We start from the raw sequence: 144,179 nt of genomic DNA, 5'->3' as shown, positions 1-144,179 counted from the left end.
TAATTGTCTTTGTTTTATGTTTAATTGTTGGGACAAGTTGAATTTGTATTGAATTTAGATGTGATATACTCTTGTTATTCTAGTTTATTGATGGTTTTAAACATGATTTTATGGTAATTTAAATTCTTATTATTAGATTTCAAAAAACCAAAAAAATCGACCGAATCAAATCGCTATTGGTTCGGTTCAATTCGGTTCGGTTGTCCAAACAACAGCAAACCGAACGGTTGATATCAGTGTAAAACCGAACAAGTCGGTTCGGTTAGTTTTCGATCCAAAACTAAACCAAATCGAACCGATTACACCCCTATCATCATATACCATTTATAGAACATAGAATCATATATGCTATAATTAAATATGATATAAAATAATGTAAAGTGAAATGGAAGAAGCTAAGCTTACCCAGCATGGTGTAGAGTGAGTGATTCTCTATATGTGCCACGATAGATTATCGTCTATACCTAAACTTTTTTTTTTAAATTATAAGTGAGACTCAAACTCAAAAACTCTAAATAAAAATAAAAAATTATGCTATTTAAGTTATAACTTGTTGGTTATAACTAAACACATTTCGTCTCTCAAATCTTGTAGACTTTAATTGCCACAAATAGTTATGCCACGTTTTCAAGCCTTGTAGCTCCGATTATAACTCTTTTCAATTCCATGCGGCAGAGGGATGACAATAGGATGAGTTGGGCTAAATTTTTGTATTATTTAATTTTTTAGTAATATTATGTGTACATTAAAATTAATTATCAAAGTCCGTCACCAGTATAAAATATATGTTAAAATATAAATATACATTAAAAATAAATTAAACCACACATATATTTATACACAAATACATTGGTGACTGATTTTAATGTACAAATAGCATTTTTGTTGATTTTTCGATGGTCTCATTTCGTCTTACTCTATTTTATATAGAAGTTACCTTGTTATTATCTATGAGAAGTAAAATTTAGTATCCTAACTCCATTTGTGGAATATCCGCCTCTACTCCTTCTAAAACTTATAAAATTTAGCATGTAAATTAAATTTTAAAATTCAAAAAATCATAAACGCTATCTAAATTTTGCTACCTTTGTTTGTATTGCTACCTTGGATTTTGTTGGTTTTGCTGTTTCTGTTACTGCTTCGAGATGTTCCAGAGTTTTTTTGTGTGGTTTTGTTCAACAATGTTAGCTTTTGTGATTACATAATGATGAGTGAAAAACCAAGAGCTAACGAGAGAGAGGGTGATGAGCGAGAATTTCAATGGAGAGAAGTTAGAAAAACAGAGGATTGATAAATTTCAAAGAATTGAACAAGACACATTTACGATCTTTGTGGATAATCTAACAAAAAAATCAAACATCTAAAGGTTATGGGAGGTGTTTAGTTTGGGATGACAAGTTATTGACATTTCTCTATCATGAAAGAACATGGTAAACACAAAAAACAAATTTGCTTATACGAGATTTGCGTATAAAAACATATTCTTAGATCTGTTAGAAACCTCAATGAATGATATGTACATAGCACCCATCTTATAGTATCGAAAACTAAATATAGAAAAGAAGAAAGAAATAACCATAATAATGGTCTATATACGGGGGATTTGGATCCTCTAAAGTTTGAATTTCACTTTAGAGAGTAAAGTGTGATCTTCTACCCTTGAATAGTTTCTCTTTCATATTTATTATTGGTCTCACCTATGAAATTAATGGTGAGAGATCATACTTACTCTCTAAAGTGAAATTCAAACTTTAGAGGAATATTTGGATCCTCTAATATGAAGCAAGTCAAACCATCTAATTAAAAGAATAATATGGAGCTTTGATGACAAAAGAACCTTTAAAAAGGCTTTAATGAACCAAAAAACCAAGAAAAATCATCATCAAAGAGTTAGCGAACAAAAAGAGAAGTAATAATGTTATGAGAAGTAAACACGAAGGTGGATGAGACAATGGCGAAGAAATTTGAAACACTAGTGCTACATAATCAAAAAATATTAATTAATAATCAAATTCTATTAGAAATTCAATGAGATATTTGTACAATGAGTTGTTTATTTAGTCCAATATGAGTTAAAAATGATGTTAAGCTTAGTTTGATTTTGGATTTTATAAATGATGACAAACATTTCTTGGGCTAAAGTCCAAATGTATTTAATGTGTGTACTAAGTGATGTAGACCCAATCAAATATTGCTTCAGCCCACTTTAATAATGTTTCAGCAACTTAAAGTGTTACATCTCCAATATTTAAGCCCATTATTTCCATCACAGCCAAAAGAATGCAGCTCATTTATTCCTTAGTGCTCCAAAAAAAATAAACAAGCCCAAAGCTCATCATAGCACCAAGGAAATAGAGCAAAATGAAAAAGGAGAGCATGCCAAAAAAAAATGTAAAGCAAAGGACAACAGAATTAGTGAAGCATAATGAAGAAGGACTGCATGCTAGCAGTAACAGCTCCAACAGACAAGCTGGTACAAGAAATGAAAGAGACAAAATTGAAGGCAAGCTAAAGATATATAACCAACCTCATTCCAACATTTGAAGATAAGAAAAAGAAAGCAAAAACTCAAAGCATCATCTCAATCATTGAGCTGAAATCTTTTTCTTCTACTCAAACTTAATTTTTTATTTTTATTTTTTTTGTTATGGCTATTTTGTGTCATTTTCTTTTTTGAGAAAAAATGCTAATTATGTGAGTTGTAAAAGCCAAGAGAGAAAAGGCAAAAGTAATGCAAAAAAGAGCCACTGAATTCTCGTGTAATTGGAATGTTGAACTATGACTAGTTCTCCTTGCCAAGTTGGGTTAACATTTGGTGAGTTTGAATTTATTTGGATTTTCCTTCCAAGTTGGGACAGCACTTTGGGTGCTAAACTTTGGTGAAAAAAGCTTAGGGATAGATATTAGTTGAATTAGGTTGTAATTCAATAGTATTGGTGATTGTAATCAGAGGATTATAGTAAAAATTTCACCATGGTTTGTGGTGGAGACTAGACATAGAATTCATGGCACTTGGAATCTGAACTAGGATATATGCTGGCTTCTTTCTCTTCTTCCCTTCTCTGTTTTTTTTTGCACATGAGACAAAACGAAAAAATTTTCTGCATTTCCAGATTCAGTGAAAACAGAGTCTGAAACTTTAAGTTTTAACCTAATTTGATTCAACCCCCTTTCTTAAGTTCAAGCAGAACCATCAAATGAAAATTACCCACGTTTCACTTAACGTAACGTTATTATCTAACTAACAAAAATATTGATTTAAAAAAGATATTGTTTAAAGAATAAAGACAAATAAACTCTTAACGAATTTGAATTTAGAGACAATTAAGTCTCTGTCCATTTTTAAATTTGACACGTCAGCATTTTTTGTTCAGAATTGACGAAAAAATACTCACACAAACTACGCATTGTATTACAAAGATAGAAAACATGGACCAAAATAAATCGTTTTTATTTAAAAAGTCGTATTATCATTCTAAAAAATGGACAAGGGCCAAATTAATAATTCACTCTGCCATATATATAGAGGATCACTCTACACCGTGCCGGGTAAGCTTAGCTTCTTCCATCTAACTTTACATTATTTTATATCATATTATATCATATATGATTCTATGTTCTATAAATAGTATATGATGATATGATTAGAAAATAAGGTTATGTGCTTTCTCTTCGACTCCATAGTCCATACGCAACGCATACACAACACATCTGAGTGGTATTGAACCAATCATCATCAGGCCAAAACAACAATTAGAATATTTTTATTTATTTATTTTCGTCTCATGCCTTTCTCCGTTTATTCTAGAATGAGGTGACTCGTCATTTTGTTAGGATAAGATTTCTTTTTTAAGATTTGTTTGTTTTGATTTGATGAGTTGTATAGTCTTTTTTTTCTTGTATATATTGAATCATCATAATCATTGAAAGAATATATACAATTCTTTCTCATACAACCTTGGCTTCTCTGATCTTAAATAATTCTTGTTAAGTGGTAAAACTTGTTAGAAAAGAAAAACGTTCTCATAATCAATTATGTCAAAATTGGTCACTATCTTCACCTTGTCTCTTCTTCTTAGCTTTGGCTTAATCTACGCCTCTCGTCCACACGTTGAATTTGATGCCATGACGATGATCTCTTCATCATCCATGCATGAGGTACGTATACTATATCTTACTCAATAATAATTAATTCTTATTAATTAACCTCTTCAAGTGTTCCATTATTATATTTTTGTTCATATGTATTACTTTGTTTGAGGAATTAATATAATTTGGATGTGTGTGGAATGAAATTGAAGGATGTTAAGACATACAAAGAAGGAGATCAGTTGGATGATGAGAATTGTGAAGGAGAGGAATGTTTGATGAGAAGGACTCTAGCAGTTCATCTCGATTATATCTACACTCAGAATAAGCCCAAAAATTAAATCACTGTATACACCACCCAAATATATGATCCATATTTATATAACAATACAATAAAGTAAAAATTCAGGTCCAGTCGATTTCACGTGAAGTTGATAACTGAGAACCATTAGATGATTTGACTGATTTGACTAAATTTTTATCTAACAGCTTTTATCTATCAACTTCACGTGAAGTCGATTCCATCTAAGTTTTCACCGTACAATAATAATTTGTATATATAAATGATTCCTCATATATAATTATCATTATTATTATATGCATATATATGTAATATATACATACATGTATCGAAATTCGAGAGACTGAAATTTTAAAACACTACTATATTATATTATGAGATCTAAAAAAATTAAATTTTTTTTAGTATATAATTAACAATCATTTGACAAAATCATTTAAGTAAAAAATAGGATTTATAAAGTGTAATAAATGAAATTAAATAGGATTAAAAAATATTAAAAATAGAGTATATAAAAAAAATACTACAAACTAAATTGATTAAATTTTAAAATTTTAGTGATGAAAATAATTTATATATATACTTTTAAAAATTAATAAATTAATTTGACTATATATAAGTTTATGACATATCAGATGATATATTAATTAATTATTTTTAGATTCGTGATATTAATGTGTTATATTATTATACTACGTTTTACTTAATGTAACATGTTAATTATTTAAGTGACAAAAAGATCGATTTGATTTATGATTGTATTTTCAGGAACTAATAATGTAACTAATTTAATTTTAGGAGATTAATTTAAAAATAAATATTTTTTAAGAGATAAATTTAAATATTAATCTTATATATATGTTATATATTCGAAAGGAAAAGATATTTTTCTGCAATTATTGTTATTTTTTATTTAAATAGTAACATTCTATGCTATACCTGATTTTGTGATTTTTATTATCGTTACCGCTTGACTATTTAACTATTAAATTTAGATCCTGTCCCTTTTCAGTTTTTTTTTTCTTCTGCTTTTTTTTTTTAAATTTTGTCAAAGATAAAGAAACCGTGTGGCTAATGAGCTTTAGCTCACATGACATATCTCTCCTTCTTGACCTCAAAGATCGCAAATAAAAAGAAAAAAATCGTGTGAGTCTCTAAGTTATGTTACTCTTTCATTCTTGATATGTTTCTTTCATGATCAAGAAGAAGCTAATGAAATTAAGAGATAAGAAAAAGGATAATTACGTAAAGATTAAATCTTTAATAAACCATTTCCTATAATTACAGGAGTTCACTCAATCATAAAAGGATGTAAACACTTTGGTAATTAGTTAGTGTCCATAAACACTTTAGAGTTAGTCGAAGTTTTTCAACTTCCTCAAGTTTTTATTTATTTTTATAATGGTCCCTCACACCCTTGTAATTTTACTGAAATTTTTTTCACACCACGCAAAAAGAAGAACTCCAAAGAATTTTAATCATACTCTTCTCGTCCTATTAATTTTTTTTTATATTATCTTCTTATCTCTTTAAAGTGATTTATAAAAAAATGATAAATTCAGAGCTTCATTTATGTTTTCAATTAATTCAAATGTAAAGAATATTTTAAAGGAGTCCAAACATTTAACATTAATGAGCCTGTGTCAGTCATTGAAAAGTATGAGAATGGTTTGCAGTTTTGCCTTTCATGGATTATTTCAAATCAGAAATATTTGGGAGTCAAAAATAAAATGGGAAATGCTACGGTGAAGTTGTCAATTTCATCTTTTTGTAAAGACATTTTTTATTTTATGATTGATATTGATTTAAAAGCGTATTATTAAAAGTGTTACTTAAAGAGAAAGTATTATCCTCGATCGTTAACTTGCTCTGATACCAATTTTTCAATTTCGACTTTTTTTTTAATTCTTCTTTCGAAATTTCTATTATCTCTTCATATTTTGCTTCGAATAAATTTATAATTTGTATAGATTCAATTAGTGGTGCTTTATTTAAAGGATTTTTATAAAAATAAATTGCAACTTCATAATCTAGAGTATTAACCGTTTCTGTAATTTCTCTTGTATTTGTTAAATGATTATTTATTACTAGTCCTTTATGTATATTTATAATTCTGATATCATATTTATAGTTTTTTAACTCTGTTCTAATTTCTATCATAATTATAATATTCTTTTTTACATGGATTATTATAAAATCTTTTATCTGTTTATAATTTCTTAAATCCTCAAAAACTTCTTTTATTTCTACACTTTCTCTTATTTTTAATTATCTTTCTAGTTTTTCAATTTCATTCTCCATTTTAATTCTTTTAAATCGTAATATGATTTTCCAGGCATTTATAAATTTCCTAGATTTAATTTTAACTTGTTTATATTTATTCTTATTTCTATTCTTTTTATTATAAGGTCATCAATTTCGATCTGAAGATTATTTAATTCTCTTTTATACTCCTCTATTTTATTTTTTAATTTTTTCGCTCTTTTCCTTTTTATTTTATTTTCTAGTTTTTCAATCTTTTTATGCCTCATAAATTAGGTAATCTTATTATAATTCCTAAAATAGTTTTGTTTATCATTATTTATTTTAGAATTTCTGCAAACTCTATCATTGATTCATCACTATTTTCCAGAGATTCTATTAATTTTTCTAACTCTTCAACTTCTCTTTTTAATTTATTATAGATTATTTTTAGAGCTTTAAATGCTTTTTGATTTATTTCAGAAAACTGCAAATAATTCAAACGATTCTCTCTTTCAAAGAACTCTTGTTTCTTATCTTGATAAGTTACATATATTTCTTCCTTATTTATTGTCATAATTTAGTATTTAGGGTTTTCATTTAATTTTTTGACCTTTTTTGTTAATTCTTTTATTTCAGAGTTTTCTTCTTTAATTTTTAATTTAGATAAACTTAAAGAACTATTGATTTTAGATTCTCTTATTTGAAAATATGATGAAACCGATCTTTTTGATGGTTCTTTTAATAATAGAACTGGGTTTTCAATAGCTTTGTATTTTGGTATTTCTATTTTTACAATTTTCTGAAATAATTCATCAACATAAATTCTTTCTCTATTTTTAAATATTATACTATGATGGCTATTTGTTAAAGCATAATTTATTATATATGTAATTGAAAATGGTTCATCATCTTGTTCCATTAAACTTTTTCTATGAAATTTATAAGCTAAACTTATAGATCTACCAAGATTTTCAGTTGATAAAGGTATAGCATATCCAAGATGGGCATTAAATTTAACATTTACATTTGCCAAATTTCCATGAACAATTCCAATTATTTGATCTATTGGGTCATCAGTAATTCTTTTGTCACAGATTGCTAAACTTATTGGTGAATTAATTCCTTTCATATATGTAGATTTGATTAAAACTTGTATGGTACTAATATGAATCCATCTAATTTTAGATCTTTTCTATTGATCCTTAATTTTCTCGATCTGTTTACTTAATTCTTCATCATTTATCAAAACTATTTCAAGTTCTCCATTAGCAGATTTTATTTTTACAGGGACTTCAAGTTGAATTTTTTCATAGTATATTATATTTTTTCTATTAAAAACTTCTTTTAAAAGACTTTGTTTATTAAAATTTTCATTTGAATTGAGATTTAGTTCTGTTTTTAGAACAGCCTATTTTTCATTATCTAATAAAGCAGTTAATCTATAATAATCAGATTCTTCCGTTAATTCTAAGCTTTCTAAATAATTCATAACTAAGAGATTAGGATAAAATCGTACCTTTCTGGAGAAAAACTTCCTTTATCTAGTATATTTTACATAAAGTGTTTTTATCTCCAGAGGGGAGATTGTAGATATTAACTCCAGAGGGGAGTTTAAAAATATTTTTCCTAAGGGAATTCTTTTGTCAGACTACATAATCGCCTCGACAGCTTTCTCCTTGCTCTCCTAGCATATGAGTACTCTTAGCCTTCTGCTTTCTGTTTTCTTATGCATTCTACAATTGCCTAAGCAATCTATTTATAATGGTTGGGTCTGATGGACAATTCCCATCCTTACCCTTCTTATGACGTCATTGCTTACGTCATTGTTTATTATCTTTCACCAGCTACATTGTTGGTGCTCTATGACCTAAGCGCTTACGTCATTATGCAATAATGTTGAGGGATACTTCAGATGCACTGTCCTCTTCTTTTATCATGTGGGTGGATGCAGTGTCCTCTTCTTTTATCATGTGGATAGATTCTATTTCATTATTGCTTTCTTCAGATATTTTCGAGGCACATAGCTAGCACTTGTGGTCTTCTTTGTCTTTTATCAAATAGCAGAGATTCCTTTTTATCCCTTCAGGGAGCTTTTCTAAGAGTTCGGATAAATTGTAGAATGCAGATTCAAATTCCACCAAGAGTCTCATCTCTCTTTCTTCAATTTCATTTCTTTTACTGGACACAAGCAGAGTATTTCTACTTTTATAATTAATTCTTGTGTGAGATTCCCTTGTTATTTTTTGAGTTCTTTCAAAGACCCTTGCTAATGTGCTGGCTAGTCTTCCTTCATGACTATATCTTGAATTTGATCAATTGGTAGAAAGTTTCCTGGGAAGACGGACATGAATATTACTTGGTGTGCTGGAACTAAGCATTCTTCTTCTTCACTAAAAATAGGTTGACTATTTGTAAATTTTAGGGATATATCCCTTGAATTTACATTGTCAATCATATTCTTAAATCTCTTTACTGCATCAACGAATCCTACAGGAAACTCACTAATAATTTTTAGATCATTAAAAATTAAAATTGTATCAATTAATCCATACTGGAAAAACTGATAAGTGTCAGATGGGGAAGTCTCTGGAAAAATAACCAGTTTTGTTAGCTGTTCTTTAGCAATAGGATAGTACCCCAAACTTACCCTTTTTTCTTCAGTCCAATTCAGGACTATATTAAGGGTTTCTCTGAGATTTGATCTACAGACCCTTTTTTTTATTTCAGCCCTTGTAGGAATGTTTCTCATTATTCCTGTTCTTTGGGCTTGAATTAGAGCTTTATCTGCTCTTTTTAGGGTTTGCTCTGGATGAAGAGCTTCATATTCCCTGAAGGATTTCTTTGCCTCTTCTAGTGTTAAAAATCCTCCTTTATGAATTATCTTTGATTGATGTGTGAATGGTGCTGCTTTTTTCCAGGCATCATATACTCCTTTCATGGGGCCATTATAAATTACATAATATTTTTTATCTTGTGTGGATTTTTTAATAATTTCAGCAATTATTTTATTTTCTGAAATTTTTTCTTCACCTGGTTTGTCTACCATGCTTAGCTGGCTGAACTCTGATGGTTTTGCTTGTTGTGTTGATTTCATTGCTTCAATGACTTTCTTGAGGGATTGGATCTGTACCCTTATTTGCAGACAATGCTTGCATTCTTCGAGTTCTTGTTGATATTTTTGAATTTCTTGATTTAATGCGTTGTAAACAAACTCCATTCTCTTGTCAATGTATCTGCAATAATATTTTTGTCACCCTTAATATATTCAATTTTTATTGGATATTGTAACAAAAATAATTGCCATCTTACCAATCTCCCATGATTATAATCAACTTTTAAATTGTATCGAATGAAACCTGTTAGGTAACTTGAATCTGTCCTTAATGTAAATTCTTTGGGTAGTAAATCAATTTTTTATTTTTTAAAAGATTTAATTGCTGCTAGAGTTTCCTTTTCATGAGTAGTATATCTTTGTTCTGTTGGAGTAAAAGTCCCTGAAATATACCTGCAAAGTAATTCCTTTGGGGAATATTTAGAATCTAGTGATTCTTTTTCTTATTCCAAACTTTTTATAGCTTTCTTAGCTTTTAGACATCCTGACCAGGTTATGTCTGAAGCATTTGTTTCTACTATTAAGTAGTCATTTTCTACTAGAATATAAAGTTCCGGAAGCTTTTCACATAATTCTTTGATTCTTTGAATTTGCATACTATCTTTTTCTTCCCATTTTCATTCTTTTTTAGTACTTATTTTTGGAAATAAGTTTTTAGTGTATTCTGTTATATTCTTTAAAAATCCTTGATTAGAAATATAATTTATACACCCTAAAAATCTTTGTAATTGTTTTCTATCTTCTATTTTATTAGGAAATAAATTTACCTTTTATATTTTTTTTTGTAATAAATTTAGCTTTCCTTGAGTGGATAAAATTAACCCAAAAAACTCTATTTCTTGTCTTGCTATTTTTGCTTTCTTTTTGCTAAGAACTAATCCTTTTTCTTTACATCTTTCTAAAACTATTAATAATTTTTGAAGATGATCTTCTTTATCCTGTTTTGTAAAAATTAATATATCATCAATGTAAACTAGAATAAATTCATTTAACTCTTTTAGATTTTCTTCCATAAATCTTTGATAGATACCTGGGGCTTGTTTTAATCTGAATGGTAAAACATTCCATTCATAGAGCAACACACTTGTTGATTCTTTTGTTGGGCAAGTAAAAGCAGTTAATTTCTTTGTTTCTTCGTCTAAACGAAGTTGCCAATATCCTGATTTTGCATCAAGAGATGAAAACCAAGTTGCTCCTTTGATTTTTTCCAAAATAGAATCTTTTCTTGGAAGTTTATGAGCATCACCAACAGTTGCTTCATTCATTTTCTTATAATTAATTACCATTCTTCGTTTTCCCCTTTTAATTTCATTATTGTTTTTGACATAAAAGGCTGGAGCCGCATGAGGACTTTTGCTTAATCTGTTGAGTTAAGAAATTAACCAAAATAATTTGTGATGACAAACATTATTTTTGGCAAAATAAATAATTAGAGTTGTTAAATTAATAAGTACACATTGCTAATTATTTATGCTATGTTGCAGGTCACACTTCATTTTTGGCAGCCCAAGTTGAATGAATAACAAAACAAAGCTAATGGGCTGAATGGAAAGTGTGAATAAAGACAAGCCCAAGTCATTCATATCAAACAAAGAAGCATAGCAAGACACCGGGCCAAAAAGAGAAGAACCCGATCCAAGCTTGAAATTGTTTTCAATTTCCCCCATCTTGCTCCAACCAAGGCAACGTTCCTCTCTTCTCAAATCAAGTCATATCAAGACTTCAGAAAAGTAAGAAAGAGAAAGAGCTTCTTCACCAAACTAATAACCAAAGAAGCAAGAGAGAGAGAATTGAAGCTTGAAGCACAGAAGCTAAAACAGAAATCCCAAGCTAAATCAAGCTTAAAAAAGGTGAATCATATCATCTTGCATGCATCAGATCTTCATCCTTTCTTTCCTACTCTTTGCTCTATCCGAAAATGGCCTTGAAGGGAAATCTGTTCTCTGCCCTATTCTGCTGTGTATCTACGGTCTTAATCAAGACTTGGGGACCAAGTTGGTATTCAAGGGTTCAGATTTGGTTGACCATTGGAAAACAAGTTCGGTTACTTCTTCATGGCTTTCGGTCAAGTTGGAAAAGTCAGAAGCAAAGGTTACTCTTTGATGTTAAAAATGAAAAAGTGAATCTGTGAGTTGGTGAAGCTCAAGGCTCAAGGTGTTGACCTTGGATGAAGAACCAAGGAACGTGCATGAAGATAAAAAAGGAGCTTGCTGTTCATTCAAGAAAAGGGAGATAACCAGTGAACTTGAGGTGTTTGTTCTGAGAGAGCTCTTTGAAAAGGTTCAACTAACTGGACAGTGTAACCTAATCAAAGGTGCATTCCGCCAGTATGAAGAACTAAATCAGAGGCTTGCTAATCTGGTTTTTCACATAGCACAGAGGCTGTTGGTGAAGTCAATCTCCTTCATGTTTTTCTGATTGTAATGTACTTTTCTAAGCTTATCTTTCTGTCATTTCTTGAGAGAAAAGGCAAAGTGAGAAAGCTTAAGAAAAAGCCATGAGTGAAAAGGCTGAGAGATACACTTGAGAGAAAAGCCTAGAGTTATTTTCAGATTTCTTTAGGTTGGTTAAGTGTCTTGTATCTTATTCCTGTTTGGTATCCCTTTCTTAGTTGGGTTAGCACTAAGAGTAAATAGTTAGGTGTTAGCATAGCCAATGACAAGTTAGGTTAGAACTTGAGTGTGAAATTGGTGTATGTAATACTGTTAACTATAGTGAAATTCTTCCATATTTGTGGAGGAGACTGGATGTAGGTTGCATAGCACAAAGCAACCGAACCAGGATATATGCTGGTGTAAGTCTTTTCTTCTCTGTCATGTTCTGTTTTCTGTTATTCATGAGACAAAAATAAATTGTCTCATAAATTTCCGCTGCTGAGTTCAAACAGAATCAGATTTGTAACTTCTTCTAAAAAGGTCAAAACAGCAACTTAAAAAGTAGGCATAGATTCAACCCCCTTCTCTAAGCCTACTACAACCTTCAATTGGTATCAAGAGCTAAGGTCTCAAGAATCAAGCTTAACCGCTTGGAGCAAAGATCCAATGGCGAACAACTTGGGCACAACCACAGTTGCCTACACCCTCACTGAAGGTCAGTCAAACAACCGACCACCTTTCTTCAACGGGAAGAACTATTCCTACTGGAAAGAAAGGATAAGGATCTTCATCCAATCCATTGACTACAACCTATGGAAGATCGTTGTGAGCGGTCCAAAGATCCCAACAAAAACAAGTGCTGATGGAGTGGTGACTCCAAAAGAAGAAGCTGAATGGAATGAAGATGATAAGAAGAAGATAGAGCTGAACGCGAAAGCAATCAACCTTCTTCACTGTGCTATCAGTTTTGAAGAGTACCGGAAGGTGTCTAGATGCAAGACAGCCAAAGAAATCTGGGAAAAACTCCAGGTTACACATGAAGGCACCAAACAAGTCAAAGAAACGAGGATTGATATGCTGTGAAAAGAGTACGAGATGTTTAGCATGAAGGATGGAGAAAGCATTGATGAAGCATTTGAGAGATTCTCAATCATAATCAACAACCTTGATGCTATGGGTACAAACTATGCAGAACAAACCTTGGTGAGAAAACTCCTTAGAAGCCTCACAAAAGAGTGGGAAAACACTGCCACTGTCCTAACCGAAAGTAACAACATAAGTCCAATAACCTATGATGAGCTGAGAGGAAAACTCCTTGCCTATGAAGCCACACACACAATCACAGACTCAAAGAAAAAGGGAATAGCCCTTAAGTCACAAATAGAACCGAAAGAGAGTGAGTTAAGTGATGGTATTTCAGATGACGAGCTTTTGTTTTTTGCTAGGAGATTTAGAAGGATGTTGAAGAGCAAAGGCAAATACAAGGGCTCAAGTTCAAAGGAGCACAAGATAGACTTGAGCAAGGTGACATGTCATCATTGCAAGGAGGCTGGACATTTCAAGTCAAACTGTCCAAAGCTCAAAAAGGAGGACAAAGAAAAGAAGGAAAGGAAGAGAGTACTCATGGCAGCTTGGGAGGATCTTGAGAATGACTCAAATGAAGAAGAAGAATCTGAAGGAGATGACAAGGATTGTTTCATGGCTGGAAACAACAGTCTCGATGAGGTAAACTATTATGATTTGACCATTGAGGACTTGCATGCTATTATTGATGATCTTACCTCAAACACCTCAAAACTGCTTGATAAATACAATGAATGCAGATCTGAAAGAGATGTGTTAAGAGCTGAAAATGAGTTTTTAAAAGAAAAAGTGAAGGAAACTGAATGTGCTTTAGACATCATTGAAGAAAACAGATTTCTAAAATCTGAACTTGAAAAATTAAAAGGAAAGCACATTGTGGATCCCTCACATGAGTTAATTGCTGAAAATGAAAGATTAAATGACAAAATTAAAAGGCTGAATGGTGACTTGGCAAAATTTGCACAAGGTTCTAGTAACTTGGACAAATTACTTGCAAGTCAAAGACCATTGTTTGAAAAATCTGGTTTAGGCTACATAGCCAAGGAAGATGATGTTTCCAACACTTCCTCTATAAAATTTGTGGCCTCTTCATCAAATACTAAATCCATACCAAATAAATCAGGTATCGGATATGTTTCCACTTGTGAAGAAAAATCTAATGAAGAATACACAAATAAAACTGAAGTTTCACCAAGAACTGGTCCGAGTTCAAACCGACCAGGTTTGGGCTATGTTTCGAAAAATGAGGTTGTTTTCAAGAAACCACCATTTCACAATAAAACCTCATATTCGAAAGGCAATAATGTTCAAAAAAATTCTGGTGAAAATACTTTTGCAAAGAGGAATAACTTTAATAAAAATCAGTTTGTTAAAAGAAATGCATCTCCTCCAAAAACCAGAAAATTTCAAAGCTTTAATCATTTCAAGCAATATAACTCACATCAGTTTCAGCAACGCACTCAAGAAAACCATTGTGTTAATTGCAAGAAATTTGGTCACTCATATGTACAATGCTTCATTGAGAAGAGAGTTGTAGGAAACAAAGTCTACAATGTTGTTTGTGATTTCAATGCACTTGGGCAACCAAGATGGATTAACTTCAAAGGATCCAAATTAATTTGGATACCTAAGGCTACTTGAAACTCATCATGCAGATTTGCCTAGCATCCAAGAACAAAAAGGACATGTGGTACATGGATAGTGGATGTTCAAGGCACATGACTGGAAGGTCAACCTACTTCATCAAACTAAATAAGTATGATGGAGGTTTTGTGACCTTTGGAGATGATGGTAAAGGTAAAATCATTGCTGTTGAAAAAGTAGGTAATGAGCAATCTACCTTCATTGATGATGTGCTTCTAGTTTGTGGTTTAAAGCACAATCTTTTGAGTATTAGCCAACTGTGTGATTTAGGATATCTAGTTGTTTTCAAAAGACTTGAATGCTGTGTTGTTAATGAAAAAACAAATGAAGTCATGTTTGTTGCCAAGCGTTTCAATAATATGTATGGACTTACTCTTGATGAACTAAAGGATCAAAATGTAGCTTGTCTTCACTCTAAAGAATCTGAAAAGTGGTTGTGGCACAAGAGATTGGGCCATGCAAGTATGTTTCAAATAAACAAACTTGTAAAGAAAGAGTTAGTAAGAGGTCTTCCTTTGATTAAGTTTGACAAAGACATCACTTGTGATGCTTGCCAAATGGGAAAACAAACAAAAAGTTCTTTTAAACCAAAGGAAGACATCTCTACTAAAAGACCACTTGAGTTGCTACACATTGATTTATTTGGTCCAACAAGAACTCAAAGCCTAGGTGGTAAACATTATGGTTTAGTAATTGTGGATGACTATACTAGGTTTGGTTGGGTTTTGTTTCTTGCACACAAAAATGAAGCCTTTTCGGCCTTTGAACCTTTTTGCAAGAAAATTCAAAATGAAAAGGATTTGAAAATCTCTTCTATAAGAAGCGATCATGGAACTGAATTTGAAAACAATTTGTTTGAATCCTTTTGTGAGGAATTTGGAATATCTCACAACTTCTCTTGTCCAAGAACACCACAACAAAATAGTGTTGTGGAAAGAAGAAATAGAGGCATACAAGAGATGACAAGAGCCATGCTTTGTGAGAGTAATGTTCCAAAATTCCTTTGGGCTGAAGCGGTTAACACAGCTTGCCACATTTTGAATAGAACAATCATAAGGAAATTTTTGAAGAAAACCCCTTATGAACTTTGGAAAGGCTACCCACCAAACTTAGATTACTTGCACATTTTTGGATGCAAATGTTTTGTTTTAAATAACAAAGAAAATTTGGGAAAATTTGATCCAAAGGCTTATGAGTGCTTGTTTGTAGGATATTCCACAACTAGTAAAGCATATAGGGTTTATCATCAAGATGCTAGAATTATTGAAGAGTCCATACATGTTACATTTTGTGATACTAACTTGGTGCAAAGCATTTTGGAAGATGGTGATGCAGGAAATCAAGCTCAAAAGGATGATGAAGCTGCTCAGAATTATGAAAAAGAAAATTCTGGACAAGCTGAACCAGAAACAGCAAATGCTGAAAAGTCAAGAGACAATTCCATTTTGTCTCATGAACCTGAAGGAAATTCTGCAGACAGCAGCATACAGATTCCATTGGTGACCGAATCTGCCTCCAAGTCCACTAGACCTCGTGAATGGAGGTTCTTAAAGAATTATCCTGAGGAATTTGTCATTGGGGACGTCTCTCATGGAGTGCAAACTAGGTCTTCTACTAGAAAGGCAAATGAAGGTTCAAACATTGCCCTTCTTTCACAAATGGAGCCTCAAAACGTCAAGGAAGCCCTTAGTGACCCATCTTGGATTAAGGCCATGGAGGATGAGCTTCTTGAGTTTGAAAAGAACCAAGTGTGGACGTTGGTTCCAAGGCCAAGTGGAAAGAAAGTGACCGGCACCAAGTGGATATTCCGGAACAAGTTGGGAAAAGATGGTAGCATTGCAAGGAACAAAGCAAGGCTTGTGGCACAAGGATATGACCAAGAAGAAGGAATCGACTTTGATGAATCCTTTGCCCCTGTTGCCCGAATGGAAGCCATTAGACTTCTCCTAGCCTATGCTGCATTTTGTGGTTTTAAATTATACCAAATGGATGTGAAATGTGCATTTTTAAATGGTGTGATAGATAGAGAAGTATATGTGGAGCAGCCTCCCGGTTTTGAAAATAAAGAGCATTCTAATCATGTTTTTAAATTGTCTAAAGCTCTCTATGGTTTAAGACAAGCTCCTAGAGCTTGGTATGAGAGACTTAGCTCCTTTCTTTTGAAAAATGGTTTTCAAAGAGGCACCACTGATACAACTCTATTTATCAAGAATTCTAATGATTCTTTTATTTTAGTCCAAATATATGTTGATGACATTATTTTTGGATCAGCAAATGAATCCCTTTGTACTGAATTTGGAAAGCTCATGACAAGTGAATTTGACATGAGTATGATGGGTGAACTTAATTTTTTCCTTGGGCTACAGATTAAACAAACTGAAAATGGTATTTTCATTCATCAAGAAAAGTATGCCAAGGAATTAGTTAAGAAATTTGGTCTTGAAAATGCCAAAACCATGGGAACTCCCATGCACCCGAATTCTAAATTGGATAAGGGAGAAAATGAGAAAGATGTTGATGAGACTAGGTATAGAGGGATGATCGGTTCTCTTATGTACTTAACCTCCTCTAGACCCGACATTGTGCAAAGTGTTGGATTGTGTTCAAGATTCCAATCCAAACCTAAGGAGTCACATCTTTCTGCGGTTAAAAGGATCATTAGATATGTTCATGGCACATCCAACTTTGGTCTTTGGTATCCTAAGACTGATGATTTTTCTGCAGTTGGTTATTGTGATGCAGATTTTGCTGGTGACAGAGTTGATAGAAGGAGCACTTCTGGTTTATGTTGCTTCTTTGGAAAGTCCTTAAATGTTTGGTCAAGTAAGAAGCAACCAACAGTGGCCTTATCCACTGCAGAGGCTGAGTATATAGCTGCTTCTTCGTGCTGTTCTCAGCTTTTATGGTTAAAAACACAGCTTGCTGATTACAAATTGAATGCTGAAAATATTCCTTTAATGTGTGATAATATGAGTGCTATCAATATTTCTAAAAATCCAGTTTTGCACTCTAGGACTAAGCATATTGAAGTGAAATTTCACTCAATAAGAGAACATGTCCAAAGAGGGGATATTTGTATTCAATTTGTTAAATCAGAAGAGCAATTAGCAGATATTTTTACTAAACCATTAGCTGAAGATAGATTCTGCATGCTTAGGACTTGTCTAGGAATTTTGAGTTATAATTCTTTGTTTGAAAAATGCTGATGTGCTTGCTGGAGAATTTTGTCTCATGAACAGGTATGAGACAATTTTGGGCAGATGATGAATGTTTCCTCCAAAATAGCGTGTTCTGGGCTCATAGCAGGTGAAAAATCAATCTGGGCCAACATCAATTCAGATCTGGGTAGTCCTATATGTTTCACTAATTCAAACCACATCTGGGCCCAATGTGAATGTTACATTCTTACTTGTGTGTTAAAGTTTTCATTAAAAGTTTGTTTATGGCCCGAACAAAGGTTTTGTTTTAATTTTTGACTTTGGTCCAAAATGAATTTCAATTTAATTCTGATTGCCATTCAAAATTTAAAATTAATTTCCTGTTTTAATTTTAAAAATCAAATAAGATCTTCTCTTTTATGAGGTCATGTCTTGTCAAGTCTTTTCAAATGATGATGCAGTTGCATGGTTTTGGAAAATTGCTTTTGGGTACGGTTACCAACACTCCCTCTCTTCCCTCCATAACTTCTCCTCAACCCTTCGGTTTCTTCCCTCTCACACCACTATCTCCCTTTCATCAAAAGCATCATTTTAACCAAAATGAGGAAGAAAGTCATTGCAAAAAGGGCTCCTCGTGAGAAGATTTACAAACTACCCACAAAGCCTTCCACTCGCTCTCAAGACCGAACCTTTACCCCTTCTCCTTCTCCTTCTCCTCCTACCTCTTCTCCTCGCTGTGACCCCATTGCAAAAAGGGCTCCTCGTGAGAAGATTTATTTGGAACATTTATTTCTTTTGTAGGATCTTTTAATTTAATGCTTACTAATTCTTTATTTGTATTTTTAACATCTAAAGAATTTTCAGCGCAAGTTTCATCCAAAAGTTCTTCTATTTTTATTTCAAGATTATTTTTTGGGATATTTATCTGAAAATATAAATTTAAATAACATGTTTCTAATATAGAAAATATTTTAAATTTTAAAATCTTATCTATAGTAGTAGTTGGTATCTTTATACGTTTTGATTTTTGATTTATTGAAAAATCGTGTGGAGCTTTTAAAACTATATATGTTAATTCTTGAATGAATGAATGATATAGCTTTAAGAAGTTATTTCCTATGATAAAATCCATCCCAAAATCTAACATATATATGGATGGAACAATGAACCTATAATTTTGAATAAAAATTTCAGCCATTTCTACTTTTTGGTCAATTTTATGTATTGATTTGTCAGCTATTCTTCTAACTCTTAATGGTTTCTTTAATTTTTTTCAATCAAGTTTTATATTTGTACTAGCAAAGTATTGAGTTGCTCCAATATCTATGAAAGCATTTATAAACTTTTCTGTTATTTTTATAGTAATAAATGTGGCATTATTGCTCAGTTTCTGAGTCTGTTTCTGAGATATATTCAAAAATATAGTCTAAGTTATCATCTGATTCTTCTAATGGTTCCATGAAACCAGACTTAGCAATTTCTAATTGTTTGGTAAGGTCTTTTTTATCCTTCTTTTTTGGACATTCATTTGCATAGTGTCCTTCTTCTTGGCAATACCAACACTTACAATTTTCTTTTTTATTTGGGCAATAGTCATTTTTTTATTTTTTGTTTTTATTGTTACTTCTTTTTCTAAAATACCTCTTTTTTCTCCAATTTGGATAGTATTTTCTTTTTCTAATTGATATTTTCTTTTTCTTTGAAAATTTTTATTAAGACCATATTTTTTAGGTATTTCTTCATTATCCTGACAGCAAATTCTAATTATATTTTCAAATCTTTTTTGAGTTGCTTCTTGCATACAATGTTCTTTTATTTCCTCTCTTATTGCAGAGATTGTTCCTCCAAAATTATTTTCAATTGTTCCTCTATTTATTTCTCTTATAAATCTTCCCATTATAAATTCATTAGCAGGATATGGAAGTTTTGTTATATACATACTAAGATAATGGTTTTTATCTTCTTCTTTTAGTTTATAATAATGTATTCTATATTCACATATGTAAGATTCCACATTACATAAATCATATATTTGAATATTAGCTAAATGGTTTTTCGCTTCTTGATATTCTTTATTATAGACTTCTTGTCTATGATCTATAATATTTTTTTTCAAAAAATTCTTTATATAGAATCATCATTATATGTAATATCTTATCGTAAACTGTTGTTTTTGTTGCTAATTCTTCTATTATTTGGTTTTCTATTGATGTCATATAATCTCTTACAGTTCCTTTAGTATGAAACCCTATATAATTCCAGATATCTCCTCCAGACAATTCACTAAGTTTTGGATTAGTAAAGGCTTCTAATAAGAAGGAATTCAACCAGTTCTCAAAAATTTCTTTTTCATTCTTTTTACAGTCTAAATCGAGCATTCTTTCTCCTTCCGTTTCCTGGATTTTAGGAACGTACTTTGATGGTATTTTTGTATACTTTGAATTTTTATTTATAAATCCCTTTTTAAAAGCATAATTTTCAAAACCTGTTTCCCATTTAAATTGAGATTGATTATCCTTAGATGTTCCAACTTCATTTTTTACTTGTATTGGAATTGCTGGTTCTTCATCACTTGAATAATCTAGGATGTGTTCTTCATTTTCTATATTTTCAGAATTTACTAATTCTTCTTCTATTTGAAATTTTTGTTCCATAATATTATTTTCTTGAGCCATTTTTAATTGTTTAAAAAGCATTGTAACTTCTTCTAATTTTTCTTCAATATTCATAATTTCAACGGTGGTTTTACTTTTAGTTTTGTTATGTTGGCTATATTTTGAATTTTTTTTTTCTTTGGGATTCTCTTTCTGAAAATATTTATTTAATATTTGTTTAATTTCGTTTATATTAGGTTCCTCTTTTTCCTTATTTCTTTGAAAATTTATGAATACTAATATTTCTTCAAGCATATCTACTATAGAATTTAATTGTGGGTTAAACGTATGATAGAGATATGGGGAATCATTTCCATGGTAGCATTTTTTAGAAATTTCATGTGAAATATAAGTTTTTTCAGGTTTTTGAAGTCCTTCAATAAAACTTATAGTAAAATAAAGATTTTGAGAAAAATTATTTTGTATTGATTTTAAGAATTCGGTATCATTACAATTAACATTAGTTAAAATCATTAGTTTTTGATCTATTAATTTTGATAATTTAATTATTTCTTCTCTTAAATCTTCTAATTTATTTTTTTCATTAGGTGACGCTTTTCTCATAAAATGCTATGATTTTAAGTGTTATGTAGTTAAAAGTATGGTTTTAAAATGAATGGTTTATGTTTTGCCACGTAGGTATTTTTAGAAAAAGTTGTTTTTGGGGTGTTTATTTGATTGATGCCTAAACAAAATAACCAAAACAAACTAAAATTACTATTTTTATATTCTTTAATTAAAGTATAAATATTAAATTAACATTTATTATCTAATACACCGCGAATATAAACGAATATTCATACGCGCCTACTCTTTTTTTTATTTAAATGTTTTTGTTGTTTTTTATTCACAACAAGTAATCAATTTTAAATTAATTTAAAATTATTTACGATTTTTTCTTATACTCAATTATGTATTTCCTTTTTTATTTTATATCAATTTTACTTTAGTTATTATTATTTTTAATTGGCCAAAATTTTATTATAGCTAATTTTTATATAAATATTTTTAGATTGAAGCCTTATTATAATTCAAATAGATTATAAATCATCGATTTTTTTAAATTTATTAAAAATAATAATTTTATTTCTAAAATGTACTACATAATCATTTATATACGGTCTTTTTCTCTTTTTTTTTAACAACAATTGTTTATTATATAATGTGTATTTTATTTTATTTTTTAATTCTATTTTACATTTAAGATGTTATATATTAACACAATATATCAAAAAAATTAATATCTATATTTTTTAAAAAATAATAAAAAATTTATCATTTATATTTTAAGTTTATAATTTTACATGAGTAAAGTAAATAACATTCAAATACTATAATTCCATCATTTTTAGATCACACACAAAAATTTATATGATGATATAACATCTAAAAATTCAAGATTTAACATCCAAAAAGACATCAATAATAACATCCAAAACAATCAGATTCTATCACTTCAAGTTTCCTAAAATTTGGCCGTCTTGCTTATATGTCATATATTTAGGGCTGGCAATTCATACCCTACCCGCGGGTACCCAACCCGGTCCAATCCGTTCGGGTAGGGTAGACTACTCTACCTGCAACGGGTAGGGTAGGGTAGGGGACTCCGCACCTCATATATAACATATATTTTATAAAAATCTCTCTATATAGTGAAGAAAGTGAGAGTTGAACCCACAACCTCTCTTATGTAATGACTTATAATAAGTGAACAACCACAAAATTAGTTAGTTAATTAAGTAATTTAGAGCATTAGTTTTTTATTTTTTATGTTATTAATACGTATAAAATTCGAAATAATTGAATTTTATATTTACTTTGAAAAAATTTGATATTTCTGCGGATAGGGTAGGGTAGGGTAGGGTTTAGAATTTTAGGGTGCAGGTAGAGTTAGGGTTGAGAGATTCTCAACCCGCGGGTAGGGTAGGATAGAGTTTTAATGAAATTTTCAACCCGCGGGTAGGGTTAGGGTAGAGTCCAAACCCTACCCTACCCATTGCCAGCCCTACATATATTATCCCCTTCATAACTTCTATTATATAGAATAGAATGCATTAGCCACCAATTTTTTTATAAAATTAAGTAATTATATTAATTAATGACATAAGTTTGAAAAATACCTATAACATTAAAGTAATTAATATCTAATATCATAGAATCTTCACATAAAAAATATAAATATAATACGTTATATTATTTGCGGACGACACAATATTTTTTTGCCTCCCGAAAAAAGAGACTATTTGCAATTATAAGCGTCTTCTACAGTGTTTTGAGATTATGTCTAACCTGAGTATTAACTTTGATAAATCTAACTTGATTCCGGTTAAGTGCGAGCGAGAGTGATCACAAAGGAGGTGTAGCTTGTTGGGGTGTAAGGAAACAACGTTGCTAGTCAAATATCATGGTATTTTTTTGGGAGCGAATCCGAAATTGGTCAAGACATGGAAACCTATTATAGACAAAGTAGAAGAGAAATTCAATCTGTGAAAAGCCAAAACGATTAATAAAGCTGGTAAACTGGTACTCATCAAATATGTGTTTAATAGTCTGTCGGTTTACTATCTTTAACTTATATAAGATACCCAGAGCAGTAGCAGATAAGTTGATATCTTTGCAGAGGAGGTTCTTGTGGAGTAATGAGGACGGAAGGGATGGGGTACCTTTGGTGAGGTGGGATATTGTGCAAGCTCCAAAATGCTTCAAGGGTTTGGGCGTGGGCGATGCAGTGCTCCGAAATACAGTATTATTGTTCAAGTGGTGGTGGCGGTTTTCAAAGGAGGATTGCCCATTATGGAAGAAAATTATGTGCTCTTGCAATGACTTGAATCCAAATGTCCTTCTTTCTTATCAGCCGGTTCCTAAAACAAGGGTCCGTGAAGGGACATTTGTTAGTTGCAGATAAGAGAACAGCAAGCAAGAGATAAGATGGTTAGAGGGTTATCATTAGAGCTAGGAGATGGTAGAAGAATTCGTTTTAGGAAAGATAATTGGCTACCATGTGGTGTGTTGCAGGATGTATTTCCAAGGCTTTTCTCGGTTTCAAACCAAGTCGGATTTGTAATAGGGTACTATTCCAATGGGAGTTAGAATTAGTTAACCAACTTCATGGAGTTATACAATCTGTCAGGTTAACAAGTGAGAGGGAAAACAGAATAGTATAAAAATTTAATAGATCAGGAGTTTATTCTACTAACTCATTTGTGCAGGTTTTGCAGGTTGAGACTCTCTCGGAGGACATTACGAGTTATACTTTCACTAGATCTATATGGAGAGGACTAGTACCACCAAGAGTTGAACTATGCACCTGGTTTGTGTTAGTTGGTAGGGTCAATACTAAAGAAATATTGATCACAGGGATATGATTTGTGTTTTATGTAAAAAAGAAAGTGAGAATGATTTCTACTTATTCATTGGCTGTGAGTTCACGTGGCAGGTGTGGTGTGCTTGGTTATACGCCCATAAAAAACTTTAGTCTATTTCAGGAACCATAACGCAATACTTTGAGAGTTGGACAAGAGCTCTTGTAAGAAAAGACGAACGTAACAGGTGGCTAATTGACTTTTTTGCTATCATTTGAAATACGTGGTTGGAAAGGAATGTCAGGATTTTCAGGAATCAAGAAACAGATGTTGCGGAAGTTATTACCAAGTCGATTAGGAGCTACAAAGAGTAGGTTGACTTTGTTCTGTCTAATTGTTGATGACAATATCAAAAATAACTACGATTTTTTTAGTGTTTGTATTGTAATTTTAGACTTTCTAAATGTTCCACCTTACTGTATTGAGCTTTTTATTTCAAAAAAAAAATTCAAACATCTTATTATTAACATCCAATTATATAACACATTAACATCCATAAATAAATTAATATTTGGATGTAATTAAATTTCACAGTATCTAAAACAATTATCTACAAAATCAAAGACAAATAATAACAAGTCAAGTTTGTGCAAAATAAGCAAACAAAAGATCTAAACTATTAGATCTTCACTGCCGAAACCCTATCTATACCTTGTCAAGATGTTAAAGTCTCCGTCCTTCTTTCACCTTGCCAAATTCATTCTTTAAGTGGCTGAAGCCCTCTCTCTGGCTTGGAGTTTTACTAGATCTTTTTGTGCAATAATTGCGCCAAAGGCTTCCTTTCAAATTGTTCCATGCTAGAAAATCTCTTTTTTATAGTTTCAAATTATTTTGGATATGAAATTAGGTAATGGTGTGAGTAAGAAAAAATATAGAATATTTGATTGATTACAAGCACAATAATTGTCATAGATTTGAGATGGAAAAGTTTAGGGGTCAGTAACTTTATTAAATTCTGGTCAGCATGTAATCAACAAAGAAAAGTGAGTCATTTGATAAAATCTCACATCAATCTCACACCATTAAAATCATTATTGATGACTATTTGATAATTACAAATCACAAAAGTTGCTGGTCTCTAACGCTCCTCATTTGAGAATAAAGGTGTATTTATTATTTCTTTAATCATAGATGTTACATACGCGCCTATTGTGAATTTGGATTTAAAAACATAACAAATTAAATCTAAACTCATATGTGACCTCAATAAAGATTTGGTTGATTATTAAGAAAAAGTATGGGGAGTCAATGTAATTGATGTACAATGTATACAATGGTGGTTAATACAAAAATACACAGCATTTTTAAAATTAGAGTAAAAGTGGATAATTTTTATTTTTAATTTATATTGGACCAAATAAGTAATTTATTATACAGATTGTACAGATATTTCATTAATTCTCTAACATAATTTATATAAGAATTGAAATTGATCAATACCTGAGATTGATGAGGCATTTACAGAAAAAAAAGTGATTATTTAATTATCACGGCAGCATCTTTCCTCTTGTGGTAATGGGTACTTACTCTCCTGATATTTGGGAAGTTACTCCACATTGGTAGTTACCAAGCTTATAGATATCTTCAGAAGTAGTAGGGTGACAACCCTTTATTTGTCACGCAAGTCGGGTCAGTTGCATGTTACAGAGCTCGCGCTCTGAGCAAGTTGGGCAGGTCAACCCATATTGATTATGGTCCTATTGAATTGGATCAGTAAGTTATTGAGTTTCCTTAAAATGACCCAACCTTTTTTAGATTCATGGTTCTGAGTTAGATGGGTCAGAATATGAACAGCGTCCTGCTTGAAATCGAATTTAAAGAGGTCATACTTCAAGCAAGTTGTAGGATGAATGTCCATAATTGTCTCTCTTTATACATGAAGATCGATTTATAAATCCATTAATCGATCTATTAGATAATTCTATAGGTTAATGAGGTATTTATAGAAAAAGTGATGATCAAGAATTTTTCTTCTTGTAATAGTAGATACTGGATAAATATTCTCTTGATATTGGGAGAGTTATTCCATGTTGGAGTAATTACCAAGTTTATAGATATCTTTAGAAGCAGTGAATAACAAGTTTTTGCTTGTCAAGCAAATCGAATCGGTTGCAGGTTATGGAACCCACGCTTCGATCAAGTCAGATAGGTTGATCCATGTTGATTAAGGTCTTGTTGAACTAAATCAACAAGTTATTGGACTTCCTTAAAATGACCTAACCTTTTTTAAGTTTATAGTTCTGAGTTATCTGGACCAAGATATGAACAACAATTATGGTAATAATATTTTTAATGTTTTATCAAAAATATAAATATATATTTTTTTTAATTTTGTATTCATTGAATAAAATTTATTGTAAAACTAAAACATTTCATAAAATCACTTTGACTAATTTTAAAAACTCCATGTCATTATTAGAACCAACGTTAGCTAAAAACAGAATAATTTTTTATTAATTATTTAAGATAATTTATTATTTTTAACTCTTCAAACTTTCTAAGTGATAATGTAGTATTATTTCTTATAATTAAAATTAATTTTTTAAGTGTTCTTAAATTTTATAACTACTTATAATAAATACTATAATTATAGACAATATAAACCACTTATATATGTAGTCATCTATTACCTGTTACATCTAGATTCAGCTGGGTTGTCTAAATTAAAACAATAGCCTAATGTCCCTTTAATTTCTAGAGAGTAGGTGGTGGGTTAGATTATGCAATGGGATCTAATACTAATGGCCAATGGGTAGACCACCGTGGCTTATTATGATTACATGCACTACTACACATATCATTACCATCCTTCCTCAGCTTATTTATTAATAGAAAAATGACAAATCGATCTCTAATTTTTTGGTTTGCGAATATTTAAGTTTTTAAAAATTTAAAAATATATTTGAATTTTTGAGTTTAATTTGTCAAATTTTAAAAACTCTCTCACGTGTGCATCTATATTAACTAAGTCAGATTTTTTTATTGAATTTGACAGATCCAAATGAACATGAGAGATTGATAAATCTAAATTTTAAAAAGGTCAAAGACTTAAATGAACATGATGGATCAATAAATCTAAATTTTAAAAAATTTAAAAATTTAAATATATTTTCAAATTTTTAATGACTTAAATATCTACAGATTAAAAAATTAAGAATCTATTTATTTTTTTCTCTTTATTAATTAATTCCTCCTTCTCGTAAATCTTTACACTTCAAATTATGATTAATATTTTGATCTAGGACCTATTTATCATTTCTCTTTATTAATTAATTCCTCATTCTCGTGAATCTTTACACTTCCAAATTATGATTAATACACATCATCCCTACCAATGAATCATAATGCTTGTTACAGACACTACTATTGTAATAAGATACATGCATACAGTTGTATGTACATTATCTATGTACTTTTTTGTTTATTTTTAGAGACAGATAGAGAAGATCATATTGTGATTGTCATTATTCTTCTTTTCTATGTTTTTCTACGGTACTTTATTTACCCGTCTATTCACATTGAAACATGGCTTCTTCTTTTGGCATTTTCTTGGTTACGTTTAGGGATGCTTTGGGGTAAAAGCCAAATTAAAGGGGATGGCAACGGGGACGGACAAGATTTATAGTTTCCAAGGTCTTCCTTGCCAGAGTGCGTGATGAACGATGTTATTATCATCTTATATAATAAGACCTTCAAATAAAAGACATACTAACCCGCTAGAAACGGCTATTTGCTAAATAAAAACTAGGATAAAATACTATTAATGTGATTGTTAACAATATTTTTAATTAAATGATCTTTTTATTTTTATATATTAAAAAATATAACTAAAATTTTATTATAATATTTGTTGTTTTCATTCTTCTTTTAGTAGAAAATCTCAAACCCAAACAATTAATTTTTAACACTCTAAAATTAAAAAAAAAATTATATTAGTGATAATTAGAGGATCGATTTTATTTATGTACTAAAATCGTTCGTTATTTCTCTTCAATATGTTTTTCCTGTCAAATTTAATAGTGAGATTATATTGAACCTATTTAAAATTTTTGGGAACTAAAATAAGATGTAACACTACAAGAAAAACGTTGAATACTATCAGATTCACAAACGAAATGCATTTGATCGACGATATAAACGGTGTCGAAAAAAAGTTACCGGCGGATTATTTTATCTGATAGTAATTACTGGCAGATTTTGTGTCATAGTTTTCAATCAATATGACGAAATAAGTGGTTGGCTACCGACGAATATTTTCAACAATTTTGGCGCCATATTATATTATGTGGCATCATTTACCGTTGGATTTTTCTACCGATAAATTTGATTGTGAGCAATTTTTCACAATTAATGCCAATTAGTAGTCAAATTAAACTTTTTTTACTAGAAATCAATTAATAATTTTATTAAATATCAAGGGTTTGAATATAATAAAAAGTCAAAGAAGTAAAATACAACATGACATAGACATAAAATAAATAAAATCTCTAAACCCTACAAATTCCGATAATCGTCGTCGTCGCCTTCCCCTTGCTAAGGCAGCAGACTAGGTGGTGATGTCGGTACCCACCAGCAGCACTGCTGCCTCCAGTCTGCTCGTTGTACACTGCCATCTAGTCCCGCAAACGCTCTAGCCGCTCCAGGTCCTCCCTCAGCTGCAGCCAGAGGGAATCAGTGGCTCCCACATGTGCAAGAAACTCGTTGTACCTCTCGACAGACTGTTGAGCTTGTTGGTTAAGTTCCTGTGTGAGCTTCTGTACCTGTTCCCTCAAATCGACGACTTTTTCGGGATTGGCTGGGCTAGTGGTAAAAGCAGAGGTGAACCGCCAATATAGAGGTGCAGAGACCGTTGGCGAAGAATGACTCCAACTTGTAGATAGATGAGATTTTTATAGGGCTCGGAGGCGGAGTCACGCCAAACCCTATCAGGATTGACGACAGAGGCATCGGAGTTGAGGTCATCCCCAGGTTGAGATTGCTGCGTTACGGTCTCCAATCTCTATGTGTAGTCCTCCTGTGTAACACACATTGTGATTGGAATAACAGTTAATTAAATGTAAATCGAATACATTTCAAACTTAGAATTAATCGAAAACCTCACATAATGAGCCGCAGACCGCTCATTAGCAAATCCCTCCTTGCGGGGCTTCAATGTATGGGTATACTCGAAGGTCTCCACCAATATTGCCTCATGCTCCAACGACTTAGACTACATATGTAGAAACCAAGTAATAAAATAAATCAAGTAATAATTAACAAAAATTAGCAAACTACATACCATCCTGCTCTTCATCTTCATGAACGTTGCCAACCCACCGATATACTTCGACAATATCGGCAATGCCCTGTTAGCTCTATTCGTCAGATGGTGACGCCTGAACCCTTCATCATTACTAAAATGGTTGTGAAGTGCCCTCTTAATATCTGGACGGATCCAAATCGTGAGTTCGTCGCGCTCTTCACGAACGTCCTGCATTATCTGCTGAAGTCGTCTAGCTATCCAGTAGTCGTAGATCTTCCTAATCATGTATCATGTTCCCTATTCATATAAATTTTTCCTGCACAAAGTAATTCAACAACATAAAAATACAATAAATTCAACAACATTGGGTTCTTATCGCCCACTTCTGAAACCATCACTCTCTGGTCTCAGTAGGGATCTTCATGTAGTTCGGCCATGGATTTTCGTACATGGACTTAATCACATTGAAGAGCTCTTATGTACATGTATTATTGTTTGATGCAAATCTATCAATGAAAAATTTAAGATTAGCAAACAAATAAAACTTAAAAAATTCAAAATAGATTGTGAAATAAAAGACATTAAAATAGTACTCACGCCGACATCTCGTCAGGCCAAATCGTCATCCATATAACGGGCGGTGGTGGAGGACATCTGGTTGGAATGCATTAAAGGATTCCAGCACCACGGTCTCTGTCGCTGGAGTTGGAAGGGGCGTAGCAGAAGGAGCCACGTAGTTGGAGTTTGAGACCATGATGAACTGCTAGTCTGGTGGACCCACCTCTACCACGACTATGAGACCGACTCATGACACCTTTGCTACCTATCGTCATGTCTGCAAAGAGAATACCAATTAACACTGATCAGTATATACAACACAAATCCTTCAATATTTATATTATTTCCGAAAAATTTGACATAACCTCCCCTAAAATTGGATATATATCCTCCTTTACAGTTCTCACAAATCCAATCAACCTCAATCTACAACATTAGTCAAAATTCAATTAAATTCACCAGATCTAAAAATATTAATATACATACAAAAACTCAATTATTACAAGAGGCATATTATCGAACACTTGGCATTCAAAATCATCAGACATATCAAATAGCACAACCAAGCATTTTTTCCAACTCTAATTAACAAGAAGTTAACAAATAACAGTATACTAACTGCAGTAATTTACAATATTTCCAGTAGAATATCTAAACAAACAACTTTAATCAATCAATTCATTCACAATTTCAAACAATTTTCAACAACTTAAAACTTAGTATTTTAAATCTAACCTATCTTAATAACCTAAATTCTCTATAACTAAAAATTAAATATAACTCAAGTATAATACTAATTAATACTAAAACCTATAAGAATATTAAGATAACTAAAATAAGAATTGAAATTAATATTAGAATGAAGAAGAACCTGAAATGCAGGAGTAGAGAAGAGAACAGAAAATGGGATAGCGACAGTAACAACGGCAGCAACGATGACAGTGGCGATGGCACCTGCAACAGGAGAATGTTGGAAGGCCGGCGAAAGTGGGAGAGGATTAGAGAGAGAGTATTGTGCAGAGGATGAGAGGAGAGGAGGCAGCGAAAGTGGACTACAAGGGCTGCTAGCGGCGACGGGGCTAACGGAGCGGCGGAGTTGACGGAGGTGGGGAAAGGGTTAGAGAGAGCGGGAGAAGAAAGGGGGATTCAAAATGAAGGGAAAGATAATTTGCGTTTCAAATTTTATGACTCATTAATTAGATTTACTGGTAGATATATATCTGATAGTAACACATTGCGCGTCACCAAAATGCAGCATTCCATTAATTGGGTTTACCGGCGAAAATATCTGTCAGTAATTTTCACACTAAATTTCATGCCTATTTTTTCTGTTTTTCCTCCAATTATTACCGGCGAATTTACCATCAGAAACAGAAATTCGCCGATAATGATTTGACCTTACGAATTTGGCACCTAAATCGTCGGTAAATCCGCCAGTAACGTCGACTCTAATGTGCGATAGTAAATTCCAGCGGTATTCAGTGCTTTTCTTGTAGTGTAAAACGTTAAGAACCAAATTAAAATTTAGTTCAAATATTAGGACCAAAATAATACTTTATTTTAAAAAATATTGTATACTTTATTAATGAAATAAAAATTAGTTTTTATTTGTTATATTTTATATTGATGATTTATATTTAAAATAATAATTTATTAATCAAGTTAAGCATTTTTTAAATTATAAATAAATAAAAATCTAAAACTTACTAGTTTTTTTATTAGTTAAATTATTTTGTAGAAAATACTACATTTCTTATCTTTCTAGAAATATATTAACATTGGTTCTTCAAAACTTTATCATATTTTATGAAAATATTATGTATGTATACATTAAAAATTAATTACTATATATTTATATATAAATATATATTTTTTAATTTATTTTTAATGTATATATTTTATATAATTAATTAATTTGATTATTAATTTTTAATTTATAGTTAACATGATTGATTTTTCAAACTAGAAATTCAGTGGCAAAAGATAGCATTACTCATCAACCATATATATCGGATTTATGATATAGATAGATTGAAAAAGAGCTGTATATCTAGCGTGTAAATTATACATCGTCAGATACAACCACAACAACAGAGTATAGGGTACGGTACGTTGTAGTATAGTATTCTAATTCAAAAGTAATATATACACATACAAAATTAAATATATATTATTTATTATTTAATTTATTTTAATATATACTTTATATAAATAATTAATTTATTAATTAATCTTTTAATATATGTTTAATATGATTGGTTATTAATTATTTGTATGCTTGCGTAAGCAAATGGTTAAAAAGTGATTACGTCTAGAAAAAAAAAACAAAAAGACATGTATGTTCAAAATAAATATACAGACCGATATATAATAACGATTATAAAAATATTATTTGTATATTAAAATTAATCATTAATATATTTGTATATAAATATATATATAGTTTAATTTATTTTTAATATATATTTATATTTTAACATATATATTATATTGATACTTGATTTTAATAGTTAATTTTAGTGTACATGGGTGAAATAGTCCATATGATTATTGTTTCTGAATAATTAAGTAAAGCATGATATATAGAGAATTAAGAATATAATAGTCCATTATCACAACTAAATCTGAAGCTTCTTAATAAGCTATTATTACCACCCTTTTCTCTTTCATTTTTAGGTGAAGGTGGATGCTTGCTACTACTACCATAGCAGCATATCATATCAAACACCGCACCGATCCATGGCTGCCACAACCTCTTCAAGCTGCAGCGGATTCTTCAGTCTCCGATCATCAAACACTGCTGATGAATCAAGGGTTGTCAGAGACATCTCATCATCATCATCATCATCTTCTTCTTCTTCTTCTGGTTGCGGAGGAGGAGGAAAGCTTGATGGCGTAGCCATGTGGTTCATCAACGGTGTCACTATGGCTTTCTTTGCATCCTTAAACCGCTGCTCTTGCATTCGCATAGCCACCGATGAAGAAGATGATGGAGAAGATGCAAACGACTTGCCCTTGATGTTCAACGATGGAAACATTCGCCATGATGGTGTCTCCGCCGTCGGCACCGCCAGCAGGAGAAGAACCGGCAAAGGGAAAAAGAATAAGAATAGTAATAATAATGGAGTGGTTGAACAAGACTATTGATATGAGGCCTTGAACAAAATCAATGTCTCCCTTAATTTTCTTAATTAATTGGTAAGTGGTCATGTTGTATATGGGGTTCACCAAATTATATTATGATGATGCGTTCAAAGCTTATGTTTTTTTTTTTTTTTTGAGATCTTGAAAGGAATTTTATAAGTAGTCTTCCTTGGCTTCCAATATATATAAGGGAGAAAAAAAAACCATGAATATGGTTATTAATGTGTAATGAGATAAATTATATTGAGCTTTATTTAATACATCTCTTCTCTTGTTTTTGTTTTGTGCAACATTGTCAATTTCTTATGCTAGATTTTTGTTCAGAATATAATTATTGCAATTTCGTTCACTGAGTTCAATTGATTATAGTGAACTTATAAATCTCGTATTTGTAGTAGGTTGTGGATCCGGATTCTGGGTTCAAAATGGAGATTTAACATTCAGTTATGTCGAGTGTTATTCTATCACACCGCCAAGTATTAAATATTGGTTCAGTTTCATCCATGTTCATGAGACAATTATTAAAGCTTCGTGCTGGATCAAAATTGTTGATGAGAATGACTTAGATCTTGTGATTTGCTTCGTGATAGAACGTACGTGTATTCCAAAGTTCTTAATTTTTGTTTTCAATTCTTTTAAAAATTGAGATGAAGTCAACTTCACGTGAAGTTAATATTTGAGAGTAGTCGGATGAAAATTTAGTTAAATCAGTCAAATTATTTAACGACTCTTAGATATTAACTTCACGACTGCACCTGAGTTTCATCTCAAAGAAAAGAAAATTGGAAAAAAGAAGAAAGAGGTGGGGACCGAAAAAGGATTAATGTGAGCGCGTAATAATTGGGTTAGAAATAAACATGCATGATTATTGGGATCACCACCGTTATTGTGTTTGTTTTTTTTTTATTGCCTTGATTATTTTTTTCTAAAGCTTTTTCAAAACAACTTGCGCGATTTAATTTGTTTACTAAATAAGCATGTTCTTCGGGCTAAAGTTGCTTTAAAAAATTGAATATTTTTGTTTCCATTTCTCATCATATTTAATGATGTTGTCGCATGGGTCGCCATCATTGCGTGAATTCAGCGGACAAAGTTTCTTTTAGGTTGTATTGTTTGTCCCTTAGCTCAAAATCACCTCCCAAGGAATCCAAGAAATAGTGGCATGCGGTTAAAGAATTCATCATATTCATATGTATATATAGTTCCTTAATTCCTTTGACCTTGTTTCTTTGCTTAATCATAAGCAAAGGTGGCAACATACACCTTATTTTCGAGTATTTAATTTTATTCAATTTGATAAGATAAAATTGTCAATTCGAATTCAAATCATTAATTGATAATTTAACATTTTTATTTATATAAATATTAAATCTATTTTAATAATATATAAATATAATATTATATCATAATATTTTATTTGTATTTGTATTATTAATTTAAATAAATTTTTTTATATATAATTAAAAATTTGATGACGACATTATTTATGAAAAATATTATATTATTTATAAAATGATTATATTGTTTATATTAAGTTTTTAATTTGCATGCTTATTAGAATATATAATAATAATGTATATTTATAAAAATATATGAAAAGGGTCGGATATTCACAAATTGACTGTAGGTAGAGTTAAAATTGAATTGTTTTTAACGTGCAAGTAGGGTAACTCTACCCTATTTTATCCATTGCCACATCTAATTATAGGTTCTGCCCTGTGCCTTGGAGGGAAAAAAATATGTCAGTGCAAGTAAGCAATACATTGATATTCCATCACGATTAAAGTTTGGTTTAGTAAAATTTCTATTTTTTTAATAGTAGTTTATAAAAGCTAACTTTTAGAAAATAGTTTTTTAAAAGTTATAAAATAATTTTTAATAAGTACAAACAACAATAAGTGTATTTGATAAAATAGTTTTTAAAATTTAAAAATATAAATATTAATGTAATAATTAATTTAAATATTAATTAACGTCGTATGAAATTACATTAGAATTTTAAATTTTGATAAACATGTGACAATCTTAAAAAATTCCTTCTTAAATACTTTTAAAAATATCTCTAAATTTTAAAAACGGCAAATATAAGTAAAAGTGGGTAGGTCTACTCGACCAAAGATTGTGGCTCGACTCATTTTAGATTCGGCTCGTTTTATTAAATAGACCAAAAAAAAGTTTACAAAACTCGTTAGATCGATTTGTTAAATTATCATCTCTAACTATAAATATAAAGACATGAACTTTTTAATTTATTAAATACAAAACAAAATATTTATACTTTTAAAAAAATATAAATATATTTTTAAAAAGTTTTTTCAAAACTCACGTTTCCCTTGATCTCATCCGTAGTCATAATCAACGAAGATGTTAAATCTTCTCGTGGACACAAAACAGTATGAAAGAGTTTGAAGGGCACGGATTCGGTGTGCCGAAATTCTTTGGCACACCAATGCACATGGTGTTTATATTTGGCTGATCAGTGCGTCATTTGAGGGTGGCCGTCGGATCTCTCTGTTTTTTCAATCCAATGGTAGAGATTACTCTTTCTCTCTCCTCCTATGATTGGTTACTGGTATAGGTGTGTCAGAGGGGTTAGTTTGCAAATTTCACTTTGTAGTTGGTTATTTTTGTTACAAGAAAAAATTAGCTGGGTTTATGTAGAATTAGTTTATCATGTTTTAAGAACTAAATTAATGGCTGTTAGTGATTCTGTTTAACGCCAAATCAGACATGATAGAGGAGGGCTGAGAGGGAAGAAAAAGCGCCGTGGACGTCATTTGACGCATACAAGATAAGCTGCGATGGATACGTATTCGTCACTGACCCGTCAATGGAGTAACGGAGTTGCAGGAAGCTTTCTCCGGCGGAGTCACACTGCAAAGCTGCCTACTCTCCGAAATGCGGCCACTGTCGCGACTTGTTGGTTCGGAGGATGAAGATCTGCATAGCGTCCTCGCCGGAGCTGGATTCGATCACCGTCGGATAACAATGAGTGATGTTTCGGCTTGATGCATGGCTTTGCCAGAGACGCCCAACAAGGAAGGATCGAAGCGGCGCGGGGATGGTGGGCGACAGGATGACGAAGGAGAAGCCCATGGTGTTACGGGTCGGGCGGGTTAGGTTAGAACACAGTTGGTTGAACTTGGGTCAATCGTGATGGGCCTCTGGATTTTTTTTTTCCCTGAGATGCACATTTTTTCTGAAACCAATGCTGGGCTCAAGTGTTGGGCTATTAAAAGTGTTGTTAAAACTAAATAAATGGTCTAGTATGGTGGTCCTTTTCACCGCACGAGTTGGTGCGGTGTCGAAAGAGGCAAAGAAAGGAAACGATGAAGGGGGTGCAGAGGTGTGGTCTTTGTCGCCAGACAGGGCATGATCGAGTTTCCTGCCACTTAAATCCCAACAGCAGAATGAACACACAAGAGGGTGCATCATACTTTAGTGGTGAGGGCGAAGGTGAAACTGGCACAAGGGAGGACTCGTCTGCGGAGGATGAGGTAAGACTTTGCCAACAAATTTGTTTAGTCGTCTTTTTCAATTAATGTATTGCTGTTCATCGATTCCTAGTTCATGGCTAACTGAAAGTATCGTTGTAGCTGGCATGGGACGATGCATCGGACGTTGCCTTGGACGAGGGTTATGATTCACAGGGCACAATTTGGTAACCATTCATTATTTTTAGTGCGCTCACAGCTAAATCCAGTGGGAACGTGGGTCTTCAAATTAGACAAAAGGTTTGGTGATGCAGCAGGTGTTTTAGTTTCTTAGAAGATCATGCGTGATGTTCTATGTTTGGACAAACAATAGGTAGCTATAGAAAACTGTTTTGGACTGTTATACTTCCAATTTGACCATATCCAGGCCGCTATATGACTTTATTTTGTAACGCTCTACATTTAAACTGGAAATTATTGTAGAGCATCCATGGTGCTGTATGAATTGAAATTGCAAATTAGTGTAGAGAGCATCCATGATGCTGTGTGAATTGGAATTGTAAAGTAATCTAAGGAACACTGATATTTTGAAAAGTTCTTAGTTACACCGGTCATAAGATTTGTACAAAAAGTGTTAAGTCTAGCAGTTGCAACACATCAACAATCAGAACACAAAAATTTGTTGCCAAATCAGAAAAGGCAATCCAAAATAACATGGTCAGCTAGTTCATCAACCCAGTTGGATTCATTCAAAATCAACAAATTGGACCAACAGCTCCACTTCTGGGTGGGTACTGGAGATCTCAAAGACGGCCAGCTTGGGCACACTTATGTTACACTTGCGCAAGAAACCCACCCACCCTTGGCTAATGGTGCCACAATTGTGCCTTCTTTCGCCCCCGTATTTGCTGTAGACGGCCCGGACGGAAATCTCCCCCGATCTGAGATTGACCATGACACAATCGTTGACGTCGTCTCCAAAGTGCGGCACATTTGGCTGGGCAAACCAGAATGGAGAAGGAGATGAAGTTAAGGACATGTGTAACATGAATGCAATGTGCATGCAGTCAAACAGAATGAAACGACAACTACTGACGATGGCATTATGAACAATTAGCATGCAATTGGGTGCTTCTTTCCCTAAACAATGGAATTTAAGTATTTAACAACAGCATACATTACCAACAAATTTCTGTAATGAATTTGAAGTCAACAACCGATCCACCAGATAGCCTACCATTAACAATTAAGCAACAGCAGAGGACAGAAGATGTGGACCACGTAGAAGGGCACACATGCCAACAAAGTAAGGACCAGCGAAAGAACAACACTTTATGTAGACCATGTAGGCCGCCACATTACTTTTAATAGAGGGAATAGCAGGGGAACAAAACAGATAATGCGGTCCCGAAAGTTAAACAACGTAACACGTGTATATATAGTGGAGAGGGAAAGCCATTACCAGGAAGTGGGTGCCCAAGAGCCTTTTTGTGATGTGCATGATGAAGAAGGGGTGCTCGGACCGAAATGTCTGCTCCACCTCAGCTGCAGCTGCGCTCCTGGGGACATTGATGCACCCCGTTCGACGCCGTGGCGCTTCAGGAGCGCGTGTACGGTTCCGTGGAACCTTCGGGGGTGTGACGTCGTCGGCTTCATCACCGGACGTAGCATACGTCTTCTCCACACCCGGTGACTGAAAGATGCGAACGCTGAAGTCGTCTCTGCCCTTGTGCTTGAACAGCAGAATGTTAGATGGTTGTAGCTTGTATTCACGATAGAACCTTTGCCATCCCCTGCCGAGAGTGATCTCTTTCCACCCGTTGGGTCTGCATGCAATCTTGTAGGTATGGTTTGACCCATCGGTGACCGTGACGTAGAGATGGTTGCTACCTTTGGGGAGGAGCCCATTCGGTAATGGTAGACGCTGCATATAAGGGCACATGAGGAGTCGGCGTAAGAGATAGAACAAAATGCGGAAAGGAGAGTCAGAAATAATGGAAAGAACAGAAGAGCAAGCTTTAACCTACCATCGGTCGCGACGGATCTCCTGCCGCTTTGATAACCCTAACGACGTCACGTTTCGCGTGTTCTCGTACCATTTTCTCGTCCAGGCACCAACAGAGAAGAAGGGGATATTCTTAGTTAGGAGAACACCAATAGAGTGGACAGCGTGTGAATCGAGCAGATATGAAGGGTGAATCCTATCTAATTAATTAATTTAGTCAAAGTTCCACCCCTTAGCACTGTGCGCCATCACCCTTCCGTGAAGTCTTCCTCGAGAAGCCAAAAAGTTTCGTCCCTGAAGAGGAGAGGAGCTTCGAGTGGGGTCGGGTATTAGGGGTTGGGTTTCTAGGCGAGTTCGGGTTTTCACTTTTGGGTCGAGTCAGTTTCACTGGCCCAATACCAGATAAAAAAAATGTTATTTTCCAGGATGACCAAACCAAAAAAAAAATTTAAAAACCGTAAATATACAAAATAATAAGTGTAATTATGAACAACTTACCTGCTTCCATCGACTACATCAATCCGTGCATCCATCAACAGGGCAAGGCTGACAATACGAAGGGATTTTTCACTGACCCACTCAAATGGAATGATTGATAAGATTAAGTTAAGGCTATAATTTAAATTTTGAATTCATTCGGTGGTTATAGCTTTTTTTAGAAATCCGTTTATTGCCCTTGGTATGCACCCACATTAATTCCTAATTAGTGTCCAGTCTAATCAGGTTTAAGGGTTATTTATTAAAAAGATAAAAAAATTTTAAAAGGCGGGAGGTGTTTCGCCAGATTAACGCGCGTACATTTACGTTTTTCACTACCCCCAAAAAAAAAGCGCGTACTTTTCAAAGAAGGGAATCACACTGAGGTACGTACTTGTTTAAACCAGTCCCTTCGTATTCTTTGTTGATCCAAGCATTTTAGTTGGAAACAGGTTTATCCTTTATAAAGGAACGGAATTTGGCATAACATAACGATACGCTAAATGAAAATAATTCCGAATGTTTATTCCGGTAGTGTAAAACCGATTTGCAAGGATAACTCGATAGACAGTTCTTTCATAACGCACCCGTAAATAGTTGCCGAAATGTTCTGGAATCATGAGTTGGAAACGTTAAATGCTAACGGCTCGAGACAATTCCGTAATTTTGTTTAAACCGCTCAAACGACTTGTTTTATTTGGGTGAATTACAGGCATAGGGGCTGAGTTATGAGTAACAACAAACAATTCACGATAAGCAGAGAACGAACCGATGAAAGTAGATATAATAATCGCTACAGAGTTTTAATTAGCTTTTCATAAGATCAAAAGGACGACGAAACAAACAAACCAGATAGATCATTCAAGGCTTTGGTTATGGACAAAAAACCAAAACAACATAAAGATGTCACCCATGTGAACCAGTTCAAATACCTCCGTCACTGTCTTCATCCTGCTCCGGTCGAACGCCTGCCTGGCGGGACAAAGATTTCTCCTTGGCTTTCAAAACATCCACGACACTGTTTGCCAGGAGTCGCCAATTTGAGCTTTCCGCCATCATTTCGGTTGCTTTGTCATACAGTCATCGACCGGCCGCGTCATATTGTTGCAAGGTCCTGCGAAGCAACTTTTCCTCCCGTCGTCGTGCCTTCTTCTCTTCCTCCAGTTGATCCTCCTTTTGCTTCAATTTGACCATTAAGTCTACGTTCTTGGCATCGACTTGGAAGAGTTCCTCTGCCGTTTTTTCAATCCTAGCCTCCCATAACTCCTCCCTCCTGACAAGTTCGGCCTCAATGAGGTCAAAATCCACGAACTGTTCATTTTTACGGAAGATGTTGATCAGATTAGACATCGGCTCTTCCGTGAGGTCGACGGGACTAACGGTGGGGTCGGTGACGGTCTCCTTCGACATTTTCTCAGAAGTACACAGTGGAGAGAGCAGTGGAGGGTGGCAGAAATAAGGAAGAGGATAAGGATAGACGCAGAGGTGAGAGAAGGAGTTACGGCAGAGAAGAACTGGGAAAGAAGCATTGGGAGGTAGGGTTTGTCGTTAAGGGGCACGTATACATATACCGTGTAAATTGGGAAGCTTCGTCGAATAAACGAGTAATTAATGTACTTGGTTTATTTTTGGGAAAATAAACGATTTATATTTAAAAACTAGTTCGATGGAAGGAAAAAAAGGAACATTTTGCGGTTAATTTTTTTGGATATTGAAAAAAAATTGGTGTAATCCTTTAATTGATACAAAACAGCCCAAGAAATTGTTAACTCAATGGCGAGTCGCCGAAATGCGTGTTTTGCGTATTTATGGGAAATTATTTCAATTTAAATCAACTCAAATTATTACTAACAATACAGGAGATGAGATGATATTGATAGTTAACCGCATCTGGATTAAACGAAATTATAATGACTAGAAGCATAGAATATTAATCTACCGAAACAATGGCATTCAAAATGGAAATGACTCAAATTTGGTTGTTGACGTGTAGTCGTCATTGGCGAGGAAGGATAAACTGATTAACAATTCAATATTAACGGATTTTCGAAATCGAACCGATGAAAGTAGATATAATAATCGCTGCCAAGTTTTAATCAGCATTTCAAAAGATCAAAAGGGCGACCTAACAAACAAACTAAATAGATCGTTCAGGCCTGCAGGCTTCGACATAAACCAACACAACATAGAGATGTCACACATGTGCACCAGGTCAAATTCCTCCGTCCCTGTGTTCAGTCTGCTCCGGTTGAACGCGTAATGGAGGGGACAAAGATTTCTCCTTGACCTCCAAAACATCGACGACCCTTTGTGCCAGGTCACGCCACTTTGAGCTTTCGGCCATCATTTCGTTTGCTTTGTCATACATTCGGCAAACGGTCGCTTCACACTGTTGCTGCTCCATGCGCAGAAACCTTTCCTCCAGACGCCTTGCCTTCTCCTCTTCCTCCAGTTGATCCTCCTTCTTGTTCAACTTGACCATTAACTTCAAGTTCTCGGACCTGACCCTGAAGAGTTGCTGTGATATTGTTTCAACGCTAGCCTCCCAAATTTCCTCCCTCCTGACAAGTTCGGGTTGAACGAAGTCACATACCCGGAACTTTTCATCTGTACGGATGATGTCGATCAGTTTGGACATGGGCTGTTCCTTGAGGTAGACGGGACTGGCGGCGTTGTCGTTGACGGTGTCCTTCGACATTTTCTCGGTAGTACACAACAGAGAGTGCAGTGGAGGGTGGCAGAAATAAGGAGGTGGATAAGGATAGACGGAGAGGTGAGAGAAGGAGATACGGCAGAAAAGAACTAGGAAAGAAGCATTCAGAGGGATAGGGTTTGTCATTAATGTGCATGTATACCTATATAGTGTAGGCCCTATAGTGTAAAGTGAGAAGCTGCTTCGAATACTTTTTTTTCCATAGAAAATGTGTAATTAATGTACGTTATTTTTTTTTTGAAAAAATAAAATATTTATATTTAACAAAAAAGAAGGGATAACAAATTTAATGTAGTTTTAAATTTAAATTTAAAGTTATTTTTCTGCGTTCAGGTTTTAAACCTACGTTTAAGATGTCTTCGATTCCTGTGCCAAACCAAAAAACGAAGCATCGGTTACAGCGGGCGTAAATGAAGGCGTGCGTGGCACGGTTCCTGACTTATCTGGTGAGCCGTTTTACAGTGGATAAGTTCACTAGCCAGTTTTCCTTCATCGCGTCTGGTGATCCATACTAACGACGGTCCTCCTGTAAACTTCCCCTTCCACCACCTATTCAATAAATTTCGATCAAATAGGATGAGATCTAGTGCAACCACCGAGAAAGGCAGAATAGGAGAGAAGGCCGGATATGGGAGAAGGAAAGGGAAAAGGAAAGGGAAAGGGGTCCCACCACGCGTCTGTCCGCTGACTCTTCTGCCTCGCGAAATATGGAAAAGAATTGCATCAAGGGTTGCATCGTCCTCGATCCAGGATCTGTTTAACATGTAGGTGACCTACAAGGTCTTTTTGGACATAGGCCGCTCATCTGCGGTGTACAAGGTGGCCTCCATGGCGGAGATACCCGTCGTGTTGGGTTATGACTTGGAGGACCGTCCTGAGGATGGGTTCCTTTATGTAAGCGCGCGCGCAGGAAATCCGGGCGCTATATTCTGTATAGGGATGAGAGATTCTGCTGGATGGGCCGACACGTCGCTGGGGTCGACACCCTGCTTGAGGCCGCCGATGCGGGTGATGTCCAAGCCCGCTACATGTGTGCGATGCTGCTGCTGACGCCAGGTATTGGGGACGGGGCAAACGCTGGAAGGGGGGTTGAAATGTATGAGAACGTGCTGGCTGCTGGAAAAATGGAAATGTGCAGAGAACTCCTCAGGTAGTTGTTCGCAAATCCGCTGATTGGGGTGCACCCATCGGATCCAGGGAAGCCCGTCGTCTGCCGGTCAAGCGTCTGCCCGACCCGCGGGACCATGGGTGCTACCAACGATTCCTCGACTGTGTCCTGCGTCCACTGCCTTGCCGAGTTCGAGGTGTTGCATTTCTTTAGTCTATTTACTTTCAGATGAAGTTTCGCTGTAACCAAAGTTGAATGTATTTCATTGTTAATGAGTCGGGTGTTTGGGTCGGGTGGCCTTGTAAATCCCCGCTTTCGTGGACCAGATAAGTGACATATTCGAACCGATGTATATCACCGTGTTCAAACATTTAAACGGTCACACGCATAACCTTCGATAGAAGCACTATTTCATAACTTCATTAGCTAATAGGCCAAGCCGAATAAATAAATAAAAACGCGCCATAAAAGTTCAATATTAGCGTTGGGACTAAATAGTACAATAGTAATCCTAAACATACATTGCCGGGGAGGGGAGGGGTCGGTTTATGGTGTCTCTATCTCGTTGTTGCACTGACCCGTAAGACCTGGGACTTCACCTGTCCAGCAAAACGTCGGCCATCTGCCGTATGATTTAATTACGATAAATGCTTCTTTAATCAATATAATTATTATACTATATGAACGCATTGGTAAACGAAAACATCTAGGAAAACGTATGCGGTACTGAACCACGGGCAACCCCCCTCCCCCTACCCCCCGAACGGCAGTATATTAAAGGCAAAATGCCACAAGGGCATCTACAAATTCGTCCATCCTCCTTTTGTAATCTCCAATAATCCGTCCTTGAAGTCCCTCCAAATGGCCGGAAGTTCCCAAAAGGACAAAACGAAACTGGAGGTATCCATTCAGCATGAGTGTCTGCCGAATCTTCTTCCTCTCGAAATATGGTCGAGTATTGCCACGATGGTTGCATCGAATTCGATTGAGGATCTGTTCAACATGCAGGCGAGTTGCAGGTTATTTGCATCTGCATGCAATTCCGACGCCGTGTACAGGCACGCCTTGGTGTCGGTGTTGCCGATCGCTTGCTTCCTCGACTACTCCGGTATGCCTGCAATGACATTTCTGCATCGATGCGCCAAGCGCGGAATCCGGCCGCTATGCTCTGCGTTGGGATGTCTCATTTATTCTGGTGTGGCCACCGCAGAGGTGGTATGCGGACCCTGACCGAGGCAGCAAAGTTGGGCGATGTGGAGGCCTGCTACATCGCTGCGATGCTGCTTCTGTCGCTTGGTGACAAAACAGATGATGAGGTCCGCCATGGATTCGAATTTTTTTGCGTCGTTCGTGAGTCTGGCACAGTCGAAAGGTGCAGGGAGGTCTTCACGCAGGTGTTCGCCGGCCCGTGGTCTGATATACCCCCGGCGAACCCAGAAGAGTCCGTGTCTTCCTGTTTCGGTAGTTGCCGTACCCGTGGGACCATTGGTGATGACAGCGATCTGTCCAGTGTGGCGTGTGTGCAATGCCTGGCCGAATACGAGGTGCGGAAGTTCTTGGGGAGTTATTGCATTTAAGTAGTTTTGTAAACCCCGACGATGGAGATGCCGATCATGCTAATTGCTATGCGTACTGATGGTGTATTTTACCTTATTTTTGTAAACTTTTTTTTTGTTAAAGAACAGTCTTTTCGATCAATTATCATGTGGAGTACACAGACGACGCAATTAAGTCGTATCTTGGCCACAACTTAGTCTGAATAATTCTTTCTTCTTGACTGGGATATGATCTGAACCTTGCACTATTGAAGTGACGTTTGAATGGACATAAGATTGTAGAGTTAATCAACCTATTCCACCATCGGAAGGATTTTTCCTAGGGCTACGTATTGAGACCGCGACAGGGAATTTATGCAAAATTGGTAACTTGTATAGGCAATAGGGATTGACCGAAAGGGGTCATGTAAAAAAAGGGTACGGGATAAATTTTTTATGAGCAATGATGATATTTGACGATGGTATATAAAATCTGTACAGAGGTTGAACAACGATCATGCGGGTATGCTCCACTTGAACCACGAGATTGTATTCGCATAATATAACAGGGCTAGAGATTCAACAACTGTCCTTTAATGAACAAAATTTGCTTCAACATTTTAAGGAGTTTTTTATTATGTAAACACACTAAATGTATGTTTAGGGTTTTTAAAATACGTATTTCGTATGATATAAAAAAAGGACACCATGTCTGTATTAATTTGTTTTTATTAGGTATTAGCGTTTGGCTTCGTCGTAACGTAAATCCCTAATTGTGTTTCAACTAGGTAAGAACACGGAGAAAAGTATGCATAATTATATTATCCGGGTTTAAGTTCCACTGCAGAAGATCAAAAGGGCGACAGAACAAACATAGGAAATAAAAGGATCATACAGGCCTCGGCGGAAAACATGACATTCAAATATCTTGCATGTGCAGCACATCAACTACCTCCGGCCCCGTCTTCATTCTGCCCGGCCGGATGACGACGACGACGACGGAGCAAAAACTTTTGCCTTTCCTCCACAACGTCCAGCCGGCAATTTATGCCTGTAATTCCTTCTCAGTGAGAACCAACTGTTGAAGGAGCGCGTCATTTTTTTGCTTCTCTGTTTTCAATTCTTTTTCAAGCCGTCGCTTTTCCTGCACCTCTTTCTCCAGTTCATCCTTCCTTGCCTCGAAGACGAACTTGGAGGCCATCAGCTCCACCTTTGCCTGCCTCAGTTCTGCATTGGTAGTTAAAAGTGTAGCCTTTAAGATATCCTCCCTCTTAACCAGTGCCGCCTCAACGAGATCACAATCTGCGGACGTTTCATCTACGCGGATGATGTCGATAAGTGCGTCGATGGAGAGTTTCGCGAGGTCCTCGGGACTAATGGCGTGTTCCGTGATGGATTGCTCCGACATTTTCTCGGGATAAGAGGACGACGACATACTGGCAGTTATAGAGAAGGGTAGACTGAGAGTTGAGAGAAGGAGTTACGGCAAAGAAGAAGTGAAGAAGGGTTAGTAGTTAGTAGGGTTTAGTAGCGGACCCCACGCTCAGGAGTTAGCGTGTACTTCAAGCCGAATTAGGTTCAGAAGCAGGTGTACAGGGATGCCAGGGTCAGTTGTAGGGGTGTGGTGTACAAAGTTAGATAGGAAGAAAATAGTTTTGTTTTGTCAAATCAACCATAAAAAAATGAATGCATTTAACCGAAAATAAAAAATTTACCATATTATTCGATAACTTAATTTGATGTGATCATTGACGGTTTTTAATCGGTTTAATATTCCATAATGTACAGAATACGACATGTATTTAATTGTTTTATCTGACACTTTCCAATAATAACGATTAATGACGCGCTCCATTAAATTTGCAAACAACAAAAATGTCGTTCACGTTTCCCAATTCCCATTTCTCATTTCCGGATATCTACGCAAACTGGAAAATGAAAACCAGACTGCCCACCTGCGTTTGGCAAAAGGATGCCTCTTCTAATTGTATGTATAGGTAAATATGGGTCTAAGTACATAAATTAAATGTACTAAATATCCGGTATTAACCATAATGTTGGGCAACAAAACGAGTTACGCGCTAAGCCGTAAAAATTAACTAATGTCGGTGTATAATCTAATGTTGGGCAACGAAACGATTTACGTGTTATACCGTTATTGTCCTTTTCATTTTTCCTTGACCGGCCGGAGAGTATCGGTCGCTGTGTTGAAGTAGGAATTGCGGATGCTATACTCCGACAGGGGTTGACGGAGTATTTCCGGTTTGCCCGCCGTGGCATTGGGATGGAACTGCTGTCTGGGGCCTGGACGGAGGGCAGCATCGAAGCAGGTTACGTCTCGGGCATGTTGCTACTGTGTACATAGCTTCATCCGAAAATAGAAAGAAAAAAAGAAAAAAAACTCAAATGCTGCGGAAATTATATATAATTAAGAAAACCGAGTTTTACGCAGGGGTTACAGAACATGAAAAGAACAGCTAAGGAAATACGGAAACACAGCAAATAAAGACTTGGAAGGTAGATGCCCTGGGTCATATAGCCCCGACATCGTCTCCATTCTGCCCGGCGGTTTCCTGATAGTCAAAGCCATCTGCCGTTGCCGCAGGTTGACCATACAGTTGGCGGACCAATAAACCTACCTTGATCTCCACAACCTCAGGCCTGCCTTCCATTTCACGCCACGGTGCCATCTGTTGCTGTTCCCTTCGACGAAGATCGGCAATTTCCGCTTTCAAAGCGTTTGCTTTGTCTTCGAGTTCGCGAACGGTGGTTTGATGCTGTTCCATCTCCGTGCGCAACTTCTTTTCCAACCGGCGGCCTTGTTCCAGTTGATGCTTCCTGATACTAGCCCTGACTTTCGCGGTGACTGCCTCGATCCTCGTCGTCCTTGCTTCGTCTTGTGTCTTACGAAGACTATCACTCAGAAACCTCATCCTCTGTTGGAGGGTGTTGATCAGGTCTGCGGTCGGATGTTCCTGGAGGTCGCCCGGACTAATGGCGTGGTCGTCGAGGGATTCGTGCGACATTTTGTCGGATGAAGACCGGGAGGTTTGGTAGACGATAACGGCCCTTGAAGCTATGACTTTTCTCCTGGCAGAGGTTATGGATAAATATAAGGAATGGTTATGAATTGTGATGGACTTGTGCATTGATATACATTAATGAAAATCAAAATTTAAGTTAACAATAAATAAATTAATACATTTTAATGTGGTTAATTAACGTACGTATGCTATTCCTTGAGAAAATGAAGATAATAATGCACCTGGTGGTTTTATCGATAAACGAAGAAAAAGCCTGGGAAAACTTAAGCTGCATCGATTGCACAAAATCCGCTATGATTGCAAATCTTGGCAATGTGACGTTAGAGTAGACAGGAAGGGCTGAAGATCTATGGACTGCTATGAATAACGTGGCAGACAGGACTCGTGTTGATCTCATAAAAAAAACTTTATTACTTGGCTATGCAACCAAGGGTCACCAAATGTGAGGTCAGTAAGTGGAAACAATTGTATTTCCCATAAGTTAAATTTTTAATACTAAGTAGAAAACACAAAAATAAAAATGATGGCAAAACGAGACAAGCAGTACCAAAACGAGTCAAATAGTTGGAAAAATTATTACATAATAGTGATAATACATATATTACATAGGATAACCAAAAAAATATTGAGAACCCATTCCTATCCAATCAGTCAAAGAGGTGGACAAACAGGATCAATTCATAATCAGCCCTACAATGCACGCACGGAATATGAGCAGCACCTCCGTCATCGTCGTTTACGTCCCACTCTCTTCCATAGCGTTGATGGCGGTAAATGGCACCCATGTTTCCACGGCTTGGACATGCATGCGAAGAACAGACTTGATTCTCTGCGTCTAGCCTTGGCAAGCGACGCAGGTGTCTCCACGTCCCCTGGACAACGCCGCAGAACACCAATTTGCAGTTTGTTAGGACACCGGCCGCTTCAAGCCCACGAAATATTTGTAAGCCCTTGTTCTTTGACTTCGCGTCGTCGCGTAGCATCAGCATCATCGCCACTGTGTACTGGGCTGCCGAATGGCCCTGGGCTGCGACAACGTGCATGGTTTCCGTCCCCGCAAAACGACACCCGCCTAGGAAAAGGTCAGACACAGCAGACCGAAACAGAACTTCCAGGTGCCCACTCTGCCTGCATCGCGCTAAGAAGTTTCTTCCCGGCTGGTGCATGGGACTCACACTCCACCATCGTTGGTCCCAAATTGGAATGTTGGCGCATCTGTAAACGAAATCTTCATCCCCTACATTACGTGCAGCGGTGCACAACATCCTGAGACTGCACAAGTCCCTGACGGACTGTGCTGCGGTCCTTCCGGCAATTAAGGTCCATACATCGTGGGGAAGGTTGGCCGGGCCTGTCGGACGATACATCTCCTCCCCTTGTATTGAGCGCCCTCACACGATAGATAAATAGTCGGTTATGTGTAAGTAATGGATAACAGAAAGGCTCCAAGCAGTTATCTCAATGGCTGTTGTTTACGGGGTCTTTATAGTCACCCGGTGCCGTGTGCGATGGTATCCCATCGGTTGTGTACCGTGCATCTACACCTACTCAGCTACAATCACGTCGTTTAGGGAGCCTGCCGGTTGAGTTTTCCGTCGGCTCACACAAGGGTTCCTTAGCCAACACGTCCCGTGTATTCTTATTTTTTAGTTTTTTTCATTTTTGTTTAACTAACCGGTCAATAACTTCCCTTTAAAGTTAGGTTTTTTCCATTTCGTCGCTTGGGGATTCCCAAATATATTTTTTTTGCTCTTTATGTTTTGTTATATCAGAATTTAATGCTATTAATTAAGTCTAATATTTTAATAATATTAATTGACATTATTTAGACATTGTTCAAAATTCTTGTTGTTTAACTATAATTTTAAGATATCTATATGTAATAAGTATCCGTTTACCTAAATAACATTTATATGGTAATAAAGTAGATAACCGCTAATATTATACGTCCATACTAAACCGAAGTATTATATGTCAATAATAATCCTAATATGCATAACAATCCTAAACCCTAGCTATGTCAACGAATCGTTCCACCTCGTAGTCGGCGCGACAACGAATGCACCGAATATGGTTGGCGCCTCCGACACCGTGGATGGAGCCCCGCTCTGCCGCCCTTCGGCGGTAGTCATAGAGAAGACCCATGTGGCCTCGGGTCAAGCATCTGGTCGAGTCACATACTGTATGTTCTTCTCCCTTATCCGGAATTTGGACTTCATCTGGCCAAGAAATTGTGAGGACTGCGAAGCAACTCGAGTAACATGCCGGGAGTAAGTTACCCGCTTCGAGCGTGCGAAATAGTTCCAAACCTTCTTTTTTGGCGTCTCTGTCGTCCCTTTGGAGGAGCAACTCCATTGAAAGTGCGTACTTGGCGGCGTCCAGCCCATTCCTTGCTACATTTTGCAGCATTTCCCATCCGACGGCGTGGTTACGTCTTATGTAGAGCTCCCGCAGTGCCTCCCGAAACAGAAGTTCCGGGTGACCAATCTCAATGCACCTCTCGAAAAATCTTCGCCCAATAGGGTCCCGTATCCACACCCAATTCATGTCATGCAGAGGTGGTATGACAACCATCCTGAGCACAGTATCGTCGTCGCCTACATCGCGCGCAACGCAACATGTCATACGGAACCTGCACAGGTCCTCAATCGATGTCGTCGCGACTTTAATGGCTATGACGACACAAACGTCGCGGGGTAGTTCGGAGGCGTTACAGAAACGCTCCATTAAAACTTTCGCTTGGACTGGGGCCTCCTAGTGTATATACTTCACAGGATGTTATCCAGTGACCAGTGGTTTTGAGAGTAGGAATGCTAGTATATTTATGGATAAGGGTCGCCCTTTGGAATCCAATTCCCTCGGACTTAACCGAGGCATCATTTCGTTGGCGAAAATCCATTTAAGTTTTCCAAAAAAATAAAAAGGAAAAAGGATTCTACGAACTTGCATTGTAAATAGAAATAACATTGTTAATTGAGGACATTTATTAGATTTGTCGTTACGCGCTGCTGCGTATTTAGTCGATGGCTAGGAGCGTTAAAATTAAATCTAAGTAAAATATATGCTAACTAATCATCATCGCATTCATATGTATAAATATAAATAAAGAAAATCATTCCTGAAAATTGCAATAGGCGTACATGCACGAAAGAGGAAACATGAAACGAACGGCCGTAAACACAGAAAGTCTTAATTTGCGAGTAACATAAACTTGAATCGCCACACGTGGTCGCAGTGTACCCTAATATAAAACTAAAGAAGAAAGCAACGTAATACTACCTCTGGCATGGGGGCATAAGCGTCACAGCTGGTTGAACCATGTAGCCAATGCAGTACCAGCCGGTCGACTTAGGTGTTCTTCTTTGTGGCCATCCTCCATAACTCTGCCTTGCCCAATACACGGTCTCGGAGTTTGTTGAATGGTGTGCTGGTCAGGTTCACCGCAGTTGTTGCCCTGATCTCGTTCTCCCGTAACTGCGAAATGGTTAACGATTGGGTTTATTGTGCCCCTATAATTTAATAGCCATAATCTACCATTTTTATTTGAGCGTACTTACAATCCCGTCCATGATCAGGTTGAATTTGTCCCCCATGTTGAGCCACCCAATGACCCATATCCCTGAGTTCATGCTGACTGTTGATCCGACGAATAGACAGTAACCGTCAGTACGTATTATGGATAACCTGTGAAGATCATCACTGTGATACATGCATGTTTTATTTGCTGATAACGTACCTCTGCCCACAATTAGGTATCCCTATGGGGCTCCTTATCGGGAAATCTCCGAAGTTGCTTGGTAATGGCATAAAGTGCTTCTCGTAAATTGCTTGTGTCACGTTGTACAACACCCTTGCCTGCACGGACCGCGGAATATAAATCAGAACGCTTTTATGCACGCCGTGTTGCATGCTATGCCAGTATGCCAAATTGATAGTAAAGACTACAATCAAAGCTGTAGTTAACCGTTTTCCGAATCCGGTCTTCCCGGTGAGGCGTCTCGAATTGGTTCAGCGATGAATCAAGGTTGTAAATTGCCTTGTCTTTCAGAGACACGAGCATCAAAAACCAGTGGCCCAACGCGTCCTGCATGGGGACATAAATCTGCACAAGATAAACACGTATAGTTAATCCACTGAAGACACTTGTTCTTGGTTTAGATTTCGATGAACCAAAAGTTGTCCTTTAACAGACAAGTTCAAGGAATCTGGATGGCCGCATCCAGTTCTCCATGTAACGGTTGAGCATTAACTCTGTTGTCTCCCCGTTCAATATATCATCCTGCAGAGACAACGCTGACGAATTAAATAAGTTATGTTCTATAAATGTCAGTGCGTCGACGACTGTCAACGACCGTTAACGGCGCAATAATTCATATCGAGTACCAACGCCAGATCAGGACAAACTTACCGACACAGACGGTGGTAAGCACCAGTACGCGGGCGACGTAGCAAATATCTCAGCACCGGTCATAGTCATGGCAACCAGATGGATGATCTGGTAACGAAGAATAGCCAAAAATATAAAATAAACAAAAAATCCCGATGATGTCTCGCAACACCATATATGTGTTTTTCCTACTCAAAACAAGCATAAACAGGTGCCATACCTTGTCATCAACATCATTTCCCGGTAGTAAGCTGTGTAAATCAACCCTGTCCGCGGACTTGACTCCAATACGGACAAGTTCCTCGCTATAGTCAGAGGAAAGTGTTAACGAATTAAAATAACCGCGATAAGCAGGTTTAAAGAAAACAAAGCTCGAGTTTTACCATGGATCAAGGTTTCCGTCGAAGACGTACGCGAATAAGGCCGACTGTGGGTTGTTAAAGTCCATGGCAGGAGTGATCTTGGACCTCATCTACGACACATGTTTGTCAAAGATCAGTCGGTTAGCGCAGTTTTCGACAAACAAACTTACCAATTAGTTACCTTCTTGCTCGTTGAATGGGCAGACTTTTCCCTGCTGGAACCAGATCACATAGAACTGTCAGTTCCATCACCGGAACGTCGCTGTTTGGTGTTCCTTGTTGCCGATGGTGGTGTGCGAAATAGCTTTCTCATGATGCTGTCGGTTCCTGCAAGGGGTGGAGTACTATTCTCAGGCGCATCTGGGACAATCGGCGTTCCACTAGCGATGCCAGATGCAACTTTCATGGACTGCGGGGTTGACTGTTCATCTGTCTCCCCGTCGGAATCCAACAACACGATGGTTTTCTCGGAGATTGCCGCAGCTGCGTTGTCGGTCTCCTTCTCGAGATCCCTCTGTCGGAGAAAAAGCTAAACCGGTTTAGTATCAGGAACACCTACATGACACGTTACATACATGGCCAAGGAGTAAAACCTAACCAGAACCTTTTCCACGAAGCCCCTCATCAAGTCCTTGACAATGAGACCGATCTTCGGAAACGACCAGTACTCTTCCGACTGGATCTGGTCACCTTTGACCGCATTAACATCATCTGGCTGTGGAGCTTCGGCTGAGGTTTCGAAGTCAGCTTTGGGTCCACCCGGGAGCTACATATTAGAAACAAGACCAAAATCAAATCAGTTATTTGTTTAAGGAATGTGTGAAGTACACCTGAGCAGAAGATTTACCTCAGACGCTTGCCGGGGCTGCGACTACTCAACTGTATCTGCGTCGTGGACCTGTTCGCATACGTCCCTGCATGTACCCCGTACGTGGCTGTTAATGCGAATATTCGTCTACCATGCATATGCAACGTACTGCGTTTTGTTATATTCTAAAAGTCATAAATGAAACTTGTCTAACCTGTTGTGTGTGTCACCGTCGGAGCGTGCTTCACCGTCGCCCATTGTTTTTCCTTTTTTTTGTGTTTCGAATATTGATGGTTTAGCACGGTAGGTGGGTTTATTTTAATTGCAAAGGAACTTGCAAATGCCCACGGCTTTGTCCTCCGTTTACCGAATGTGATGCGTCTATGTTAACGGTACTCGGGTGTTGTGGATGAAGTCACGGCTATCTGTTGTCATCGTCAAACTCGCGACAAATCTTTCACTCGTATGGACGTTGTTATTTGGGCTCGTTTTATGGTGTGTTCCGTATCCAAAAGTGAAAGTTCTGAGTGACACTATACTATAAAACTTCCTTTTGCAATCACTTATGCTGTGACCACTGCGGTCAAATCAATCCAAAACTATCGAGTGGCCTCCACTCAGGCGCTAAGTCACACCATGCCTTCCCCACCCCCTCCCCATCATTATTTTAATTCATTATATCGTAGAGGCATGGGACTGCGCGCTATATATGCGATGGGCGTAATGCTGAATTTCCTACACAAGTAAACCGTCAAAAGGCATTCGTTAGGAGATGGGACAAAGCCAAAATGGCTAATACATTCGCTTCCTTCCGGTTCCCTTCCCAGCGTACGTATTAACCTTTTGTCCAAAGTTGTACCATTCATGTTTAAAGCATAAATATCTATAGAAAGCGTATTGTCACATACCCCGAATTGACATATACACCTGCTCGTCTGCAGCTACCAATGCTCTAGGTCAGCGCGTCATAAAGTTTCGCCTCGGGCGCATCACGACGAAATTAGTGGCGGAGGTTGCTTTCCCCAAGTGTTGCGCGGATTAGTAGCATCTAGTTCCCTCCCGGTTATGACCACCATTGCCCACGAATCTGGTTACGTTATTTTTTAAGCATAAAGCACAGGGTTTAGTTTTAGGTGGACTTTCCAGTAAAGTCATGGAAAACGACCGTTGGATATAATTTCAGATTGAAGATTTGATGGATATGTGTCCTTTTTAGTAGACCAAAAATTAAAGTCGGTGCAACATAAACCCTAAACCTTAAATCCTAAACCCTAAACCCTAAACCATAAACCCTCAACCCTAAACCCTAAACCCTCAACCCTAAACCCTAAAGCCTACACCCTAAATCCTAAACCATAAACCATAAACCATAAACAATAAACCCTTAACCCTAAACCCTAAACCCTTAACCCTAAATCCTAAACCCTAAACCCTAAACCCTAAACCCTTAATACCCTTAAACCCTAAACCCTAAGCAATAAACCATAAACCATAAACCCTAAAACCTAAACCCTAAACCATAAACCCTAAACCCTGAACCCTAAACCCTAAACCCTAAATCCTAAACCCTAAACCCTAAACCTTAAACCCTATACCATAAACCATTTAAACTAAACCATAAACCATAAACCATAAACCCTAAACCTTGAACCCTAAACCATAAACCCTCAACCATAAACCCTAAACCCTAAACCCTAAACCCTAAAGACTACACCCTAAACCCTAAACCCTAAACCATAGACCCTAAACCCTATACCATAAACCCTAAACCCTAAACCATAAACCATAAACCATAAACCCTGAGCCCTAAATCCTAAACCCTAAACCGTTAATACTAAACCTTAAACCCTAAACCCTAAACCCTAAGCACTAAACCATAAACCATAAACCCTAAAACCTAAATCCTAAACCCTAAACCCTAAACCCTAAACCCTGAACCCTAAACCCTAACCCATAAACCATATAAACTAAACCATAAACCATAAACCATAAACCATAAACCCTAAACCCTGAACCCTAAACCCTAACCCATAAATCATAAACCCCAAATCCTAAACCCTAAACCCTAAAGAATACACCCTACACCCTAAACCCTAAACCCTAAACCCTAAACCCTAAACCTTAAACCATAAACCCTAAACCCAAAACCCTAAACCCTATACCATAAACCATATAAACTAAACCATAAACCATAAACCCTAAACCCTGAACCCTAAATCCTAAACCCTAAACCATGAACCCTAAACCCTAAACCCTAAACCCTAAACCCTAAACCATAAACTATAAACCATAAATCCTAAACCCTAAACCCTAAGCACTAAACCCTAAACCATAAACCCTAAACCCTAAACCCTAAACCATAAGCCCTAAACCCTGAACCCTAAACCCTACCACAAACCATAAACCATAAACCCTAAAGAATACACCCTAAACCCTAAACCATAAACCATATAAAATAAACCATAAACCCTAAACCCTAAACCCTAAACCCTCAATACTAAACCCTAAACCCTAAACCCTAAATCCTAAGCACTAAACCATAAACCCTAAATCCTAAACCCTAAACCCTGAACCCTAAACCCTAAACCCTAACCCATAAACCATAAACCCTAAACCCTAAACCCTAAACCCTAAACCATAAACCCTAAACCCTAAACCCTAAACCCTAAAACCTCAACCCTACCACAAACCCTAACCCATAAATCCTAAAGCCTACACCCTAAACCCTAAACCATAAACCCTAAACCCTAAACCCTAAACCCTAAACCATAAACCATAAACCCTAAACCCTAAACCATATACCCTAAACCATAAATCGTAAACCCTAAACCCTAACCCCTAAATCCTAACCCCGTAACCCAAAACCCTAAACCCTAATCCATAAACCCTAAACCCTAAACCATAATCCCTAAACCATAAACCTTATACCATAAATCACAAACCCTAAACCCTAAACCCTTAAACTTAAACCATAAACCATAAATCACAAACCCTAAACCCTAAACGATAGAGTTTATGTACGGTAAACCCTACACACCAAACCCTTAACCCTAAACCTTAAAGCACAAACCATAAAGGTCTGACCGTTCATCACCCTTTTCATTCAAGGTCTGCTAGAAGCACTGGCCTTCCACCATCATTCTCACTCAATATTCCAAGTCACACCATTACTACGTAATGAAACATCTGATGGAAGTATTGGTCCTCTACCACATTTTCAGACAATATTACATCTGAAAAACTTACTGCATATATTCCTTCTAAGTATTTTTTTATCATTTTATCACTATTTTTGCTGCATATATATTCATTATTTCGTTCATCAGATAAGCCGTTAACATTATCCAAATCATACAGCCCCACCCATCAATTCCCAACTCCTCCTCTTGTAATGCATCAAACCAAGGTGAGCCGAAGGGGCGACAGTAATGGGATAACACAGCGTGTAGGAGGACGACGAGCAAACATATGGTTGATAGTCGGGCCTCATCTGGAGCGGGTGCGGGAACTTTATTGGATTCGGGCGGAGCACTGCTATTGAGTTAGTTCGGGGCGATCTGCTGACCCGGAACCGCGGAAAAAAAAATTAAAAAAGCTTTCCTTGGTATTGTGGCAGGACTCTTCCGTTTCATCTTCTTTGAATTTAGAATAAATCGAATTTATTGTCACCTAATATCACGATATTTCTTGAAAAACGATGTTTAATATTTTATTTTATTAAAGGGGAATTGACGTCTCTTGATGTGATGTGAGTGACTGCTCCAGACGGCCCGCGGAGCAAGATAGTCAGAATAACCATCATGCCCAACGCAACGCGCTCAACAACTATATAATACAGCAAATGTGGAAACTGTATAATATACGCTTCCATCTACTCGATTGCCATTGTTGTGGCTAGTCTAACACACGGCATTGGAAAAAAAATAAATAGGAAAAGAAAAGCAACTTGAGTATGGAAAATCAATTTCCGGATTCGTTGGCTGATATGGGGGAGCAGATCCTTCCAGACGATCTCTTGATGGAGATTTTCACTCGAACTGACCTGAAGACGGCGGCGAGATGCAGAACCGCAAGCACAACCTGGCGTGTCCGACTGTCTTCCGAGAGATTTAGGAAAGACAACACGCTCACAAACATTGGAAAATACCGTAATGTCTTGCTCCAGATTGGTGACCCGGAGAGGTACGGTTCAACCCAGGCTTTTTGCATCGTGGACTGTGTAGGCGGAGGAAGAGTAGCTGCGCCAATGCCAGAACAACTGGGTCCACGCGGATGGTGGAATGTTATCGGCTCCGATTGCGGTGTGATCTGCGTCCAGTATAGCACGAATGGTTCTGATTTGAGGCTCCTGTTATGGAACCCGCTGCTGCGAATCGCTCGTCAACTCGACGATCCGGCCGACAAACTACTTAAACAAGCCGTCATCGGATACGCCTTTGGATACCGGGCGGAAACTGACAATTACTGCGTCGTCCATATGTCAAAGAGGCACGTCCTAGACAGGTTTTTGCAATGCAATGTTTTCAATTCGGCAGAAGGAAGTTGGAAACACGCGTACATAAACGATCAGCGTCTCACTCACCTTGATGAGGGCTCAGCTTTTCACCTTGGTAAGGCCGTGTGGGTAAACTGGGGTGGACGTGGTTTGACGATTGCAACGCATGTGGTAGTGTTGGATGCAGACACATTTATTCCGTAGCTTAATTTAGCGCGTGCAGGCACTGCGTGTGCTCGACGGCATCCCACACCTGGTCGGCTATGAACGATCCCCGCACCGAGGACTATCGACCATATGGTGCAAGATTGACTTGGAATCCATGTGCGTCGTCCCGTTCATCAAGCAACGAGTTGGCGGTCAGTACGGCGTTCCATGGAATCTGGTGATGATCATGGATGATTGTATGATCACAGTGCGCGAAAACAATCACAAACGGGCAAGAGGTGCTAACGGTGGTTTTCTGACGGAGATTTCGTTGGTTCAGATTAATTTACTTAACCGACACAGAGTCACCGCATTCAATGGTGAGTGGCCGAGTGACATGAACCTTCAGCGCGTTATAACTGTGGGAGTGGGTTGTCTAGTTCCCTAATAGAGCAGCCGCTACTGTGATTCAATCACATAAGCGGTAGGCACTCATTGCGTAAATCCGTCGCGAAGACATATGGACCAGTTGTATCGTTGTTTGTATTCCGGGCATGCTTAAAATATGCTTTTCAAATGGATTGATGTGTTTCATGTTTTATTATACTTGGTAGAATGAATATGCGAAATGAAAATTATCTTATTAGATTGAAAAGATATGTACCAGTGCAATCAAATCCACGCAACAATTAGGGCTAATCAAATCCATTGAACTAGTTATGTTTTCCAGTCGTGAACACCAAAAAAAAATAAATTACAGATAAAAATTCTCATCAAGCGATCTTCACCGGTAAAAAAACCAACAAAATGATCGCGGATATCAACACGGTGATCAGAACACCTCGCCTCCTCGTCGTCGCGACACTCGCAAGCATGTTGTCTTCCATGGCCGTAGATGCTGAAATGGCGGCCTCCAGATTTGCCCTTGTTTCATACAAACTATGTTGCAAAGAACGCAGCTCGTCTAGGAGTTCCTGTCTTGTCTTCTTCAACTCCATGTTCTCGCTTCTAATGCCCTCGTTCGTTTCTAGCAACCTGCGAATGACGTCGGAGTAACGAGGTGGGGGCTCTGGATCGTACCACTGAAAGAACGAGCATTTCCTGCTGGTTCTGTACCCAGAACATCCATAAAACCTTCTGCCCGGATAGTCACATTTCCAAGCGGATCTGATTGGCGACCTGACGCCACAGTGACATCGAGGCGTCGGTGCATCGACGGAGGACGAGCTTATGGAAGAGGATCCCTGCATTGTGTGTTCAATAGTTCACGAGGGGAGTAAAACACTGGCTTTTGAAATAGTCGTGCGCAACGAGATTTCATATTCACCTCTCTGCTAATGGCATCATGTGCTCGCATCCCAACGGCCTTCTTGTTGACTGACACCGGTGACGCCAACTTGGCACGGAACGGTCGATTATAGCCCCCAACCGCGGGCCGGATGCATCTTACACCATGTAGTTGTTAGCTGACAATCCAAACCATCAACATTAAATATGTGACCCGTTTTCTCTGCATGTTATAATCTTTCTATATGAAAAATTTCGAAAAAACTAATTCATATGTAATTATCTTACTATCAAGTAATCTCTTGTTATTCCTTGTTGTTAAAGGATATTGATTAATAGGTTGTTTTATATGTTTCTGTATTTAAGGGGCATTTACGTTTTTTGATATGACGTGATTGACGTACCCATCATGATGCACAACTGCGCGTCTGAGCGCTACACTGTAGCAAAACTAAAGAAGTGTATAGCAAGACTGACCTCATGCCCCCTCATGCTATGGCAGGTCACCTTTTGCTATCTTAGGAAGCACTTTGCAAAGGCTTGAATATTGGACGGCACCCGTGGTTGCCTAACCGGTGCAATTCTAAACGCATGTGATGCATCCTGCCTGGATGGAGCTGACCGTCTTCAGACTCCAAGAAAGGTGTTTGCAGACCCAACTTTTTGACCGGCCAACAGCTACCCTAGTCAAATATCTTCACAAATCAAACCATCTCAAAACACAACCATATCCACGCACAACCAACGCGGACCAACTCATCGGACGCCGACGACCGATACTGCAACCAACAATGGCAGAGAATGGGACACCCGCTGCATCCAACAACGTCAACCACGAGACGGCCCAGGTACGGTTGCGATCCATCAATCGTTTTTTGTTTATTTATTTATTTATTTATTTTTGGTAGTTATGATTATTCTACTCCCGATTCTTCTGAGTTAGTAGTATACCCAAACGAACTAACAAGCACCCAATGCTAGGAGGACCAGATAACACCGGGCCCCAACGACACCACTCCAAACGACGCGTTGCTGGAAATAATGAGAAAGGTGCTCGAGAACACAAAGGTTGGTAACACTCGTCTCACTTTCCGCTCTAACTGAATCGGTAAATCCAACTATCTGACAGATCTGTTACGATTTTCAATTGAAGAGCGCGCAACGCCGAATGGACAGGGTCGAAGCGGAATTGGTGACGATTCGGTTGTTGGTGGGAGGTCTCAGAGAGCCTGTCACCCAGAGGCTAAAGGAACATGCGGATAAAGTCAACGCAACGTCCGATGGAAACCGGATCGAGAAGCAGAGACAACCTGTCGCCGAAAGGGTACACATGCACAACACGATGTCACGCACCTCCATTCCCAACCGTAGACAGTTGATGTTTCCAGGAACGATGAAGAAGAGACATCATCAGTCGTCGATAATAAGCAGCGGCGGAGACGTCGAAATGTCTGTTTACGATGAAGACGACGATCCGAAACGGGCCATGTACCCAAAGATATGCAGGTCAAATTCGCACGTAGACGAAAATAACCCGAAGGGTGGCATGGCTACAAACTTCTTCAATCGATTCAAGGAAAAGGTATACGGGGGTAACCGAGGGACTATATCCTCCGAATAGACCAACAATGCAGACAACCCGACAGGACGCAATGGACTGCAGCCAACGCAAAACAGAAAAGGCATTTTTCCCTTTAACACAATGACGTCATCCGACGAGAGCTCATCGAAGCCTGAAAGCAGCCACGGACGGACAGCCGACACCTACAAGCATATTCCGCGACGACCCCTCTCAAACCTGACCAAGAAGGGAACAAACACCACCAACGCATGGCCCATCTCTCAGCACGCGATGGACATCTGTAGCTACGTCTTCGACCATGATTCTGACCCAACGTGAGTATTGTATCGGAACATCAACGTCTGAATATGCCGTGCGGCATCATTAGTGCCGGAAGGCAGTTAAATTTGCCCTCAGGGTGTAACATCTTCCATTTGTTGACCGTAGGGAGATCGTTGTACGCATCGGGTCGCAACATGCAACTCGTTCTGACGTGGGATGCCTGTTAGACGGACGGCAACCAACCCCAAAGGCACGTAGCAATCGATCGTACCCTCTTCGAATAAATGGATTTATTTCCGTTGACCCGGGTTTATTACTTCCATGTGAAGTCTGATTTTTTATTTTTCGTCGGATTTGACTTGTAGATAATGGAGATGATCACAATCATGGTTGCATCGGAGGGAGAAACCGATGGAGATCACCCTCGATCCGTGTGGTGCTTGCACCCGAATTTTGCAGTACGGCCAAAACAAACTTTCGTAGTTTATTTTAATGCATAACTATGATTTAACCTTCTCTGTTATAACACGAACCTTGTACCGTTGACATATGACGGTGACTTGTTTCAACCTCTGAATACTCCCTGAGTAACCAGTCCGATGTAATGGAGGGCGTCCACCCTGAAATTTTGGCACAGCGATACGGGGAAGAACACATGCACCCGACGGAAGACCTGCGCATTGTAAGCTACCGACCAATAAGATTCTTGTACGCAAGTTCTGGTCATGGTCAGACTGAATTTTGAGTTTCTTTTGGTTTTCGGCTTTTTCTATCGATCGCAGGTCTATATGCAAGCACTAGAAGAAGACTATGACAAGCACTGGTTCTTGGCCGTGGTTGACCTGTCGGACAAGCAAGTCTATCAATTTGACACGAATGCGACTAAAGAATCAAAGGCAAGAAGGAGACGTGTCATACAATGCATGGTAGGCAACGAACATAAGTAAGATCATCGTCCTATCCGAATACGCTAATCTGTTTTATGTTTTTAAATATGTGCCAGCTGACTGCGCTGGATGAAATTGTTGCAACTGACGGGTATAAAAACTTACGCTCTAAGGCCGCTCCTGATTTTGCCAGTATGGAAATCATGTCCGCACCGGGAGTGCCCAAAAACAGCAGCAGTACAGACTCTGGCATTTGGGTCATGCAGTGGATGGCAATGGGACGCAGGTTCACGTACGCGGTGTTGCCAATTGTAAGTTAACGCATGCATACAGGTAAAATGCAATTGCACTGTGTGTCTCTAATAAACGCCGTATTGACCATTGTAGCTGGACGAAGAGAAGATCAGGATAAAAATGGCAATTGCACTGCTAACGGGAAGATGCAACGAGGAAAGTGGTGCATTGCTTGCTAAGTCGGCCGCCAAGACGGGAAAGCGTGACTAAGATACGTCTGAAGTGGCGGAATACAACTTTTTTTTTTGGGTTTACTCATGCACTGCAATTTTTTTGGTTGTTGGATCATTGATAACGGTTATGTTATGTGACATTGTTGGGCATTCTGCAATTGACGGATAGTCTTCGTGGACTGATTATATCATGGGTCATTCTTCTTATTACTTTTATTGTATATTTATGTTGGGCCCCTTTATGTTATTTGATGTTGGGTCGTTGGACGAGTACGGGTTCTGGGTTTTGAGTCGGCTCGGTTTCTCTGGACCAACGCCAACACAAAAGAAAATGTTATCTTCCAGCATGTGCAAACGATTTTAAAAAAAAGTTATTTTTAGGGAAAAAAATTAAAAACGGTAAATATACAAAAGAAAAAAAATATCGTGATTACCTGCGTCGTTCGAATACATCAATCCATCCATCCATCCATCACCAAGTCCAGGCTGACAATACGAAGTCATTACTCACTGACCCACGCAATGGAATGAATGATAACACTAGATTAGGGCTAAATTTAAATCCTGTGCTCATTCGGTGGTTATCGATTTTTTTTTGAAATCAGGTAATTGCCATTGGTAAGTGCAACTATATTAATGCCCCATTAATGTCCACTCTAATCAGGTTTAAGGGTTATTTATTAAAAAAATAACTTTAAACGGTGGGAGTTGTTTCGCCTGTTTAACGCGCGTAGGTTTGTACGTTACCCAAAAAATAAAAATCGCATACTTTTCGAAGAAGGGAAGCCATTGTTGGATACTCAAAAGCTTCCGGCAGTAAAGAACCCAAAACCATCAAAGAAATCGCAGACGAGGTTTCACCATGCCGCCGCTCGCTGATTGTCGCTTCTTCAGATTCATAATCCCCAACATGGAGAATCAAATTGTAAGTTTTCACTTTTTCTGTTCTACTCACATAACCCCAAGGCCCGCATGCAAGCCCACATCAATATCGATTTTTTGCTCATGCAGAGATTGCCAGTGCCCTTCTCCAACGGTGTACGGGATAACATGAGCAACCCCGTCGAGGTAATCACAACAAACGGTCAGTCGTGGAGCATCTCGTGGGTTGTGGAGGAGGAGCATCCGCATCAAATCGTATTTACCGGAGGCTGGCGAGCCTTTTACGAACACTACCACCTTCGAATCGGTGACTCAATGCTGCTATCGTATCACCAACCGAAGTTTTTCTATGTGGCCATCCACGACACAAGATACTGCGAGATCAACTACGGAAGGTAACAATATCATTCTAGCGGGTTATTGGTATGCAATCGGCTAACTCGTTTGTTTTATGCTGTTTTACGTTCCACCAGAAACTTGAGAAACAGAAGTCTTCCGGTAATACCCGCACATGGCAACTATACAGTCCAGTTCTTCGCGATAATCCCGGTTAACGACCCTGATACACTGGTATAGAACCCAATTTCAATTCCTTTACCACCTGCAATCATCAATCCATCCATCTGTGGCACATTGTAACCCTTTTTTTTCCACCATCCACTACAGAAGCTCCCGCTGCGATTCTCCCGGGAATATGGCCGGTCCCTACCGCGACCACTGACCCTAACCACGCCTACAGGACATCGTCATCGCGTGGGCTGGAATATGCAACCTAATGGGAGGATCGTGCTTCATGGAGGATGGGACGATGTCCGGGCACGCTATGGCCTAAGGGATGAGTGGCTTGTGCTGTTCCGTTATCACACCGTTCAGAGCACAATGTACGTCATGTTCTTCAACGGTCATACTATGGAAATCAACTACTTGGACCATGCGGGCCCGAGGACGGACTGCACTTGTATAACCAATCCGTCGGCCCCCAGGTCAAGGCACATAGCCGATGGGTTCAGATCGACCAATCCGTTCTTTGTAAGTCCAATAATGCACCGCCTGGCAAACCGTTTTCTTGTAAGTGTGCCGACAATTGTTTTTAAGGGAAACTATTTCCTATCCTATTTTTCTAGTCAACTATTTTATTGATCTAACCCAAAGAAATGTCTTCACTTCCAGCCGAATGTCCCCCCTCTGCCGGGAGTATGCAAGGATAGCCCAATTACGATTACCAACGAGAGGGGCGCGTGGACCGTTCGGTATACGCACTATGTCGGGAGGACGAACGGATGCTTTGGAATTGGCTGGTCTGCCTTAGCAACTGCATGCCAACTAAGACACGGCCATGTTTGTGTCTTCGAACGGCTGGCGCCGCAAGAATACCGGCTGCATATATATTGAGAACTCCGGTCTCCTAAACCCCAAGCCACCGTCCCCAATCCCATCCAAGTAACTCGGTCAAGTACGGTGGTGCAACCTGCAGGTCCATACATCTGTATCTTTAATCTATATGTTATTAGGGCCCAGGAATACAATTCTACCTTCCCGTCATTAGCTTATGTTTTGGATGATAAACACGATAATCATTTCTGTTGTTAACGTGCACGTAGCATTGCAAATGGACTGATCTGCCAATATTAAAAATGTATGTCAATTTGTGCCTCTGAAGTTTGAATGTTATTTTAAGCTGTGAAGCTTGAATGTAATCCGATTCACTTCACCTGCATTTTGTATCTTTGCATTTTTAATTTTGAAACTTCACACTGAGTTGTTAATACCCTCAAAATGCTAATCAGTAGTGGTTGTTTATTGATTCGAAGTTGTTGCCGTGCTTCATTTAGTGCATTTTACTCCTCACTTCAGGTGTTTTAAGCGTGTGTTTTAAATTACATCCAGAAGCAATGATCCCTTACAAAGAACTTCAAGATCGCGATTGAACCACATGTATTTTCCAACGAGATTTTTTATGAGACGTGCATCTGAATATCCACTGAACGTTACTACCAACTACATACAAAATATCCACTTACCATACATACAAAATATCCACTGAACACAGAATGGCTGTAAAAATGCCCCTAACTACCATGTCCGGTTCAACAAAAGGGTGGACAACGACCGAATAATAATACATCAGGTTTGACAGTCGATTTGCAGCTATTCGCATGACACCACTTAAACCCTACACATCCTGAATCCTGGTTAAAAACGGTGATATCTATAGAACATTCACATACCAAGAAAAGCCAACATGCCAAAAACTTGTTTTAACGTGGACGACATGTAGACGGTTCTGTACCTATTTGAAATGCAGACAACATTCGGTGTGCGGCTACAACCTACCGGAGAACGTGAAAGGGTTCGACCAACCTGCCGTTGCAACACACGGTGGTGACGACTGTAGGCCCCCTTTGCTCAATCGGCGAGAGACATGACTGGCCCGGACGTCTTGGTCCCAGCGAAGTTGCTGTTAGCAAACCCAGCCTGCGTGTCACTATCGGAGCATTGGAACGAAGGAATCTCTGCGGTCGCATACAGATCGCCGGATAGGTTATCATAGACCTGACACCAATGTAAAAAACAAATGATTAGATCCATTTAACAGAGCAGAAAACTTAACTACATCGTCTATAGAGCGACCAACCCACCATGTCAGTGTCCATCGAATCTATGTCTTCTGCAACTGAGCTGGATGGTTCCATTGTGCGACGCTCCGAACACGTCGTCCTGTTGTGTCCCACCTCCCAGCACAAACGACATCGCTGGGTCTTCTTTCCACCATGAGCACTGTTACCCTTTGTATTGCGCCTGGGTGGATTTCGCGCCGGGGGTCTGCCACCCTCAATAGGTGGCCCCTCGTGTGGAAAACTGGTGTTCCCTGCATCTTCGTTCTCGAAGTGCTTCAGCATCAGCACGGCTATGTCTCTTGCAAACTGGAACTTTTTGGTGCTGTGACATGCAATCTTGCACACTTTCCGGTACCAATCCATCAGGCACCAGTGTTGCGTCAGTTGTACAGAATCCCAAATCACGCCCATCGACTCCACCGCAACAAGTTTTGCATCCTTGGTCCATCTCGGTAATATCAGAGACCTCGGGATCTCATGAACATTGTTAAGAACAAGCACCGCAATTATATGTTCGTAGGGGACCCCGAAACATTCCATTCTCATGCACGTGCATCGGACCTCCCTCGTATCAGACGTTGCAACAACACGCCACTCCTTCCCCGGAGTGCCGTATCGAGAGACGGTGTGAATAAAATAGGAACCGTTGTCTTCAGAGTCAACCACCCTCATTGCACAGGCCCTGTCAAGAATAGGAACAAACAAATAGAATATCGCACGAGTGTAGTTGTCGGCTGCACTCCGCTCCAGCTGTTTCAGGTTGGTGGTCATAACAGGGTCACCCTTTGTGCACTCGAAATCAGCCTCCACCTCCTTTGCGCGGACGAACATCAAGCATCGATGGAAATGACGTAAAAACTCAGTGTAGCTGTATCGAGACTTAACATACCGTGATATCACAGCGTGCAAGCCCTCGCACCTTGATGTTGTTCGAAATCCGGCAAAGAACTTTCCCCGTATGTGTGCTGTGGCCCAACTGTGCCTTCTCTCGTACATGTCCTGTACCCATCTTTTATCGGCCACTCCAAATTTCTCAATCATCTCAAACCACTTTCTCTGAAATGTTCGAAACTCGTAGTCGCCGAGCATGCAATCCCTAAACATCCTGGTGAATTTGGGCTTTCCAATGTTGCTCGTGGCATTTCGGAGTAGATGCCAAGCGTAGAGTCGATGGTGAGCCTCCGGAAAAACTTGCTCGATCGCAGACTTCATTTGCCTGTCACCGTCAGTTATTATGGACACGGGAGCCTTCCCTTTCATTGAAGTTTGCAACTGCTGAAGCAGCCAGACATAGGTCTCTTCTTTCTCGTCTGCCACCAGTGCAGCGGCAAAGACAACCGTTTGGTTGTGGTGATTCACACCGGAGAATACTACGAGAGGTGAAAGGTAAACGTTTTTCTTGTATATTGCATCAAACGCAACCACGTCTCCAAACACCTGGTAATCAATTTGGCTGGTGCCGTCACACCAAAACAAGTGTTGCAACACGCCCTCACCGTCAACGACTTCCTTGTAGTACAGTGCTGGATCATTTGCCTTGCACTCTCGGAGATACCTCAAGCACGATTCCGCATCTAGGCCACCCTCCCTTCGTTGCTTCACATTTACATTGTGCATGTCCCTTGTTGTGTACGGGACATTATGATACCCGCCGACCAGGCTCGCCATAAAACCGTGGATTCGGGAGACGCCAATGCCCCCTTTGCGCATGTCGTTCATCTGCTCGATGTCCGCTTCGCTCATCCTCCGATGGCCTGGGAGCATGGAAGAAAATCGCAACTCAAGAACGTGGTGGTTATGCGCGTCTGAAAAGAACGCAACGTGCCAACATCCTGATTCATCGTCCATGCGGAGTAACATCCTTGCAGGGCATCCACACCGTGTCTCGGCCCTCGGCCTCTTTTGCCGGTTAGGCATCGAGTAGAACTTCGGGGATCGGAACCCTTGTCGGTGGCACACGAACTCCTGCCGTATCCTTACTTCGCCGAGTTTTTCGCTTCTGGAACGTCTCGCGCCGAATCCATGGTGCTTTGCATATTGCTGATAGAACTCAAATGCAATGTCAACATCTGCGAAATTAAACCGGAGAACATCCTCCGTGCTCAAGTTCAAAAAATCAATCCAACCTATGGACTTACCGGAATCAACGGCGTAAAACTCGTCTTCCGCATAATTCTCAGACATTCCTCCGGCGCCGTCCAAAGCGTCTTCCAATTCAACCGCATCCCCATTGTCGACATCGGCCTCTGCATGACGGTCGTGTTCTGTATCGTCTTCCTGAAAGTCATTCTCGTCCGACTCCATCCCTGCAGAGCGTTCGCCCTCAACTGGATGGTCATTTTCTGTTTCATCTTCCTGTAAATCATACTCGTCCGACTCCAACCCTGCAAAGCCTTCGCCCTCAACCGATCCAACTCCATGGTTTGCTTTGCCCCCAATGGTATCTTCATCCCCAGCAACCCTGTGCCAAATAGCAACAACGCGGTAATTTAGCGAAACACGCAAAATTGGGGGATGTACTTCAAATAAAATTTCAGACCTATGACGAAGAAAAAGGGAGATATCTGTAAATCAAGTGAAGGGTGATAATACAACGGGTACCTTCTTTCCATTGATGGAGATGGCGAAGCCATCTACTGCCGAAGACAACCGACAATGCAGATCAGGTACCGTCGTCGTCAGAGGTGGTGAGGCTGATTCTGTGGGGGGAGAAGAAGTTAGATGAGTTGAGAGGTTTCAGTCGTTCTGAGTGGTGGAGATAGGAAGGGACGGTGCGATTGCGATGGAGGGGAAAGGGGACGAAGAGGCGACAAAGCGAAAGGGGATGAAGAGGCGACAGAGGGGAAGGGGAGGAAGAGGGTGCAATTGCGACGGAGGGGAGGGGAAGGAAGCGGGTGCGATTGCGACGGAGGGGAGGGGAAGGAAGCGAGTGCGATTGCGACAGAGTGAAAGGGGAGTGGAAGGGAAGGAAGAGGGCCACAGTAATAGTTGACTAATTCTAACGATTAAGTTAACTGTATCCATTTTAAAAAATAACAAAGTGACCCCTCTATTGTGCGAAATTGTGGAAAGGACCCAACAAAAACATGCATTTTTATTCCGGCCTTCCATGACTTATCGATGCGCCAAACAATAAAATTACGTTTCAGTGCGCTAAAGTGAGCCGCGTACCGAATCCGTCCCGAGTTTGAATAAAAAGTTGTAAATCAATTGCTAGAATGTTATATATATGCGCCATCTTTTTATAAGTACCGAAAGAAAATAAAAAAATGTATAAAAAGAAGGTTTCAAATATCATTCTCTTAACAATATATGAGATCGGAATATCGGATGCTAAAGTGCTAGTGAGAAGTACTTCACCTATATATATTTTTTTTGGTCGAAATTATTATCCTAACCTTTAAATATTAAATTTAAAATTCTATAAAAGATAACATTAAAATGGTAAGAGAAAGTATAGGGAACCAATGACCTAAGCATATAATGTGTATAATGAAGGTTTATAAAGTATTAGAGATATAGTTATTAGTGTTACATTGTCCTATCAGATTATGCTTTTGGGATGAGTGGTCTAGCACTACTCAAATGGTAATTAAACAATACTGAAAAAAATTGACTAATATTAACCGATTAAAAGTTGATATCATATGACCTCCAAAATATTGGTTATATTTATTGACATTTACTTTACTTTACATTTGAGTTAACACGAATAGATTCTTTTTTTCTTTTAGCTAAAAATGTTGGTCCTCTTCATTCCCCAATTCAACTAACATGATAGAAATTCGAACCTTTTTTTTATTGGGGTGAGGGAAATTAGAACGTTTAGGTTGGATCATGAAGTCTGGGTTGATTCTAGTTTGGGCTCAGAAACAAACTAGAAGGCCCAACTAAAAATACATCGCCGTTGCCGGGGATCGAACCCGGGTCACCCGCGTGACAGGCGGGAATACTTACCACTATACTACAACGACTTTGCTGTTAGTTTCAAGACACATTTATTATTATTGACGATTATATGATTGCTTCTTAGCTCTGCTTGGCACCGAATAACTGCTCTGAACTCGAATCATCTTCCAGCACGATTTCGGTCGAATCAGAAGCTGGATTTGTAGCATCATTTTCTCCATCAAATTTTGAGCATAAACCCTACAATATTACTTCATAATTCGTATCTTAATCTTCAATCCGTTTGAACAATCATTTCTGAAGATATGCTTCGCGATGGAGGCGAAACCCCCTCAAGGTACTTAAATTAGCACCATTATTCACCATTCGCGCTTCTCTTCTCTTTCTGTGCTTCTTTTTCCATCTCGAATCCAATTTGAAAACTGGAATTCCAATTGCACAATGCAAACCGCTCGCGCATTCTTCCTTACACCCACTCACTATCATATTCTTTTGCATGCTTTTGATGCTCTAATGATTCTGCACCGCGCCACCTGGATTCGTTATCGTTAAGGCATGAATTGCTGAGCATGGTAAAGAAGCACTCTAATTTGATAGGCAAAACGGTAGTGGAGGAGCAAGATGCTTCCGATGTCGAAATGGACATGAAATTCTGGCATGACGTTTTTGATCTGTACTTTGTCCGTGGCAAAGAATCAAGGGGACGCCAAGATGATGATCTCGTTTTCTTTGTCAGGAAATTGGTATGCACCTTTTTATTTGTTATGAGAAATGTTTTCAGCAATTATCTTTGTGAAGTTGAATTTTGAGCTTTATTACTGCAGGCTTCCCGTGGTTCTGGTTCCAACAACAATGCGGACAATCTTGATCCTTATTTTGTACGCAGGTGGGCACCCGAGGTAAATTCGACCTTAAAATCTGTTGGAGATTTTTCTTTTACTTTTCTCTAGCTTATATCATATGCCAGTGAGGTGGGTAATGCTTTAGTTCAATGTCAAGCTTGAAACTCTGTCTACTGGTTATAGTCATTACTCTCCAATCAAGAGCTTAGTACATATGATACTAGTGTGTTTCTGTTTGATTAATTTGCTTTGCTGATGAACAAAACCAAAAAGATGAAAACTGTTGGTATAGCATTGATGGCAAATTAGTCTTTATGCTTATTGGATGGCTATTCTGACATAGGATTTTGTAGTCCATGCCTTGTGATGGCAAATAATTTTGTTCACTTTTTTACTATCAGTTGAAAAACTTAGTTGATGAAACTTCACTAAATGTGGACTGGAGGCGTTCTTTTTACTTGAATTTGATTGCTCATACATCATTCAGTGTAACTGTTGCAATTTGCAGGTAAAATTTTCTTTCCTCAATTTCATGTCCACCATTGTGTTTTGCCATGCCTAATCTCTTAAGTAGTTTGACAAACATTCTGGTTTCCTTAAATTCCTTTAACTTGTGATTGTGATCATATTGCTTCAAATGATTTGTCCAATGCCCATGGAATACTGAGAATGAATCTCTGATTTTACATGTTTCTCAAAATGTTGCAAAAATAGTAAGTTATATAATTGTATTGTTACATGGCCATTTCTTATCAGAAAGATATCCTTTACAACAATACTAGAGTTCGTTACAGTTTCATTAGTTTTCCATTTGATTTTTTGGTGGATCATTACACTTGTTATTCATAATTAGAATAATCTTTTAAATTCCGACCGAGACATTCTGCATTCTCTAACTTTGTAAAGAAGACTATTGTGTCTTTGAATAAAAAGTCATGGTTTGCACAAGCTCTAATAGCTTTGCAATTTGGGTTGTTATACTTTTTTGTTCGTCATAAACATTCATTTTGGCAAATTGATTAAAACTATCCATTTCTGTAGTTACCAGGTCCTTCAGAATCATCAATCTGGGCAGGATACACCATTATCCCCCGTATACAAGGTAATTCATTTTAAAGAATTGAAACTTTATCTACCAGTTGAATTATCTTCACATATAATTTTTTATGAAATATTACAATGGGTTTTCTTTGTTAGGAGTTCTGCCTTGTTGTGTTTGTGAATATGTTTATGTCCATAAGAAAAATAATTCAATTTACAAATCTTGTGGGAATCTTAAGGTTAAAAAATAAAAAACGCAGATTTATCAACCCCAAGCCCAAATTTAGATGGTGAAGCATAACTTTTTTGAGAATTAAGTTGATTTTAGCAGTTAGAGACAGTTCACACTTCACGCCATGGTTTTGGCAGGTATTGGCATTAGTTAATTTCCTCGAGATCATTAGCACATCTTCAGACTTTTATTTCTGTAATTTGTTATATCTATTCATGTTATTTTTACTATTAGGTGATTACTGTAGGAAACCTAACTAATATCACTTTAAAGATTTGTGCTCCTTTTGTCAATGATGAATTTCATTTTGAGTGCATTCACATTTATAGTATATTCTTTTCTCTTTCTAGGAGTGATTCCTACATTTTAGTGTGAAGCTAATACAATTTTTTCCCAGTGATACATACCTAACAGTGGTGTCTTCAAGTTGAAAATTCCTAAATGTAAATATACAGCAGTTATGTTTTGATTTTGCTGCATCCCATTGCAATTCCTCAGGTTGTAAAGACTGTTTATGCATCTCCAAGTCGAGTAAATTTTCAATTGGACTCCAAAAAGGCAAGCATACCTATCCTCTTTATATATCCTTGAGCAGAAAAAAAAGGAAAACATGTTTTTTGAAGCATTCTTGTAATTTGAGTGACAATAACTGTCATTCACATGTATATAGGAAGTGGAGACAACACCTGCTTATCCAGATATATGTTTTGCAATTGATGATTTTGACTCCACCTTTGATACTGTGGTAAAGTAACCATTTGTGAACTATTTACATTTTAATTGCTACATGTAGAATGTTTTAGATATTCTTTCTCCTCTGTCGTCCATTTTCCTAATTAAGACATCCAAGAATAGTCCTTGAAACATGCACTGCTTTATTTTGCTACTTTCATAATTCATGAGTCATGCTGTATTCTTAGAATTCTTGCTCCTGTGTCCTTGTTCTTTAATTAATTTCCTTATTTAGGAATAGCCATATCATAAATATTTTTTCCATCGTGGTTCAGAACTCTTAATAAAATAAGCTTTGGTCATTTCATTTCCAACAGGTATTGACTGAAAAAGATCATTGCTATTGTGTAGTTCTTAACGCACATGACGGGGCTGCATTTCCTAGTGAAAAGGGGTCAAACGATTGCAGTACTAGTGACAACTCTTCTCCGAAAGTTGATAGTAGTTCAGCTAAGAAGAAGGATACTAAGGTTTGTTCCATTCGTAGCTACTGTATATGCTTCTATTTGCTTTAAGAAATTAAATAAGTGCCAAAGCAATTGTTTGTTTGTATGTGGTTGTGCTCAAATAGCACATGTACTTATACTTGAAACTTGCATTATAGTTTTACATGTCGTACATGGTAATAAGTAGAAGCTATTTTAGGGTTTTAGTCAATCTTACTTGCTGGTATCTTTGATATGCAGCTTACCCTGTTCTCAGGATTTGTCAGCTATCAGATGGTTCGAGATGCTTATGATGGTAATTGTTCTTTTTTTACTATCTATATCTCCAAAAGTAGTTTGGGACCTGTAATTTTTCTAACATTTCAAATCTGCCACTGTAGAGTTATTGGAACCTACAGAGCTTTTGCTGCTTTTTTTTTTATCGTTGCCAAGATACCATATTGCTCAGTCATGAATTGATATTTATCTTATTTACAGGCACCTTTGTTTCTGCTCCTTAAAATAGATAATGATGAAATTTCCAAGTTTATTCTGTTTTTTACATTCCAATGGATGCCACATGCCATATATATGTTGTTCAGTAATATATTCCCCTTGCCACATTGCAGCTGGCAAGTCTCGATTTGGGAGCCTTCTATCAGTAGGCCATTATACAGGAAAAACAGATAGGATTTACATGAAAGGTCCCGGAGGTAGAGGGGAAGTTGAAGTAGCTGTTTCTGGTGTTACAGGTAGGCAACTTTTTATGGGTGGAATTCCTGATTTCTGTAATGCAACTCTTGTATTCTTTTTCTTGGAACTTGTGTGGAAAAAGATAGTTATAAAGCATGACTCTAAATTTCATTAGTGACTGCGTGATTTCTGTTAGCAAAATTCTTGTATAAACACAAATTTCACACATTATCCTTGGACGTACTCACATAAAAGTTGTTACGGTCTATGATAGTGAATGTATCTTGAATACAGTTGGTGGTACCCACTTTAATTGTGTGTGTGCTTATTTATCATGTATTAAACTTGTGCCTATGCAAGAACCCCTTCTTTATTCTATCAACCAAAGCCTTAAGCCTCACAGGAAAACCATTTCTTTGATTATTCTCACCAAATGTATTATGATGCTTTTATTGGAGACACACGTAAAAACAATGTTATTATTATTCAGAGGTTAGACAGAAAGATGAATGAAATGGAATCTGTCTGTTGCAATGTCAGATCAAAGTCAGCAGGACTCTGGTCCATCTTCTCCAGTTATATCAAAGAATGGGTTGGGTCTTGGTGTAATTTTTCGCAGAGCCGCATCAGTTGCAACAGTAGCAGCAAGGCATGCTTATGCAGCTGCCTCTTCCTCTGGTCCTGACTTCGATGAAATGATACCTTTGAAATGCAGCTTAATGTCCATATCATTGCCCTGGGAATATATAGCGTATGATCTTCTGTTCAAGGTGAGGTTTTGCATTGAACAGTTAACGTTAAAATAAAATGACATTGACAATTTGACATCATTCTTAGGAAAAATGTTTCCTTGTATTTTGCTTAAGACAGTTTGCATGGTTTTAGACTATTCAGCTAGAATGGTTCATATAGGACATGCTTTTATCCTCACTTTGCTATGCTAATCTTTTGACTTTATTTCTCTGACATTATTCTTCTCTTACTTGGAGAGGACTGATTATAAACAATATATAACTGTCATATTTAGGGAGCTCCTCCAGTGAACATGTGAACATGCAACGTATCTTTGGTTTCAACGAAAACTGAACAGGAGCAGGCGATGATATCTCCAAGAGCACCATTTCTGAGGCCTGAGCAATGAAATTCTATTCTCTTCTGACAGTTGTGTCTGGTGTGTGCATGTGCATGTAAAGAATTGTGCATATTTGGTGTTCAAGTATCCCGGGTTAATCTGTTGGGAAGAATTTCAAGTGTATCAGGTACACCAATGATTCAATAATTTTAATCGTTGATCTCAATTATAAAAAATATATATAATATATATTAATTAAAATCAACGGTTAAGATTATTAGAACACCAGTGTTTCGGATACATTTGAAAACTTTCCAATCTGTTGAATGGTGGTTAGAATTATAAATATTGATAAATGGTTTAGTTGGTGTATGTGCTGGATTATTGTAATCGTCACATCACCAATCACCAGGTTCGAGGTAAGGTAATTTGAGCTGCTTTTTTCCGCCCTTTTGAAAAGTGCGTTAAAATAAAGTGAAAGAAATTAATCTAGTTCAGGGGTAAAAGAAATTAAACTGCAGGCAGCCAGAACTGGAAATTGGGACCTTTTATCTTCTGAAAAGGATTCAATTACTTTTTGTTTTGCCAGTCTTCGTAACTAGTTGGGAACGATTAACTTGTTCATTCTGTAAGAAGGCATGTAAGCAAAATGTGTTCATTTTCAGCTTCCAAATTGTTTATGGTTGCAGCCTTGGCTTCTTATTGCCTCTAAAAAGTAAAAAAAAAAGCACACACACACACACAAAGAAGCCAAGCGAATTGAGTTTGAGTCTCTCTTCTACTCTTCTTCCGAATCCCTGTGCGGGTTGAGTATGATAAGAATATATTTTAAAAAGAAAGTTTCCAAATTATTGTATTTTATATTGACGTCTACTTTACCATGATCTTGATATGGCTTTTAGACACACAACTTTTGTTTCTACTCTTGATTATTTTTTTTTAGGTGTTTCATTAACACTCATTTTTTATTTAAGTTTTTCTTTCTTTTTCTTAGGCTTTGCTGGGTTGAGAAAAAAGTGAAAAGAAAGAAAATGAGGAGAAAAGAAAATAAAAGACTAAAAGTAGTATTTAATATTTGATAAAAACAAACTGAAAGAGTGTAAAAAAATAAATATATAAATTTAAGTTTAATATTCAAAATACAAATTATTAAAATGATAATTTATTCGATATAAATATAATTTATGATAATTTTATACATAAGAACTAATTTTACTTTTATGTTAAGATTTTGAAGAATTAATTTTACCTTTATGTTAAGATTTTGTCATTTAATTAACGTATAATTTTGTAAGTTTGTAATTTATTTTAATACATTCATTCTTTCTCCATTTTTCTTAGGCAATTGCAGTGAGAAAAATTCAGATGTTGGGTTCATACACAAGTTGTTTCTTCTCCACTTTATTTGACAACCAAATAGAGAGAAAATCTATTTTTCTCTCGATTTTTGTTTTTTTTTTTCTTTTTTCCCATGCTTCCATTTTCTTGTGAACCAAACCATGTCTTAATATTTATATCACTATTTTGTTTGCTGGTTGTAGATTAAACAAAAAGTTGGCTTTATAGCAAACCAATTTATGATATTCAAATCATATCATTTAACTAATACTCATCCATAACACATTTGCATAGATGTCTAACTAATCTATTCCATTTTTAAGTTATTTAATTATTCAACTAAGTTTTAAATTTCAATCACAAAAGTCCATTGTATATTTGCTTAATTCGAAGTATTCTCTTACTTAGCCGTAGACAGAATCAATTCTAATAATTTGCTCACATAAAATTATGGGCAATTAATACACTTTCTTATTTCTTGCAAAGTCACTTCAATTTATATTGATTTGGTGTATATAATTCATAAATAATGGTTCTTCCAGCTAAGATGCGAAACTAACTTAAAATGAATATCATATAAGTAACAAAAAAGTTATGCTACACATACAAACTTTTTTATCATTTATGTCCAACCAAGTTGGTTCAAATCTAACAAAAACCAACTTCAAATTAGAGAGCGTGTAAATACGCACTCGCACAACTGTTCTTTGGCGCAAATGTTAATATGAAAAACGCTTCTTCTCCCTCAATCAAAACTGAAATGATCAAACTTCAAACGACGCTCAAAATCTCTCAAAACTTTCGTGAAAACTCAAGAAAATCTCAAAGTTACGTCCAAAATATTCACCAAAAAATACAGAAACAGAAGACGAAAGATTATTGAAGGTACAGTTCACTAATCGTCTAGTTTTTCACTTTCCTCTTTCGCATTTTCGATCTCAAAATACTAAATAGTCATATTTCTGTTTATTTAGTAGATTCATTTTATGTTCTTGCGTTAAAGTACATATTACTATTCTCATTATACTGTTCATTTGGTGATAACTTTGTTAGGTCAGTGTAAAAATGTTATGTAGTGTTTCTCATATAGTTTAACCTATATTTGCATGTGTTTGAGGGATTTAAATGTGTTTTTGTGCATGTTTGAGTGTTTTCATTTTTTGAAGTGAGTTCGTGTATAGTAATCAGTAACAACTTTCGATGTATTTTGTCTGAATTGAGATGTAATTGGTGTTGTCGTTCTCTTTTTGTTGTAACTAGGCAACAGAATGTTGTTATAGTGCTTCTGATGTTAATTTGTGCATATTTGAGTGATTTACATGTGTTTTTGTCTATTTTTTAGAGTTTTTGTTCATAGATTTGTTGTAACTAGCCCATAGAATTTTGTTGTAATACTTCTAGTATCATTTTGTGCATGTTTGATTTAATTGCATGTCGTTTTGAACTGACGTTGTGTGATGTAATCAAGAAATAATAGCTGTGAATTTGGTTTGTCTTTCGATGTATTTCATGTGAATTGAGGTGTCCTTGGTATTGTTGTGCTCTTTTTATTGTAACTAGGCAACAAAATTTTGTAGTGCTTCTAATATTATTTTGTGCATATTTGAGTGATTTGTATGAGTTTTTGTCTATTTTTAAGAAATTTTGTTCATGAATTTGTTATAACTAGTCTATAGAATTTGTTGTAGTGCTTCTAGTCATTTAATGTATGTTTGATTGAGTTGCATGTTTTTTTTTGAACTGACATTATGTGATGTAATTAAGAAATAATAGTGGTGCAATTGGTCTGTCTTTCAGTATATTTTATGTGAATTAAGGTGTATTTGGTGTTGTTGTTCTCCTTTTGTTGTAACTAAGTAACAAAATGTTGTTGTAGTGCTTCTAATGTTATTTTGTGCATGTTTGAATGATTTATGTGTTTTTATCTATTTTTGAAAAATTTTGTTCATAAATTTGTTATAATTAATCCATAGAATTTTGTTGTAGTATTTCTAGTCTTATTTTTTGCATGATTGATTAAGTTGCATGTCATTTTGAATTGATATTGTGTGATGCAATTAAAAAATAATAGTGGTACATTTAGTTTATCTTTCAGTGTATTTCATATTAATTGAGGTGCACTTGGTATTGTTGTTATCTTTTAACCTAATTTTGTATTTCTTATAAAAAAAACAATAAAAAAGGTTGTTGAGAAAAGCACCATAAAAAAAGTAGGACCAAAATATAGAAAATTCTTACCGTAGATAAATCAGGAAATATAGAAAGTCAATAAATTGTATAATATAAACGGTTAACAATATTTCTTTAACATTGTTTTGAATTGTGTGTACAGTTTTGAATTAACAAACACATACGTCGTATCTTTGTAAAATATTCAATCCAAGTTTTTAATAAAATTTCTTTGCAAGATTAAACTTCTATAAATCTCTCTATGTTATATTAAAATCTTGTTAATATGAATGAATTCAGGTTCACAAAATTGCATAAAAAGATGAAAAAATTTTGTAATACAACAAATTACTAACCAAAAATACCGAAATTATTCAAATAAACACTGAGAAAATATTTACAATTTTTTATGTAAATTTTCATCAGAATATATAGAAATTATGTAGATTGAATTTTCATACTGCTTAACTATTAAATTGTTTGTTTACTGTATATTTAAAACAAACAAATTCTATAAAAAAATTGAAGAAATTAATTTCAATAATAAACCGTAACATGATAAATGAAACAAAATAAAAAAATATAAAAAGTAAACCTTCTACACTTTACATCAAATACAATATAAAAATTTATATTGTTTCTGTCATCTTTTAGTTTTTATCTTCCAATCTTTCTCAGTATTAATCTATCTTCTAGACGTAGTCTAATAGTTTCATTTATATTTGAGAAACTAGATTAATAGATTTACCTTTAAATAAATAACTAATGTATTAGTATCACAAAATTATTTATCATCATCATCATCATATGTTTGTTTGTTTGTTTTTTATTTGAGTATATATGATTTTTTTAATTAAATTTATATAATACAAAATCTTTTAGTATTGTATTCATATTTAATATTATAATTTTGTTTTACATAAAATAAAATTATTTAAATATAAATATTATATACATAATATATATTTAATATTATTTTTTTTAAGATTCTAATATATTTTTTTTCTAAGATTGAATGACGCAAATGTCCCCCTATACATATATATTTAATATTATTTTTCAAATATTTATCATTAATTCATTGATATTACTATGATAGGGTTTGAGAATGTTTTCTTATGTTTACATTTAAAAATAAAAAATTTTATTACATTATTAATCTTTTTTTGCTTCATGACGTATATCAATTATGTATTATACTTTCCTTTAAAACAAAACGATGGTGAAAAACTTGTCTAATTCACTCTAATTCCGTTAAGTGGTCTAACAAGACAGAATCCCATTACATTATAAACATTTGGCTAAAACTAACCAAGCCAATTTTTCGAAGAACATGTCATCCTCCTATAAAAATTAAGTGTGTAATATTTCTATCACACAGAATCTTATGCTTAAGTTATAAATTTGAGGGAGCCGTTAAAGAAAAACTTATAACAAAAGTTGTAATACTCACATAAACGAAAATTTGCATACGAAAAATCGTAAGATATATGTGTATGAATACTTTGCCACCTCATCTTTATGACTTAAGCATAAGACTCTACGTGATAGAATGTTACAAAGTGTTATTCAGGCATTTAATCATAAAAAATTTATCTACATATGTATCAAACTTTTCTCTTTACCAAAGAATGACCCAAATAATTTACATAGGATATATAGATGTTTTTTTTCTTCCTCCAGCTTAGTTAGTTTCCTGTATCACATGCTTTTATATTCTAGGCTTATTGCATTGTGTTCCTTTACATACTCACTAATTACATCATAGTGCTTACAGTAATTATGAAACTTTAACTATAATTAAAATATATCATTAAATTAAAAAATACGAATTTTTACTATTTGATAAAGCTTTTTAATTTCACAGCATGGTGTGTCCTTTATTCCAAGTTTGTTGGAGATTTGCTCCCTATTCCTATAGTCTAATAAAGAAGTAAGAACTGAGTGAGTGAGTGCATAAGAGGATCGGAGATGTATTATATTGTATCAACCTCAGGTGTTATTAATTGATAATTTAGATATACATAGAAATATTATAATTTAAGTATTTGATATAGTTTTATATTAAAAGTTGTATATATATATTTTCATGACTAATAAAAAAACAGGTTAAATTTTCTACGTGTGTATTTGGAAGTGAAAAAAGAAAATCAAAGGTAGCGGAGAGAGAGAGATAAAGGAACAAGGAACAAGTAACCCTGATGAACTGAATAACACAATACATATATAAAGGAGAAGCACCCAAATGCTACTATCTTTTTCTTTCCATTATAATTTACATACCGCACATGCAACCTACTCTGACACGCTAAAAAAGAAGCAATTGCTAAATATATTTGTTTGTTTGTTTATCTTGCTTGATTCTTCATTAAATAAATTATAATCAAGGTTAACTAAAATGGCAATTGAAAGGATTGCATGTTATCCTCCACTAACACTCACTTTAATAAATATTATCTAATAAGTGGGGGAACCAACTGCCAAGTGCCAAACCAAAAACAAAACTATCCTTAAAACATGGATGTCCTCAACTAAGAAAACTGCCCAAGAATATTCCCAATTATTCTGTGTGCTAAATAAATACTCACATATGTAACACTTAATATTCATATTGTAATAAAATATGTCATTAATTAATAATCTCTCTTAGCTTATAAATATGGTACATATTTTAGAGAAATTATATGAATTGGTTGGACTAGTTCACATCAATCTAGAACAACCGAAAAAGTAGGAGGAAACTAAAGCAATGGCATTATTCCCAAACCAAACTGAAAACGCTTGTGAGAAAAATCCAGACAGATAAAAATGTAATGCATCTATGTCTCCGTCCATATTTGTTAATTTGATAAGATAGATAGCGAATTTCTCTTCTTATCTCTACATTATTGTAGTTGATAGCTTTTGCATATTTCTTTATACTTCATCTACACAATTTACTTACTTGATATATGAGTAACTTTAATTTTGCTAGACAGTTCCATTAGCTAGACGTTTACACAACATTTTTTCCCAACTTGCAAGTTAAACTATAAATGTAAGGAACCCAAATAGTTTAGAAATTATTTTAATTTATATTGGATTCATTATGCCTTCTTTAGTTTGTTAAAAATGGTTGAGTGGGTCTAAATGATTTTAAATTAGGTTTTTAATAAAGTTTAGGAAACAATAAAAGTTAATTTAAAGTTATCTTTTTAACATTAATTAATTATTATATGTATAAAATTATAAATATTAAATTAAATAAAATAACTATTTTTGGTGAAGTTACTATATAGCGATACTTATTTTATGGACAGGATCTCCACTTCACTCTTAATAGTTAATATGTTGACGGTTACTACTTCATTGGCGTGACCTCTGATATACGAGATAAAGCAAAGTGGAAACAGATACAATTTTTGCAAATTTAATTTGGAAGAGAGTAGGGTATTTTATTTTATTATTGCAGTATTGCTATATATCTTTTTATTGTATGATGTTAATTATGTTAATGTTTAATTTCAAGAGAAATGAAAGGCGTAACGATGAAAACAAAGAAATTGGATAAAATATTGAGTTTTTGTCATTGTTAATTGGAAAATTAAGTTGAATTAAAAATTGTTTATATTATTTGAGCAAATTAATTATCCCTATTTAAATACTTTATCGATGGAATGAGTTTTTACATCACAATAATGGATTGCTCATAAAATTAATGAAGATATAGCAATTAAAATGGTCCATTAGTTTTAATTGGATAATCAAAATAGTTTTTTAATTTTTAAATTAATTAAAATGGTCTTTCAATTTTAAATTGTAAATCAAAATAGTTCCTCCATCAATCATTAAATTTACGGCGTTAACGCCAACAAACTGTAACTCAAATAGCATAATATCTCCATTCTTATCTAAATGTTTCGAAAATCAAAATAATTTCTTAATTTTTTAAACTAATTAATTAAATTAGTTCCTTGATTTTTAACTGTAAATCAAAATAATCCCTCTATCAGATCTACAAAAAAGTCAAATTCTTCTTCTGATATCTAAAAAAGTAAAAATAGAATTCTTATCATGAATGTTGGTAAAAATAGAATTCACATAAGAGTATAAAATTTGCATTTTATATAATCAAATCTTACATTTCATCAACAATTTCCTAAGAAAAAGGACTATACATATTCAACCCCGAGAATTTTGGTTGCAAACGAGAACTATATATGCAAACTGTAAAATAAAGTTATGAACAAAAAAAAATCAAGCATTCCAAATAAAATAAAGCTCTAATAAAGCCCCGTACAAAATACAGCAAGTGCCTAAACAACAATAAATTAGTTCTTATTTTATGGTGGTTTAAAATTTGGAGTTGGCACAAATTTCATAAATTTTGGAGTTTAAACCTCTTTGATGGAACAATGTTGTCCTTATGTGAATTGTCAACATGTTAAAAATACAAATTGAATTATTAAATTAATGATAAGGCTAATGTATTACAATTTAAATTAATGATGTTCCTGTGTAAATCTAAACGCTTCGAAGTATAGCTCGTCCTGCTGAAGCTTAGACCAACTTTTTTTTGGAGCGGAAGGGTAGAATGTCGTCTGCTTGATGAGAAAGCGGCGTTAGACACCTACAAAGGGACGGTAGTGTTGGTCGTTGGACACCTGCAAAGGAACTTCAACGCTCAAGTAAGTAAGAGTAATTTAGAGTAAAACTCAATGTACTGTGTACCTGTGACTGGGTAAGTCACCTGTATATATATTGTGTAACCTTCTTCTTTTTCGGTTATTTGTATTTTTTTCTGTTTTGGTTTTGACGGAGTCTTTACTAGTTGTTATCCTAGTTTATTGGGGTAATAATAGTTTAATTGGAGAGATTGTTGGAGAGAGTATCTGTTATATTTAGTTTCGAGATTATTGTGGTTGTAGACCAGGTTTGAGTAACAGATGAAATGACAATGTTAACATTTCACAAATTAAAATGAGATATTTTCACCCACATTCATGGCAAGAGTCTATTTTCAGATATTAGAGGGGAAAGAGGCTTTGTTATAGATTTGATGGAGAGACCATCTTAATTTACAGTTTAAAATCGATAGACTATTTTGCTTAATTTAAAAAATTAAAGGACCATTTTGATTATCTAGTTAAAATTCATGGACCGTTTTGATTGTTATCTTATATGCCATCGGGAAGGTTAACATGTCTTGGAAAATTTTGTTTAATTTACGGTTTAAAATTGAGAGACCATTTTAATTATTGAGTTAAAATTTAGGGAGTATTTTAATTGCAATTCTGATATGTTATCAACAATATTTTTGTCAATATCTATCAATTCTTATTTATAATTGTGTTTAATAGAAGTGTCTTTGTGGATGTGTCTAATAAAAATGTCTTTTTTATGGTTGTATTTAACAGAAGTGTTTTTATAGATATATTTTTTGGATGTGTCTCTTTATATGTATTTAAAATATAATAATTAATCATTATTGGTAATAAGTTGACAGATAATATATTAATATCCTATATTTTTTTTTTAATTGTGATATCTTAATTAATGAAAAAAGAATAAATGTGTGGCCACAAACATAAACAGCTATATATGGTAATGATGGGTGATTTTTCACATATTAAATTAAACGTTAATTAGTTGGTCTTCCTTGACCTTATATATGATGTGTATATTCTTCTTTTTAATGTTTTGTAGCTAGCAATGCAACTTTCACCGACTTGTTCACCAAGAATAATAATAATGATATGCATTTCTAAAATGACTTGGGCTCCCATACACTACCTACCTGTGATTGTGTTGCCCAACTTTCTAATCCATTTTGTTGTTTTTATGTTTTTGTTTGATCCTTCGTCATTAAGCTAAAGCTAATCTTCCCCTGAGGCCCCCATTTCTATTACCATTAACGATAAAGCTTACCCCAATCTGTATCCCCCACCACACTTCTCTGACATTAATCTTTAATTAAACAATTTTTTTATTAATTAGAGACACAAGAATCACAAATACATCTCTGATTTGTGAACCCTACTTTTCATTATATTTTTGGACCAATGGGGCCTTGGCCTTCTAAAATCCATTGCTCCCGTGGGCCCCAAGTGTCTCCCCTTCCTTTCTGCATAAATACCCCCACACCCCTATTTCGATTCCTCCCTTTTCCCCTCTCTTCCTCCCTCCGCTTCACTCTTTTCAATTCGCCGGTTCTTTCTAATTATGCACTTGAGCAAAGCCATGACCTTCCAAGACCACGAGCTGGTTCAGTTCATGCTGACCGAAACCGAAATACAGGACCTGTTTTCCCTCATTAACCACCATCCGGGCAGCCCCCCTAGTAGCTCCGGCTCGCAGGGGTCGAACCGGTCGGTTTACTCGAGCGAGGAAAGAAAGCTGAGGCGCATGCAGTCAAACCGGGAATCGGCCCGAAGGTCCCGCGGCAGGAAAAAAAAGCACATGGAGAATCTGACGGTCCAATTGAACCGGTTGAGACTCGAAAATCGAGAACTGAAGAACCAGCTACTCGTGACCATGCACCAGCATCTTCTACTCTCCCTTGAGAATGAGAAGCTATGTTCCGAATCCATTGCACTTAGCGCCACACTTTCCGATCTTTGCCAGATTTTGCGCACCATTCTTCCACAATAATACCCTCTCCATCCAGTGAGTTTAATTAACTAGCACTAAACAAATATACTAATAATAATAATGCTACATAATTAAGTTGGTAATTAAATGATTAATGCTATCTAGCTAGCTATACAAGGTAGGGTTTTTTTTTCCCTGTTGAGTTTCCTTTCGTTTCCTCTTCTACTGATTCATTGTCATGTTACCAATAACATGCAATGTATAGTAGTGGTTTCGAAAGCAATTTGCAATGTAGGGATTTTGTGGGTCTTCACCTACTTCTGATCCTAATATAGTCGATCATCATCACCTTTATCTTTTGTTTGCTATGTCTTTTTCTCTTTCTCTTTTGTAAATTGTGAAAGATTAGTGAGTGGTTAATATAAGCTAATTAAGAAGAGCTGTCCAGTAATCTAATAATTGTTGATTTGAGGTTCGGACGGCATCTTCGTGGAATATATATATATCGTTTTTTTTTTTGTTTTTCATGGTATCCCCTAATCCGACAGGTCAAGGACTAATTCGCGCCGTGGTACTGAGCTCCATTTAAGGGTTTACCGCTGACTAATAGGTTACTGTATGCACAAGGCGGGATTCGAACCCCCGACACTTACTATATCGTTAATGTAATAATGTTGTAAATATAATTATTATATATATGCCACATGCTACTTCTTGTGTGTGTCTGTTTCTTTTTCTTTTTTTTTTTGGATAATGTTGAATGTATATACGTCATACAACTTGAGTAATTAATTAATAAGACCTCAATTGGATTTACAAATAGACATGTATATACCTTCTCTGGCTCTGCTGTGGTTATCTCTTTCAACTTTCAACTCATCAGATTATTAAATAAAGGGTCATACTAGTGTAAAGATTCACTTCATACAGATTTTATATAGATTGTTTTTGTGGTTAAAACTAATGACATGTGTCCTTTTTCCTTTCATGAGAGAAGGTTCCAATATAAATACAAAGACTGTAATTATAATATAGTACAACTATTTGCATATTATTAAATATTAATTAGTAACTCCTTTTGAAAATGGTTGAAGCAGTTAAAAATTATTAAAATTTATTACACTTTTTTTTTCTTGGATTAATATTCAAATTAGTACCTGAAAGATTATGCGATCTTTATTTTCGTCCTCGCATGATTTTTTTAATCAAATTAGTTCCTGAAAGATAAACTGTTAGTCAAATTAATCCTTCCATCAATTGGATGAGAAGTGTCACGTGGCATGATGACCTGACACGTCACGTGGCAGATCAGTAATATGTGGCATGTCACGTGACAGGTCAGTCACTTGACATATAAAAAAGTTTTTTATTAGTCAAAATAGTCCTTGAAAGTTCAGACGTAAGTCATTTTCATCTTTCAAATTTTAAAAATTAGTCAAACTAGTCCTTATATAATTTTTTTATTTTTTCTTCATAAAATTATCTCTCTCCTTTAATTTTTTTCAAAATATCTCTTATTCTTTTATATTTTAAAGCCTTTTTTGTTACATTACTACATTTTGCCAGAATATATATATACTCAAAATTGAAATATATGTATTTATTAACCTAAATAAAGTTATATGCTCAAAATCAAAATTTATGTATGTTAACATAAACAAAGTTATACCACTATTTTTTTTTTACTACATTTTTTTTCCATTACGGTATTACTTATATATAGGAGATAATGGTAGTGATACTTAGAGTCAAAATTCAAGAAGATCCACAAATTTTGCTTCAATTCCAAACTTTACAAAATATTGAAAATTTGTTGGTTAATTATTATTATTATTATTATTATTATTATTATTATTATTATTATTATTATTATTATTATTATTATTATTATAAATGAATTGCTTTTTAAGCGTAATACGTGCAAACATCATAATAAATTTTTGTGTTTTATATGTTTGAAATAGATTATATAATTTTTCTTTTAATTTCACAAATCAATGAGATAAAATGAAATAGAAAACATTATACCTATGCATAACACAGGCTACTCCGTACTAGTACATTATATAAATAGATATGCTTCGTATTAAAATAAAATTCCTTTTGTTTTAAATGAAATATTTAAAAAATTATATTAGAATATTAAGATTCAAAAAGTGACTCTATAAACCAGATTTTCAATTATTGAGTTTTACTATATAAATTAAATAATAATAAAAATTATAATTTAAAAAAATTTAAAAGATTTAAAATTTAAAATTATTACTATATTATTTAGTAAAATTTAAAATATTAAATTTTTAAATATATAATCAACAATAATTTGATAAACTCATTTAAATAAAAAAAATCACATAAAAAATTACAATTTGAAAATATAAAATTTTAAAATACAAATGACAAAATAACTTTATAAAAATTTAATTAATTTTATTATTTTATGTAAAGAGAATTTTGTTTATTAAGGTTTAAAAATAATATTAAAATTAGTAGTATAAAAAATATTATAAATTTAATATTATAAAAAAATTATATAAGGACTAGTTTGACTAATTTTTAAAATTTGAGGGATGAAAATGACTTATGTCTTAATTTTCAAGGACTATTTTGACTAATAGAAAACTTTTTTATATGTCAAGTGACATGCCACTGACCTGTTACGTGGCGTGCCACGTGTTACTGACCTTCCACGTGGCGTGTCACGTCATCATGCCACGTGGCACTTAACGTGACACGTCATCTTTCAATTAACGGAAGGACTAATTTGACTAACAGTTTATCTTTCAGGGACTAATTTGATTAAAAAAATTATTCGGGGACGAAAATAAAGATTACGTGATCTTTCAGAGACGATTTTAAACATTAACCCTTTTTTCTTATACAACGACCATAACTTTCTCGGTTCGAATTATTAGCTCAAGTTTATTTTCTTTTTTCTTTTCTTAATGTAATATACTAATAGATTAAATAAATTATAATTATATGACAGTAAAATAATACATATTTAACCATTTAAATAATAATAACACATTTTTTTATTTTTTCTTTACGTATTTATTCACAACTTTTTAAATGATAATTATAAAGAAATAATATTCGTATGATATATAAAAAATTGTTAAATATTTATTTATAAGTATATATTAAAAAAATAATTATAACGTGTATTGTTAATTTGTTATAAACATTTTAACATTTTATTAGTTTGTTTTCTTTTCATTCTTACATGGAAATAATTAAACATGTTAAACAAAATTAAGATATTACTACATTTATGTTTAATTTTTATTAATTAACGGAGATTATTCTAACATGATATATAACTTAGTCAAAATATATGAATTATATTTTTTTCCATTAAAATTATATTGTCTTCACTGATGAAGGATAATTTTAATTTTACTTCAAATAATTTTTCAAATTTATAAATTTAGCAAATAAATTCTTAATAAAAGATTTCAAACAACTTAATAAAATTAGATAGCCACTTTTCACAGTTTAATTTAAATACAACTTTTAGCCATGAAATATATTTTTTATATGCAACAAAATTAGATATCATTTGTTACGGGATGATGTCAAGTATGATTCATTTGTTATTAGCAGTGACGATGATTTTCAAGTGCCGTTTCATTGTCGCCGTCAGTTTTTTGAGGTGATGACTCCAGAACTACTGTTGGTGAAGCTTGTTGATGTGGCATCTAGTTCTGAAAGTTCGAATAGAAATTTTTACTCTAAAGGACATCCAACCTGCTCTAGTGCCATGCCTACTGTTGGATCCTCGTCGGCAGTGCCGGTGATTGCACCTGAGCCAAATTTAGTAATTTTACCATCCTTTGCAATTAATCTGAATCGCAGTAGTTGGTGAGGCTGGACCGTTGGGGGAGGTTGCTTTCGCGACACCTAGTTCTCCTACGATGGTTTCGGTTTTCGGAGAGGTTGGAGCACCTGATGGGGTTGAAGATGCATTGTATGATGATGATGATGATAAGGATGTGGAGCCCGCCACGATAGCTAATGATAGCGACGATGAGACACCACGGACGACTCCAGTTGTGGGTGGGAGAGCATCTAATTCAGGTATTAATCAGTACCCCCGCACTTCTTTGCTCTGGACTTGGATGCCATGGCACCTCAGGGGGGATCCCAGTGTACCTGTTGGCTTCGAGACAAGAGACACGCAAAATGCAGGAGGTGTATCTGAATTTCAGGTAGGTTAGCAATTTCAGGAAAAAGAGGAAGTCGTGTTCAGCGTGAAGACCTATAGCATTTGCCGTGGTGTTGAGTACAAGGTATTGGAATCGGATCATCGCAAGTACTATAGCAAGTGCAAGGAGTTTGGGGGTGGATGCGCATGGCTCATCCAGGTTAGTCTCCACCAGCGCAAAGGTATTTGGGAGGTAAAATGATATAATGGTCCTCATACTTGTCTAGCCACATCGATCTCTAGTGACCAGAAAAAATTAGATTATGAGCTCGTTTTTATACATCTCAGTGCTCTGTAAATCGAATTAAGTGTCTTCGAATTATTCCTATAATAACAAACCCAATAAATCGAAGCAACAAGTTTCGATTTACCATAACGTACGTGCATGGATAAATCGAATTAAAATGATTCGATTTACGTTCATTTATAAATCGAATCCATTTGTTTCGATTTACGTTCATCTATAAATCGAGTCCATTTGATTCGATTTAGTAGTAAAATGTCAAATCGAACCCAGTTGATTCAATTTTCATTCAAGAACGTTTTACACCTAATTCGAATCCAATAAATTTGATTTACTACATGTTTCATTAAATTGAATTGACTCAATTCGATTTATCACTTTAAGACTTTAATGTTGCATTTTCTGATTTGGGACGTTCAGATTATATTGATTGCCCTTTTGTTTATTAAAGTAATTTGTCCAATTTATTTAAAGTAAAATTATTAAAAAAATTAAGAATATTATTCATGCTGATTGCTTGTTAAAAATAAAATAAATTCAGCTAATATTAAATTAGTATTATTTTTGTCAATTATTTTTTTTAAGTTATTCGAATAAATTAATTAAAAACAATGTCTTAACTGTTATTTTTAAAAAATTATTCTTAATTTATATCTAAAATTATTTTATTTTATATATAGCATAAACAATGTTATGTAATAATTTTTATTTAATACTATACTAGAAAGAACCTTAACACAAGTAATCTTTTAATTTCTAAAAATTCCGTTTTTACTATTCTCTAACAAAAATAAGTCTTTAACTATATTGTAATAATTACAAAGTTTATGTTCTCTTTCTTACATTATTATAATATTATTACATCACTCAAACCATGTGTTGTATAATGTATGAACAAAAAAGCATATCTTTAAATTTGTAGTATTTGTTGTTCTGTATACTATAATTCACCTTAAATAAATTAAAGGAAAATAAAATATGGTGGTGAGGTCACTCACTCAGGAGTCAGGACCCACACGTGAAGCATTCTTTCTAAGCATCATGTGATGGTCTCATGGGAATTGTGTTTTATATCGGCAATATGATGCGTGGCCCGGTAATAAAGTTAGAACGTTAAGAAAAACGGTAACAAAGTAAAGAAAATGAGAAAGGGGGGGGGGGGGGGGTTGGGTTAGATGAGTATATATAGATAGATGGATAGAAGTTGTGGTGTATATAAGTCGAGTGAAACTGAGTTTGTCTTAATCTTGATTTGGTTCTAAATATTATTAGATCTATTTTTTAGAGGTTATAGACCCGATGAAACCTAAACATATTCGGGTTATAATTATATCGGGTCTAAATCGGATAAAAATTGGATCTTTAAAGTTTTAACAATAATTTATAAAAAAAATTTATTTATAAATAAATTTATTTATGATGCACTTATTTATAAAGAAGAAATTTGTTACTGAGAAGTTGATATTCATATTTAAACTTGAATTTGTCCATAAAATTTAATCTAATGCTTCTTTGATCTATTTTCTAATTCAACAAATCTAATTAAAGATAAAACAATAAGCTTATGATTAATATAACATAATATTGGAATTAATTTAAAACATATATATCTTTTTTAATTCTTTTAGGATGCACATGAGTTAGGTGAAATCGGGTTCACCTTGACCCGAACCCGACCATAAATAATGACCGAGTCTATTTTAAAACCCGAACCTAAATCTAAAAATGTTCAGGTCCAGGCCAGGTCTTCAGGCCGGAGAATAGGGCTGTCAAATGGGTTAGGCCGGCCCATTTAGGCCCAGCCCATTAAGCCCGTGGGTTAAACGGGTTGGCCCGTTTAAACCCGCTTTATTCGCGGGCAAGAATTTTCTAGTCCGGACCGTTTATGGTCAGCCCGATGGGTTAAACGGGTCAGCCCGTTTATCATTTTATTTTTTTTAGAAAAATATTTTTGACAAAAAATACTACTTTTAGGTCAACAGATTTTCGGGTCGAATCGGGAGAAATATTAGCTAAAAGTGCTATTTTTTTTAAAAAAATGTAAAAAAAATTTAAACGGGCCACTCGTTTAGCCCGCGGGCTAGCTCGTTTAACCATCATTTTTTTCGGGTTAATCGGGCTCAACCCGTTTAGCCCGAAATTTAAACGGGTTTAATTTTAGAGGCAAAGTCCGCCCATTTAAACGGATAAACGGGCTTACCCGATGGGTTTAGCCCATTTTAACGGTCCTACCGGAAACCATGTACACCCCTATATAGAAGTTTAAAAAAAATTAGAGTGTTTGGCAAAAATTATTTTTTATATTACATTAGTTGTAGTGATGTGCAATTCAGTGGGTCGAGTGTGTGATAAATACGTGGGTGGTAGACCAAGGCTTCTCGTCATAGGCAAAAACTGATGCTGGCAGTTCGGTGAGTGTGAGAAATTCGGGAAGAGCTAGTGAGCCACGCATCTTAGCCTGCACAGAGCTCTGCCATTCTTGTAAAAAAAATTTTGTGAATTGTAAGAAGCATGAGACTGTGTCACGCATTCTCCATACATTGAGTGAAACTGTCTCCTACCCTTAAATTTTATATAAATGATCTTCTTCCTTTTCGTATTTCTGATAAATTCTAACCTTTTTCGTTCTATACATGGCTAATATAGGATAGTAATATGTTAAGAAATTTTGTACCATCAAAAATTGAAAAAATAATTCAATATTTTTAATATAAATTATAATTTTTACACTAATATATTAATTAAATAATAAATTATGAATGATTGTTTACAATAAAATTATTTTAGTATATATAGCATAAATTTATTTAAAAGAGAATAAATTTTTATTTTATTTTCAAAACATTTGATAATGGCTTCAAAAATTATAAGTAATAAAAAGTTGAGAAAAAATGGTTATGTATGTTTTATTGTTAATATTTATATCAGTTTTATCAATAATATTTTATGAATTTTAATTTTACTTTTGTATATGTACTAAGTCTAACCGCAATGCAGTTCATCCAACGATAAACCTAATTCGAATTATAGAGCTACGACACAATCAAACCCAAACGAACAAAATATAGAATTGAATCGTACCAATCTCTACTGGAGTTATTACTCATTTTTATACTTGCTATTTTATTTTCAAATTATTTCTTCAATTAATAGAAGAAAGGGAATAAATATGTATACGTATTCGGAATTCTCTTATCCCATTCGGAAGGATATAATTTCATAATTATTTATGACTGTTTATGTCACTAGCTAAATTTCATTAATTAAATTTGTTTTGAAAAGGTGATTCCTTTAATATTGAAAAGTTGAGGCGCCCATTTGATAAAGTAAGCTATACTTTATTAATGGATATTCATATTATAACGCTTCTCCTTAAATGTTCATTTAGGATTATATCTTATTAAAATCTTACTAAAGAAAAATCTAATGAGAAAAAAATTTTAGTGAAAGAAAAAGAGTACAATACCCTTTGTGATGGAGATTATCTCATTAAAAACCTTGTCAAAAAAAGCTCAATAGGGAGAAAAATCTAACAAAAAAAAAGAGTACGGTCTCTCTCTCTTGTCAACATTATTTAATATCTCAAAATCGGTGCATCCCAATCTGATGTACCAATCTTTTAAAGGAGAATTTTGGAAGTGATTTTGTAAATAAATATGCCATATTATTGCTTGAGCAGATCTGTTGGATATCAATTATTCCTTGATTTTGAAGGTCATGAGTGAAGAAGAATTTAGGAGAAATATGTTTTGTTCTATCACCTTTGATGTATCCACCCTTAAGTTGAGCAATGCATGCTGTATTATCTTCAAACAGAATAGTTGGAGCTATTTTTCTATTAATCATTCTACAAAATGATAGAATATATTGGATTAAACTCTTGAACCAAAAACAATCGCGACTTACTTCATGTATCGTTAGTATTTCAGCATGATTAAAGGATGTCGCTGCTATCGTCTGTTTTGTAGACATCCATGATATAGTTGTATCACCATATGTGAATAGGTATCTTATTTGAGATTTTTCTTTGTGTGGATCATACAAGTATCTTGCATCTACATAGCCAACTAATTGTGACTTGGATTCATATGGATAAAACAATCTCTTATCAACTGTTCCATGAAGATATCGAAAGATTTGTTTGATTCCATTCCAATGTCTTCTGTATAGAGAGGAACTATACCTTGCTAGTAAATTCACAATAAATAATATATCAGGTCACGTATTATTAGCAAGATACATTAGTGCTCCAATGACACTGATATATGGTATTTCAGGATTAAGGATATCTTCATTTTCTTCTTTAGGACAGAATTAATTTTTTTTCCACATCCAAAGACCTTATGATAATTGGGGTACTTAATGGATGTGACTTATTTATATAAAATCTCTTCAAGATCTTTTTTATTTATGTTGTTTGATGAATAAATATCTCATTTTTTGTATGCTCGATCTGGAAGTTGAGACAAAATTTAGTCTTTTCAAGATCTTTCATCTCAAACTCTTCTTTTAGACCTTTTATAATTATTAGAATCTCTTCATGGGTTCTAATAATATTTAAATCATCAACATACACAGCAATTATAATGAATCCAGATGCAGATTTCTTTACGAAAATATATGAGTAGATATCATCATTCTTGAATCTATTTTTGGCCAGATACTCAGTAAGATGATTATATCACATTCGTCCAGATTGCTTTAGACCATATAAAGATCTTTTCACTTTGACTGAATATAACTCCTGTAAATATTCATTGAATGGTTTGAATATCTTTAGTCCTTCATGGATTTTCATATAGATATCACGATCTAATGATCCATATAAATAGGCTGTCACCATATCCATTAGATGCATATGTAGTTTATGGTATACAAATAAACTGACCAAATAACCCAATGTTATTGCATCTACTATAAGGGATATATTTTTTCATAATCTATACCGGGTCTTTGTGAAAAATCTTGTACCACAAGTCGAGTTTTGTAGCGTACAACTTCATTTTTCTCTTTTTTTTTTCCACAAATACCTATCTGTATCCAACAGTTTTTACATCTTTTGGTGTACGGATTACAGGTCCAAATACTTCACGTTTTGTAAGTGAGTCTAACTCAACATTCATAGCTTCTTTCCATTTTGGCCAATCATTCCTTTGTCGACATTCTTCGACTGTTCTTGACTCAAGATCCTTACTTTCATGCATGATATTTAATACCACATTATATGTAAATATTTCATTGACAATTGTTTTATTCCTATTCTATTTTTCTCTTGTAAAGACATAATTTATCGAGATCTCATCATTTTCACAATTTTTAGAATTTTCAAGTACCTGAATGTCTCTTGACGTCAAAATTATATCAGAATTTTGGACAACTACAAGTCTCTTTACTATGTCTTTATCATTTTCAACAGGAATAGTATTTACCTCTTTTTTTATAAAATTTTTGCCTTTGGAACCGACGGACCTAACACGCTTCTAACATGAATTTATTTTGGTGGCTATTTGTCTAACTGTGACATCAATTTGAATTGGGGCATTTTCAGCTGGTATATAGGATTTAGTTATCCTTTAAGTATCAGAAAATACATCAAATAATTCATTTGCTATTCTTTGCAAATGTATAATCTTTTGAAATTTTAGTTCACATTATCCTGATCGAGGATTTAAATGCATTAAGGATGATACATTCCAATTAAATTCCTTTTCAAGAAACTTATTCTGTCTCCCTATGTTGAAAATTTTGATTCATCAAAATAACAATCTGCAAATCGAACTTTAAATACATCTCTAGTTTGTATCTCAAGATAGTTCATTATAGAGGGAGAATTATATCTAACATATATTTCCAATTTTTATTGGGGTCCTATTTTGGTGTGATAAGGCGGGACAATTGGAATATATATCGCACACCCAAATATTCTCAAATGAGAAACATTTGGATGCTAGCCAAAAGCTAATTGTAGAGGAGAGAATTGGTGATAACTTGTTGGCTTTAACTGAATAAGTGTTGCAGCATGTAAAATGGCATGCCCCAAACAACAGTTGAAAGATTTGTTCTCATAAGTAAAGGTCTAGCAATCAATTAAAATCGTTTAATAAATGACTCTGCTAGTATATTTTGCGTATGAATATGAGCTACTGGATATTCAACACTTATACCATTGGAGCTTGAGAGGTGAATTCACCAGCATTATCAAGACAAATTGTTTTTATTGGATTTTCTGAAAACTGTGTTTTTAATCGAATAATTTGAGCAAGTAATCTCGCAAATGCCAAGTTGTGAGAAGACAATATGCACACATGTGACCATATCGAAGATGCCCCTAATAGGACCATAAAATATCTAAAAGATCCACATGATGGATGAATAGGTCCACATATATCGCCTTGAATCCTTTCTAGGAATTCAGGAGACTTAAATACAATCTTTACTAGTGATGGTCTTAAAATTAGTTTTCCCTGAAAACATGCAGCACAACAAAATTCACTAGATTTAAGAATCTTCTGGTTCTTTAGTGAATGTCTATGAAAATTTTTAATAATTTTTCGTATCATGGTTGTTCCAAGACGACCCAATCAATCATGCCAAATTATAAATTCATTAGGGCTAGTATACTTTAGGTTTACAATAGCATGTGATTCAGTTATACTAATTTTAGTATAATACAATTCAAATGAAAGTGAGGATAACTTTTTTAATATAATCTTTTCATTTAAATCATGAGTTGTGATACATATGTACCCATGATTTTCCTCATTCATTGTTTCAATATGATCAATTTCGGCGAATATCGTTGAAACTCAATAAGTTCCTTAGAAACTTAGTAGACAATAGTGCATTATTTATTATGAATTTTATTCCTCCAAAAAATAAAATTATAACTTTTTCAGAGCCTTCTATCACATTGCCTGAGACAATAATAGTATTAACACATTCTTTTTTTAGTACAAGATGAGTAAAATATATATTACTTTTGAGAATGGTATGCGAACTTACACTATCCGCAAGGCAAACATTTTCGTTATATGTTTTTGTCATTTTCTTCAAAGACAAATAATAATAATAATAATAAAATGAATAAAAGTATGTCCGTAGTAAAATTATATTTTTTATTGGAATTGTTTTTCTAAGAAGCACTATACATAGTATCATTTACTAAAAATTTCACTATTATTATTATTATTATTATTATTATTATTATTATTATTATTATTATTATTATTATTATAGAATTTGACACATTTAGTGATTTTGAAATTCTTAAACATAAATATTAGTATTTTATTAAACATTATGTATATATATCATACTTGAAATTCAAATGTATAGAAAATAAAACTTAACAAGAAGTTTCTTACATTATTATTTACATGAGTACTTAACGAACTCAAATATTAAACTTTTTTATCATTGATTAAATGATCAATATTTTCTTCAGGATCCTCAAATAAATTAGATACTTCATAATGAGTGGTGTAATTTTCAATATTTTTTGAAACAAAATTTGTCTCCTTTCCTTTGTCATTATTTTTCAAGGATATTTGATAAAGATCAACTAAGTGCCTTAGGTTATGATAGGTACGAGACCAATGGCCCTTTCCACCACAACGAAAATATTTATCCTCTATTGATTTATTTTGCCCATTATTTCTTTCTTTATCCCACTTCTAGTGAAATCCTTTCTTGTGAACATAATTTTTCTTCCTGCCATAATTTTTCTTCTTATTAAATTCTTATTTATCTCTTCTATAGTTATAATTTGCCGCATTTGCTTTAAGAAATGGGGTGACACCAACTGGGTGCGTTTTATGATTTCTTAAAATAAATTCATTGATTCGTTCAGCAACAAAAAGGTAAGAAATTAGTTTAGAATATTTTTTAAATTTTGTTTCTCAATACTGTTGTTGTAGGAGCACATTCGAAACATGAAAGGTCAAGAAAATTTTCTCTAACATGTCATTATCAGTTATCTTTTTCCTACATAATTTCATTCGTGAAGTAATTCGGAACATTGTTGAATTGTATTCATTTATGGATTTAAAATCTTATAGACGCAAGTGTGTCCACTCATATCGGGTTTGAAAAAGTATTACTATCTTTTGATGATTATACTTTTCTTCAAAATTCTTCCACAAATCTGTAGGATCTTTTAGTGTGAGATATTCATTTTTCAATCATTTGTCAATATGCTGACGAAGGAAGATCATGGCTTTGCTTTTATACTTTTGGAATGCTTTATTTTCAACCTTAATAGTATCTCTAAGATCCATTGAATTAAGATGAATTTTGGTATCTAATATCCATAATAAATAGTTATTTCTAGATATATCAAGAGCATTAAATTCAAGATTAGAGAGTTTTGACATAATAAAAATTTATTACCTGAATTTTTTTAAATTTTTATCAGAGTCTCATACTGATGACGTGTTGTAAAATAAATAAATAAGAAAGAAGAAATAAATATAAAATAAAAAAATATAAATAAAAAATTCTAGTATTAATATTTACTCAATATAACTGAAATAATTTACATATGTATTTACTAATTCATATGTTGATGAGTATACATATATAAAAAAAGTGTTTTTATGCTTGGATTGTGTATTCTGTTTCAAGCCTTGCTTCCCCTATTTATATAGGTATTAAATCTAATTTTTCAAACTTCATTAATTAAATTTAGAGAAAAGGGCAAATAGGTCTTTAACCTTTTGCTCTGTGAACATTTTTGTCCCTAACCATTAAAAAATACTTTTGAGTTCCTGACCTTCACAAAACTAGGACGGATCATTCCCTCCCGTAATGCTTGTCACGCGTACGCGTCGCCATGAATTCAGCAAATCCTCATTTCTTCATAAATTCTCCACTTTGCATGCTTTTTTTTTTCTATTTTTTTCAAGCCATTCTTGCCTTCGAAACTTTATATCACTCAAACAAACATATCAAGGCATCGAATAAGAAAAAAGTAAATTAAATTTAGCAATTTAATAGCCTAGAAAGCATGTTTTCAATCATTAAGCACACTTAGGAGAAATTCACAAAACTATGCTATTTTAGTAAATAAATGTGAAAAAAGTTGATAAAATCCACCAAATTCAATACAATATAAACCATAAAATTGTGGTTCATCAAATTTTCTACACTTAAACATTAGCATGTCCTCATACTAAACTCTTGTGGTTCATCAACTAATATGCAAAATGCGTCTACCTAGTTGGTTAAAAATGAATCAATCTCAAAGAACATATATGAACAAGTAGGGCTAAGATAGTATAATGATTTATGAATTCCACTAATTCAAATCTCAAAATGAAGTATAAATATACTTACAAGAAGAAAACTCGTGAAATCAAGGAACAAGGGATTGAGTATCGAACCCTCACCGGAAGTGTTTGCACTCTAATCTCTCTAGTGTGTTGAGGGTCGATTCTCTCAATTCTCTACTAATCTTGCTTTCTAATGCTTGTTCTTCTTCTACCAATCAACATATATTCAATACATAAATTTACACGTATCAAGAGGTCTTTTCAAGGATTGTAATGGGGTTAGGGCTAAATTTAATTTACATTTCTCCCTCTTGATGTCTTGATATGTTTGTTTGAGTGATTTAAAGTTTTGAAGATAAGAATGAATTGAAAGAAATGAAAAAAAAAGCATGCAAAGTGGAGAATTCATGAAAAAAAAAAGAGGATTTGCTAAATTCATGGCGACGCGTACGCATGAGAGGAAAGTCTGCTAAGCGACGCATACGCGTGACAAGCATTACGGGAATCACGTCAGACTTTTTCGTTGGGTTTTACAGAAGCATTTGAATGGATGGATTGATCTGTCCAAATTTTGTGAAGGTCAGGAACTTAAAAGTATTTTTTAATAGTAAAAAATAAAAATATCGACAAAATAAAAAGTGAGGAATCTATTTGTCTTTTTTTTAAAATTTATGTTAAAAAAAATAATTTCTTTAATATTTAAAAACTGAACCGCCTATTTAATGAAATAAGTCATTCTTTATTAATAATTCATATTAGATATTACAACACAACTAAACTTTTTATGAACCACTGAAAACTTCAAAGATCTTGGAACCACCGTAACGCAACATAAATAAGTAAACAAGCAATTTACTTCAAGATTTTGAAAACTTACACAATTAAATGAATTAATTTTGACCAGCGTAAAATAACAACTAAATAAGTTTAATTTACTAATTCTCCAATTTTTTCTATTTTAAAAAAAAAAGTAGAAGTTGTGGACCAATAGATTTTATTAACATTAACTAATATTTTAGATCAATACTTTATTTTTATACTATTAGAATTTAAGATTTAGTATTTAAAATTGACTAAAAATTAACAAATTAAAAAATAATAAATTTTATTGATTATATAATATTATTTTTTAAAATATATTAGGTGACTAATATTTTTTTTTTTTGCATTGCATTTAAATCAATAATACTAACTAATTTTAATTTTTTTGATGACTTAATTAACTAATTTCAATTTATTTCTACTAAAAGTATTGATTTCTAGCATTTTTCTTTTATTGTTGGACAAGAGAACCTACTTCTATATACGTACGTAGATACTTATCATCTGATAACCAAATGGAGAAAAAACACTCTCTCATTTTCCCTTATATTAATGAAAGAAAAGATATAAATAAATAACTCCTAACTAGTTAATTTTAAATAATTATAATTAATAATTATTAATTTTATATTTTTTAAAAAATAAAATTAATTAATCACTAATTAATAATATTTAATTAATATAAAGTGTAGTTCAAAAATACTTGTTAACTTATTATTAGTTAGATCTTTATTAATTATCTAGCAAAATTGTAAATGAAATTATACGTCTTATATTACTGCTTTATCTTATTTTACGTATAATATTTGATTTTTTTTCAATTGAATGGATCAATACAAGTCCAAAAAATCTTATATATAGCAGAAAGAGGGTTATTATTCAAGTTTACAAAAAGTTATTAGGTAAAAATTTAAATGCAGTTAATTTTATATAAAATTGATAGTTAAAAGTTATTAGATAATAATTTAATCAAATTTATCAAATTATTTAACGACTCTCAACTGTCAACTTCACATAAAATTAACTTCACATAAAATTAACTATACATGAATTTTTACCAGGTTATTAAGATAAAATTGTTTACTTTTCGGTACTTAAGTAATATATATAGTTAAACATGCATAAATCTTATGATTTTGTGGTTAATTTTTTGTTTACACCTAGCATAATTGATAATTGAATAACCAATACTTCTGATTAATAAAGGACATCGATTCTACTCATAATTGGGCATGCAACGAATAAATTAAAGTATATGCAACACTAGTAAATGGATATGGCGTATATAACACATAGTGTGTTCCTTATTAGGTGAATCGTGAATTAAATCAATAAAGACGAATATCCACATTCGAGGCATGGACGAATAATAATGTGTACCTCCTTTTGATGAACCAACGAGTTGTTTTTTTCATCCATATGCAACGAATGCATTTGAATTTAAGATATGTAGCCCCCAGAAATCCACAAAGAAACATCACCGAAATTTTGCAAAATAGGATTAAAAAAATAGAGAGAGATTAATTAAAAAAAATAAAAATCTCCATAACTGATTGTCTAATTAGTGCGGCGTTATTGCTATATGACCATGGTTGGTTGCATTGTCTCTGTTTCCTTTTTCCTTCGTCTTTCTGTCCACAAGCAATTTTCTTTGTGATCTAACAAACTATAGGCATATCTTTGGTATTGGAAAGTTAAGAGAAAGAGGGGTGTCATCTTTTGACTTAATAACGCGGATTAGAAGCATTGATGACAACGATTTGTAACATAACTATATAAATAACATTATCAAGACATCAATAGTATCCTATCTCAAACCATGATTGTGCATAAGTGCACTATTATTAATCTCTAATACTAGCATAACCATCTAATAAACTTACTTTGTATATATTATTGCTCCTTTGCATTTCACTATGTTTATCTCTAATGACAAGACAAGAAGATAAACTTTGAATTTATTTAAGCAATCACCTTGTAAGGATAAAACTCTATTGATTATCATTTTCTTGGGCAAATGAATTAATCATCTTCGGTTGCCTAAAAGAAAAGTATTTATTCTCTTTAGAGAAAAAGATAAATAGATTCCTAAACTTTTGTCACTCGGATAATTTTATCTTTTAAAAATTAAAAAATATATTTACATTCTGACCTTTTTTAAAATCGGAATATTTGGATCCTTTCATCTAACTGAAATTGTAAAATGTAAAAAAGATGTCTAACGTAAATACCATTATGCTGACGTAGCCGTAACGGTGTCCCACGTGGATGTAACAAAAAGATTTAGGAAAAAAAATCCCCCAACCCTAAAATGATATCGTTCCATGCTCAATTCAGAAATCCGACCCGACATTGAAACCCCTCTTCCCTAGCTCTCACACTTGCTGAAGCTTTCCCTTCTTCCATGACTTCTTCAATGCTCGCTGAACGCCGCCTACCTCGCCACAGTTGGTTGGAAATGGAAACGCTGTCCTCATCCTCTTCGTTATCATCGTCCATTGGTTACTTTCTCCATCTCCAGAAATGCCATTATTGCATTCTCTTCGAACCAAATTCTGCTGCACCAGCCTTTTTCAAAGGACCATCGTGAACATCATCTGTCTTTGTTTTATTTTACAGAAAAATATTAGTCTACATTAGGATTTATTTTACAGACACGTTAATAAAAAAATAAAATAATTATACTAATTCATTCTTCTATGATTTACATGCACTCTGTTTTTGTTGTTTTCTTTTTTCACTCTCTTATTTGGTATATGGATACCTAAAAATCTTGCAAGCCATTGTGACTTTCCAATAAAGAGAAAGTAACATCTTAAGAGCACTCCAACCACTATTCCACATGCATATCCCACTGCAACAGATTTTCAGCCAAATTCAAAATTTTTCTCATGCTCAAATATCAAAGATAATGAAGTATGTCCATTGTCTTTGATCCCACTGCATAATTTTGACAAATAAAATTCACATAGCATTGTATTTTCTCCATACGAATCATTTTGAAATGTGTTGAATTGGCCACCTATAGGTAGGGGTGGCAATATATATCCTATCCGCGGGTACTCAACTCGACCCCACCCGGTCGGGTAGGGTTGTCAACCCGATCCGCAGCGGATAGGGTAGGGTGCAGGTAGGGTTCTCGTGTAGGTAGGGTAGGGTGTGGGTTGAGTCTCAACCATACCCGACCAACCCGCACTCTATATATGTATATGTTATATACTTATATAAAAATATGTTTTTAGTGGATGTTGAACCAAATACCTCTCACTAAATGCAAAAGTTTCTTGGCCACTAAAAAAATCATTAATTGATAATTTAATATTTTTTTTACATGAAAGTTAGTTCTATTTTGAATTATTATCAAGTTATATAATAATAGTATATCCTTTCTGTAACCCGCGGGTAAGGTCGGGTACCCGCGAGTTAAGAGTGGGAGTAGAGTCAGGATTAAGATATTCTCAACCCACAGGTAGGGTAGGGTTGAGTTTATATAAAAATTTCAACCTGCGGGTAGGGTTAGGATTGGAGCCAAATCCTACCTTACCCTACCCATTGTCACCCCTACCTATAGATATAAGTCCCTCTAATTAATTTTAAGAAACATTTCAGATTGAGAGAAAATTCAAATTTGTTAAGGTGAAAGGAATTTCACCCCTCAATTGATTCCATGAGAGGTCCAGCCATTCTAAATTTCTCAAGTTACCCAAAATTTGTATAATAGCGCCACTGATTCTATTATGTGAGAGATTGAGCCCTTTGAGAAAATTTAGTTCTCCAATTACTTGTAAAATTTCACCCACAAATAAGTTATTTGACAAGCCTATAGTTGTAAAAGTCATTAATATTTTCACTAGTTCTACTAACTAATCTTTCATGTTGACCACTATTGTAACACTCTAATTACCCTAAACCTTATTTCATGCCGTAAAGCAAAGATTAATTAAAGGTCACGACAATTTTAAGGCTTATACAATATTATATATGTATATATATAGAAAAAGATAGTAATTCTAGAAGTCTGATGAAGGAATAAGCTCAACAACAGAATTTCAAAAGCTCAAAACGTTTACACAAAACTACAAACTTAAGACACAAGATATAGATACAAGATAATGAAATATATATAGAGATATGAATAAAATAGTCATAAAGAAACTAGCCTCATCCCCAGAGTTCTCCAATTACTTGTGAAATTTCACCCACAAATAAGTTATTGGATAAACCTATAGTTGTAAAAGTCATTAATATTTTCACTAGTTCCACTAACTGATCTACTATGTTGACCATTATTGATGTAAAATATGATCTAGAAGAATTGGCACGCATATATTGCAACCAATTTGAATGTAATTGACATTCATTATTTCTTGAAAGTTCTTCAATTATGATACAGGCAAGGACCCACTAAAATAGTTGTCGGAAAATAAGGGTAGGGAGAGAGAATAATGCTTACTCGAAGTGATTTGACAATAAAATTCTTGTTCGGACGAGTTCGGTAGACAAGTTAAATTCCGAATTTGGAAATGCATTGTAGCAAGAGTTCATCCATAGGGATGCTAATGAATGAAAGAAATATTGAGAACCTCTAAGAGAAATATTCTCGGAGTTGCAGCTGGCGGTCAGGGATAAGTTTGGAAAGAGGTTTAGACAGGAACAATATCATATTAGAGTTGAGGGATTTTTTTGTTCATAAACCTTTCTATCATATCCACGTGGAACACTATTATGACTACGTCAGCATAACGATATTTACGTCAGACATTTCCGTTATGTTTCATAATTTCAGTTGAATGGATGAATTCAAATGTCTTTATTTTGAAAAAGTTAGAAACATAAATATATTTTTCAATTTTTAAGGATTAAAATGTTTGCATGACAAAAGATTAGAAATTTATTTATTTTTTTTATTTTTATTATTATTTTTTTGGTGGGTCTACAAACAAACAAGAGCCATCGAGAGGCCCTCCTTTCAATTTGTTGCTCCCAATGTTTTCTGACAAAAATCGTTTGAAAGGATGATAACATAGTCAGGCCCAGTAATTGCTACCAACGAAAGAAGGTCCAAATTCATTAAGGGAATTTGAGAGATAAATTGAAGAGATTTTGTAAAAAAAAAATGGAAGGGAAGAGATTTATAAAGGAATAAAACAAAGAATTAATTACTATTAAATTTCTAACTTCTGTTATTATGAGTCCTATAATTTTGATTTAAAGGTAATTAGATACTTACTTTCTCTTTTTACCAGTTTTTACGTTTTAAAGAATCTTGATCCGACAATTAGTGTTAACTTGTGAATCTGCCAGCTTAGTTACTCTTTAGCCTTCTTCCTCAGGCTGTGTTTTTTTTCATAAAAAATTATGCTTTGCAATAACCAACAGTGAGTTGGATCTACCCTTGCTAAGGTTGTCTTTTAAATTATTATTATTAAAGAAATAAATTATAGCATAAGCAAACGTACAGATTAGGTCGAAGGACATTGTCTAATTTGTGTGTGATTGATTGTTCATTGGAGGTGGGTTATGCTTTCTCTTTCTTTCTTTGTAGCTGAGTTGATATAACTCCAGCTAATAAATTAGTATTTATTATTTACACGTGTTAGCATACCTATCACATATCATTGCATTACAACCTATGATTATATTAAGACATCCAAATAATACTACATAATTATTCTTTGGGGACCTTTTTATAATTTCGTTTGCCCTTAATGATGGTGCCAAATCAAGTCGATCCACTTTTCCTCACATCAATTAATAAACGTAGACTAGTGAACCGCATATAAGTGAGAGTTGTTTAACAACCAAAGCATCATTTTAATTGAATTTATTTATCATTTGTCATCATCTCATCTTTTGATGTTACCCCATTACGAACTTTATGGGAAAATTTATCCTTATCTCCCATCCAATAAACTTTATTTTACTACTTTATCAAAATGTATGTATGTAATAATACTTTTTCGGTTCATGTCTTCAATAATTAAGAACACTTGTTAAAATCAGCAAAAAGTTCCAAACCTTATATAATTACACTTCGTATTTAGAGCGAGATTACGATTTAAAAAGATGAAAATTGGAGATTCCAATTTCTTCAAACGCAGAATTAAGTCGGAAGAATAACCTGCAAGACATAGACATTTCAATACTAAAATTAGTAGAATATGAGATTGTAAGTGAATTTTGTGTATTTATCTGATGTTAATTTTTTTCTTTTAGGTTATCGTTTTTTCGCAATTAAATATTCATTATGGCACATTAATAAGACACTAAGAATAAGACAGGACAAGACACTGATGGACAGAAATACAAAATTTTTTGTGTTTTTGTATTCTGTTTGGTGATAAATTAGAACAAATTATAAAAATTTAATTTATTCTTATTTTTTTCATTCAAAAAATTTGAAATGAAAAATATAATAATAAAAAATATAATTATAAAAAATTAACAAAAATAATAAAAAAAATAAAAAATAAGTTGTGTCCCTTGTTAGTGTCTATGTGTCATTTCTGTCAGAATAGACACAAAATACACTAATTCAGTGTCTCTGAACACACTGTCTCTGTCTCCTATGCCAAACATGATTTTGTATCTCTGTATCCATATCTAAATATCCTGTCTTTATAAACAAACACAGTCTTATAAAATATAGTAACATATTCGTTTTAATATCTAATCGTTATTATGTAAAAATCGATTATGACCTTAATCACTTCATCGATTATATTCTCTTTTGTCCAAACACTGACTTACTAATAGCTAAATAATGTTTTGAACTTGATTACATATTCGAAATTCAAATGAGAAGAAGCAGGGGTATTTATGAGAATTTTTGTCATAAAAAATGAGAAATTAGATTAGATAGTTGAAAATGAAATAGTGTAAAATGTAAAGACAGAGCAGGTAGATAGCAAGAGAGTGGGGTCACATAACTCATAAGTATCTCTATGCACTCTCCTCTTACCTTGTCTTATCTGTCCCAATTTATTGCTCTGCTCCCTTGTCACGCCCCCTTCATTAAACTACATATATCATACATCTTTATATTCTTATTTCTTTCTCTCATCATATCATATATTAGAACTAAATTCAAACTTGGACACTTGCTGCTTGCATGGCTTCAGCAGAGAAAAGACTGGCAGAGTTTCTGAATGAGAAACAAGAGCCTTTCATCCTAGAGCTTTACCTTCTAGAAAGAGGCTACTCAAAAAGATTGACTTCAAAGTCAACAAGTCTCAGTAAGAGAAAGAAAAGTGTCTTTCCATTCTCCAAACTGCTAACAGCTCTACACAAGAAACTCGCTTTCCACAACCAAAAATTTTGTGCTGCTGCAAACTCAGATCGCTTCTCAACCGCTAGCAGCTCAACCGTCTTCCATTCATGCTCTGATTTCGACGAAGACAGAACCTCTTCAGCATCACACACTGATAATATACCTTCCAGGTACCAACTCATTAAAATTATATTTAATTTAATAAAAATACTGTTTGTACATTAAAATCAACTATTTATATTTTAATATATATTTTATACTAATAATTTATTTTGATAGCTGATTTTAGTGTACACATAGCGTAAGGTAGAAACTTACCTACAGTCAATTCACATAAAGTTGATAATTGAGAGCTGTTAGATAATTTGACTGATTTGACTAAATTTTCATCTAACTACTCTCAGCTATCAACTTTACGTAAAGTCGACCACTCTAGCGTAACCGTTAATTTAATTTGTATGGTTTTTTTTTCTCACTTTGGCCTTATGAACAAAGCCAGCATGCTACCAACAATGGAAAGCACTGCCAAACATGCTTAGAACAAGGTACATACATGATACACCTCTTCCAGCTTCTTTTCTTATCAAAATTAAATAGAATATTCTTTAATAAGAGTTTGTATGGCAGGTCAAGAATTGAATGAGGATGTTTCTAGGATCACAATGGAAAGGAGAATACAGAATTATGGTGTTCTTGCACCCAAGAAAATCACGGAGGATTCGCTGCTTTCGGCAGCACTGTGGAGCTTACTCATTCAGACAGCAAAAAGCGAAAGCTATGGCTACAGAATGCAACTGCAAGAGCTTCTTGGAACAAATAAGTCCAACCAGGGAGTATTCGATTGCGAGAGAGAAGAAGAAGCGGGTCAACACGTTGGTCATGAGTCAAAGTCAAAGATAATGAAGTTGTTGACTTTGGATTACTCCAAATCTATGAATGAATGGAGTAAGTTTGAGCAGCATGTTAAGGCCGTTAGCGTTGAGATTGCCGAGGGAATTTTGGAAGGCGTGAAACATGAAATTGTGTCAGATATGATTCAGATTTCAGATTTTGAAATCATCAACACCAACCGCATTCTCTTCCTACCTTAGTAGTAACAAATTACCCCCATTTCTCACTCTTTATTAAGGAGTCCTAAAGACAACGACTTTTATATTTTGTAATTATCAATTAATCATTAATAATATTTTTAATGATAAAAAATTATTATTTTTTTTAGTTGACTAAATACTGATCATAAAACACAAAAATTATTGACCTCTTAAATTTTTTTCTGCCGTTTATTCTAAATGTTTTATACTCTAAATTGTATAGAAATTAACTTTCAAATTTAAAAAGATGTAGTCCCCCTAATTATTTCCATACGATTCACATTGGGTGAAATTTACAATTAGTCCTATGGTAGTAAATTTGTTAAATAAAAACAAAAAAAAAGGTAATACTCAATTGATTTCTAAAATTATATTCTCGTCTTAATTTAGTCTCTTAATATTTTGATTGGTCTTTTAATTTAGTATTTGTAATTTATATTAGTCCTTAATTTTGTTTTTATCACAAACTATTAATGGCGTATTAATAACTGAAGGAATAAGTTGATCTTTTTAACAATTATTTGAGATGGTAATTAAAACTCTTTTATCTCAATTTTCCTCCTGCGAAAATTTTAAAATTCTAATCCTAGTTTCATTGAGTTAAAAAGTTTTAGTTGCTACATCACATAATCATTAGGAAGTTTAATTGTTGTCAGGCTATCTCAATAGCATAAGAGACTAACATGAATTAGAGATGTCAAATTAAAATTTTAAAATTATATTAAAATTTAATATGCAAGTATAATTTAAAGGACGAAGCAGATTATTAGCTCAAAATAGAGAGAAGAAGTTGTTGAATGTGAAGGATGTGGGGAGAGATGGGGGGCCTCATCTGGAAGCATTTAAAGTGAAAGTTACAAGCAGTGGTAGCAGGGCCAATATAGATGATTAGAAAACAATGTTACGTATAATAATATATAACGTTATTGTGGGGACATAGCCATAATTAATACACCCACTATAGCCGCTGCTATGTATTCATTATTTGTTCCCATTATAGTAAAGAAGATAAGATGCTGTTTTGTCTCTGTGTCATGCATACCCATCATGCCGCCTAAGTCTCTGTCTCTACCATGCATCATGAAAACAAAAACACTCTCCAATCATTCACCATGCCATGCAGTAATTTAGCTACACAAAGCTAACAACATCGCCAGCAGGAAAAAATATGCATGTACTTTATTATGCTGCTAGGCCAAGATGAAGATGAAGATGATTTCTTTTTGTTACGGTGCGTTGATGATGATGGTGGGGTTTTGGTGCATTTCTTGTAAGCTTCAACAAAAGGATCTTCTCCCTTATTACAATGAATATGACTAGTACTTTCCATTCGAAACGAACTGATTCTTGGATGAACTGCACACAGGAAATTAGAACTCTCTATGTCCAAATCATCAGTTACATAATCTTTATTATTCTTACCTCTGCTACTCCTATACGGAGGAGGAGGTTTTAGCTCTAAATCACTGCTCCTAATCATTGTTTTCTCACTGTTGCTTACTCTGGAGAGACCAGGCTTTGATTCCCATGAGAATGGAACGTTTATCTCATTATTCTTCTTGCTCTGTTCCATAATCACATATATGCTATCTTCTTCATCGTTCCTAGCTTCTTTAATTTATATTATAGTAGCATGTATCACGAGTTTTGTTGATTAATTAATATATAAATGTATCCAAACTTTGTTGATGAAGGGAGTTAGCTTGTAGATTAATTCATAGCGAGAAGACAAACAAACAAGCATGAAAGATCACACCTTACGTGATTACCGCAACTGTATAATTGAACAAAAGCATGGCTTATTCAGTGACGACAACAAAGCCTTTAATTTGTAGATAGTTTTGCTTCATCAGGAAACGTATCATGACATTGGCGAGCATATCAAATTTTAAATTGTTATTTTCCTTATATGTATGGTATCTTGTAACTGTCAAATAATAATAAACTGAAATTAAAAGCAACCAAGTTATGATTGTTTTGCTTAATATGTGTTGAAATTAGACATAATTAAGGGAAGAAATTAAACTGAGAAGATTAATAAAATAATAAAGTAAAAGATTAATTACTATCGAATTTATAACTTTTATTGTATCTAGATTATTTTAATTTAAAAATAATTATTTATTTTTTAATTTTATCAACTTTTTCAGGAGCTTGATTTATAATTTATACAGTAACGAAAAACTTAAGAAACATGCGACTGAAAAGCGGGTCAGGACAAATTAAGAAGCTATGCTTTGTTTTTATCTACATTTATTTGACGACTTCTCTTAATTTATAGGGCGATACTGATGTCTCACCTTTTCTGTATTACGCTCTGGATCTTTATTTGTCTCATCAGTGATTGATTTCACATGAATCATATTTTTCCTTAATATACGAGCATAAACCTCAAGAAGTATAGCATACACCAGAATATTATTTATAATACTCAATGTATGTTAAAATCAGCTACTAAAATTTGATTTTAATATAATTAAAAAAATATAAGAGAAATAAAGATATAGTTATGAGTTTATAAATATATTTATATATAAATACATATCGAATTAGTTTTGATAGCTAATTTTAATATATAAATAAGATTTTTATATTTTAATTATAATATTTAGGGCAATCTACCTAATTAAATAAATTCTGTGAATTGTTTACCTAAATACGCAAAAGAAAAACTTATTACGTATACGTGCAATTTCAATTTTATGTAAACCGTGGGAGCTAACCACGGTTTCTAGTTTGTATGTAAACCGTTGGAGGTTATAAGGTTTTATGGTTAAAAAAAGTTGGGCATAATCAGTGGCTACCTACCACGGATTATGAAGGAAAAATCTAAGGTATAAACCGTGGTTGCTTCCCATGGTTTATGAAGAGGAGAACTTGAACGAAAATTCCCATAGGTTCCCACGGTTTACATGCAAAGTATAAATTATATGATCAAATTTTTTAAAAACCAAAATTTTTTATTTTTTATTCTTAAATTATATGATCAAATTTTTTTATTTAAATTAAAAAAATAAAATAAAGTCCAGCTATATTTAGTAGAGAATAGATCTATAAATTTATTATTTTTTATTTTTTAAACTAAAAAAATAAATTTTTTTCTAATATTAAAAAAATAAAAAATTCTAACAATATACAAAAAATAAAAAAATTGAAAAATTTAAAATTTTTAAATTAAATTATTCTTAATTTGTGAACAAGTGCAGCTAAAAAAATCAATTGTCCGGTTGTAGATCTATTATTTACTAGATATTGATGGACTAGATTTTATATTTTTAATTTAAAAAAAATTTAAACATATAATTAAAAATTTAAAAATAAAAAATTTAGTTTTTTAACATCTTTAATTTTTTTAATAATATTTTTTTATTTTATTATTCACCGGATAATGCTACACCCAGACAGTTGATTTTTTTTAGCTGCACCTGTTCAAAATTAAGAATAAATTGATTTAAAAAATTTTAAAATTTAAAAATTTTCAATTTTTTATTTTTTGGATATTGTTAGAATTTTTTATTTTTTTAATATTAGAAAAAAATTATTTTTTTAGTTTAAAAATTAAAAAATAATAAATTTATAGATCTTTTGTTTACTAGATATTGGTGAACTTTATTTTATTTTTTAATTTAAATAAAAAAATTTAATCATATAATTTAAAAATTCAAAAATCAGAAATTTAGTATTTTTAAAATTTTTAATTTTTTTAATAATATTTTTTTAATTTTTTCATTTGCCGGATAATGCTACACCCGGACAATTGATTTTTTTAGCTGTACTTGTTCACAAATTAAGAATAAATTAATTTAAAAATTTTAAATTTTTCAATTTTTTTTTGTTTTTTGTATATTGTTAAAATTTTTTATTTTTTAATATTAGAAAAAAATTAATTTTTTAGTTTAAAAATTAAAAAAATAATAAATTTACAGATCCGTTGTTTACTAGATATTGGTGGATTTTATTTTATTTTTTTAATTTAAATAAAAAAAATTTGATCATATAATTTTAAGAATAAAAAATAAAAAATTTTGGTTTTAAAAAAATTTGATCATATAATTTATACTTTGCATGTAAACCATGGGAACCTATGGGGCTTTTCGTTTAAGTCCTCCTCTTCATAAACTGTAGGAAGCAACCACGGTTTATGCCTTAACTTTTTCCTTCATAATTCGTGGTAGGTAGCCACGGATTATGCCCAACCTTTTCCAACCATAAAACCTTGTAGCCTCCAACGGTTTACATACAAACTAGAAACCGTGGTTAGCTCCCACCGTTTACATAAAATTGAAATTGCACATGTACGTAAGAGGTTTCTGTTTTGTGTATTCAGATAAACAATTCACAGAATTTATTTAATTAGGTAGATTGCCCTAATATTTATATTTTGGTTTGTGTTTTAGACAAGAATGATCTTTCGAGAATACAAATAAATGAAAACTTACGTTACTAGCTAACGACTAAATTATTAAGACTAATAAAGTCATTAATTCACGAAACTGTCAAATCATGGTACTAAAAGCATATATTAAAGACAGTAAATGTCGAATAACGTTAAACCGAAAAAGCGGAATAAAAGGGAAATGAGAACTGAGTAGGTGGACATATTGCTCACGCTCACTCTATCACTTAAGCACTATTAACTTAAACATCGGAGTGTTTTGCAGGTTACTCTCTTGGCCTGGTTCCAACTTTACTTCAGTTAGGATCTTTAAATCTCATTAGCTCGTAATCTCCACAAAAGGTACGAATATTTAACACCATCTGTGAGAATCCTATGTTGTTGGTTCCATGATTGACCACGAAATTCAATAATTAATTAACCCAAACAATCCTTTTAAAGGCAACAAAATTAAGATGATGGACATGAGATGATGTTACTCCCTCTGCTAATCAGGAACATCATCAAGTTTCCCCAAGATTCGAACGTCAGGAAGTTCAAAATCCTAAAGTTTGGAATTTTGCAGGCATAAGTGAAAATTATGTCCATGCCATGAAAGAAATGCGCCATTGATCAGTGCACCAGTTAGAGAGACAACTTACAAAGCAATCGCAATTAAGGTAATTATGTTCTCGAAGTCGTATGACTAAAGGGCGGGAAGATAGTCATGAAAGGAGAACCCCCAGAGAGGACCCATGCTTGACGTCAGGAGGATGATCGTTGCCGTTCTCTCTTACTACAAAAAAAGGAAAGTCTCGTCCTGACATGATGAGGACCAGTTATGACTTGGTTCAACACTTTAACTTCTGGATCCATATCCTCTTTTGCTAACATCAAGACAAAAGTTCTTAGCAAAATTCACTACTAAAAGAATTCAGACTAAGCATCCGATTTTTCTACTTGACATAGAGCCAAGAATGGAAGAAAGCATTTAAGATTACTTAGGTCGTTTTAATAAGGTCTTACTAGAGGTTAGCACACGAACTCCTGAAGTCTTGTGCTTTGCCTCATTGTTGGTTTGCTGAAAGGTGATTTTAAGAGACACTTAACTTCCAAGGATGTGAAGTCTATGGAAAAAATTCATCAGAAGGCCTTGGAATATATGTGTGATGAAGACATATCGAAAGTAGTTTCGATTAAAAAGAAAAATCCAATTCCGTCACCTAATAAGGCCGAAAATTTAGGGCAATCCTCAACCTTAAAGTCATTAACCCCACAAGTTAGGAAGAAAAACAATAAGTATAATCCTAAAAGATTCAACAACTTACAATATGATTCTGGAAAGGAGGACAATAAATGACCTATGAGAATTTATACCAGCAATGTTATGGGATGAAGTCCTAACCACTTAAGGTCGTGTAACCACTATCTAAAGAGATCGGGTAGCTATTGTAAAATACAATAAAGCAAGTTTGACATTAAAAGATAAAATCAAAGATTTCACTAGAACATTTTTAGTGGACTTGGACTCCTGAATTCAAGAGAAGCCGAGACAAAATTCAATGAAAATGTGGAGAGCCTACTCCAAGGTTGTTAGTCGAGAGTCCCAATCTTCGTATGGATCTTAACCTTATTAATGAAGTAAGGTCTTAGCTGAACAAACATTAAAGCAAAAGGTTGTAAAGAAATATAATATCAAAGTTAGACATAGAAACTTTCAAGTAAGAGACCTGGTACCGAAACGAACTAATGTTGGCACTTCAGTATCTCCAAAAAAATTAACCCCTACTTGAAAATATAGGTAAATGGACATGCAAGCTAGAAATCTTAAATGGTTCCAAGGTCCTGAAAAACATAAAATGCTATCCACCTCAAAAGATGCTATTTATCTCAAAAGATATTATTCTAAAAAATTTACCAGAGTAAAAGGAATCTTTTTTATTAACTTAGACTTTTAATGAGGCCTAAATTTTATGTTTATTTGTACTTAACTTTGTTAAATAATTCAATTTCATATATCAATAATTGTCAATTGCTTCACACATTAATGTTTATTATTGCCTATGTAATGTGCATAAATATTATTGCTGATACATTGACATAACAAATATTTAAGCTAATGCTGGTACAACGGCATAACAAATATTTAAAATATATTTAATATTACTACCGATACAACAGTAATAAAGCGCAGTTAATACTAATATCGAGAAACAATAAAAAGTAAAAGCGCAATCATAAAATTTAAAGGCAATAAAGTTTCAAGTAAACTTAGCCTATGATATTTAAAAGTAATAAAATTTCAAGTAAACTTAATCTAATTGTTTAAACAAAAATTTAAAACAGCTAAAACGAATTTTTCAAAAAAACGAGAAAATAACCTTTCGAAAAAATGAAAGAGAACTTGTCAACAAAGACAAAAAAAATTGAAAAAATGAAAAAAAAACCTTGTCAACAAAAACAAAAAAATATATTGAAAAAACGGAAAAAGAATTTGTCCACAAAGACAAATAAAAATTTTGTCTATAAAGGCAAATAAAATTACTAAGTGCATAAACTTAAAGTAGAAATAACTTTAAAAAATTCATAAAGATCTTTACAAGATATCCACCACTTTCTCATTAACAATTCTCTTAAAAACAATGACTTCGGAGACATTCAAGTTAGGAACTAAGAGTTTTACTTGCTCAAGCATGTTATGCTCACTATCGAATAACTCATCCACAGCAGCACATTCAGACTTCGTGATTGACTGGTTGAGGATTTTGACCTCCTTCATGAGCTTGGCAACCTGTTTCTTCAGGTTCTCAACTTTGGTATCAGAAGAAGTCTTCGCTTCTTTTGAGCTTTTAACTTTGTTCCAAAAAAATGGTATTTTTCTCTTGAAGAAATACCAAAGATACATTTAAACTTTGAATCTGAATGATAGCATTGTTAGTATTTTTATCCTTTGCCACAAATTCAAGACGAAGATTTGAAATTTTCATCTGAATATCTCTAACAAAGATAACCGAGCAAAGAAGCATCCTCTAAGTCATAAGATATGAGTTCACGAACATAGGAGAATAAAAGTCTTTCTCCAGAATGCAACTAAAGGAGGTCGGAAGAACGATCCCGGATGGTTCAACATGATTTTTTTCCTTAGTTATCAATCAATGTAACTGATCCTTTACTCTTCTGACGGTTTGAAAACCGAAAGAAGCAATTTCTTGAAGAAAACTAAAAAGTTTTCTATGAATTTTTTGGCGCTCAAAATAAAAAGGACAAAAATTTATTCAAGCTTGGTCCATTAAATTCGGTTATTCTTGGCTATATTGTTAAGTCAACAAATTTAAGTTGGGGAACTGTTTTGGACAAGAATGACCTTTCGAGAATACCAATAAATGAGAAACCTACGTTACTAGCTAATGGCTAACGACTAAGTCATTAACTCACGAAACTGTCAAATCATGGCATTAAAAGCATATATTAGGCTGTGTTTGTTTTTGAAAAGATGACAAGACAAGACATTGAGAACAAGACACAAAGGATAGAGACACAAAATTTTGTGTTTTTGTATTCTGTTTGGTGATAAATTAGAACAAATTATGAAAATCCAATTTATTCTCATTTTTGTATTTAAAAAAATGTCAGAATAAAAATATAATAATAAAAAAATATAATTATAAAAAATTAACAAAAATAATAAAAGAAAAAATAAAAAATAAATTGTGTCCTTTGTTAGTGTTTTTGTGTCCTTCCTTTCAGAATGGATACAAAATATAATAATTCAGTGTTTCTGAACACAATATTTCTGCTCATGTCTCATCTGTCAAATATAATTTTGTGTCTCCGTGTTCCTGTCTTAGTGTCCTATCTCTAAAAATAAACGCAACCTTAAAGACAATAAATGCCCAATAGCATTATACCGGAAAAATAAAATTAAAAAATTGAAAGAAAACTTAACAAATAGACATATTATTCACTCTATCACCTAAAACATTATTGATCTAAGCATCAGAATATTTTATAAGTTCCTCCCGACTTAATTACAACATTGTCCAAATTAAAATTTTCAAATCTCATTAGCTCGCAACCACCGTATAAAATAAGAACAATTTGAAAAGACACTTAAATATGCTGGAAATTCAGAAAACGGTTTTATAGCAAGGGCCACATCATAATAACACCTCATATTTCAAGATCATTCAGTAGATTACACCATAAGAACCTAGGACTGGCTTCTTCAGGAAAATCTAAACACGAGATATGAAGTGAAAAGAATATAATCTCTCTTTCAGACTTCGAACTCTTGAGTTTAGAGAAAAAATTTGTTCAAGACTAAAAATATCTCACTTTTATCAAGTTTTTGTTGAATACCTACGATTAACTTTTTAATAAAAAGTAAATAATGCTTCTTTTGTACAATTAGTAAGTATTTATGTAAGAGTAAATATTTAAATTAGTATTTGAAAGATCATTTATTTTTTAAATTATTCTCCAAAAAAATTTTTTAATTAAATTTGTCCTTAAAAAATTTTAAGTTATTCATTTTAATATTTTTGACACTTCTCTTGCTAACGACGTCAAAGTTTATTATAATTAATGTAATACCTTAAGTGACACCACAATACACATTTAGTAGTCTTAATTGGCGAGTACATAATAAATTTATAAAATTAGATCAAATAAGTCTCAAACTTAGAGATTTCAATACCTCAAATTTTTTTCTAAGTTATATTTTAATTTGATATACTTTCATAAATTTATCATATTAATAGTCAATTAAGATTTTTATGTGCATGTTATAGTATCACTTAACATGTCACATTAATAAATTTTAGTATCGTCAATAAAAAAATGACAAAAAAACTAACGTGATTAATTTAAATTTTTTAAAAGATAAATTTAATTAAAAAAATTTTGGGATTTATTTTAAAAGATAAATGATCTTTTAAAAAAAAAATTGATCATTTACTCATACTTAAATTAGACACCAAACAAAAAAACATGCAATCTCTATACTACATTATTGGAAAGAATTCCTATTTTTTATTTTGGACTTAGGTTGTCTCACACCACAAAAACAACAACTTAGCTAAGAAATACAACTAGAATGAGTTTGTGATTGGAGACTTGGTTAAGTGACATATCATATGCTTCCTTAACAACTATATCCGGTTTAAGTCCTATGAAAAAAAATAACCTAAAAATGAATTCATGTAAAATGTATGAATATGTTGTGTGGATGTATAATATATGAATAATGTTAAAAATTAGGAGCTGTATAATCCACCTGACAAAAAAAGAATAGATTTTAATTCTCTGCACCTAATAGCACGAGAGAGGTGAGGGAATATTTTTGACGCGTTGATATTTTCTGCATATAATTGCTTGACCGAAAATTTCATCGTTGCTTGCAAGAGAGAATTTTTTTTGTCAGATGAATTGGATAATCTCTAATTTTAGATATCACAATACATTCACACAACATACTCACCTATACTGATACGCCTAACAAGGAACCAAGCCAGCAAACTCAAAACAACAGCAGCCCAATTGAGGAACCAGAAAAGAATGTGGAAGCAGAAGATAGGCTAGCAACCGAAAAAGGCCCAACAAGTAAGAGAGAAAGAAGAGCCCCATCATGGATGAAGGATTACCATATGAACAAATAGAGGGAGAGCATGATAGTGATTCCATATAGGCAGTTAGTTAGGATCTCAGAGGAATAAAAGGTAATGGGTGAGAAGAGAGAGGGAGTAGAGAGAATTACCAAAGTGTGTAATGGAGTCATTCTCCCAGGACTCAAAGCTGGGGGTAGCGTCATTGTGATTACTAGTGGTTGCTGAATTTTGCTTAATTCTCATTTTTCATCCACATTTCATCCCATTCATGTGCAGTTTCATAATTTTCATTCATTGATCTAACAAATTGGTGCTCTCGTTGAGAGATTTGAAAATGGAATCAGGAACTCCACTGTCCCGCTTGGAGGATGCTTACCAACAACATCGGTCCGAGATCGCAGCACTTCAGAGAGGGCAGATCGAAACCATTGCTCAGGTTGCGGAAACCCAAAGCCGACTTGGATCTGTGGAAACTTCGGTTAAGAGCATTGAGAAGATGCTCAAGGAAAGCTTGAAGCTCAAGCAAGCGATACCGGAACATGGAGAGAGTTTGGATTCTGCGGGGTCTACGGGGAACCTTCATCTGTCACAATGGCCGAAGGGAGTTCGGGCCGAGCTACTGGTTTTTAACGGCGAGGGAGTGGAGGAATGGACCTTCCGAGCCAGGGAGTATTTTGAGCTTTACGCGGTACCAGAGGCTTGGAGAGTGCGGCTCTTGTCCTTCCACCTCACCGGCCCAGCATATACATGGTACCGTTGGTGCGTAAATAATGGCATCACGTATACTTGGGAGGGATTCTTGGAGGCGTTATGCACTCGGTTCGACCGCAATATTTTTCATGACCCAAAGGCAGCGTTGAAAGATCTGCAACAACATTCCACGGTCGCAGAGTACCAGTCCCAATTCGAAGATCTGTCCAACCAAGTCACGGGACTGACGGAGGATTGGCTAGTGTCGCTCTTTACGGCCGGGTTGAACGATGCACTCAAGTGCGAGCTCATGCTTGCAAAGCCTAAGACATATGTAGAAGCGGTCGCCCTTGCCAAACTTCATGAGCAGAAGCATAGTGCGAATGCTCTCAACCTGCGACCGCACAGCCACCGTACTACCGGAGGTACTCCTACCACTCTCAGCCCTATTCGGCCACCATTGCTACGACCACCCTCGTCATCCGCATCATTGAAGTCCCCGGTACCTGAAAAGGGACCTCCTGGCTCACAGAGCGGGAGCAATACTCCTCATCGGCGACTCACAGCTGCCGAGATTAAACAGCGGCGCGAGAAGGGACTTTGCTATTATTGTGATGAAAAGTATTCGGTGGGACATAAGTGCAAATCGTCCTTTCTACTACTGGTGGGAGGTGAAGAAATGGATGAGATACTTCAGGGGTGGCAGACCGAAATGACTAACCCAGAAGGTGACTCGGCCAGCTTGGGAACACCCATTCCGGAGGAAGGCGTGGTGGAGATAAGCTTCAATGCCATGGTGGGGGTGTACCATCCAGAAACTATTAGAATTGCTGGAACCTGTGAAGGGAACCCGGTGATGGTATTAGTGGATGGGGGAAGCACCCATAATTTCATGAAATCAGCGACAGCAAGGAAAGTGGGCTTACCAATCACTCAAGTACCGCAGTTGAATGTGTATGTTGGTAATGGCGAGTGTATTGGCTGCGTTTCCAAATGCAATCAGGTGCCGCTACATATGCAAGGATTTGGATTCCGGTTAGAAACCTTCATTCTTGATATCAAGGGAGCTGATATTGTTTTGGGTGCACAATGGTTAATGCAATTAGGTGATGTAACAATGAATTACCTGAATTTAACAATGGAATTCGTGGTAGGGGGACAGACTGTTAAGCTGCAAGGTGAGCGGTTGTTCCAGCCAGGGGCAATCGGAGGCAGAACTCTTAACAAGATGGTCACTGCCGATGTCATCGCTTCCTTCCTTCATTTAAGAGTGCTGGAATCAAATGAACTTGTAGCCACACCAGCACAGCAAGACCAACAAGTGCAGCAGGTATTGGAAGAGTACCACGAGGTGTTCCAAGAACCCACCGAGTTACCTCCACCCAGAGAAATTGAGCACCAAATTCATCTCCAACATGGAGCAGAACCGGTAAATGTACGCCCCTATCGTTACCCACACTATCAGAAGGAAGAGATTGAGAAATTGGTGGAGGAAATGCTACAAGCAGGGGTTATTAGAGAGAGTCACAGTGCTTTCTCCAGCCCAGTATTACTCGTGCGCAAGAAGGATGGGAGCTGGCGTTTTTGCGTGGACTATCGCGCATTGAATGCAATTACCATTAAAGATAAGTTTCCAATCCCAAATATTGATGAAATCCTTGATGAATTAGGTGGTGCCGAGTATTTTTCCAAGATTGACCTCCGTTCTGGCTACCATCAAATTAGAGTGCGTGAAAGTGACATTCCGAAAACAGCCTTTCGGACGCACTTGGGACATTATGAGTTCATTGTTATGCCCTTTGGGTTAACCAATGCCCCTTCCACATTTCAGGCTACTATGAACAAATTGTTTCGTCCTTATATTCGGAAATTTGTAGCGGTTTTCTTTGACGGCATTCTCGTTTTATAGCCAGTCTAAGGAAGAACACCTTTGCCATTTGCACACTACCCTGTCAGTGCTGCAACAGAACCAATTTGTTGCCAAACTTTCGAAATGTGTTTTCTGTCAAACCCAAGTAGAATATCTTGGTCATGTGGTCAGTGGTGCCGGGGTGCAAGTAGATGCTTCCAAGATAGCTGCGATAGTTGAATGGCCAAAACCAACCAACTTGAAACAACTACGGGGTTTTCTTGGTCTCACTGGTTACTATCGACACTTTATAGCTCAATATGCGCATCTTGCTACCCCATTGACGGACCTGCTCAAGCAAAGTAGCTTTCACTGGGATCATCTAGCTGACTTGGCATTTGAGAGGCTTAAAGCTGCTCTTACTCACACTCCAGTACTTGCCCTTCCTGATTTTTCTCAACCCTTTATAGTGGAGACAGATGCTTCGAGTCATGGAATCAGAGCTGTTTTATCCCAAAAGGGACACCCCGTTGCTTATTTCAGCAAGAAACTCAGTGGAAGGTTGTCGATGGCATCGGTGTATGTTAGAGAACTTTATGCTATCACACAAGCTGTTGCAAAATGGAGGCATTACCTTCTGGGTCGCCGTTTCGTCATTAAGACTGATCACCAGGGCCTTCGTGAGCTTATGAAGCAAGTGGTGTTGACCCCTGACCAACAGTATTACCTTACTAAGCTGCTGGGGTATGATTTTGAGGTGGTGTATCGGTCGGGATCCTCGAACAAAGCTGCTGATGCTTTGTCTCGACAAGGGGAGGAAGCACCACCAGTTTGCTTTCAAGCTTTCTCATCAGTTCAATCGGCTTTAATTCCTACATTGTTGCGTGCCACTAGAGAAGATCCAGAGACAAAATTGCTGATTGAACAATATAAGCAAGGAGAATTGCCCTCTGATTTCCTCTTTCAAGATGGGTTGTTGGTTTATCGTGGCAAAATTTGGGTCCCCGATTTCGAAGGTATCCGCACACAACTGCTTCAGGAGTTTCATAACACTCCAATGGCTGGGCATCATGGTGAGCTCAAAACCTATAAGGCTATTGGGGAGCTTTTCTTTTGGCCGGGTCTGCGTAAAAATATTCATAAGTTCATTCAGGAATGTGATGTTTGCCAATCAACCAAATATATGACTTCTAAGCAACAAGGGTTATTGCAACCTTTACCTGTGCCAAGTGGGCCGTGGATGGAACTCTCAATGGACTTCATTGTTCAACTGCCGAAGTCTGCTGGATACTCTGCAATCTTGGTGGTTGTGGATCGCTTTAGCAAAACGGCACACTTTGAACCATTACGAGCTGGGTTCACTGCTAGTACGGTAGTAAGAATTTTCATTGGGTCAGTAGTGAAGCTTCATGGGTTCCCTTCCTCCATTGTATCTGATAGAGACCCCCTATTCCTCAGTCGTTTCTGGCGCAACCTTTTCGAATTTAGTGGCACTCACCTCCACTACAGTACGGCGTATCACCCTCAAACCGACGGCCAAACGGAAGTCACTAATCGCTCCCTTGAACAATATCTGCGTGCCTTTTCTCATTCTCAACCACAACAATGGGCAACCTTCCTACCATGGGCAGAGTTTTGTTATAACAGTTCCTACCATTCAGCAATCCAAATGACACCACACGAAGCTTTACATGGGTTTCCAATGAATCTACCACCAGGATATACACCAGGGTCCTCCCCAGTACTAGAGGTTGACTTGTTTTTACGCACTCGTGAGATTTTGAATGATGAACTCGCGTATTACCTGCACCAAGCTAGACGGCGCATGAAGAAGCAAGCAGATCAGAATCGGAAAGATAAGGAATTTAAGGTGGGAGATTGGGTGTTGCTTAAGCTCAAACCTTACCGGCAATTGTCGTTGTCTCGCCAGGAACATCCTAAACTTGGCCGAAGATATTTCGGGCCCTACCGAGTGAGGAGTAAAGTGGGGAAGACTGCGTATCGCTTAGAGCTGCCGGAGGGGAGTACGATCCACCCCGTCTTCCACGTATCTATGCTGAAAGAGTTCCACGGCGCGCAAACTGTTGACGCACCCATCCTAACCGTGGCCCCTGCATCGTTCCAGCCAGTGCCGACGGCGATTGTGGGACAGCGCTCAGTTGAGAGGGATGGGAGGCAAGTGATGCAAGTCTTGGTGGACTGGGAAGGCTTGCCAAGAGATGAGACATCATGGGTGGATTGGGATGAGTTACTGAAGTTGTTTCCCGAACTCAACCTTGAGGACAAGGTTGTTCTCAGGGAGGGTGTAATTGATACGCCTAACAAGGAACCAAGCCAGCAAACTCAAAACAACAGCAGCCCAATTGAGGAACCAGAAAAGAATGTGGAAGCAGAAGATGGGCTAGCAACCGAAAAAGGCCCAACAAGTAAGAGAGAAAGAAGAGCCCCATCATGGATGAAGGATTACCATATGAACAAATAGAGGGAGAGCATGATAGTGATTCCATATAGGCAGTTAGTTAGGATCTCAGAGGAATAAAAGGTAATGGGTGAGAAGAGAGAGGGAGTAGAGAGAATTACCAAAGTGTGTAATGGAGTCATTCTCCCAGGACTCAAAGCTGGGGGTAGTGTCATTGTGATTATTAGTGGTTGCTGAATTTTGCTTAATTCTCATTTTTCATCCACATTTCATCCCATTCATGTGCAGTTTCATAATTTTCATTCATTGATCTAACATATACAACATTTAAAGAATTCTTTTTTAATATTTGGTATATTCACTAAGATTCAAATTTAGGTACAGTATATTAAGAAACACATAGATTATCGTATGAACTAAGCTTCAGCTGCAAGAATTCCTTTTTTTTTTTGGACCTGGAGCTGCAAGAATTCCTTTAATGATGTGTATATGTGTGAGTTTCTTTTCAGTCTTGGGCTATAGATACATGTCTTAATAGTAAATACACATTTCTAGGGACCGTTATACTAAGAGTCTAAGACAGAGTCCCAACTCCCAGGAAGCATTCTATTTTTCGGGCTTATTGTACATCCAAGTCCATACTTAGTGGGGTGGTCCTAAAATTGAATTGTATCATCCACACCATAAGGCATAAGCCATGTATGAATGACAAAAACAAAAGCCATGTATGTACACACTATAATATAAGTTCTAAAACTCAAACGATCCATGTCAAAAAAAAAAAAAAAATCAAATGATCAACTTATCCAAAGCTTGAAGAAGAATTGAAGGAGACAAGCTAATCGCGTCCAAAAGAAAGGAGAGATGCCAAAAGAAATTTAGGAACTTTCCCAAACAAGAGCTAACGATGCAAGAAAAGCAAGTTGAAAACCCTCTTCCTACCCAAAAAGTAAATGGGTAAAGTAATCTTTTGTCTTAGCATTTGGGATTTTTTTTTTTCAAAAATATTTATAACGATTAATTTTATTTAATTTTTTTAATGTTTTCGAGTTGTGTCAAAGTTATTCTTGAGCGTTGATTCTATCTAAAACATTAGGTACAAAATTGAAAATATTCAAACATAACTTTGGCACAAATAAAAAACATTAAAAATAAAATTGAACGAGATAAAAATATTATAATAAAATTGAATAAAATTAAAATTTAGAAATGTTCTTGCTGAGATTGGCCGGTGTATAACTCGTCTGCCGGTGAATGCTTATAAGCTCTCTGTCCAGATGAGGTATACGTCGGCAATGAGAGAATAAAGGGGTAGGTACCTGTAAAAGATACTCCGACGCTCAAGTTTGTAAGTGTTTAAAAGGTATATAAAAATTCTATGATTATAGAACGTTAAATCTAAAATAGAACTCATCATGTGTGTATCCTTAATCCTTATAATAATTCTATGAATATAGAATGTAAGACATAAACAGAACTTATCATATTTCTGAGATTAGCTATAGAAGGTTTTTTTTATAGGCATAAAATTAATGAATAGAATTATAAAGTGACAGATCAAGAAATATTTTTAAAAAAATTGCTAAAAGACAAAATGATACGTGTTTCAAATGTTTGTAATATAAAGAATTTAAATAATATTATTTACAAATTATTAGTTTATATTTTAAAATATTTAATTTAATTTGATTCGATGTATTTTGATTTTTTTATTTAATTATTAAATTAGACTTTATATATTTGTGGGCTTAATTTTTTTTTTATTTTAACCTAATAAAATATTATAAATACCTTTTAAATTATGGTAGTTGTCACATAAAAAGATTGGAAGAGTGACAAATTACTTTTTGGTTTTGTATTGATCCCATAGTGTAAAAAGTGAGATCGAGTGAATTTCTCTTTTATTGCACAAAAATTGAGTGAATCCTTTCAATTGAATCCCTCTCCTTTTTATGTTGCTTAGCAAAGTCAGCCGTTTTCTCTATTCCGATTGATAGGATGCAAATGTCTCTTTTCTCGACCTCGGTTTGCTTGGATATTGATGAATGTGTCCAGCAATTTGTTTGGAAATGCAAAACCGACACTAGAAGCTCGCATCAAGTTAGTTGGACCCCAAAGAAATATGGTGGCTTGGCTTTCAAAGATTCTAAGATTGTTATTTATTCTCTTCTTGACAAAGTGGTATGGCAGATTATTTCAAATAAAGACAAGATCTGGTTGGATTCAACTTATGCACCATAAGTATTTAAGAGGAGGTGATATCTTCAATACTCAAGCGACAAAAGGATCATCCCATACTTGAAAAGCTATTCTGGTAGCAGCTAATAAATTGCATGAAGATTTTGGGTAGAATATTGGGCCTTACTCGATCGACTCTTTCTGGTATTCTAAATGGATGAAAACCGGTTCTGTTGAAGGAAAGATGGATTTTGTGCATATTTCATATACTGATCTTTGCTTAGAAGATCTAATTAATAAGAATGTTTGGAACTTGAATGAGCTAGCATCTATGATTTCGAAAGGATTGAGAATGGAGATTGTTCTTGCTGAGGTTAGCTCGTCTGCTGGTGAAGGCTCTCCGTCAAGATGAGGTATACGTCAGCAATAAGAAAATAACGGGGTGTAGGTACCTGCAAAAGACACTTCGACGCTTAAATCAGTAAGTGTTTAAGAGGTATAAGAATAATTCTATAAATATAAAATGTCAGACATGAAATAGAAGTTATCATGTGTTGTGTGTAATAATTCTATGAATATAGAATGTAAGACATGAAATATAACTTATCATGTATTTTGTTTATAATAATTCTATAAATATATAATGTTATGTAGGACATGAAATAGAACTTATCATATGTTGTCCGTGTATTATAATAATTCTATCAATATAGAAGGTATAAAATGTAAGGCATGAAATAGAAGTTACAAATGTTGTATGTTATAATAATTTTATGAATATAGAATGTAAGACATGAAATAGAAGTTATCATGTGTTATGTCTATTGAAATTTAGAAATTTGTGTCCTTTATAAACATAAAATTGATGAATGATATTCATGTTATAACCGTTTGGTCATTAAAATAGAAATGATGGTCATTAAGTCAGTTACAAACAAAGAATAAATAATAGTTAACGCGGAATTATAACTCATAATACACAATAAAAACCAAGTTATAAGGTGACGGATGAGACATCATTAGTCACAATCCTAATCTCACAAGAACTACGAAAGGGTGGGTTTGATTGAGATTTTCCAGTCAAGAATATTCAACCAAGGATGGTTGTTGGATAGATTCTTATCCTTTGACCGAACAGTAAACTGAGGCGTTGGTTACTAAGGTGAATTGTGATGGGAGTGTCTTCTTTGATGTGAATGTGCTTTGATATGAAGTGTGGCCGATATGGTGTGGTTTTTTATTGGTGTTAGAACATGGAGTTACTAAGCTTGTTTGACATAAAGATGCCAAGTGGTATTTCTATCTGGTTTTCTTTGGCTCCTAGAGAAGCTAATAGAGTCGCAGATACTTTGGCAAAATAAGGTGTATTTGGAAGCATTGATCATTGTTCTTGGCTTCAACCACTTGGAAACCTACTGCAAATTTTGCAAAATGATTTAGCTTAGTCTTTTTAGTTTTTTTTTTATTTGTTATCCTTTCACCAAAAAAAATTCAATCTTTCTTTTATTTTCTATTTCAATTTTAATTTATCTTTTCACTTGTTCTTGTAAAGGGTAACCAGTATATAGCTTGTGTGTCGATAAATACTTGTAAACTTTCCGTCAGGATGAAGCATACGTTGACAATGAGAGAACAAAGGAGTGGTACTTGCTTACGCTCAAGTCAATAAGTGAGTAATAAGCTTTGCAAAATGCAGTCTGTCAAATAACTGTTTTACCTCCTTTTTATATTTTGGGATGAAACATCAGTAGTTATACTCTCAATAATTTGTATTAATGGATAATAATAGCATACTAGGACATTACAATATTTTTTTTGTGCCCGTTATTAATAACTGATCTATAAAGTTATAGCATTAAAAACAGAGTTATAACAATCATATCACATAACTAATCTATAACGTATACTGTCAAATTATAGCATTAAGGAGAGTTATAACGGTCATATCACCACTCAATTTCAGTTCTTGTCTTATTTTTATTTTTTATTTTTTCGTATCACAAAATATATGCTTTGCCTTAATTAATCATCAGGTTATGGAGAGCCTCCAGCACTGCCTAAGAAAGAAATTTCTTACCCTTAAGGCCTTAACCTTTTTCCCCACCCGCTTAGAAATTTCTTACCCTTCCTTAACCTTCTTTCTCCACCCGCTCTTTGATAAAAGCAAATGTAACCTTTTTGGGTCACTGGACAATTTGATAGCAGATGACAGATGGCAAACCCAGTTATTTATCCCAAGTTCCAAAATGCTGAATCATCGATTCTTGAGCAAGTTGGCTTCTCAATTTGCGTGGACTAGAAAAAAGGAAGGATTTACACAATATAAATAAGTATTTTGCAGATACTCCTACCATATTTATTTAAAAAGAAAATCGAAACAGATTAATTTAACATGTGAATGGTCTGGAGAGAAGTAGTGATTTAAATTTAGGAGTGGGACAAAAGTCATTAAAATTGAAAACAAAGAAAGATCCAAAGAAAACTTAAAGAGAGAATAGGAATAAGAATGGAGGAAGGAGGAAGTTGTTTAAAATCAAAGATGGGAAGAAGCGCATTCAATGATTTTTGTGTAGCTTGCAAACACTCATTAAATATTTACTGTTACGTCACGCAATCTGAGTCCCCACCATCACCTATAACCGGGACATCTCTCATAAAAACCAGTCCATATACCAACCAACATTTTAGTACCCTTCAATACAAAAAACACCAAAAAGTCAAAAGCAACAAAACCCTACACAACCCAATTATCAACGCTAACATACAACGTTACGTTACGGGACTAGACATATTCTTGCAAATTCTACTACTACTACTACCATATTTTAGGGGGAAGCAATAATTTTAAAACAAATAAACAAAAACCAAAATAAACTGAATCCATTACAATGCAGGCATTAGAAGATCATTGCACAAGCTTGAACCTTCTTGTGTTTTATTCTCTGCCCTTGGGCTGCTCCCAGCACTGCTATTTGATAAAGATCCAAAGGCTGTCTTCTGCAGAACCCCAGTGGGAGAAGACCCTAATGGAGGGCTATTAGTATTATCCCACCCATCACTCATGAGGTTAAGTGCTGAGGACGAATTGTTGTTCTTGCCACATTGATTATCACTTCCATTGTTGTTGTTAGTGCTGAGATTCAGAACTTCTCCAAGAGGACCACCCATTGAACTCTCCCAAGTGATTGGAATCCAGTTAGCTTGCCTTGATGAGTTTGATGAATCACTTAAAGCATTGTTTCCCACTCCCAAACCCATTTGAATCGGGTCTAGCTCCCTTGATAGACGCAGGGGTGACAGAGTGAGCTTGTCATTGGTGGGAGAGGAGGTGGACGACATGAAGTCATTGGAGGTTGTTGTCATGGGGATGGAAATCGAGAGCTCGGTCCTCTCGGACTCCGGCCACGACGACAAGGCAGAGCGGTGGGTCTGGGATTTGGGCCAGTCGTCAATGAAATGCCTGAGGGAATGATGGGAATCAGTTTCCCTGTCTGTTAAGGTTGTTGTGGTGGTCTTCTGGGAAGGGTTCAGTAAGGAATCAGAAGTGACAAGACCAAACTCATTATTCCTTGAAGATTCCTGTTGGTATGGGATTTGGTGTTTGGGAATGATGAAAGGGTTTTCCTTTGGTTTCAGCTCAAGAGTTGGTGGCAGCATTGGAAGTGAATCTTCAGCTTCTGGGATTCTCTCACTACCATTACTCTCCTTATTATTATTAGTAGTAGTAGTAGTCATAAACATCCTGCAATGAGAAAATAAAAAAAAGTGAAATTGTGTTGTGTTGTGTTTATTAAAAGCACATTTCCTAAACTATATCACACTTGACAGAGAGATAAATAAAGTAACAAGAGCATCTTCCTTTCCTAAAAGGAATCTCAACCACTATTAGCATTGACCAGTCAGCGTCATAGAATAAGACCTGCTGATGGTATTAGGAGGTGAAGAATAGGTGAGGGTGTTGGAAGGAGGAGGAGGAGGAGTGTTTCCGGGCACCACATTCTTGGTGGTGGAGGAGGTGGTTGTCCCGGTGAGGGCATGGCCATTGTGGCCTTCCACAGGCTTTCTTGAACGATGGCGTCCTCTGTTCATGTGCCGCTCACAATACTTCTGGTCGACAACGGCATCTCGGGAGCAACGCCATTTCTTGCCATCTGTTCTCCGGCACCTGCCTGGCTCGGGATCGGTGCTGTTAGAGAAGCCCAGATGGAACCCAGCCCAGCCCACTGCACTGGGCCTGAAGAAGTGAGAGAAGCCAGCAGAATGAAGGGCTTTCTTGATGGGAATAAGAAGATGAGATGGGACAGGGACATTAGCGGTTATATACTTGTAGATCAGGGCCTGCTGTTCTAGCTCCATCCACTGTGATGGAGTGAATGCCCCTCTCATCCCAATCCCATTCCCATTCCCATGCATGCTATTGCTTCCCCAACTGTGACAACCTGTCCAACAACCACCAATCAAAAACTTGCAACTATTCACAAAACATAAATAAGTAAATAGAGAAAAAGCTTACCTGTATTTCTTGATAAGGGAAGGTAATGATATGGTGAAGAGAAACTTAGCATTTGTTGCTGCTGCTGGTTGCCACTAACATCAGAGAAGAGAGTTGCATTGGATCTCAGCAAGCTTGATGACGAGTTCCTCTCGCCATTCATACTAGTCTTAGCCACTTTGTTGCTCCTCCAATATTCATCATCATCTTCGTTGTTTGTGTTGCCACCGCCAGATCTCTCCTGCTTCAACAACCCAGATCCGTACCACTTGTGCTTTGTCTCACCATCTGAACACCCAATAGAACCACCCACCAACCCATCCAAACCCACTGCCCCAAGATCCATAAAGAAAAGAAAACACACACACCAACAAGTAGAAGAAGAACAAGTAAGAAAGCTAGAGTAGTAGCGCTATTAAGGTTGGGAGGGAGTAGTCATGGGACACAAGCAAAGAAGAAGAAGAAGGGAGGCACATCATCATAGTTCATATAGATAGATAGATAGTTAGAATGAAAATGAGGAAACAGCAGATATGCCTTATGACACCTTTAAAGCTAAGCTCAAACTGGAAAAATTGAAAACAAGAATGTGGCTTTTGTGTTTTCAAGAGTGAGTTTTCTGTCTTCACAAACATAAATATAATTGGAGAGAGAACAACCCAACTGCACCAAGTTTATATCTTGGGCGTACTCATCAAAATATCCAAAAAATTTTATCTACTATTTGCAAAGTTTCATGCTAATAACAATAACAATAATATAATATTGCGGTTGCTTTGTTTCGCCCCACGCCTAGTGCATAGGGTCTTCTACTACCCTTGTGGGTTAGAAAGGGCATTTATGGAAACCTACTCAGGAAAAACATTGGAATGTAGCTGGACCGAGAAGGACGGGGATGTCATTTTATGCAAATGCCTACTTAATTACCGAATTCCCCTCCTTCCTTCCACAATGCTTTGGAACATTTTCAAGTTGTAACCGTGAACGTAAGATATGATCGGATATCATTTCTGTCTTATTATTATATTGTAGAATAGTACAAGAACTTGATAGAGTTAGCTGGCAACAGTAAAATTAGTAGTTACTAGTAATGATGATTACAATGGTAAAAAAAGTAAATAATAATAATATCATAAAAATAATTAAATTAAAAAAAAATAGCGAGGAAGAATAGTAGTATTAATTTGCCTTGCAAAGTCCGCTAGCGGTATCAGAGGAGGTTCTCTCCCTCATCTTAAAGTAAGAAGGGCCAAAAGGTAGTAACAAAGATGCACCGCCACGTGACTCAGTCGCCACTCCAAAATAATTCTACCTCATCTCTATCTCTCTATACTCTGTCCTATTCTCATCTCATACCATAACATTATATTATACAATACTTTATGCCATGGTAATGTGTATAATAATAAAGTAGATCTGTATCACTCTTATGTACTTTGTGCTTCAATTGCCAAAGAGCATAACTTGAGTGCAAAGGTATGCAAGCTAGGTAGCCTAGTTCCTGAGCTTAAGATATCAAAAGATCACATTTTGTTCTCTTTTTCTTCTACGTTGCGTCGAAAATACTTTTTTCTCCTTCCAAATAAAAGAAAAAAAAAGTTTAATTCAGGCTTTTTTCTTTCTATTATGAAGACATTAGCTTCCCCCAACTACTTTTTGTTACATCATAGATTCAAAATAGTAAATAAGCCCCGCATAAAGTCAGTGGCTCTGCGTGTTCACATACACAATTAAATTCCTACGTTGTTGTACTCTGCCCTCGTAACGGGTTTCATATTCTAACATCATTATTTTCTACAGAAGAACAAACAGGACAACCTAAATAGAACTTGTAGTATTAGACAGCCTAAAGAGAAATAACTGCCAATCCATCTTGTTAGATTGGTCTTACTCATATGAAACGAGTGTTGGAATGGGCCACATTCTTGACTCTCTAAGTATGCCCACTTTTATGTAGTACTAATCAATTAAATGATATAATTAGTTACAAAAATATTATTCGTACACTAAAATTAGTCACTAATATATTCACAAATATATGTATATTTAATTTATTTTTAATGTGTATTTATATTTTAATATGTATTTTTATACTAATAACTGATTTTGATAACTTATATGAAAAACCAAAGCACATGACTAGTGACCACCCTCTTTGTACTAATTAATAATTAAGGAACATAAACAAGGAGCACACATGACCTACTAGTAATATTAAACATGTTCCTTTTTATAGTTTATGCAACCTAGCACATGACCATCTTGTATGTAAAATACATGCATACATTGCTTTTGTCATATTCTTTGTATTATATTATTATTTATTTCATTATACAATTTTATTCCTCTTTTTTTAAGTCAAGTTGACCAACTAACATTTATATCAACGCTCAAACCTGTCTAATATGAGATCCAATGTGAATCAAAATGATATCATTGATGGTCTCCTTATCATCTCCACCTCTTCATTTTTTTTCAATTCACATTTTGATAGAGCTACCTATCTTAGCGATTTATTCGTAAAACTATCTACAAATTTAGAAATTATTCAGATTTAATCGAAAAAAATGTATTCTATGTATTATAGCATGTCTGTACTGAAGAGATTTATGTTTATCTCTCAAATTTTATTTACTAAGAACTTTTAGAATTAAAAATTGTGCCTTCTATCAGTTTATAATTTATTATAGAGAATATTTATCTTTTTTTTAGATGTAAATCTATTGTCATTTTTTCTTCTGTAAAAAAAAAAAAAAAGAAATCTATTTTAGTGAATTTTTTATTTATGTGATTTAAATTTAAAATGTTGTTTAGAGGAAAACAGTGATGTACTATTAGAACCAACCACCATTAATTATTGGTACTTTTTGTAGCTAGACTTCAATTTTCTCATCACTATTACTAGAATTCAAGAAACCATCATGAATTGAAAGAAGATAAATTTCTGTACCCCTAATAACACACATTAAAAACAAAAGAAGGAAAGTGTGAGAGAAAAACATAAATAATAGGGCAAGAGAAAAGAATATGTAGAACATGAGAGGAATGTTGGAAGGTGATGTTGCTTTCTTGCATAAAATAAAATGTATGGAGGGCAGAATTGATAATTTTCTTTTAGTGGGTCTTTCTTGGTAATTAAATGAACACGGAATGATGAAAATTTGCATTATATCTCCAGCATCCTTATCCATATATAGAACATATCTGCAAAATATACCTACCAATCAAACTAGGAAAAGAGTTGGTTAATATTTGGAACAAGAGTTGCAGCAGTTTGTTGGGTTGGCAATGCGTTCATTTCATTTATGTCTCTTTTCTTCTTTTATTTTTGTTCTTTTTTTTTACCTAATATACTTCTCTAGTGATACCAATTCTAAATGTTTCTGTATGTAATATAATTGCTGTAGCTGAAACAGTAGCAGCACTGATCCCATTAATATTAATATATGTATGCATATGCAGGGATAAGAGTTAGCTTTCTATTCTCTTCTATTCTATTCTAAGTTTCTAAACTCTGTCACAAATAGACCAATCTTTTTTGTTTTCTTTTATTTTATTTTTTTTATTTGGTTTTTGTTTTTGAGTGTGAGACCCCACGATGGTTCAATGACCAAAGGTGCAGGGACAGATATTTATTTCCCTTCGATTTTGAGACCCCAAAACAAGATACGCATTGATTAAGGTGGAGGACCGCACATCATCTTTAACAAGAAAATAAATTAAAATTGTTATAGTACAGTCACAAATTGCTTGCCCAAAAATTAATATAGGGCATGTATGTGTTTCCACTATGGAGAAAAAGAGTTAAAGCAACAAAAGTAGTTATGGTTTAATTGGTTATAAATGGTAATTAATTATTAGTGATTAAAGTGTGTTGAGTGAGGTAGGGACGATGGTGGTGGTATTGGAGAATGTTTCGTGGTGAGTACACAGGTTATGTGGGTGTCGCATTTGAGAGAGCAATTGTGAAAAAAGGGTTTTTGGTGTGGCTTGTGTTTAAATTTTACCGGAACAAGCAAGGGAGGGTGTGGGTGTGACTATGCAATTGTGCATTCAAGTGCTTTTCATGCGGCCATTTAATTATGTGTGTGTGTGTTTGTACTGTCATTGTCTCCCAAGGTTGGGTTTCTTGGCATCGCTGTCATCACAATCTACTACACACTCTAATATGCTATTTCTTTCTTCTACAATACACACATACATACATAACCCATATTAATTTAAAAAAGAAAAAAAACATTTGGATTGAAAAATATATTTATGCCTCTGACTTTTTTTAAAATTAGGATATTTGAATCTCTCTATTCAACTGGGATTATAAAACATAATGGAGATATCTGACATGAATGCCGTTATGCTGAAGTGGTCGTAACGGTGTCCCATGTGACTGTGGCAGAAAAATTTAGAGACAAAAAAATTTCTCAACCCTAAAATTATATCGTTTCTATCTAAACCTCCTCCTAAATTTGTCCTTGACCGCCGGCTGCAACTCCGAGAATGCATTAGATATTTGATTAGTTTTTTCTGAGAAGTTTTCAACATTCCTTTCATTTATTAGCATCTCTATGGATGAACTCTTGCTGCAACACATCTCCAAACTCAGGATTCAATTTGTCTACCGAACTTGCCTGAACAAGAATTTTATTGTCAAATCGTTTCGAATAAACATCATCTTCTCTCTCTACCCTTATTTTTCAACAACTATTTTAGTGAGTCCTTGCTTGTACCATACTTAAAAAACTTTCAAGAAATTATGAATGTCAATTACATTTAATATGGGTTGTAATATATGCGTGTCGATTCTTCTAGATTATATTTTGCATTAGTAGTGGTCAATATGAAAAATCAGTTAGGGAAATTAGTGAAAATATTAATAACTTTTCCAACTATAGAATTGTCAAATAATTTATTTGTGGGTAAAATTTCACAAGTAATTGAAAAACTAAATTCTCTTAAAGGGCTCAATTTCTTACAAAATATAATTAGTGGCGCTATTCTACAAACTTTAGGTAACTTGAGAAATTTGAAATGACTGGACCTCTCATGAAATCAGGTGAGGGGTGAGAGTCCTTTAGCCTTAACAAATTTGAATTTTTCTAAATTTTAAGTGTTTCGTAAAATCAATTAGAGGAAGCTATACCTATAGATGGCCAATTCAACACATTCTAAAATGATTCATATGGAAGAAATACAATGCTATGTGGATTCTCTTTGTCAAAATCATGTGATAGGATTAAGGACAATGGACATACCTCATCATTTTTGACATTTGAGCATGAAAAAAATTTTGAATTTGGCTAAAAATCTGTTGCAGTGGGATATGCATATGAAGTGATGGTTGGAGTGCTCTTAGTATGCTACTTTCTCTACATTGGAAAGCCACAATGGCTTGCAACGTTTTTAGGTATTCGTATACCAAATAAGAGAGTGAAAAAGGAAAACAACAAAAACAAAGTGCTTGTAAATCATAAAAGAATGAATTAGCATAGTTATTTTATTTTCTTTTTTATTAACGTGTCTGTAAAATAAATCCTAATGTAGATTGATATCTCTTTATAAAATAAAACAGAGACCGGCGATGTTCACGATGGTCCTTTGTAGAAGGCTGGTACGACGGAATTTGGTTCGAAGAGAATACAACTATGGCGTTTTTGAGGATGGAGAGAGTAACCAACTGATGATGATAACGAAGAAGATGAGGATAACATTTCCGTTTCTAACCAACGCTGGCGAGGCAGGCGGTGTTCAGCGAGCATCGAAGAATCCATAAAGGAAGGGAAAGCTTTAGCGAGTGTGAGAGGGAAGAGGGGTTGCAATGTCGGGTCAAATTTCTGGGTTGAGCATGGGTTTCTGGGTTGAGCATGGAATGATGTCGTTTTAGGGTTGGGAATTTTTTTTTGTCCCTAAACCTTTCTGCCATATCTATGTGGGATATCGTTACGGCTACGTCAACATAACGGCATTTATGTCAGATATCTCTTTTGTGTTTCACAATCTCAATTGGACGGAGGGATCTAAATATCCTGGTTTTGAAGAAATCAGGGATAAAAATGTATTTTTCAATCCAGAAGGATCCAAATGTCTGTGTGACAAAAGTTGATAGATCTATTTATCTTTTTCTTTAAAAAAATAAAAAAATAGAAGGACAGAACATAAAAAACAACAAAATAAAAGAAAAGAAAATAAAAAAAATATTTTTTTATGTGTTATTTGGATAAAAAAATAAAAAAAAATAATTTATTTGTTTGAATAAAAAAAAGTAGAAAAAAAATTAATATGGAGTAAAATTATATTAACACTTTTAAGTTTTTTATTTTTTTATTAATTAAAAGAAAAATTAATAATTTTATCGTTTGCACATTTTTTTATTTGTTTTCATCTCATCTTTGAGAAAAAAAGATTGTGATGAACCTTACACTATTTTTCTTTTCTTCTACTTAATTTTTTTTCTCATCTAAGCAATAAAAAATTCACTTTTTTATCTATTTTCACATTTTCTTTCTTTTCATATTCTTTGATCCAAACAATATGTATAAATGTCTTACAAATTTTATCATATTGTATATGATTTAGCTTAATTAATTAGAATTTAGCTAAAAACAAGAATGTTTTGAGAACGTTTGAAAATAAAAAAATCATATTTTGTTATATTTTTTAAATAAATAATTTAGTTAGTTAATATTAATTAATTTTAGTGTATAAATTTATAATTTAAAATTTAATATTAAAATTTAAAATTTACATTTTAAAATAAATAAAAAAAATTAATTATATAAATTATTTTTTGTTTTAAGTGTTTTTCACATGTGTCCCTTCTTACAATAAGATGTTAATTGAAAAGTAATAATATTCCTAATAAAGAACTAATAGCACAAGCACATCTGATTTCGGTTAATTTTTTTATATATTGAAAAAATTTAGGTGTAATACTTAATTATTGGATTTTATGGTGTTTTTCGAAATTGTGGGAACAGTACAATACGCTCCTCTTGTATTGTATATTTTAATTAAAATATACAATACAAGGGGGCGTATTGTCAATACAAAGGGGGCGTATTATACTGTTTCCACAATTTCGAAAAACACCATAAAATCCAATGATTAAGTATTACACCAAGATTATACCAATATGTAAAAAAAAAAATCTCTGATTTCTTGTATTTTGAAATTAATTAAAATCAATCCCTGCTACTTGTTGGATAAAAGTATATACCGAATAATGATTCTATATTGAGTGTGGGCTATACAATATGAGAAATACTTGGAGAAACAATGAAAGAGAGTAAAATTTGATAGAACAATCACAAAAACAAAGGGTGGAAAAAATTTCAAGCGTAAACACCAAGTGTTCCAATTATTTTAACTGTTAGATTTTAATTAATATATATTATATATATTTTTATAACCAATTATTTTAACTGTTAAATTTTAATTAATATATATTATATATATTTTTTATAATCTAAATTAACGGTTAAAATAATTGAAACTAGTTTCCAATACACTTAAAACTCATTCCAAAGGATGTACTACTCCATGTATAAAGCTAAGATCGTCATATATATCCAAAATTCAAAGAGTTTTGATTTGAAAAAAAAAAAGGGAAAAAAGAATGGAGATAACGAGGGATGAGGGCATCCAATCCATGTAAAAATAATAGAAAGAATGGAAGACAGCAAAAGCGTACGGCCCATCCAGCTAGCAGCTGTGATAGGCTAATTATTCTCCCTACCACAAAGTCACACACCCATAATTGACAAGAGAGTATATACTAATCTCTATACGGAGGCCAAACGCAATGATAACGGCTTTTCAATTATCTACGTATATACGGGCACCGTAAGGATTCGTATAACAGTCAATACAAATTGTTATTGTAGCATGCTTTTTTAATAAATAAAAAAATTTGTTAACTATCAGTATTTTTGACAAATACAACGAAAAAAAGTCACCTGACATTTCATTTACAGCTAGTCCGTTTTTATATTAACAGATGGGTGCGAAAGGTGTGAGGTCAATTGTGTTGCTATTGTGTCGTCACTCACCACTTTCTCTTTTTGTATATGAAAAATGACATTTATATTTTTTTTATATTATTTATTTCTCTTGCATTTTTATTTATAATATGAACAATCACTTTAACTTTTTTTATTTTATTAATTATTTTAAAAATAAAATATTTTTTGCCTCTAACATTTTTTTAAATATTCTTAATGTTTAGTTGAATTTAATTTTATCTCTAATATTTTTTATTTGTGTTAAAATTATCTAGACGCTAACTCATAAAATATTAGAAACAAAAATAAAATCTTTTAAAAATAGTTTTGACACAAATCTAAAACGTTAATAACAAAATTAAATGAATAGAAAAAATTCAAAATAAAATTGAATGAAATTAAATATTTAAAATATTTTAAAAAATTACAAATATCAATGATAAAAAATATAATTTACTCTTATTTTATATTAAAATAAAAAATCAAAATATCTATACAAAATAATAGATATAATATTTTTTATTGTGCATTATGAATTTGTTTGAATGTTATTAAATTATTTAAAATTTAATAAAAAATATTTTTTAAGTGTTTGAAAACTTTTAAAAATAAAAATATAAATATTAAAAATATATTTTTAAAAAGATTTTTTTACTTTAGAAAATATTTTAACATAATAAATAAATAAATAAATATTTTTATAAATTATATTTAAATATAATTAATAAATAAAAATTATTTTTATATAAAATATTCAAATATCAATTTATTTTTATTTTTTAAAAAAGATTATTAAAAAATAAGATCTTTTCTAGCTGCTATCTACTAGTACTGGCTGGGGCAGAGACTACTGAGACTGGCCCATCTTTAATTTGGTTTTTTCATTTTCCATTTGAATTTCTTTCATTTCTTCCCTTTTGGGGGACAAAAATATCGACTCTATTGCTCCATCTTCTCTCAATTTTTTACATTTACAAATATAAATATTATTGCATATAGTATTTTTTATTATATTTAAAAATAGGGTAAATCACAATAATAAATCAAGGAAACAAAATTTTACACAAATCTACCAATGCACATTTATATGTAGTTCGAACCAACTTGATTCGAACTCCATTTCTACATAATTCGAACCAAATAGATTCGAATTATACACAACACACACGCACACACTAATTCGAACCAGCTTGGTTCGAATTACACACATAGTAATTTCTATGCTGTTAAAAAATTAATAATTTATTAAAAGAAATTTATTAAAAAATTAATAATTTAAAAATTAAAAAATATATATTTTATTTCATACATTAAAAAAAGCTAACAAAATATTTAATTACGAGACTTCTTTAAAATATTTGTGATCTATCAATTCGAATTTCATACAATACTCTTTTGTCTATTTTTAATAGCTCATGAATATTTTTTAATAAATTTATTTAAATTATATTACAAAAAATATTTTATCCTATGCAAAATAATTTAAAAAAATGGCTTAAAAAATATTAGGAGTACTATATAAATTTGTAATGTTCTAATAACTTAGGTAAATACATCCATGTACTCAAATTTTAAATAAAATACTCTACATAGTCAATAATAATTTAGAAATGAAAGAAAATATTTTATTCCATACAAAACAATTAAAAAATATATTTTATTCTAATACAAAAAAATTTTAAAAAAATGGCTTAAAAAATATTATGAGTACTATAAAAATTTGTAATATTATAGTGATTTAGGTAAATATATGATAAAAATATTTTTTCTTTAAGATCTAAATTATTATTGACTATGTAGAGTATTTCTATAATGACCTAAGTCAACCATATATTACAAATTTTTATAGTACTCCTAAATTATATGGTGATTCGAATCACCATATATTACAAATTCGTAAAAATTTGTAATATCCTAATGACTTAGGACATTAAAGAAATACTCTACATAGTCAATAATAATTTAGATCTTAAAGAAAAAATATTTTTATCATGTATTTACCTAAATCACTAGAATATTACAATTTTTTATAGTACTCATAACATCTTTTAAACCATTTTTTAAATTTTTTTGTATTAGAATAAAATATATTTTTTAATTATTTTGTATGGAATTAAATATTTTCTTTCATTTCTAAATTATTATTGACTATGTAGAGTATTTTATTTAAAATTTGAGTACATGCATGTATTTACCTAAGTTATTAGAACATTACAAATTTTTATAGTACTCCTAACATTTTTAAGCCATTTTTTTAAATTATTTTGCATATGATAAAATATTTTTTGTAGTATAATTTAAATAAATTTATTAAAAAATATTCATGAGCTATTAAAAATAGACAAAAGAGTATTGTATGAAATTCGAATTGATAAATCACAAATATTTTAAAGAAGTCTCGTAATTAAATATTTTGTTAGCTTTTTTTAATGTATGAAATAAAATATATATTTTTTTAATTTTTAAATTATTAATTTTTTAATAAATTATTAATTTTTTAACAGCATAGAAATTACTATGTGTGTAATTGTTCGAATTAGTGTGTGTTGTGTATAATTAGAATCTATTTGGTTCGAATTAGTGTGTGCATGTGTTTGTGTATAATTCGTTCGAATTATGTAGAAATGGAGTTCGAATCAAGTTGGTTCGAACTACATATAAATGTGCATTGGTGGATTCACGAAGCAAATTTTGTTTTGGCGGATTTGTGTAAAATTTTGATCCCCTTAGTTTATTATTGTGATTTACCCTTAAAAACAATAGTAATAACTTTTTTAAAAAATATCTTTCGTTATATATAATTTATAAAAAAAAATTCTTCTTTTGTTATTTCAAGATTTGAACTAAAATTTTTTAATTAAATTATAATTCATTATATATATTTAATAAAAAATATATCAGTAAACATTAATTTATACAAACACAATAAGCAAATAACATTAATCTCTTCCAAATAAAAAAAATGGCAACAAATTTTATGGAATAATCTTATAAAAGTGGACAAATCACACTATTAAACCAGAATAGAGAAAAAATTACATTATTCAACCAAAATAAAAAATACAACATGGATTAACTAGAAGCGTATTTCTATATAATTCGAATTAAAGTAATTCGAACTACAAATCAAAAGTAATTCGAAGTTGATCAATTCAAAATATGCAACCAAAATTCGTAAGTAATTTGAACCTACCTAATTCGAATTATGCATGCAAGTTGACCCATGTAGTTCGAATTACACTAATTCAATTCGAATTATAAGGGATGCAATTCGAATGTAGTTCGAATGGAACTGATTCGAATTATATGTATATAATTTGAAATTGCTTGTTTTGAATTATGAAGCCCCATACGTGTATAAGTATGGTGTGAACGTGAATTCTTCTTATTAGAGTGACAAAATGGATAGTAAGGAGAGTTTTATAGTGTTGGTGCATTACAGAGGGTCCATAAAGAGAAAAACACGCTCTGGTGTGAAGTTCACTGATAAAGATCATTTGAGTATTTTTATAAGACCTACGACAAGATTCGATGACTTCTTGAATGCTATACTACATAAATTTGAGCTGCAAGGCGTGAAACAGATTCAAAAGTTATTCTATCGCATTCCTATCTCAATGCTGCAAGATGACATGAAGTACAATTGTTTCATCATAGAGAGTGACGAGGATTTGCAAATCCCGTTCCATTGTTATCGGCAGTTTTTCGAAATCAGGACACCTGAGTTGTTGGCAAAGTTAGTTGATGTGGCACCTAACTCGGGAGATTCGAACCAGAATACCTAAACTCTAGGCACGGTAGCCGGTTCTAGCTCGAGACCTGTTGGTGCATCTTCATCCGTACCTATAAATGCACCTCGGGATGAGCCTGTCGCCTCCCCGTTGTTCGTCGTTGATCTCAACTGCAGCGGTGGCGAAGAAGTTGGTATCGTGAATAGGGTGCCGATAACAGTGTGGAGCACCGATTGGTATGGGTGATGCATTGCTGGATGATGATGACGATGATGATGTGGAGCCGAATATCATTGCTGATGATAGTGGCGATGACAGTTCTCTTTGGCAAAATTGTGTAAAATCTAACTCAAGTTGGTTGATATAAGTGTTTTGCCCTTATAAACCATTATGTACTACTATTATTCAATATAATAATCCTGTGTATCCCCCATTTTTCACCGTTCATGAATGGTAGTATCCATGAAGGTGAAGTATATTGTGTATTTGGAATTTATTAAAAATTTTTAAATATCTCTAAATTTTATTTTATTTTAATTTTATGTTAAAAAAATTTTATTCGTATAAAATATATTCTTAACAGTTAATTTTTAAAAAAATTTATAATTAATTAAACAATAATTTGATAAAAATAACTTTTAATAACACATAAATTAAACATAATTATCAAGTATTATTATTAAATTAATCTTAAATTTAATTGTAAAAAATGTATTTAATATAAATAATTAAAATATTTAAAAAAATTAAAATAAAATAAAATTAAAAAATTTTGACAAATTTTAAGAAAAAAAAATCTACCCGATCAATAATAATTATAAGAAGTACTACTGGTTACTGACGTAGCTCACGAAGGCTGCAGCTGCATCTGCATCATGCTATAGTTTATGTCTGTCTTGTATGTATTTTTCTTCAACAATGATATTTCACATCAATTTTATTGATATCATTGTTTTTTCTACTTTGTAACCTTTTCATTATTAACATCTCTTTTCTTTTCTTTTCTTCAGCCTCTTTTGTATACGCTCGTCTCTGCCAGAGCTTTTTTTTTTTTTTTTAAGGACTAAATTGGTTATGTCATTATTGTATTGAACAAATAACGAGTTTTTGTTTATCATTCAAATAAAAAACGTTACCGTATGTTCACTTCTTGTTATTTTCATAGGAAATGAATATCGGGATTTGTCTATCATGGGAAAAGTATAAAATGGTTCTTTAAGGTCTAAAGAGAATATGCTATTTTTGTGGTTGTGATGATTTCTTACACTATTTTTTTATATTGCATGAATGACTTCTATCTAAGTTAGTAAAATTATAATGAATAAATTAAAAAATGGCCCAATTATACTAATAATTTTAAGGCGTAATAAATTTAGTGAAAGAAAAATGTGGATTTTTTTAGATTAACATATATTTAGTAAAATTAATTTATTAAATAGGTTATCATAATTTAATTTTACTCCTTTTAAAATTAATAAAAAATATATTAGCCAAATATATATTCTTAATATAAAATTAGTTTCATTTTCCGTGCTTTGCACAAGAATTTAAATTATAATCGTAAATAAATATTATTTAATATGAATATAAATTAATTTATTTTAAAATAATTGATGATATATATAATTTTAGTATGTAAATAATAATATTTGATGTGTAATTTACTAAAAGTTTATTTATTATTATTTTCTTAAAAACTGTAGCATGAAAAGATAGTAACTTTATTTTTTATTAGTTAAAAAATTATCCGTATTTTTTTATTATGCAATTAATTTGGTTAATAATTTTTATTATTGTTTTCCTACCAAAAAAATATCAACTTATATTATTCATATATTTTTTTAAAACTAATAAGTAAAAAGATATTAGTATTATTATATTTGTTATTCTAGATAATTGGGTTTATTTGGGGTTGAAAATTACACAAATGTTGTTAGAAATGAAAAATTCAATTTTAATTTTTACGTAGGTCTTACACTTGATAATCGGGTCTTACACTGTTTGGTTAAAAATGAAAAATTTGATTTTAATTTTTACAAGATTAAAATACTTTTTTAGTTTAATTTAAATGACTAAGATATCATCTTTAAAACTTAAACAAAAATAAATTTTTAGTATTAATTTTAAAAAATACTAACCCTTCAGATCTAAGGATGTTTAATTGTATTTGAAAATTAGTATTTGAATTTCATTACAAAAACTAAAATTTTCGTAGAATTTATTTTAAAAGACTAAAAAAATTTTTAACATTAATTTTAAAAAGACTAAATTAACGAAATTATTCATTTATATTGTATAATTGTATTAGAAATTATAAATTTTATATATAAAAAAGACTCAAATAATCTTATACTAAACTTTTAAAAGATTAAATTAACTTTTTTAGGATTAATCTTATTAAATGGCTAAAATACGCTTTTATAATGAAACTTGTTTAATATATACTAAGAAGTATAAATTTAAATTTTTAAAAAAACTAAAATACTCATATGATTAATGTTTAAGAGAATAAAACAATCTTTGAAGGTTAATTTGAAAAAAATATTAAAATATCATCATAAGATTATTAATCTATACTATTTGATTGTATTAGAATTTGAAAATTTAAATATAATTAAAAAAAACTAAAATACTTTTGTAGTTTATATTTAGAGTACTAAAATATCTTTTAATATGAACAAAATTAAATTATTCTTAGAGAATTAATTAAAATTGTTTGATTATATTAAAAATAAAAAAATTAACCGTTAAAAGACTAAAATAATTTTATTAGAATTTATTTTAAATTTAGTTATATTAAAGATTGTAATTTAACTTTTAAAAAGAATAAAATATCTCTGTAATTAATTTGCATACTCATATTTTTTAGTTGAATTATTGAAAAAATATTAGACTATAATAAGACTTTTTTAAAAAAGTGATAAAAATTGTTGAGACTCAATAACACATACAAATAAAAACCATCATTGATTTGAGCATACAAAAATGTGCGTGTAAAGCTGTAATGTTGTGCAAGTCACCAAAAGTTTGGGTTCATAAGATAAAATTATAAAAAGCTCAAAAACCTGTATTTTTTAGAGAACCCCAACATTATCTCCAATTCTATTATTTACCTTGGTCCTTTAAGCACCCAAATATACTTTCACCATCCTAGAAAGCTCCATGAATATTGAATAAAATGTTGTTGTTAGCATTGCTATTGGATTTTTTTTAAAATAATAATGTTAAAGAAGACAAAAAAATTTAATATTTATCTTATTTAGTATTTATTAATTATTAAAACTTATAATAATCAATTAATGTTAAATAAGATAAATTTTACCTGTTTTAGCTAATATTTTTTTTGTTATCAAACATTTTTGTTTTTAAAATAACAATGTCAAATTATTAATAAAATTTATTATTTTTAATTAATATTTAACTAATTCTAAATTATAAATTTTAACTCATA

General features: G+C 34.1%; 6 protein-coding genes, 1 long non-coding RNA gene and 1 other non-coding gene across 9 annotated transcripts; 4 read left to right on the top strand and 4 right to left on the bottom strand.

Annotated features, from left to right (window-relative positions):
* Positions 1–32,429: 32,429 nt before the first annotated feature.
* On the top strand, positions 32,430–33,226 carry LOC112706407 (uncharacterized). Its single transcript, XM_025757704.3, has one exon. It carries the CDS (start codon positions 32,562–32,564, stop codon positions 32,967–32,969), a length of 408 nt encoding a protein of 135 aa, XP_025613489.1. The 5' UTR covers positions 32,430–32,561; the 3' UTR covers positions 32,970–33,226.
* A 14,703-nt stretch (positions 33,227–47,929) lies between these two features.
* Positions 47,930–48,649, bottom strand: LOC140174675 (uncharacterized). Its single transcript, XM_072200164.1, has one exon. The coding sequence runs from the start codon at positions 48,647–48,649 to the stop codon at positions 47,930–47,932; it is 720 nt and encodes a 239-aa protein (XP_072056265.1).
* A 637-nt stretch (positions 48,650–49,286) lies between these two features.
* Positions 49,287–50,009, bottom strand: LOC140174674 (uncharacterized). Its single transcript, XM_072200163.1, has one exon. It carries the CDS (start codon positions 50,007–50,009, stop codon positions 49,287–49,289), a length of 723 nt encoding a protein of 240 aa, XP_072056264.1.
* A 19,358-nt stretch (positions 50,010–69,367) lies between these two features.
* On the bottom strand, positions 69,368–69,439 carry TRNAD-GUC (transfer RNA aspartic acid (anticodon GUC)). The gene has a single exon. It is a non-coding gene; the product is annotated as a tRNA-Asp (tRNA).
* Positions 69,440–69,459: 20 nt separating this feature from the next.
* Positions 69,460–74,903, top strand: LOC112706406 (uncharacterized). 2 transcript variants are annotated; one of them, XR_011864617.1, is made up of 12 exons: positions 69,460–69,711; positions 69,928–70,117; positions 70,199–70,273; positions 70,618–70,724; positions 71,258–71,318; positions 71,988–72,047; positions 72,160–72,234; positions 72,539–72,691; positions 72,908–72,962; positions 73,276–73,398; positions 73,830–74,109; positions 74,367–74,903. XR_011864617.1 is itself a non-coding variant. In XM_025757701.3 (12 exons), exons 1-12 carry the CDS (start codon positions 69,680–69,682, stop codon positions 74,388–74,390), a joined length of 1,185 nt encoding a protein of 394 aa, XP_025613486.1. In that variant the 5' UTR covers positions 69,460–69,679; the 3' UTR covers positions 74,391–74,903. The 2 variants fall into 2 exon arrangements, 1 of the variants encoding a protein (XP_025613486.1); XM_025757701.3 differs by having other exon boundaries at positions 73,880–74,109.
* An 8,712-nt stretch (positions 74,904–83,615) lies between these two features.
* On the top strand, positions 83,616–85,209 carry LOC112706405 (uncharacterized). The gene is made up of 2 exons (XR_003155736.3): positions 83,616–84,563; positions 85,037–85,209. It is a non-coding gene; the product is annotated as an uncharacterized lncRNA (long non-coding RNA).
* A 20,797-nt stretch (positions 85,210–106,006) lies between these two features.
* LOC112706404 (uncharacterized) lies at positions 106,007–107,647 on the top strand. Its single transcript, XM_025757700.3, has 3 exons — positions 106,007–106,470; positions 106,796–106,845; positions 106,928–107,647. The coding sequence occupies exons 1-3, from the start codon at positions 106,142–106,144 to the stop codon at positions 107,389–107,391; spliced, it is 843 nt and encodes a 280-aa protein (XP_025613485.1). The 5' UTR covers positions 106,007–106,141; the 3' UTR covers positions 107,392–107,647.
* Positions 107,648–127,070: 19,423 nt separating this feature from the next.
* LOC112706402 (growth-regulating factor 1) lies at positions 127,071–129,891 on the bottom strand. The gene is made up of 3 exons (XM_025757699.3): positions 129,022–129,891; positions 128,428–128,947; positions 127,071–128,250 (listed from the first exon to the last, which is right to left on the bottom strand). The coding sequence occupies exons 1-3, from the start codon at positions 129,344–129,346 to the stop codon at positions 127,392–127,394; spliced, it is 1,704 nt and encodes a 567-aa protein (XP_025613484.1). The 5' UTR covers positions 129,347–129,891; the 3' UTR covers positions 127,071–127,391.
* Between the last annotated feature and the right edge of the window lie 14,288 nt (positions 129,892–144,179).

The sequence above is a fragment of the Arachis hypogaea genome, chromosome 8 (genome assembly GCF_003086295.3).
Source record: "Arachis hypogaea cultivar Tifrunner chromosome 8, arahy.Tifrunner.gnm2.J5K5, whole genome shotgun sequence".
NCBI classification, from domain to species: Eukaryota; Viridiplantae; Streptophyta; class Magnoliopsida; order Fabales; family Fabaceae; genus Arachis; species Arachis hypogaea.
This window is presented reverse-complemented; position numbering and strand designations above follow the sequence as displayed.

Excerpts from the sequence above, each read along its gene's own strand:
- LOC112706407 (XM_025757704.3), top strand. The coding sequence starts at position 32,562 with ATGGCTGCCACAACCTCTTCAAGCTGCAGCGGATTCTTCAGTCTCCGA.
- LOC140174675 (XM_072200164.1), bottom strand. The coding sequence starts at position 48,649 with ATGTATCGTCCGACAGGCCCGGCCAACCTTCCCCACGATGTATGGACC.
- LOC140174674 (XM_072200163.1), bottom strand. The coding sequence starts at position 50,009 with ATGGAGCGTTTCTGTAACGCCTCCGAACTACCCCGCGACGTTTGTGTC.
- LOC112706406 (XM_025757701.3), top strand. The coding sequence starts at position 69,680 with ATGCTTCGCGATGGAGGCGAAACCCCCTCAAG. Across the intron at positions 69,712-69,927 it reads GGAGGCGAAACCCCCTCAAG|GCATGAATTGCTGAGCATGG; the intron begins GTACTTAAATTA and ends GTTATCGTTAAG. Across the intron at positions 72,235-72,538 it reads ACTCCACCTTTGATACTGTG|GTATTGACTGAAAAAGATCA; the intron begins GTAAAGTAACCA and ends CATTTCCAACAG.
- LOC112706404 (XM_025757700.3), top strand. The coding sequence starts at position 106,142 with ATGGCTTCAGCAGAGAAAAGACTGGCAGAGTTTCTGAATGAGAAACAA. Across the intron at positions 106,471-106,795 it reads ACTGATAATATACCTTCCAG|CCAGCATGCTACCAACAATG; the intron begins GTACCAACTCAT and ends TTATGAACAAAG. Across the intron at positions 106,846-106,927 it reads CCAAACATGCTTAGAACAAG|GTCAAGAATTGAATGAGGAT; the intron begins GTACATACATGA and ends TTTGTATGGCAG.
- LOC112706402 (XM_025757699.3), bottom strand. The coding sequence starts at position 129,346 with ATGGATCTTGGGGCAGTGGGTTTGGATGGGTTGGTGGGTGGTTCTATT. Across the intron at positions 128,948-129,021 it reads TCCCTTATCAAGAAATACAG|GTTGTCACAGTTGGGGAAGC; the intron begins GTAAGCTTTTTC and ends GTTGTTGGACAG. Across the intron at positions 128,251-128,427 it reads CCTCCTAATACCATCAGCAG|GATGTTTATGACTACTACTA; the intron begins GTCTTATTCTAT and ends TTCTCATTGCAG.